Source organism: Manacus candei, unplaced genomic scaffold (assembly GCF_025592945.1).
Source record: "Manacus candei isolate 608988 ecotype Guabito, Panama unplaced genomic scaffold, ASM2559294v1 h1tg000174l, whole genome shotgun sequence".
NCBI lineage: Eukaryota > Metazoa > Chordata > Aves > Passeriformes > Pipridae > Manacus > Manacus candei.
The window spans coordinates 975508-1112190 of NW_026138222.1; the positions used below are offsets into that span (position 1 = coordinate 975508).

Genomic DNA, 136683 nt, shown 5'->3' on the forward strand with positions numbered 1-136683 from the left:
AGGGTCAGGGAACCATCCCACCCCAGTCAGGGCCGAGGGTTTCCCAAAATTCCCCCCATCTCCCCATTCCCATTGGTTTCCTGTAATTCCACAGCTCCCCCTTTTCCCTGCATCTCCCACATTCCCTCTGGATCCTGACACCCCAATTCCATTTTCCCCATCCCTGCCATAATCAGGGAACCATCCCACAAATCCTGGGATACTCCCACATCAGGGCCAATGTTTTCCTGCTTTTCCCTATGGATTCTGACTCCCCCTTTATCCCCCCCATTCCCCACTTTCCGTGTTCCTCCAGGACCAGGGAAACACCCCACAAATCCTGGGATACACCCATGCCAGGGCCAATGTTTTCCTGCTTTTCCTTGTGTTTCCCCCCATTCCCTACGGATTCTGACACCCCTTTATCCCCCCCCCTTCCCCACTTTTCCCGTCCCCATCAGGGAACCCCCCCCGAATTCCCGGGATAACAACCCCCCCCGAGCCAGGGCGGGGTGTCCCGTGTCACCCCCCCCATTAAATCCAAGCCTTCCCGGCGGATTCCAAGGCGGGAATGTGGCAGGTGGAGGAGTCACCATCCCGGATTTCCGGCACAGCATTCCCGGGGCCCGCCGAGGCCACTAATGGGAGTCTCTCCACACCCCACATTCCTGACTCCGGCATCATCCCAGAAATTCGTCCCGGCGCTTCCTGCCCCGGCAGGGGAGGAGACACAGCCAAGGAATCCCAAAAATTCCTCCGTTTCCTGCCCCAGCATTCCCTGAATCCTGCTGGACCCGGGTGGGGGGAACACAAATCCACCCCCCAACCCCCACGGATGGGAATTCCCTGGGGGAATCTGGGAGGGTTCTATTTGGGCAGAGCAGCTGGAAAAGTTGGGATGGAGGATCCCCCGTTTCCCCTGACTGGCTCCAAGGAGCTGGGAGAACAGGAGGGGGAAAACCAGGATTTTCCCTTTGATTTCTTGGAATCCTGGCATTCCACGGGCGAAACACCGCAGGTTTTGCAACGGGAATTTCAGGATAACAGGGGCTCCAACAGCATCCTGGTATTTTTTTTTTTTTGGGATGCCTCGAGGCCGCTCTTGCAGCGCCCAAATCCTTGGATGTGAGTGCACACGTGAGGAATTCTGGGATCCTCTGAGCCCTCCTGGCTCCGAAAATCGGGATGCAGGGGTTGGGTCTGGCCTTGCCCACTCAGGAATGGGGACGTTGTCCTCCCTGGAATGGGTGAATCCCGGGGTTTTTTGGGATGGTTCCCTGACCGTGGAGCAAAGTGGGAGAGGGGGGGAACGAGGGGGTGTCAGAATCCACGGATGGGGAACGTGGGGAATAAGGGGAGCCACTGGGAATTGCAGGGAACTGCTGGAAATGGGGGATCCCCGTGGATCCAGAGTTCTGGGAAGCTCCAGGAGCTGTGGAAGCTCAGGGGGGATGACCAGGGAAAAGCAGGAAGGGCTGTTGGGAACACAGGGATCTGTTGGGAACACAGGGATCTGTTGGGAACACAGGGATCTGTTGGGAACACACACAGGGATCTGTTGGGAACACAGGGATCTGTAGGTCCAGGAAGCTGGAAAAGGGGCTCCTCCATGGCCAGCCCAGGCACTTCCCAGCCCATCCTCACCCCTCTGGATTGGGAATATCCCCCCTCTTCATCCCAAATCCCAGCCCAGCAGGGCCAGGGGGTGAGGGAGCCCCTTGGGATTTAGGATCCCCTCGGGAAAGGAAAGATTCCCACCCAAACTCCAGCTCTGCTGCTTCCCAGGGGATTCCTGCCTGGCTGTATCCCAGGATGGCTGTATCCCAGCCTGGCTGTATCCCAGGTGGGCAGCTGCATTCCCAAGTTTTGGGGCTCAGGGAGAGCAGGGATGACGACCGAGGCACCTGCAGCATTCCCAGGAACTCCCAGAAAAGTTCCTCCCAGGGAATGAGGTGGGATGAGACCCGGATTAAATCCCAGAGCTGGGGCTGAGGAATCCCAGGAAGGGGCAATCCCAGGAAGGGGCTCCTGCTCCAAAAAACAGGGAATGATGTGTCCCTGTGGATGGGACAGAGCTGGGGTGAGGAGATCTGGCTGTGTCCAGGTTTTCCACGGAATCTCAGCCCTTCCCAAAGGCCCTTTCCCGACATCCCCGAGGATGGAGATGATGGATCAGGGTCTCCCTTCTCAGCTTCTTTTCCCCTTTCCATGAGATCCCCAAGGCATGGGAAGGCCTGACCCTCCTCTTCCCGAGGTTTTGGCTGCATCCCACCCTCCAATCCCAGGGATTTATCATCCCAAAGGGGCCCCCCGGCCAAATGTGCTTGGGGCAGCTGATTCCAGGCCCAGGGGCCGGGAAAAGGCAGGGAAAACGATGGAATGAGGAGCAGGAAACCCAGGGAGGGACGGAGGGACAGCGATCCCACAAACCCCAGGGAATACAGGGCTCACATTCCATGCCCTGGAGCTCATCCCACCCCCCCCCCCCCAGGGAAAAAAGACCACCACGGGAGGAGGGAGGGAAAATCCAATGCCAAAAAGTGAAATGTTTATTCCCACCTGGAGTCACTTCCAGCGGGAAGGGCCGGACCCCGCGGACGCCCCGCAGGGAACGGCGGCTCCTCCTCATCCCAACGGCACATCCCGGTCCCGGGGGGGCTCCCGGAGCCTCCGGAGCCGTGGGATAACAGCAGCAACTGGGGAAGGCAGGTGGGGATGGGGGAATCCCGGGATGGCTCCCTCGGGATCCCCTTCCCGAGGCACGGAGCTGGGAAGAGGGTCTCTCTCTCCGCCACGGAGCCCCTGGGGGTTCCAGAGGCTCAGGAATCCAGGAGGAATCCAGGAGGAATCCAGGAGGAATCCAGGAGGAATCCAGGAGGAATCCAGGAGGAATCCAGGAGGAATCCAGGAGGAGTTCAGGAGGAGTTCATGCTCTCCCACTGCCGGAAAATGCGGAACACCTTGCAGGACTTCTCCGAGAGGCTCTGGAAAAACGGGAGCAAACGAGAGCCGGAGTCAAGGAAGGGGACGTGAGGGGAAAGGGCAGGAAAAGATCCATCCCAAATATCCCAACCCAAATATCCGGTTTGGATACCAACGGACACAGATTCGTTCCTTTCCTTCGTTATCCCAATTTCCCAACTGGATGGAGGGGGAAAGACCCCAAGGGGACGACAAGGAAGAAGCAGGAAAAAGCTTCCAAGGAGGAGGAACTGCTGGGAACAGGGAGAGGAGGAAGAGGATCCCAGGAGCAGGAAGGGGCTCCAGAAAGCAGGAAGGGGCTCCAGGAAGGAGGAAGGGGCTCCAGGAAGCAGGAAGGGGCTCCAGGAAGCAGGAAGGGGCTCCAGGAAGGAGGAAGAGACTTCAGGAAGGAGAAAGAGACTTCAGGAAGCAGGAAGGGGCTCCAGGAAGGAGGAAGGGGCTCCAGGGAGTGGGAAGGGGCTCCAGGAAGTGGGAAGGGGCTCCAGGGAGCAGGAAGGGGCTCTAGGAAGTGGGAAGGGGCTCCAGGAAGCAGGAAGGGGCTGCAGCGAGCGGGAAGGGGCTGCAGGGAGCGGGAAGGGGCTGCAGGGAGCGGGAAGGGACTCCAGGAAGGAGGAAGGGGCTTGAAGAAGCAAGAAGTGGCTCCAAAAAGCAGGAAGGGGCTCCAGGAAGCGGGAAGGGACCTCAGGAAGGAGGAAGGGGCTCCAGGAAGCAGGAAGGGGCTTGAAGAAGCAGGAAGGGGCTCCAGGAAGCGGGAAGGGACTTCAGGAAGCAGGAAGGGGCTCCAGGAAGAAGGATGAGGCTCCAAGAAGTGGGAAGAGGCTCCAGGAAGCGGGAAGGGACTCCAGGAAGGAGGAAGAGAGGAGTTTTGGCCTCAGCTCCACTCCCCCGGCTCGGGAAAGCCGGGAAAGCCTGGAGCCAGGGATCGGGATGGGGGCGGAGCTCTGGGAACAGGGAATGAAAGTGGATCTTGGGAGGGGCTGTTATTTCCAGCAGGAGGCACTGGAGGGATGGATCCTGGGGAGGGGCTGCCAGGGGGGAGCTGGGGGGAGTTTGGTCCTTGGCATCCAGCTGGGATTGACTTTCCAAAGGAAGCCCATCCATCCCAAATCCTGCCCACAGGGATCCAGCCCTCGAGCAGCTCCACAATATTGTCATGGATGAATCCTGGGAAGGGGCTGGGAATTGAGACCCTGGAGACACACGTTTGGTCCTTGTCTCCCAAGGATTGGATCCAACCCAAAGGAAGCCCATCCATCCCAAATTCTGCCCACAGGGATCCAGCCCTCGAGCAGCTCCACAACATTGTCATGGATGAATCCTGGGAAGGGGCTGCCAGAGGGGGAACTGAGACTCTGGAGGGAGTTTGGTCCCTGTCTCCCAGCTGGGATTGACTTCCCAAAGGAAGCTCATCCATCCCAAATTCTGCCCAGAGAGACCCAGCTGCACACACAACAGTGTCATGAATAAATCCTAGGAAGGGGCTGGGAACTGAGACCCTGGAGACACACATTGGGTCCTTGTCTTCCACCTGGGATTAACTTCCCAAATTCAGCCCCTCCATCCCAAACTGTGCCCCCAGGGCTTTGGGAATGCCAGGCTCACCACCGGCTCCGTGTCGGGCACGGCCTCGCCCCTCCGGGTGCCCAGCAGGGTGTCCAGCACCATTTTCCAGCCCGGCTCCGCCTTCCCGGCCTTCTCCCCGTGGGATGCAGCATCCTCCAGGGAATCCTGCCCCTCCCTGGTGCTCACCCACGGACACCAGTCCCGGTGCTGGGAGCTGGGGTGGAAGAAGCTCCTCGTGGAAGCGTCCTGGGAACGAGAAAGGAAGGAATGCAAGGGGGGGTGAAATCCCGCTCTGCGCCCAAACCCCTGGATTGGGAACGGCATTCCCGGCATTCCCAGTGCTCACCGAGCCGCCGGAGGAGCAGAGCCGTGCCCGCTTGGCCCTGCGGATGGGGCTGGATGGCACTTCCATGGTGTCCCCCTGGCCCATGCTCCGCGTCACCGGGCGGCTCCGGAGGGACGGGCTGGACACCTCCAGCTCCCCCCGGTCCATGGAGCCGGGAGAATCCCAACCCCGGGATACGGGACGGGACAGGGATGGGGAGGGGCTCTTCTCCTGCTGCAAGAGGGGAAAAACAGGGAATTAGGGAGATGCTCTGGACACCTCCAGGTCCCCACAGTCCATGGAGTTGGGAGAATCCTAACTCCCAGGGTGGGACATGGATGGGCTCTTCTCGTGCTGACAGGGGGGAAAACAGGGAATTAGGGAGCAGCCTGAAGGGGGTGGGGAAAATAGGGAATTATGGAGATCCTCTGGACTCCTCCAGGTCCCCTCAATTCATGGATTTGGGAGAATCCCAACCCCGGGATGTGGGGTGGGACAGGGATGGGGAGGGGCTCTTCTCCTGCTGCAAGAGGGGAAAACAGGGAATTAGGGAGATCCTCTGGACACTTCCAGTTCCCCCCGGTCCATGGAGCTGGGAGAATCCCAACCCCGGGATGTGGGGCGGGACATGGATGGGGATGGGCTCTTCTCCTGCTGACAGGGGGGAAAACAAGGAATTAGGGAGATGCTCTGGACACCTCCAGCTCCCCCCAGTCTGTGGAGTTGGGAGAATCCCAACCCTGTGGGTGGGACACGGATGGGGAGGGGCTCTTCCTGTGCTGCCAGGGGGGAAAACCAGGGAATTATGGAGCAGCATGAAGAGGGTGGGGAAAAAACACGGAATTATGGAGATCCTCTGGACACCTCCAGCTCCCCACAGTCCGTGGAGCTGGGAGAATCCCAATCCTGGGATGTGGGAGATGGATGGGGATGGGCTCTTCTCCTGCTGCCAGGGGGGAAAAACAGGGAATTAGGGCGTAGCATGAAAGGGGTGGGGAAAAAACAGGGAATTTTGGAGCTCCTCTGGACACCTCCAGCTCCCTTTGGCCCATGGAGTTGGGAGAATCCCAACCCTGGGATGTGGGGCGGGACATGGATGGGGATGGGCTCTTCTCCTGCTGCAAGAGGGGAAAAACTGGGAATTAGGGAGATCCTCTGGAGACCACAGTCCATGGAGCCGGGAGAATCCCAACCCCGGGATGTGGGACATGGATGGGGATGGGCTCTTCTCCTGCTGCCAGGGGGGGAAAACAGGGAATTATGGAGATTCTATGGACACCTCCAGTTTCCCACAGTCCATGGAGTTGGGAGAATCCCAACCCCCAGGGTGGGACATGGATGGGGATGGGCTCTTCTCCTGCTGCCAGGGGGGAAAACAGGGAATTAGGGAGATGCTCTGGACACCTCCAGGTCCCCACAGTCCATGGAGTTGGGAGAATCCCAACCCCGGGATGTGGGGTGGGACAGGGATGGGGAGGGGCTCTTCTCCTGCTGCAAGAGGGGAAAAACAGGGAATTAGGGAGCAGCCTGAAGGGGGTGGGGAAAATAGGGAATTATGGAGATCCTCTGGACACCTCCAGCTCCCTTTGGCCCATGGAGTTGGGAGAATCCCAACCCTCAGGGTGGGACACAGATGGGGATGGGCTCTTCTCCTGCTGCAAGAGGGGAAAACAGGGAATTAGGGAGATCCTCTGGACACTTCCAGTTCCCCCCTGGTCCATGGAGTTGGGAGAATCCCAATCCTGGGATGTGGGGCGGGACATGGATGGGGATGGGCTCTTCTCCTGCTGCAAGAGGGGAAAACAGGGAATTAGGGAGATGCTCTGGACACCTCCAGCTCCCCGCAGTCCATGGATCTGGGAGAATCCCAACCCTCAGGGTGGGACACCGATAGGGATGGGCTCTTCTCCTGCAGCAAGAGGGGAAAAACAGGGAATTAGGGAGATCCTCTGGACACCACAGTCCAAGGAGTTGGGAGAATCCCAACCCTGTGGGTGGGAGATGGATGGGGATGGGCTCTTCTCCTGCTGCAAGAGGGGAAAACCAGGGCATTCGGGAGATCCTTGTCTGCCAACATGAAGGGATTTGGGGAATCCCGCCCAGCTCAACCAATCCTTGTCCATCCACGTTCCCTTCCCAGCAGGAGCATCCCAGCCGTGGCTGAGGGAACCCGTGGGTGGTGTTGGACACACGGATGTCCCCCCGGGTGTCCCGGTGTCCCCATTCCGGCCGTACCTGCTCGGCTCCGGCCGGGACGGTGTCCTGGCTGCGGGTGACGATCCGGCGGGGGGACGTGGGCACGGAGCTGCCGGAGGAGCCGCAGGGATCCGGCTCTGGAGCGGAGGATTCCAGCTGGTGGAAGCTCCAGAGCCCCACCTTCCTCATGCAGCGGGAGCAGGAGATCACCGGCAGCGCCGGGGAGCCGCCGGAACTGCGGGAATACAGCCCGGGATCGGGAGGGGAAGCGGGAATGGGCGGGATTCCAACCAACCCCCGGGCATTCCGAGATCCTGCTATCCCAGGGATGCTCCAAACCCCATCCAGGGACAATTCCAGGGGGTGAAGGGATGAGCCCAGGCTGGGAAAGTAGGGAAAAATGTCCGTGGAAAGGCGGGGATGGCGGGGATTTGGATGGGCTCAGCCTGGGGGGGAAGCGGGAGAATGGGAAATAGGGAAAGCAGGGAAATGTGGGATAAGGGAAGAGGAGGCAGAGGGGAAAGTGAGGGGAAATGCGGGAATAAGGGAAAATAGGGAAATGGTGGGAATAGTGGAAATAGGGAAATAGTGGGAATAATGAAAATAGGGAAATAGTGGGAATAGGGAAATAGTGGGAATAATGAAAATAGGGGGAATAGTGGGAATAGTGGAAATAGGGAAATAGTGGGAATAGTGGGAATAGTGGGAATAGGGAAATAGTGGGAATAGGGAAATAGTGGGAATAGTGGGAATGGGGAAATAGTGGGAATAGTGGGAATGGGGAAATAGTGGGAACAGTGGGAATAGGGGAATAGTGGGAATAGGGAAATAGTGGGAATAGGGAAATAGTGGGAATAGGGAAATAGTGGGAATAGGGAAATAGTGGGAATAGTGGGAATAGTGGGAATAGTGGGAATAGTGGGAATAGTGGGAATAATGAAAATAGGGAAATAGTGGGAATAGTGGAAATAAGGAAATAGTGGGAATAGTGGAAATAGTGAAATAGTGGGAATAGTGGGAATAGTGGGAATAGTGGAAATAGTGGAAATAGTGGAAATAGGGGGAATAGGGGGAATAGGGGGAATAATGAAAACAGGGAAATAGTGGGAATAGTGAAATAAGGGAATGGGGAGCACAGTGGAAAAGAGGGAAAATAGTGAAAAAGGGGGAAAATAGGAAAAGAGTGAAAGGAAGCAGGAGTGTAGGGGAAAATAAGGAGAACGGGAAAATCAGGGAAGCAGGAACGTAGGGAAAACTGAAAAAGAAGGAAAATAGGAGAAGAGTGAAATAAGGGAATCAGGAGAATAGTGAGAAAGAGGGAAAGCAGGAAAAGAGGGGGAAAAGGGAAAATAGGACAATGGTGGGATAAGGGAAGCAGGAGCAGAGGGAAAAGAGGGAAAATAGGGAAATAAGAGGGGAAATGGAGAAAAAGAGGGAAATTGAGGGGAAAGAGGGAAAACAGGAAAATAGTGAAATAAGGGAAGTGGGAACAGAGGGAAAAAGAGGGGAAAAGAGGGAAAATTGGAAAATAGCAGAAACAGGAAAATAAGGGAAGCAGGAGTGTAGTGAAAAATAGGGAAAATGGGGAAATAAGGGAAGCAGGAATGTAGCAAAAAATAGGGAAAACAAGAAAATAGTGAACCAAGGGAAGCAGGAGCAGAGGGGAAAAGAGGGAAAAAGAGGGGAATAGAGGGAAAACAGGAAAGAGTGAAATAAGGGAATCAGGAGCAGAGGGAAAAAGAGGGAAAATAGGGAAAATAGTGAGAATATGGAAATAATGAAATAAGGGAAGCAGGAGCAGAGGGAAAAAAGGGGAAAATAGGGAAATAGTGGAATAAGGGAAGTAGAAGCGTAGTGAAAAATAGGGAAAAATAGCTAAAAATAGCAAGAAAGGAAATAATTGAAATAAGGGAAGCAGGAGCAGAGGGGAAAAGAGGGGAAAAGCGAGAAAGTAGGGAAAAAAGAGTGAAAATAGGGAAAAAGAGTGAAATAAGGGAAGTAGGAGCACAGGGAAAAATAGGGAAAATAATGGGGAAAATAGTGGAATAAGGGGAGCAAGAGGAGGGTGAAAAAGAGGGAAAAGGAGGGAGAACAGTGGAAAATGGAGAAATGAGGGAAGCAGGAGCAGAGGGAAAAATAGGGGGAAAGAGGGAAAAGAGTGAAAAAGAGGGAAAAGAGGGGAAAAGAGGGGAAAAGAGGGGAAAAGAGGGGAAAAGAGGGGAAAAGAGGGGAAAAGAGGGGAAAAGAGGGGAAAAGAGGGGAAAAGAGGGGAAAAGAGGGGAAAAGAGGGGAAAAGAGGGGAAAAGAGGGGAAAAGAGGGGAAAAGAGGGGAAAAGAGGGGAAAAGAGGGGAAAAGAGGGGAAAAGAGGGGAAAAGAGGGGAAAAGAGGGGAAAAGAGGGGAAAAGAGGGGAAAAGAGGGGAAAAGAGGGGAAAAGAGGGGAAAAGAGGGGAAAAGAGGGGAAAAGAGGGGAAAAGAGGGGAAAAGAGGGGAAAAGAGGGGAAAAGAGGGGAAAAGAGGGGAAAAGAGGGGAAAAGAGGGGAAAAGAGGGGGAAAGAGGGGGAAAGAGGGGGAAAGAGGGGAAAAGAGGGGGAAAGAGGGGGGAAAGAGGGGGAAAGAGGGGGAAAGAGGGGGAAAGAGGGGGAAAGAGGGGAAAAGAGGGAAAAAAAGAGGGAAAAAAAGAGGGAAAAAGAGGGAAAAAGAGGGAAAAAGAGGGAAAAAGAGGGAAAAAGAGGGAAAAAGAGGGAAAAAGAGGGAAAAAGAGGGAAAAAGAGGGAAAAAGAGGGAAAAAGAGGGAAAAAGAGGGAAAAAGAGGGAAAAAGAGGGAAAAAGAGGGAAAAAGAGGGAAAAAGAGGGAAAAAGAGGGAAAAAGAGGGAAAAAGAGGGAAAAAGAGGGAAAAAGAGGGAAAAAGAGGGAAAAAGAGGGAAAAAGAGGGAAAAAGAGGGAAAAAGAGGGAAAAAGAGGGAAAAAGAGGGAAAAAGAGGGAAAAAGAGGGAAAAAGAGGGAAAAAGAGGGAAAAAGAGGGAAAAAGAGGGAAAAAGAGGGAAAAAGAGGGAAAAAGAGGGAAAAAGAGGGAAAAAGAGGGAAAAAGAGGGAAAAAGAGGGAAAAAGAGGGAAAAAGAGGGAAAAAGAGGGAAAAAGAGGGAAAAAGAGGGAAAAAGAGGGAAAAAGAGGGAAAAAGAGGGAAAAAGAGGGAAAAAGAGGGAAAAAGAGGGAAAAAGAGGGAAAAAGAGGGAAAAAGAGGGAAAAAGAGGGAAAAAGAGGGAAAAAGAGGGAAAAAGAGGGAAAAAGAGGGAAAAAGAGGGAAAAAGAGGGAAAAAGAGGGAAAAAGAGGGAAAAAGAGGGAAAACAGTGAAAAAGAGGGAAAATAGGGAAATAGTGGAAATAGGAAAATAAGGGAAGCAGGAGAAGAGGGGAAAAATAAGGGGAAAGAGGGAAAATAGTGGGAAAATAGGGAAAAAGAGGGAAAACAGTGAAAAAGAGGGAAATAGGGAAATAAGGGAAGCAGGAGTGTAGTGAAAAACAGGGAAAAGGGGAAAATAAGGGAAGCAGGAATGTAGCAAAAATAGGGAAAACAAGGACAGAGCAGGAAACAGGAACAGAGTGAAAAAAAGGGAAGCAAGAGTGGAGCGAAAAAAGAGGGAAAACGGGAAAAGGGTGAAAGGAGGGAGCGAAGAATTCCCGGGAGGAGCATCCCAGATTCCCAGATTCCCGCGGCCCCGCCCACCTGCAATTCCAGCCGCAGAGCGCCAGGATGGAGGCGGGAACGGCGTGTCCCTGCGGGCTTTCCATGGAAAACTTCCCGGGGGGCTTCTCCCCTTCCCGGCCGCATTCCAGCTCGTCCTGGATGAGCTCCAGGAGCCGGCGGATCCGCTCCTCCGACAGCGACTGTGGAGCACGCGCGGGGAATTCCAGGGATTCGCTCCCACGGAGCGCAGGGAAAGCCCCTTCCCAATCCCTGGAAACGCAGCTTCCAACGGCCCTTTCCCAATCCCTTTCCCAGTCCCTGGAAGTGCAGCTTCCAACGCCCCCCGTGCTGCTTAACCGGGAAAAGGGACGGATTCCTCCTGCCTCGTGTCCCTCTGGATCCACATTCCAGGATTTCTGTTCTGGTTAACAGGGAACAGACTCCCCATTCCATGATTTCTGCTCTGGTTATCAGGGAACAGACTCCTCATTCCATGATTTCTGCTCTGGTTATCAGGGAACAGACTCCTCATTCCATGATTTCTGCTCTGGTTAACAGGGAACAGACTCCTCATTCCATGATTTTTACACTGGCTAACAGGGAACAGACTCCCCATTCCATGATTTCTGCTCTGGGATTATCAGGGAAAAGGAACAGCTTCCTCCTGCCCTCTGTCCCTCTGGATCCACATTCCATGATTTCTGCTCTGGTTAACAGGGAACAGACTCCTCATTCCATGATTTCTGCTCTGGGATTATCAGGGAAAAGGATCAGCTTCCTCCTGCCTTGTGTCCCTCTGGATCCACATTCCATGATTTCTGTTCTGGTTAACAGGGAACAGACTCCCCATTCCATGATTTCTGCTCTGGGATTATCAGGGAAAAGGAACAGCTTCCTCCTGCTTTATATCCCTCTGGATCCACATTCCAGGACTTTTGCTCTGGTTATCAGGGAACAGACTCCTCATTCCAGGATTTTTACACTGGCTAACAGGGAACAGACTCCCCATTCCATGATTTCTGCTCTGGGATTATCAGGGGAAAGGAACAGCTTCCTCCTGCTTTATATCCCTGTGGATCCACATTCCATGATTTCTGTTCTGGTTATCAGGGAACAGACTCCTCATTCCATGATTTCTGCTCTGGGATTATCAGGGAAAAGCAGCACCTTCCTCCTCTGGATCCCATCCCGTGAGCTCTGTCCCTGCTCTGCCGGGATTTGTGGGATTTGTGGATCCACTCCCATCCCTGCCGGGGCTTTGGGGGGTTTTTAGGAACCCAAAAACCCCTCTGGGATTTCTCCTGAATGAATCAGGAATTCCCTGGATCCCTCCCGGCTTCCCAGAGTTTCCTGCTGGGAGAGTGCCCAAGGAGCTGCTCCAGGGAGGCAATTCCACCCCTCTGGAATTGCCTTTGCTCCGTTTCCCAAGGGAGAAATGGAACAAATTCTGGGGGATCCCAAATCCGATTTCCCAAATCCCCTGTGGAATCCCAAATCCCATTTCCCAAGGGAGCCTGTGGGATCCCAAATCCCCCGAGGGATCTCAAGTCCCATTTCCCAAATTCCCTGTGAGATCCCAAATCCCATTTCCCAAGGGAGCCCATGGGATCCCAAATTCCCTGTGAGATCCCAAATCCCCTGAGAGATCCCAAACCCCATTTCCTAAATCCCACTTCCCAAATCCCCTGTGGGATCCCAAATCCCGTTTCCCAAGGCAGTCTGTGGGATTCTCAAATCCCCTGGGAGATCCCAAATCCCATTTCCCAAGGGAGCCTATAGGATCCAAAATCCCATTTCCCAGATCCCCTGTGAGATCCCAAACCCCATTTCCCAAATCCCCTGTTTGATCCCAAATCCCATTTCCCAAATCCCCTGTGAGATCCCAAATCCCCTGTGGGATCCCAAACCCTATTTCCCAAATCCCCCGTGAGATCTCAAACCCCATTTCCCAACCCCCATTTCCCAAATCCCCTGCGAGATCCCAAACCCCACTTTCCAAATCCCATTTCCCAAATCCCATTTCCCAAATCCCCTGTGGGATCCCAAATCCCGTTTCCCAAGGCAGTCTGTGGGATTCTCAAATCCCCTGAGAGATCCCAAACCCCATTTCCCAAATCCCCTGTGGGATCCCGAACCCCACTTCCCAAACCCCACTTCCCAAATCCCCTGTGGGATCCCGAACCCCACTTCCCAAACCCCATTTCCCAAATCCCATTTCCCAAATCCCATTTCCCAAATCCCATTTCCCAAACCCCATTTCCCAAATCCCCTGTGAGATTCCCAAACCCCATTTCCCAAACCCCACTTCCCAAACCCCATTTCCCAAACCCCTCTTCCCAAACCCCTCTTCCCAAATCCCCTGTGAGATTCCCAAACCCCATTTCCCAAATCCCCTGTGGGATCCCAAATCCCATTTCCCAAATCCCCTGTGGGATCCCAAACCCCACTTCCCAAATCCCGTTTCCCAAACCCCACTTCCCAAATCCCCTGTGGGATCCCGAACCCCACTTCCCAAACCCCATTTCCCAAATCCCCTGTGGGATCCCAAACCCCCTGTGGGATCCCAAACCCTATTTCCCAAATACCCTGTGAGATCCCAAACCCCATTTCCCAAACCCCATTTCCCAAATCCCATTTCCCAAATCCCATTTCCCAAACCCCATTTCCCAAACCCCATTTCCCAAATCCCATTTCCCAAACCCCATTTCCCAAACCCCATTTCCCAAATCCCATTTCCCAAATCCCATTTCCCAAACCCCATTTCCCAAATCCCATTTCCCAAATCCCATTTCCCAAATCCCCTGTGAGATTCCCAAACCCCATTTCCCAAATCCCCTGTGGGATCCCAAACCCCATTTCCCAAATCCCGTTTCCCAAACCCCATTTCCCAAATCCCCTGAGAGGTCCCAAATCCCATTTCCCAAAGGAGTCCATGGGATCCCAAATCCCGTTTCCCAACCCCCATTTCCCAACCCAGCCACTCCCGTCTCCTTTATTTCCACATTCCCATAAACCCCCCGTTGGAAGCAGGAACACCCCAGGGGAATCCCGAGGCCCCCTCCCACCCGGAGCCCCCAATTCCCGGCATTCCCGGGACTCTGTGGGATTTGGGAACGCACCATATTCCCGAGCTCCTCGGGCCGGAGCGAGGGGAGCTGCAGCTCCAGGCGGGAAAGGCTCTGGAAGCGCTCCAGGAATTCCTGGAGAAGCACTCGGGGCTCGTCCAGCGGGAGCAGGGCAAAGCGCTCTGGGGAAGAGGGAAAAGGTGGGAATGCCGAGCGGGAATGTCGGGAATGCCCATTCCCGACCCTCCTCGTCCCGCTGGGAAAGGGGGAGGAGCCCGGCCGGGAAAAGAGGGAATGAGCTGGAGGAGGGGGAAGGATGTTGGGATGGGGGGAAGGAATTCCTGGCTGGGAGGGCGGGGAGGGATGGGGAGGAATGGGGGTTGGGATCAAACAGGGGATTTGGGAAATGGGGTTTGGGATCTCACAGCCTCCCTTGGGAAATGGGATTTGGGATCAAACAGGGGATTTGGGAAATGGGGTTTGGGATCTCACAGCCTCCCTTGGGAAATGGGATTTGGGATCAAACAGGGGATTTGGGAAATGGGGTTTGGGAAATGGGGTTTGGGATCCCACAGGGGATTTGGGATCCCATGGGCTCCCTTAGGAAATGGGATTTGGGATCTCACAGGGGATTTGGGATCCCAGGGGCTCCCTTGGGAAACGAGATTTGGGATCTCACAGGGAATTTGGGAAATGGGGTTTGGGATCCCACAGGAGATTTGGGAAGCGGGATTTGGGATCTCACAGGGGGTTTGGGAAACAGGATTTGGGATCCCACAGCCTCCCTTGGGAAATGGGATTTGGGATCCCACAGGGGATTTGGGAAATGGGGTTTGGGAAATGGGGTTTGGGATCCCACAGGCTGCCTTGGGAAACAAGATTTGGGATCCCACAGGGGTTTGGGAAATGGGATTTGGGATCAAACAGGGGATTTGGGATCCCATGGACTCCTTTGGGAAATGGGGTTTGGGATCCCACAGGGGATTTGGGAAGTGGGATTTGGGAAATGGGGTTTGGGATCCCACAGGAGGTTTGGGAAATGGGATTTGGGATCCCACAGGGGATTTGGGAAACGGGGTTTGGGAATGGGGTTTGGGATCCCACAGGCTCCCTTGGGAAATGGGATTTGGGATCCCACAGGGATTTGGGAAATGGGATTTGGGATCCCACAGGCTCCCTTGGGAAATGGGGTTTGGGATGGAATTCCCAGGGAAGCTGGGGTTTCCCGGGAAGTGCTGGATGGGGCTTGGAGCCCCCCGGGATAGCGGGAAGTGTCCCTGCCCTGGGGTGGGAATGGGATGGAGCTGAGCCCCCTTCCCACCACAGCATTCCATAATCCAGGGGAAAATTAGGGAATAATGGTGGGAAAATTAGGGAATAATGGTGGGAAAAGTAGAGACTAATGGGTAAAAAATAGGGAACAACGGTGGGAAAAATAGGGAATAATGGTGGGATAATGAGTAAGAAAATAGGGAAGAATGGTGGAAAAAATAGGGAATGGTGGGAAAATAGGGAATAATGGTGGATAAAATAGGGAATAATGGAAAAATTAGGGAATAATGGGTAAAAAACAGGGAAGAATGGGGGAAAAATAGGGAAGGGTGGGAAAATAGGAAATAATGGTGGGAAAATTAGGGAATAATGGTGCGAAAATGAGGGATACTGGTGGGAAAAAATAGGGAACTGTGGGGAAAAATAGGGAATAAGGGTGGGAAAATTAGGGAATAATGGTGGGAAAATCAGGGAATAATGGGTAAAAAAAAGGGAATAAGGGTGGAAAAATAAGGAATAATGGTGGGAAAAAAAGGGAATGGTGGCAAAATAGGGAATAATGGTGGGAAAAAAAGGGAATGGTGGCAAAATAGGGAATAATGGTGGGAAAAATAAGGAATAATGGTGGTGAAATTAGGGAATAACAGTTGAAAAAACAGGGAATAATGGTGGGAAAAATAGGGAATGGTGGGAAAAATAGGGAATAATGGTGGGATAAAATGGAGAATAATGGTGAGAAAATAGGGAATGGTAGGAAAATAGGGAATAATGGTGGATAAGTAGGGAATAAAGGTGGAAAAATTGTGGGAAAAAATAGGGAATAATGGTGGGAAAAATAGTGAATATTGTGGGAAAAATAGGGAATAATGGTGGGAAAAATAGGGAATATTGTGGGAAAAATAGGGAATAATGGTGGGAAAATAGGGAATAATGGTGGATAAATAGCAAAAAATGGCTGATAAAATAGGGAATAAAGGTGGGATAAAATAAGGAATAATGGTGGAAAAATTAGAGAATAATGGGTAAAAAATAGGGAATAATGGTGGGAAAAAGGGGATGGTGGGAAAAACAGGGAATAAGGGTGGGAAAAAATAGGGAATAATGGTAGGAAAAATAGGGAATGGTGGGAAAAATAGAAAATAATGGTGGGATAAAATAGAGAATAATGGTGGGAAAATTAGGGAATAAGGGTGGGGTAAAATAGGGAATAAGGGTGGAAAAATAGGGAATAAGGGTGGAAAAATAGGGAATAAGGGTGGAAAAATAGGGAATAAGGGTGGAAAAATAGGGAACAATGGTGGGAAAAATAGGGAACAATGGTGGGAAAAATAGGGAACAATGGTGGGCAGAGCTGGGCACCCACCTGGGCAGGGGCTGTCAGGCCAGAAGCAGAACCTCTCGTGGGCGGCGCTCAGGGCTCTCCTCAGCTCGGCACAGCGCTCCCGGTCTGCGGGAAACACGGATGGTCCCTGCCCACCGCCATTCCCGGCCATTCCCGGCCATTCCCGGTCATTCCCAACCATTCCCGGCCATTCCCAACCATTCCCAGCCATTCCCAGGCATTTCCAGGCATTCCCGGCCATTCCCAGCCATTACTGGCCATTCCCATCCATTCCCAGCCATTCCCAACCATTCCCAACCATTCCCGGCCATTCCCAGCCATTCCCGGCCATTCCCAGCCATTCCCAACCATTCCCAACCATTCCCGGCCATTCCCAGCCATTCCCAACCATTCCCAACCATTCCCAGCCATTCCCAGCCATTCCCAGATATTCCCGACCATTCCCAACCATTCCCGGCCATTCCCAGATATTCCCGGCCATTCCCAACCATTCCCGGCCATTCCCAGCCATTCCCAGATATTCCCGGCCATTCCCAACCATTCTCGGCCATTCCCAACCATTCTCGGCCATTCCCGGCCACTCCCAGCCATTCCCGGCCATTCCCAACCATTCCCGGCCACTCCCAACCATTCCCAGCCATTCCCAACCATTCCCGGCCATTCCCAGACATTTCCAGCCATTCCCGGCCATTCCCAGGCATTCCCAACCATTCCCGGCCATTCCCGGGCATTCCCGGCCATTCCCAACCATTCCCACCCATTCCCGGCCACTCCCAGCCATTCCCGGCCATTCCCGGCCATTCCCAGGCATTCCCAACCATTCCTGGCCATTCCCAACCATTCCCAGGCATTCCCGGCCATTCCCAACCATTCCCACCCATTCCCGGCCACTCCCAGCCATTCCCGGCCACTCCCAGCCATTCCCGGCCATTCCCAACCATTCCCGGCCACTCCCAACCATTCCTGGCCATTCCCAGGTATTCCCAACCATTCCCACCCATTCCCGGCCATTCCCAGCCATTCCCAGCCATTCCCAACCATTCCCAGCCATTCCCAGCCATTCCCAGCCATTCCCGGCCATTCCCAGGCATTCCCAGGCATTCCCAACCATTCCCAACCATTCCCAGCCATTCCCAACCATTCCCAACCATTCCCGGCTATTCCCGGCCATTCCCAACCATTCCCGCCCATTCCCAGCCATTCCCGGCCATTCCCAGCCATTCCTGGCCATTCCCAGCCATTCCCAACCATTACCGGCCATTCCCAGCCATTCCCATCCATTCCCAACCATTCCCGGCCATTCCCAACCATTCCCGGCCATTCCCGGCCATTCCCGGCCATTCCCAACCATTTCCATCCATTCCCGGCCATTCCCAACCATTCCCAGCCATTCCCGGCGATTCCCAACCATTCCCGGCCATTCCCAACTATTCCCAGCAATTCCTGGCCATTCCCATCCATTCCCGGCCATTCCCAGGCATTCCTGGCCATTCCCAGGCATTTCCAGGCCATTCCCGGCCATTCCCAGCCATTCCCGGCCATTCCCAGGCATTCCCAACCATTCCCAACCATTCCCAGCCATTCCCAGCCATTCCCAGCCATTCCCGGCCACTCCCGACCATTCCCGCCCTCCCTCCCCACCCAAAGCTGCCCGAAATTCCCTGGAATTCCACCCCCCCCATCCCGAATTCCCGCCGGATCCCAGGCAGGGGAGCACAGCCGGACCCTCCCGGGCGCTGGATCCGCCCCAATCCCAAGGTTTTCCCTCCTGGAATGCTGCCGATCCCACCCCGATCCCATCAGATCCCGGAGCCAGGGCTGGAAATCCAACTTCCCAAAAAACCCCCTGATCCTTAATTTAAATTATTCCCACCTTTCAGAACCGGCTCATTCCCTCTGAAATCCCTTTTTAAATCCCTTTTCCCAAATCCCTTTTCCCAAGCTCTGGTTATTCCGGGGTTTTCCCGATCCCGGCGGGATGATTCCCCAGGGAACGACCAGGCCAAGGGTCATTTAAAAGGGAGAATCTGGGAATGCTGATCCTGGGTGACCCCCTGGGAAAGGCTCGGGCAGCAGGGGCAGGGAATTCCAGGGGATGGGAATTCCAGGGGATGGGAGCAGGGAATTCCAGGGGATGGGAATTCCAGGGGATGGGAATTCCAGGGGATGGGAATTCCAGGGGATGGGAGCAGGGAATTGCAGCCGGGAAAAATTGGGAAGTGGAGGGGATGAGTTTTTTTTTTTGGGAAGTAATAAGGAGTTTATTGATTAAATTATTGATTTAATTTAATTAATTGAGTAAATGCATATTAAATATTGATTTTATTTGGATTTTATTATCTTTGTTTTATTTATTATTTAATTTAATCAAATCATTGGTTAATTTAATAAATCGATTAAATAAATTAACATTATAATATAAATTAATAATATAATATAAATTAATAATATTATTATAATATACTATAATATACTATAATATATAATATATTATTATTTACTATAATATATTATTATAATATTATATATTATTATTATATAATGAATCATAATATACATTATATTATTATATGCAATACCATTATATATTTTATTATATCTTTAATATTATATAATATAATGTTATATTACATGTTATATATTTAATATTATATCTCATGTATTGAGATAATATTAATTTACAATATCAATTATATATAATATATAATTATTTTGTTATTGTAATATTAATTTAATAGAAATTAAATGAATTGATTTAATTTATAATGTATTATTAACATTATATAATATAATAATATTATATTACATGTTATATATTTAATATTATATTCTGTGTATTGAGATAATATTAATTTATAATATCAATTATATATAATATATAATTATTTTGTTATTATAATATTAATTTAATAGAAATTAAAAGAATTGATTTCATTTATAATGTATTATTAACATTATATAATATAATAATATTATATTACATGTTTTATATTTAATATTATATATTGTGTAGAGATATAATATTAATTTATAATACCAATTATATATAATATATATAATTATTTAATAATTATAATATTAATTTAATAGAAATAAAATGAATGGATTTAATTTATAATGTATTATTATTATTATATAATATTATAATATTATGTTACATCTTATATATTTAATTTTATATATTATGTAGGGATGTAATATTAATTTTTTGTATAATATAGATAATTATTTAATTATTATAATATTTAATAGAAATTAATTGATTTAATTTATAATGTATTATTAATATTACATAATATAATAATATCACATTACATGTTTTATATTTAATATATCTTGTGTATGGACATAATATTAATTTATAACATCACCTGTATATAATATATAATTATTTAATTATTATCGTATTGATTTGATAGAAAGTAAATGAATTGATTTAATTTATAATGTATTATTAATATAATATAATAATATATTACATGTTGTATATTTAATATTCTATATTGTGAAGGGATATAGTATTAATTTATAATATCAATTATGTACAATATAGGTAATATTCAATTATGATAATATTAATTTAATAGAAATTAAATGAATTGATTTAATTTATAATCTATTATTAATATTATATATTACATGTTATATATTTAATATTATATATTGTGTATTATATAATATTAATTTATAACATCAATTCTATATAATATATAATTATTTAATTATATAATATTATTTAATAGAAGTTAAATGAATTGATTTAATTTATAATTTATTATTAATATTATAAAATAATATCATACTACACGTTTTATATTTAATATATCTTGTGTATGGATATAATATTAACTTATAACATCAATTATATATTATATATATAATTATTTAATTATTATAATATTAATTCTATGAAAAATAAGTTAATTGATTCAATTAATAATTTATTATTATTGTTGAGTAAAAAATTAAAAGATAAAATTAAAAAGATAAAATAATAATAATTAATTTAATATTTTAATTATTTTATTATTAATTATTATTTATTTATTATTAATTATTAATCATTGTGGTTAAATATTGAGAATTATTATAATTGTAATTAATAATAATTATAATCTATAATTATATATGACAGCTTATTAATTATTAATCAAATTAATTAAATTGATCAAATTAATCTAATCAATAAAATAATTAAACATATTAATAATTAATTAATTAATTAATGTAATAAATTGAACGGCCTGACTGGGCAAACTCGGTGCCTCCCCCTTGGAAAAGGGTGTTGGGATGAGGGCAGCAGATCCAGGAATTCTTGGGAAAGGAGGTTTAGGAAACCCGGGATGTTCCTGAAGCACATCCGGAGGGGGAACAGAGGCGGGAAAAGCTTGGGAAGAGCCGGAAGGGCTCGGGATGGGCTGGGAAAAAGGAGGCTCAGGGGCACCCCCGGAGCTTCCCGGGGAGGGAACCGGAGTGGGAATGCTGAGCTTTGCTCCCCGGGATGCTGGGATGGGCCTGGCTCAGCATTCCACACGGGATCCGGCCGGAATTCCGCACGGGAACGGCTCCGAGCTGCGCCAGGCTCCACGTTCCTTCCCCGGGATTTGCTTCCAAGGGGGGGTTGGTGCCCCGAGGCCGGAGCGTTCGGGATGGTTTGGGATCATCCCTGCCATGGGAGGGAGGGGCTGGGGAGTCCTGGAATTCCCAGGCTCCTGGAATATCTGATCCTGGGAGAGCTGGGAGGGTTCCAGGCTGGACAGGGCCTGGAGCAACCCGGGAGAGCCGGAGGTGTCCAGGCCCAGGGAAGGGGTGGGAAACCATGGGATTGAGGGAGCAGCATTCCCGGGAACCACCATTCCCTGGAACCACCATTCCCTGGACAAGAGCGGGGAATAGGACAAGCTTTGAGATCCAGCATTCCCTGGAATCAGCATTCCCTGGAATCAGCATTCTCTGGACAAAGGGGTGGAACTGGATGAGGTTTAAGATCCATCATTCCCTGGAATCATCACTCCCTGGAATCATCACTCCCTGGAATCATCACTCCCTGGAATCATCACTCCCTGGACAAGGGTGTGGAATTAGATGAGCTTTAAGGACCAGCATTCCCTGGAATGATTATTCCCTGGAACTCTCATTCCTTGGACAAAGGGGATGGAACTGGATGAGCTTTAAGGACCATCATTCCTTGGAATCATCATTCCTTGGAACTCTCATTCCCTGGACAAAGGGATGACACTGGATGAGCTTTAAGGACCAGCATTCCCTGGAATCATCATTCCTTGGAATCATCATTCCCCGGACAAAGGGGATGGAACTGGATGAGCTTTAAGGACCAGCATTCCCTGGAATGATCATTCCCTGGAACTCTCATTCCCTGGACAAAGGGGATGGAACTGGATGAACTTTAAGGACCAGCATTCCCTGGAATCATCATTCCCTGGAATCATCATTCCCTGGAATCATCATTCCCTGGACAAAGGGGTGGAACTGGATGATCTTTAGGGACCAGCATTCCCTGGAATGATCATTCCCTGGAACTCTCATTCCCTGGACAAGAGTGTGGAATTAGATGAGACTTAAAGACCATCATTCCCTGGAATCATCATTCCTTGGAATCATCACTCCCTGGACAAGGGGGTGGAACTGGATGAGCTTTAAGGACCAGCACTCCCTGGAATGATTATTCCCTGGAACTCTCATTCCTTGGACAAAGGGGATGGAACTGGATGAGCTTTAAGGTCCAGCATTCCTTGGAATCATCATTCCTTGGAAACATCATTCCCTGGACAAATGGGTGGAATTGGATGAGCTTTAAGATCCATCACTGGATGATCTTTAGGGACCACCATTCCCTGGAATCACCATTCCCTGGAATCACCATTCTCTGGAATCATCACTCCCTGGAATCATCACTCCCTGGACAAGAGTGTGGAATTAGATGAGCTTTAAGGACCAGCACTCCCTGGAATGATTATTCCCTGGAACTCTCATTCCTTGGACAAAGGAGATGGAACTGGATGAGCTTTAAGGACCAGCATTCCCTGGAGTCATCATTCCCTGGAATCATCATTCCCTGGACAAAGGGGTGGAACTGGATGAGCTTTAGGGACCATCATTCCCTGGAATGATCATTCCCTGGGACCAACATTCCCTGGAATCATCACTCCCTGGACAAGGGTGTGGAATTAGATGAGCTTTAAGGACCAGCATTCCCTGGAATGATTATTCCCTGGAACTCTCATTCCTTGGACAAAGGGGATGGAACTGGACAAGCTTTAAGGACCAGCATTCCCTGGAATCATCATTCCTTGGAATCATCATTCCCTGAAATTCTAATTCCCTGGACAAGGGGATGGCACTGGATGAGCTTTAAGAACCAGCATTCCCTGGAATCATCACTCCCTGGAATCATCATTCCCTGGACAAAGGGGTGGAACTGGATGAGCTTTAAGGACCATCATTCCCTGGAATCATCGCTCCCTGGAATCATCACTCCCTGGAACTCTCATTCCCTGGACAAGGGTGTGGAACTGGATGAGCTTTAAGGACCATCATTCCCTGGAATCATCATCCCCTGGAACTGCCATTCCCTGGACAAAGAGGTGGAACTGGATGAGGTTTAAGGATCATCATTCCCTGGAACCATCATTCCCTGGACAAGTGGGTGGAACTGGATGAGGTTTAAGGACCAGCATTCCTTGGAACCAGCATTCCCTGGACAAAGGGGTGGAACTGGATGAGCTTTAAGGACCATCATTCCCTGGAATCATCATTCCTTGGAATCATCACTCCCTGGACAAGGGTGTGGAATTAGATGAGCTTTAAGGACCAGCATTCCCTGGAATGATTATTCCCTGGAACTCTCATTCCTTGGACAAAGGGGATGGAACTGGACGAGCTTTAAGGACCAGCATTCCCTGGAATCAGCATTCCCTGGGACCAACATTCCCTGGAATCATCACTCCCTGGACAAGGGTGTGGAATTAGATGAGCTTTAAGGACCATCATTCCCTGGAATCATCATTCCCTGGAATCATCATTCCCTGGACAAGGAGGTGGAACTGGATGAGCTTTAAAGACCAGCATTCCCTGGAATCATCATTCCCTGGAACCACCATTCCCTGGAATCATCACTCCCTGGAACCATCATTCCCTGGACAAGGGGGTGGAATTAGATGAGCTTTAAGCACCAGCATTCCCTGGAATGATCATTCCCTGGAACTCCCATTCCCTGGACAAGAGTGTGGAATTAGATGAGCTTTAAGGACCAGCATTCCCTGGAATCATCACTCCTTGGAATCATCATTCCCTGGACAAAGGGGTGGAACTGGATGAGCTTTAAGGACCATCATTCCCTGAAATCATCATTCCCTGGAATCATCACTCCCTGGAATCACCATTCCCTTGGACAAAGGAATGAGCTCCAACCTCCCTCCCCTTCCAAAGATCCCTCCGCGATCCCACCCCCCTCTTCCCACACATCCCTCAGGATTATCCCGCCTAAACTCCCAATTCCCAACTTTCTGTTCACTAATTAACAGTGAAACCAATTAATTCCCACTCTCCCCAGGCCGTCCCTTCCCCTTGGGATCCCTTTCCGGTGGCGGAGCCACCGGAAAGGGATCCCGAGGGGAAGGGATGGGCCTGGGATTATCCCAAATCCCGGTTTTTCCCGGAATTCCACGCACAGGTGCCGAGATCCAGGGAGAGCTGGAGGCGGGCGCAGAGCAGGGCCCGGCAGCTGGAGCACCTCAGGAGGTCACATTCCAGGTTTTTCCAGCCCCAGCGGGCACATTCCAGAGGGGAAAGGGCGGCTGGCTTGCCCGCCCACTTCAGGGGGTGGCCCGGAGTTAAGGGATGAGGGGAAAAGTTGGGAATAACGGGGGGGAAAATCAGGGAATAATGGGGGGGAAATTAGGGAATAATTGTGGGAAAAATAGGGAATAATGGTGGGATAAATAGGGAATAATGGTGGGAAAAAATAGGGAATAGTGGGGAAAAATAGGGAAAAATGGAGGGAAAACATAGGAAATAGTGGGAAAAAATAGGGAATAATGGAGGGAAATTAGGGAATAATGGTGGGGAAAAATAGGGAATAAGGGTGGGAAAAATAGGGAATAATGGTGGGATAAAATAGGGAAAAATGGTGGGGAAATCAGGGAATAATGGTGGGATAAAATAGGGAATAATGGGAAAAATAGGGAATAATGGGGGGAAAAAATAGGGAATAATGGTGGGAAAATGGGGAATAATGGTGGGATAAAATAGGGAATAATGGTGGGATAAAATAGGGAAAAATGGTGGGAAAAAATAGGGAATAATGGGGGGATAAAATAGGGAAAAATGGTGGGGAAATCAGGGAATAATGGGGAAAATGGGGAATAATGGTGGGAAAAATGGTGGGAAAATTAGGGAATAATGGTGGGATAAATAGGGAATAAGGGTGGGAAAAATAGGGGATAAAATAGGGAAAAATGGTGGGGAAATCAGGGAATAATGGGGGGAAAATAGGGAATAAGGGTGGGGAAAAATAGGGAATAAGGGTGGGAAAAATAGGGAATAATGGGGGGAAAAATAGGGAATAATGGGGGGATAATAGGGAATAATGGTGGGAAAAATGGTGGGGAAATTAGGGAATAATGGTGGGAAAATCAGGGAATAATGGTGGGATAAAATAGGGAATAATGGGAAAAATAGGGAATAATGGGGGGAAAAAATAGGGAATAATGGTGGGAAAATGGGGAATAATGGTGGGATAAAATAGGGAATAATGGTGGGATAAAATAGGGAAAAATGGTGGGAAAAAATAGGGAATAATGGGGGGATAAAATAGGGAAAAATGGTGGGGAAATCAGGGAATAATGGGGAAAATGGGGAATAATGGTGGGAAAAATGGTGGGAAAATTAGGGAATAATGGTGGGATAAATAGGGAATAAGGGTGGGAAAAATAGGGGATAAAATAGGGAAAAATGGTGGGGAAATCAGGGAATAATGGGGGGAAAATAGGGAATAAGGGTGGGGAAAAATAGGGAATAAGGGTGGGAAAAATAGGGAATAATGGGGGGAAAAATAGGGAATAATGGGGGGATAATAGGGAATAATGGTGGGAAAAATGGTGGGGAAATTAGGGAATAATGGTGGGAAAATCAGGGAATAATGGTGGGATAAAATAGGGAAAAAGGTGGGGAAATCAGGGAATAATGGTGGGAAAATAGGGAATAATGGGGGGAAAATAGGGAATAATGGGGGGGAAATAGGGAATAATGGGGGGGAAATAGGGAATAATGGGGGGGAAATAGGGAATAATGGGGGGGAAATAGGGAATAATGGTGGGAAAATAGGGAATAATGGTGGGGAAATAGGGAATAATGGGGGGAAATAGGGAATAATGGGGGGAAAAATGGTGGGGAAATTAGGAAATAATGGTGGGAAAATCAGGGAATAATGGGGGGATAATAGGGAATAATGGTGGGAAAAACGGGGAGAAAATTAGGGAATAATGGTAGGAAAATTAGGGAATGGTGGGATAAAATAGGGAATAATGGTGGGATAAAATAGGGAATAATGGGGGAAAAATGAAGAATAATGGTGGGAAAAATGGTGGGAAAAATTGGGAATAATGGTGGAAAAATTAGGGAATAATGGTGGGAAAAATGGTGGGAAAAATGGTGGGAAAAATGGTGGGAAAAATGGTGGGAAAAATGGTGGGAAAAATGGTGGGAAAATTAGGGAATAATGGTAGGAAAATCAGGGAATAATGGGGGAAAATCAGGGAATAATGGTGGGAAAAATGATGGGAAAATTAGGGAATAATGGGGGGATAAATACGGAAAAATGGTGGGAAAATCAGGGAATAATGGTGAGATAAAATAGGGAAAAATGGTGGGGAAAACACGGAATAAGGGTGGGAAAAATGGGGAATAATGGATAAATAGGAAAAAATGGTGGGAAAAAATAGGGAATAATGGTGGGAAAAATAGGGAATAATGGTGGATAAATAGGGAAAAATGGTTGAAAAAATAGGGAATAAAGGTGGGATAAAATAAGGAATAATGGTGGGAAAAATGGTGGGAAAATTGGGGAAAAATGGTGGGAAAATTGGGGAAAAATGGTGGGAAAATTGGGGAAAAATGGTGGGAAAATTGGGGAAAAATGGTGGGGGAAAATAGGGAATAATGGTGGGAAAAATGGGGAAAATGGTGGGAAAAATGGGGAAAATGGTGGGAAAAATAGGGAAAAATGGTGGGAAAAATAGGGAATAATGGTGGGAAAAATAGGGAATAATGGTGGGAAAATAGGGAATAATGGTGGGAAAAATAGGGAAAAATGGTGGGAAAAATAGGGAAAAATGGTGGGAAAAATAGGGAATAGTGGGAAAAAATAGGGAATAGTGGGGGGAAAAATAGGGAATGGTGGGAAAATGGGGAATAATGGTGGGAAAAATGGTGGAAAAATTAGAGAATAATGGTGGGGGAAAATGGGGAATGAGGGTGGGAAAAATGGTGGGAAAAATAGGGAATAAGGGTGGGAAAAATGGGGAATAATGGTTAAAAAAATACAGAATAAGGGTGGAAAAATAGGGAATAATCATGGAATAAAACACAGAATAACGGTGGGAAAATTAAGGAATGGTGGGAAAATAGGGAATAATGGTGGGATAAAATAGAGAATAACGGTAGGAAAGTAGGGAATAATGGTGGGGAAAAGGGAATGCTGGGAAAATAGGGAATATGATGGGAAAAATGAGATCCCAGAAATCCTGGAGCTGTTCCAGGTGGGTTTGGGTTGGATTTTAGGGAAAGGTCTTTCCCACAGAAAACAGGAGCAGCTCCCCAGGGAATGGTCACGACCCCAAGAGCTCCAGGAATGTTTGGGAACACTCCCAGGGATTTTGGGATATCCCAGGAGGGGCCAGGGGCAGGGTTTGATCCCTGTGGGAACGAGGAGATTCCAGGATCCCAAAGGGGGAGCATCCCAAAGGATATGGTGAAGGTTTCCACCCTGCTGAAATAGGCTTCCCTGCTGGCAGATTCCAAGGAATTCTCCTCCATCTGGGAAGAGCCGTTGGCCGATTCCGACAGGTCGGACGTGTCCTTCCTGAAGGGAAAAAACCAGGGAAAATCCCGGGAAAAAACTCCTTAATAAAAGGGATTCACCACCCAAGGAATTCCCAACCCTTGAATCCCAACAGGGATCTTCTCCAGAGCTCCCAATTCCTGAGTTTCCGTTAATTAATTACGGGACCAATTAAGAGGCACGAATCTGAGGGCGGGTTGGACATTCCCGGGCGGAATTTGATGGGAAAAGGAGGGAAAACAGGGATTTGTTCTCCCAGCTCGGCGAGGGCAGGTTGAGGAACAACCTCTGGAGTCAGGGAGGGATCCCAAACATCCCCTGGAGTCAGGGAGGGATCCCAAACATCCCCTGGAGTCAGGGAGGGATCCCAAACAAACATCCCCTGGAGTCAGGGAGGGATCCCAAACAAACATCCCCTGGAGTCAGGGAGGGATCCCAAACATCCCAAACCCGGGGCTGGAATGTGGGGCCCAGGCTGGAATTCCAAGGGCTGCCCTTGGGCCTCTCCCGACCCATTTCCCAGGGGGAAAAAATCCAGGGATAGTTGGGAAAAGGGGGAATGAGACACCCCCGAGGCCCAGCCCCAGTGCCCCCCAGTATTCCCAGTGCTCCCAGAGCCCACCAGTTCCTCCCAGTGCCTCCTAGAGCCCACCAGTTCCTCCCAGTGCACACCAGTACCACCTCCCAGTGTCTCCCAGTACCTCCCAGTGTCTCCCAGTGCCTCCCAGCATTCCCAAGTGCTCCCAGTGCCTCCCAGTCTACCCAGTGCCCCCCAGTTCACCCCAGCATTCCCCAGTTGCTCCCAGAGCACACCAGTGTCTCCCTCGTGCCCTCCAGTGCTCCCAGTACACACCAGTCTGTCCAGTGTCCCCCAGTACTGCCTCAGTGTCCCCCAGTGTCCCCCAGTTCCTCCCAGTGCCCACCAGTGCACCCCAGTATTCCCCAGTGCTCCCCAGTGCCTCCCAGTGTCCCCCAGTGCTCCCAGTCTGCCCAGTTCCTCCCAGTGTTCCCCAGTGCCTCCCTTGTGCCTCCCAGTGCTCCCAGTACACACCAGTCTGCCCAGTGTCCCCCAGTGCACACCAGTACTGCCTCAGTGTCCCCCAGTACCTCCCAGTACACACCAGTACTACCTCCCAGTGTCTCCCAGTGCCTCCCAGTCTGCCCAGTTCCCCCCAGTGTTCCCCAGTGTTTCCCAGTTCACCCCACTGTCCCCCAGTGCTCCCAGTGCACACCAGTGTCTCCCTCGTGCCTCCCAGTGCTCCCAGTACACACCAGTCTGTCCAGTGTCCCCCAGTGCACCCCAGTACTGCCTCAGTGTCCCCCAGTGTTTCCCAGTGTCCCCCAGTGTCCCCCAGTGCCTCCCAGTGCCTCCCAGTTCACAGCAGTACCACCTCCCAGTGTCTCCCAGTGCCTCCCAATATTTCCCAGTGCTCCCAGTGTCTCCCAATATTCCCCAGTTCCTCCCAGTGCCCCCCAGTGCCCCCCAGTACTACTTCCTGGTGTCTCCCAGTGCCTCCCAACATTCTCCAGTGTTCCCCAGTGCTCCCCAGTGCCTCCCAGTATCCCCCAGTGTCCCCAGGGCACACCAGTGCCTCCCAGTACACACCAGTTGCTCCCAGTGCACACCAGTGTCTCCCTTGTGCCTGCCAGTGCTCCCAGTACACACCAGTACTGCCTCAGTGTCCCCCAGTTGCTCCCAGTGCCTCCCAGTGCTCACCAGTGTCTCCCTCATGCCCCCCAGTGCTCCCAGTACACACCAGTACTGCCTCAGTGTCCCCCAGTGCCTCCCAATGCTCCCCAGTCCCCCCCAGTGCCTCCCAGTGCTCTCCAGTGTTTCCCAGTTCATCACAGCGTTCCCCAGTGCTCCCCAGTTCCTCCCATTGTCCCCCAGTGCCCCCCAGTTCCCCCCAGTGACCCTCAGTGCATCCCAGTGTTCCCCAGTACACACCAGTGCCTCCCAGTGCTCCCCAGTGCACACCAGTGCTCCCCAGTACACAACAGTTGCCCCCTCGTGCCTCCCAGCACTCCCAGTATACACCAGTTGCTCCCAGTGCACACCATTGCTGCCTCAGTGTCCCCCAGTTGCTCCCAGTGCTCCCCAGTTACTCCCAGTGCTCCCCCAGTGCCTCCCAGTGACCCCATTGCCTTCCAGTGCCCCCCAGTACAAACCAGTGTCCCCCAGTGCTCCCAGTGCACACCAGTGCCCCCCGTATTCCCCAGTTCATCCCAGCATCCCCCAGTGCTCCCAGTGCACACCAGTGTCTCCCTCATTCCTGCCAGTGTTCCCAGTACACACCAGTCTGTCCAGTGTCCTCCAGTGCCTCCCAGTGTTCCCCAGTGCCCCCCAGTGCTCCCAGTACACACCAGTCTGTCCAGTGTCCTCCAGTGCCTCCCAGTGTTCCCCAGTGCCCCCCAGTGCTCCCAGTACACACCAGTGCCCCCCAGTGCCTCCCAATGTTCTTCAGCTCCCCCCAGTGCACACCAGTGCCTCCCAGTACACACCAGTTGTTCCCAGTGCCCCCCAATTCTCCCCAGTTTCCCCAGTGCCTCCCAGTTGCTCCCAGTGCACACCAGTACTGCCTCAGTGTCCCCCAGTTCTCCCAGTGCTCCTCAGTGCCTCCCAGTGCTCCCCAGTTGCTCCCAGTGTCCCCCCAGTGCCTCCCAGTGACCCCATTGCCTTCCAGTGCCCACCAGTGCTCCCCAGTGCACAACAGTTCCCCCCAGTGCCTCCCAGAGCTCCCAGAGCAAACCAGTGTCTCCCTTGTGTCCCCCAGTGCTCCCAGTGCACACCAGTACTGCCTCAGTGTCCCCCAGTTGCTCCCAGTGTCCCCCAGTGCGCTCCAGTTCCCACCAGTATCCCAGTTCCCATTGCTGCCTCCCTGTTCCTCCCAGCCCTCCCAGTATTCCCAGTGCCTCCCAGCATCCCTTAACCCCCCCAGTGCTCCTCCCAGTGTCCCCAGTATTCCCAGTGCCCCTCCAGCATCCCTAACCCCCCCAGTGCCCCCTCCCAGTGCCCCCAGTATTCCCAGTGCCCCCCAGCATCCCCTTACCCCCCCAGTGCTCCTCCCAGTGCCCCCCCAGCATCCCCTAACCCCCCCAGTGCCCCCTCCCAGTGCCCCCAGTATTCCCAGTGCCCCCCAGCATCCCCTTACCCCCCCAGTGCTCCTCCCAGTGCCCCCCCAGCATCCCCTAACCCCCCCAGTGCCCCCTCCCAGTGCCCCCAGTATTCCCAGTGCCCCCCATCCCAACCCACCTCCCTCTTTTCCCGGGATCCTCCCCCAGAGCAATTCCCAGTCGCTCCCAGTTCTCTCCACCCTCACCCACCTCCAGCCCCCTCCCAGGGCCCCCAAACCTCTCCAGGGATCCCCAAAACCCCCCCAGAACCCCCAAGAAAACCAAGGGGTCCCCAAACTCCTCTGGGAGACCCAAACCCCCCTTCCAGGACCCCCAAAACCACCAAGGGCTCCCCAAACCCACTCCAAGGGTCCCCAACTCCCTCCCAGAATCCCAAAGAAAACCAAAGAGCCCCCAAATCCCTCCAGGGATCCCCAAAATCCCCCCAGAACCCCCAAGAAAACCAAGGGGTCCCCAAACCCCTCTGGGAGACCCCAAACCCCCCTTCCAGGACCCCCAAAACCACCAAGGGGTCTCCAAACCCACTCCAAGGGTCCCCAGTCCCCCCTCAGGACCCCAAATAAGACCGGGGGGGCCCCAAACCCTCAATGAAGGGTCCTCAAGTCCCTCCAAGGAGCCTCCAATTCCCCTCCCCCAAACCCCAAATAACACTGGAAGGGTCCCCAAACCCCCCTGGACCCCAAATTACACCAAGGAACACCCCCCCCCCCTTTCAGGGACCCAAATGACATCGGGAGGGTCCCCCAAAAACCCCCCTGGACCTCAAATTACACCGAGGGACCCCCAAACCTCCCTCAAGGGATCCCCAATTCCCCCCCCCCCCCTCCAGGACCCCAAATAACACCCGGGGATCCCCAAACCCACGAAAAGGGTCCCCAACCCCCCTCCAGGGGTCCCCAATTTCCCCCAGGGCCCCCAATAGCCCCGAGGGACCCCCAAACCCCCCTCAGGGTGCTCCCCCAACCCCTTGCTGAGGGTTCCTCATCCCCTCAAGGCCCCCCAGTTCCCCACAGGACCCCCAATGAAGGACCCGAACCCCCTCCAGGGGTCCTCAAATCCCCCCTCCCGGACCCCCAAACCTCGCCAGGACTTTCAATAACCCCGAAAACCCCCCAACCCCTCTCAGGGTCCTCCCCCCCGCCCCTCACTGAGGGTCCCAGGGCCCCCCAATTCTCCCCCAGGACCCCCAGCGAGGGGTCCCCTCACCCTCCGGCATCATCCGGCCGGGCCTTCCCGCCCCCTTCCCGCTCTCCCCCTGCCCACCGCCGGTCCCAGCCCCTTCCCCGAGCCCCCCGCGGCCGCTCACCCGCCGTTCCCGGTGCCTCCGGCGGCGATGCCCCGGCCGATGAGGTCCCTGATATGCCGGGGGGTCACCGGGACCGCCCCTCGGGGACTCCCCCCCGGGACCGCCGCCGCCGCTCCGGCGCTGGGCGCCGCCATCTTGGCTCGGCTCCGCCCCTCCTCCCGCCGGCCCGGCCGGGAAAACGCGGCCCCGCAACAACGTTCCGCCCCGCGCAACAACGTTCCGCCTGCGCCGCCGGGCTGCTCATGCCCCCTCCCCACCGCGACACCGCGGCCTAGAGGACCCCGCGGGGCGCTCTGGGGGTGAAGCCACCCCCGGAATGTCCCCTCGAGCCCCCCTGTGAGTGTCCCTGTGAGTGTCCCCGTGGGTGTCCCCGCGAGTGTCCCCGCGCCGCCGCGCTCGGCGCTCTATTGCTCCACCCTGCATCGATCGCTCGGCTCTCCCACCTGCCAACAAGCGCGCGGCTGATAGGTCGCGGCCCAAGAAGCCGCGCGCTGATTGGCCGGAGCGCCCCGTCCCACAGGACGGCCGGGCTATGTCGGCGGCGGCCGCGGCCCGGGCCGGGCTCGGGCTCGGGGAGGGCGCGGGGGGACCCTCAGGGGGCCCCTCGGGCGGCGGCGATGGCGCCGGCGGGACCCTCAATCGCTTCGTGCAGCTGCCGGCCAGGCCGCGGGCAGCGGGTGAGTGGCGGCCCGGGCGGGCGGGGGTGACCCCGAGGCTGAGGGGGCTGAGGGGGGGGTTGGAACAGGAGCATCCCCGCCCTGAGGGGACGGGCAGGGGCAGCGGGACAGCCGCGATCCCGAGGCACTGAGGGACCCGCAAACCCCGTCCCCCAGGCCCTGAGGGGTTGGGGGCCGCGGCTCTCCCTCCTCAAGGTCCGGGAGGGGGGGGGGGTGGGACTGAGAAACCGCCGTCCCCGAAGCTCTGAGGGGTCGGGGTGACCCCCCCATCACTGGGGTGCCCTGGATCGGGGCACCCCCGTCCCCGAGATCCCTGAGGGGTTTGGGACAGGAGCACCCCAATCCCAGGGGGATCCAGGACTGGGATATCTCCATTCCCAAGGTCCTGAGGGGTGACCCCCCCATCCCAGAGGGATCCAGGACTGGGATACCCCCATTCCCAAGGCACAGAGGGTTTGGGGACGGGATGATCTCCCTGTTTCTGGGGTGTCCTGGATCTGGACATTCCCAAGGCCATGAAAGGTGTCCCAAAAGCTCTGAAAGGGTTTGGGACAGGAGCACCCCCATCCCTGGGAGGTTTGAGACGGGGATACCCCCATTCCCAAGGTCCTGAGGGATGGGGACAGGGACACCCCCATCCCAGGGGGATCCAGGACTGGGATACCCCCATTCCCAAGGCACAGAGGGATTGGGGATGGGATGATCTCCCCATTCCTGGAGTGCCCTGGATCGGGACACGCCCGTCTCCATGATCCCTGAGTGGTTTGGGACAAGAGCACCCCAATCCCAGGGGGATCCAGGACTGGGATATCTCCATTCCCAAGGTCCTGAGGGGTGACCCCCCCATCCCAGAGGGATCCAGGACTGGGATACCCCCATTCCCAAGGCACAGAGGGTTTGGGGACGGGATGATCTCCCTGTTTCTGGGGTGTCCTGGATCTGGACATTCCCAAGGCCATGAAAGGTGTCCCAAAAGCTCTGGAAGGGTCTGGGACAGGAGCACCCCCATCCCTGGGAGGTTTGAGACGGGGATACCCCCATTCCCAAGGTCCTGAGGGATGGGGACCAGGGGGATCCAGGACTGGGATACCCCCATTCCCAAGGTCCTGAGGGATGGGGACAGGGACACCCCCATTCCTGGGGGATCCAGGACTGGGATACCCCCATTCCCAAGGTCCTGGGGGGTGTCCCTAAAACCCCTGAGGGGTCTGGGGACTGGTTTCCAGCTTTGTTTTCTTCCCAATTCCCATCCAGACTTCCCAGGTTTATTTTCTCCCCTCCCAGCTCTCTGCAATTCCAGAATTTACAGGTTTCTTTTCTTACTTCCCAATTCTCCAGAAATTCCAGACAATCCAGGTTTATTTTCTCACCTCCCAGTTCTCTGTCATTCCCAAGTTTCCAGGTTTATTTTCTCACCTCCCAATCCTCTGCAATTCCAGAATTTACAGGTTTGTTTTCCTACCTTCCAATTCCCATCCAGACATTTCAGGTTTATTTTCTCACCTCCAAGTTCTCTGGAATTCCAGACTTTTCAGATTTATTTTCTTACTTCCCAAAAATTCCAGACTTTCCAGGCTTATTTTCTCACCTCCCAGTTTTCTTCCAGACTTTCCAGCTTTGTTTTCTTCCCCATTCCCATCCAGACTTCCCAGGTTTATTTTCTCCCCTCCCACTTCTCTGGCATTCCCAAGTTTCCAGCTTTATTTTCTTCCTCCCAAATTCTGGGCAATTCCAGACATTCCAAGTCAATTTTTTTTACTTCCCAATCCTCATCCTGAGTTTCCAGGTTTATTTTCTCACCTCCCACTTCTCTGGCATTCCCAACTTTCCAGGTTTATTTTCTTACTTCCCAATATTCTTACAGATGTTCCAGGTTGGTTTTCTCACCTCCCAGTTTTCTGCAATTCCAGATTTTCCAGGTTTATTTTCTCACCTCCCAGTTTTCTTCCAGACTTTCCATGTCTGGTTTTTCCCAATTCCCATCCAGACTTCCCAGGTTTATTTTCTCACTTCCCAATCCTCTGCAATTCCAAATTTTCCAGGTTTATTTTCCTGCCTTCCAATTCCCATCCAGACTTCCCAGGTTTATATTCTCCCCTCCCAATTCTCCAGAAATTCCAGACATTCCAGGTTTATTTTCTCCCCTCCCACTTCTCTGGCATTCCCAACTTTCCAGGTTTATTTTCTCCCCTCCCAATTCTCCAGAAATTCCACACTTCCCCAGCTTTATTTTCTCACCTCACAGTTCCCTGGAATTCCAGATTTTCCAGGTTTATTTTCTTACTTTCCAATATTCTTACAGATGTTCCAGATTTATTTTCTCACCTCACAGTTCCCTGGAATTCCAGACATTCCAGGTTTATTTTCTCACCTTCCAGTTTTCTTCCAACCTTTCCAGCTTTGTTTTCTTCCCAATTCCCATCCAGACTTCCCAGGTTTATTTTCTCCCCTCCCACTTCTCTGGCATTCCCAAGTTTCCAGCTTTATTTTCTTCCTCCCAAATTCTGGGCAATTCCAGACATTCCAAGTCAATTTTTTTACTTCCCAATCCTCATCCTGAGTTTCCAGGTTGGTTTTCTCCCCTCCCACTTCTCTGGCATTCCAAACTTTCCAGGATTATTCTCTTACTTCCCAATATTCTTACAGATGTTCCAGGGTTATTTTCTCACCTCCCAGTTCTCTGGAATTCCAAACTTCCCAGGTTTATTTTCTCACCTCCCAAGTTCTCTGCAATTCCAGACTTCTCAGGTTTATTTTCTTACTTCCCAGTTCTCTGGAATTCCAGACCTTCCAGGCTTCTTTTCTCACCTCCCAGTTTTCTTCCAGACTTTCCAGCTTTGTTTTCTTCCCAATTCCCATCCAGACTTCCCAGGTTTACATTCTCACCTCCCAATTCCAGACTTGCCAGGTTTATTTTCTCCCCTCCCACTTCTCTGGCATTCCCAACTTTCCAGGTTTATTTTCTCACCTCCCAATTCTCCAGAAATTCCAGACTTCCCAGCTTTATTTTCTCACCTCACAGTTCCCTGGAATTCCAGATTTTCCAGGTTTATTTTCTCCCCTCCCACTTCTCTGGAATTCCAGACTTCTCAGGTTTATATTCTCACCTCCCAATTCTCCAGAAATTCCAGACATTCCAGGTTTATTTTCTCACCTCCCAGTTTTCTTTCAGACTTTCCATGTTTGTTTTCTTCCCAGTTCCCATCCAGACTTCCCAGGTTTACTTTGTCTCCTCCCAATTCTCTGGAATTCCAAAGTTTCCAGCTTCATTTTCTTCCCATTTTTTTTCCAGAGTTTCCAGGTTTGTTTTCTCACCTCCCAGTTCTCTGGAATTCCAGACTTTTCAGGTTTGTTTTCTTACTTCCCAGTTCTCCAGAAATTCCAGACATTCCAGGCTTATTTTCTCACCTCCCAATTCCCTGCAATTCCAGACTTTCCAGGTTTGTTTTCTCACCTCCCAGTTTTCTTCCAGTCTTTCCAGCTTTGTTTTCTTCCCAATTCCCATCCAGACTTCCCAGATTTATTTTCCAGTTCTCTGGCATTCCAGATGTTCCAGGTTTATTTTCTCCCCTCCCACTTCTCTGGCATTCCCAACTTTCCAGATTCCTTCCCTTTTAACTGAGGCCCTGGAATATCCACGGATTTTCCCCTTCATTCCTTCCCTCTCTTCCCCTTCCAACCATTCCTTATTAGTTTTCCAAGTTCATTATCCAGGCTGGAAAATCCATCTCTTCCCCTCTTCCTGCAGGAAAAATCCTTCCTGCCTCAGGTTTTCCTCTCCTTTCCTTTTGTTCCCAGCTCTGACAGGAATATTTGGGATCCTTATCAGATGATTCCCAGGCTCCTGCTCCCTTAGAAATTCCATAGAAAATCAGTGGGAGAATTGAAGGTCCCTGGATTGGTCCAACCAGGATATTTTCCTGAGTCACCCTTTTTCCCTGTTCCAGCTGAAATCCAGGGCTTGGATTCTCCTCCCTGCTTTTATTCCCCTTGGATTTTAGGGAAGATTCCCTTTGGGAATCCCAGGTGGATTCCCAGCTCCCTCCCCCTGGAAAAACCTTGATCCAGGAGCAGGTTTTTCCTTGTTCTGTCATTCCTGGGTCACTTTAAGGTGGAAAAGTCTCCTTGAAATCCAAGGAATAAAGGAGGAGACACAGAAAGGTTTGGGCAGGAGGGAAAGAATTCCAGACTTTTCCTCTCCATTCCTCTCAGGGAACTTTAAATACAAACATTTGGGAATTGTTTTCCAAGGGAGAATGAAACCAAGGGGAATTTCTCTTGGGAAGAGCTTTTGTGGGAGGATTTCCAGGTGTTCCAGGGAATGAGATTCCACAAGGAATGAGATTCTCCCTTGCCCTGCTCGGATCCTCCCAGAGCCATTTCCCTCTGCTTCCCTATCCCTAAACACCAATTCCTTGGAAAACTCACCCAGCAGGTGCATCCCAGACCCTTGGACACATCCCCAGCCTTTTAAATGATTCCCTGGAGCTGTATTCCCTGTTTCCCTGGAGCTGTATTCCCTGTTCCCTGAGTTGTATTCCCTGTTCCCTGGAGCTTTATTCCCTGTTTCCCTGTATTCCCTGTTTCCCTGTATTCCCTGTTTCCCTGGAGTTGTGATCCCTGTTCCCCTGGAGCTGTATTCCCTGTTCCCTGGAGCTTTATTCCCTGTTCCCCTGTATTCCCTATTCCCTGGAGTTGTGATCCCTGTTCCCCTGAGCTGTATTCCCTGTTTCCCTGTATTCCCTGTTTGCCTGGAGCTGTATTCCCTGTTCCCTGGAGGTGTATTCCCTGTTCCCCTGTATTCCCTGTCCCCTGGAGCTGTATTCCCTGGAGGTGCATTCCCTATTCCCAGAGCCGCATTCCCTATTCCCAGCGCCTCATTCCCTGTTTCCCTGTGTTCCCTGTTCCCCTGGAGCTGCATCCCCTATTCCCAGAACCGCATTCCATATTCCCAGCTCCTCATTCCCTGTTCCTGGAGCCGCATTTCCTGTTCCCAGAGCCATATTCTGTTTCCCTGTATTCCCTCTTCCCTTGGAGCTGCATTCCCTGTTCCCATCCCTCATTCCCCGTTCCCAGATCTACATTCCCCGTTCCCATCCCTCATTCCCTGTTCCCATCCCTCATTCTCCATTCCCAACTCCTCATTCCCCATTCCCAACTCTTCATTCCCTATTCCCATCCCTCATTCCCTGTTCCCATCCCTCATTCCCTATTCCCAGAGCTGTTATCCCCATTCCCATCCCTCATTCCCTGTTCCCCATTCCCAGGCCATCGCTGTCCCCCCGCCCGGAGCGGCCATCGCTGCGTTGCCGACAGCTCCAACCTGTACGTGTTCGGGGGGTACAACCCCGACTGTTCCCTGTTCCCACCCCTCATTCCCTGTTCCCATCCCTCATTCCCTGTTCCCAGATCTACATTCCTCATTCCCATCCCTCATTCCCCATTCCCAGGCCATCGCTGTCCCCCCGCCCGGAGCGGCCATCGCTGCGTCGCCGACAGCTCCAACCTGTACGTGTTCGGGGGGTACAACCCCGACTGTTCCCTGTTCCCACCCCTCATTCCCTGTTCCCAGAGCCATATTTCCCATTCCCAGGCCATCGCTGTCCCCCCGCCCGGAGTGGCCATCGCTGTGTTGCCGACAGCTCCAACCTGTACGTGTTCGGGGGGTACAACCCCGACTACGACGAGTCGGGCGGCCCCGACAACGAGGATTATCCCCTGTTCCGGGAGCTCTGGAGGTACAACTTCGCCACTGACACCTGGCACCAGCTGGGCACCGAGGGCTACATGCCCAGGGAGCTGGCATCCATGTCCCGTACGTACCGGGCGGGGTGGCATGGCATGGAAATGGGAATGGGAATGTGGGGGGTTGGCCGGGGGTGTCACTGGAGGGGTGTTCCAAGCAGAGATCCCAGAGCATCCATGTCAGGGGGGTGTGGGAACACAGTCACTGCTCCTGGAGCTACTTTAATCCTGGAGAGTTTAATGCAGGCAAGATCTGGGAATTCTGGATGATGTTTTACCAGCAGACCCCAAGTTTGGGTTGGGATTGGGAGAGGGGAAATGGGAAAGCAGGAGGTGTTTTCCAGGGGTGTCACTGGATGGTTGCTCCAAGCAGAGATCCCAGAGCATCCGTGTCATGGGGGTGTGGGAACACAGTCCCTGCTCCTGGAGCTGCTTTAATCCTGGAGAGTTTAATCTACACAAGACCTGGGAATTCTGGATGATGTTTTGCCAGCAGGTTCTGAAGTTGAGTTGGGATTGGGAGAGGGAGACTGGGAAAGCAGGAGGGGTTTTCCAGGGGTTTCACTGGGTGGTTGTTCCAAGCAGAGATCCGAAAGCATCCATGTCATGGGTGTGTGGGAATAGTCCCTGCTCCTGGAGCTGTTCTCATCCTGGAGAGTTTAATGCAGGCAAGATCTGGGAATTCTGGATGATGTTTTGCCAGCTGTTCCACAAATAGACCCCAAGGCAGGGTTGGGACTGGGAGAGGAAAACTGGGGAAGCAGGAGGGGTTTTCCAGGGCTTTCACTGGATGGTTGCTCCAAGGAGACACCTCAGAGCATCCATGTGGGAACCCCATCCCTGGTCCTGGAGCTGGGATTTAATGCAGGCAAGATCTGGGAATTCTGGATGATGTTTTGCCAGCAGGCCCCAGGTTTGGGTTGGGATTGGGAGAGGGAGACTGGGAAAGCAGGAGGGGTTTTCCAGAGGTGTCACTGGATGGTTGCTCCAAGCAGAGATCCCAGAGCATCCATGTCATGGGTGTGTGGGAACACAGTTCCTGCTCCTGAAGTTCCTTTAATCCTGGTTATTTTAATCCAGACCAGGCCTTGGAATTCTGGATGGTGTTTCCAGCTGTTCCTTGAATAGACCTCGAGTTTGGGTTGGGACTGGGAGAGGGGGACTGGGAAAGCAGGAGGGGTTTTCCAGGGGTTTCACTGGATGGTTGCTCCAAGCAGAGATCCCAGAGCATCCATGTCATGGGTGTGTGGGAACACAGTCCCTGCTCCTGGAGCTGTTCTCATCCTGGAGAGTTTAATCCAGGCAAGATCAGGGAATTCTGGATAATGTTTTGCCAGCAGATCCTGAGGTTGGGTTGGGATTGGGAGAGGGGGACTGGGAAAGCAGGAGGGGTTTTCCAGGGGTTTCACTGGATGGTTGCTCCAAGCAGAGATCCCAGAGCATCCATGTCATGGATGTTTGGGAATACAGTCCCTGCTCCTGAAGTTCCTTTTATCCTGGGTGTTTTAATCCAGGCAAGATCTGGGAATTCTGGATGATGTTTTGCCAGCAGGCCCCGAGTTTGGGTTGGGATTGGGAGAGGGAAACTGGAAAAGCAGGAGGGGTTTTCCAGGGGTTTCACTGCAGGGTTGTTCCAAGGAGACACCTCAGAGCATCCATGTCATGGGGGTGTGGGAATAGTCCCTGCTCCTGGAGTTGCTTTAATCCTGGAGAGTTTAATCTACACAAGACCTGGGAATTCTGGATGATGTTTTGCCAGCAGGTTCTGAAGTTGAGTTGGGATTGGGAGAGGGAGACTGGGAAAGCAGGAGGTGTTTTCCAGGGGTTTCACTGGGTGGTTGTTCCAAGCAGAGATCCGAAAGCATCCATGTCATGGGTGTGTGGGAACACAGTCCCTGCTCCTGCAGCTGGGATTTAATCCTGGAGAGTTTAATCCACACAAGAACTGGGAATTGTGGAGGTGTTTCCAGCTGTTTTGGAAGTGAACCCAAGTTTGGGTTGGGATTGGGAGAGGGAAACTGGGAAAACAGGAGGTGTTTTCCAGGGATTTCTCTGGAAAGTTCCAGCAGACACCTCAGAGCATCCTTGTCATGGGTGTGTGGGAGCACAATCCCTGCTCCTGGAGCTGCTTTAATCCTGGAGAGTTTAATCCACACAAGGACTGGGAATTCTGGAGGTGTTTCCAGCTGTTCCTTGAATAGACCCCGAGTTTGGGTTGGGATTGGGAGAGGGAGACTGGGAAAGCAGGAGGTGTTTTCCAGGGGTGTCACTGGAGGGGTGTTCCAAACAGAAATCCCAAAGCATCCATGTCATGGGTGTGTGGGAACACAGTCCCTGCTCCTGGAGCTGGGATTTAATGCAGGCAAGATCTGGGAATTCTGGATGATGTTTTGCCAGCAGATCCTGAGTTTGGGTTGGGATTGGGAGAGGGGAAATGGGAAAGCAGGAGGGGTTTTCCAGGGGTTTCACTGGATGGTTGCTCCAAGCAGAGATCCCAGAGCATCCGTGTCATGGGGGTGTGGGAGCACAATCCCTGCTCCTGGAGCTGCTTTAGTCCTGGAGAGTTTAATCCACACAAGAACTGGGAATTCTGGAGGTGTTTCCAGCTGTTTTGGAAGTGAACCCGAGTTTGGGTTGGGATTGGGAGAGGGGGACTGGGAAAGCAGGAGGAGTTTTCCAGGGGTTTCACTGGATGGTTACTCCAAGCAGAGATCCCAGAGCATCCATGTCATGGGTGTGTGGGAACACAGTCCCTGCTCCTGGAGCTGTTCTCATCCTGGAGAGTTTAATCCAGGCAAGATCTGGGAATTCTGGATGATGTTTTGCCAGCAGACCCCAAGTTTGGGTTGGGATTGGGAGAGGAAAACTGGGAAAGCAGGAGGGGTTTTCCAAGGGTGTCACTGGATGGTTGTTCCAAGCAGAGATCCCAAAGCATCCATGTCATGGGTGTGTGGGAACACAGTCCCTCCTCCTGGAGCTGGGATTTAATGCAGGCAAGATCTGGGAATTCTGGATGATGTTTTGCCAGCAGATCCTGAGTTTGGGTTGGGATTGGGAGAGGGAGACTGGGAAAGCAGGAGGGGTTTTCCAGGGATTTCACTGCAGAGTTGTTCCAAACAGGCATCCCAAAACATCCGTGTCATGGGGGTGTGGGAACTCTATCCCTGCTACTGGAGCTGTTCTCATCCTGGAGAGTTTAATCCACACAAGGACTGGGAATTCTGGATGATGTTTCCAGCTATTCCACAAATAGACCCCAAGTTTGGGTTGGGACTGGGAGAGGAAAACTGGGAAAGCAGGAGGTGTTTTCCAGGGGTGTCACTGGATGGTTGTTCCAAGCAGAAATCCCAGAGCATCCGTGTCATGGATCTGTGGGAGCACAATCCCTACTCCTGGAGCTGTTCTCATCCTGGAGAGTTTAATCCACACAAGGCCTGGGAATTCTGGATGATGTTTTGCCAGCAGATCCTGAGTTTGGGTTGGGACTAGGAGAGGGAAACTGGGAAAGCAGGAGGGGTTTTCCAGGGGTGTCACTGCAGGGGTGTTCCAAGCAGAGATCCCAAAGCATCCATGTCATGGGTGTGTGGGAACACAGTCCCTCCTCCTGGAGCTGGGATTTAATCCAGGCAAGATCTGGGAATTCTGGATGATGTTTTGCCAGCAGATCCTGAGTTTGGGTTGGGATTGGGAGAGGGGAAATGGGAAAGCAGGAGGGGTTTTCCACGGGTTTCACTGGAAACTTCCAGCAGACACCTCAGAGCATCCGTGTCATGGGTGTGTGGGAGCACAATCCCTGTTTCTGGAGCTGGAATTTAATGCAGGCAAGATCTGGGAATTCTGGATGATGTTTTGCCAGCAGGCCCCGAGTTTGGGTTGGGATTGGGGATTTTTCTAACTGGGAAAGCAGGAGGGGTTTTCCAGGGATTTCACTTCCAACCGCCATCCCGGAGCATCCAAACCCAGATGTTTTTGTTCACTGCCCATTTTCCCAAGCAGCCCTTTGGATTTATCCCTGCATTTAGCCTGGACTCTCCCTCCTTTGGAGCCCTCAGTGCAGTGTTTGAGCACTCCCTGCTCTCCACGCCTTGGGATCACGGAATGCTTGGCCAGGGACCAATGGCAGGGACACCCTCCCCCTCCACCATCCCAGAACCACCCCAGACCCGGCTGTTTTTCCCAGTTCATCCCAAGAAATGTCCCTCTCTCCCAGTGGTCCTGCACGGGAACAACCTGCTGGTGTTCGGGGGCACCGGGATCCCCTTCGGGGAGAGCAACGGCAACGACGTCCACGTCTGCAACGTCAAGTACAAGAGGTGGGCCCTGCTCAGCTGCAGGGGCAAGAAACCCAACAGGATCTATGGACAGGTGGGAAAGAATTCCCTGGGAGCCACAATTCCCTGCCCTGGGAGTTGTTCTCCCCCCCCCTCCTTGGAAGGAAAATTCCCCCCTCCGGGAATAAAATGCGGGGAAATCCCGCGCGAGGGAAGCAAGCGGTTCCCGGAGGTTTCCCGGGAAAAGGGAGGGTGGTGGGGGGGTCAGGAGGGTGGGAATGTGGTTGCTGAACACCTGGAGAGGTGGGGTGGGAAAGGGGGGAGGATTTAAGGGGTTGTTCTGGGACCTCAGAACCTTCAAAGCCCAAAATTGGGAGTGAAAAGGGGTCGAAACTCCGAATTCTTAATGAAAAAAAAGGGGGTTGGAGGGTTTGGGGTCAAAACTCGGAGTGAAAACTGTGGGGTCAGACCCCAAACAGTGGGGTTAGGGTTTATTTTCCAACCCCAAACTCCAAATGCAAACAGTGGATTTAGGTTTATTTCCAAACCCCAAACTCTAAATGAAAACAGGGGTTTGTGGATCAAATCCCAAAACTCTGAATGAAAACAATGGATTTAGGTTTTATTTCCAACCCCAAAACTCTTAAATGTAAACAGGGATTTGTAGGTTTTATTTACAACCCCAAAACTCCAAATGAAAACAGTGGATTGAGGTTTTATTTCCAACCCCAAAACTCCAAATGAGAACAGGGGATTTAGGTTTTATTTTCCAACCCCAAAACTCCAAATACAAAGAGTAGATTTAGGTTTAGTTTCCAAACCCAAAACTCCAAATGCAAACAGTGGATTTAGGTTTTATTTTCCAAACCCCAAACTCCAAATAATAACAGTGGATTTAAGTTTTATTTTCCAAACCCCAAACTCTAAAACAGGGGTTTGTGGATCAAATCCCAAAACTCTGAATGAAAACAGGGGTATGTACATTTTATTTTCATATTCCAAACTCTAAATGCAAACAGTGGGTTTAGGTTTTATTTCAAACCCCAAAACTCCAAGTAATGACAAGAACAAGAACTTTTAGGGCTTATTTTTATCAGAAAAACAACTTTTAGGTCTGATTTTTATTAGAACAACAACTTTTAGGTTTTATTTTTATTAGAAAAACAACTTTTAGATCTGATTTTTATCAGAACAAGAATTTTTAGGTCTTATTTTTATTAGAACAAGAACTTTTAGGCCTCATTTTTATCAGAATAACAACTTTTAGGTGTTATTTTTATCAGAATAACAACTTTTAGGTGTTATTTTTATTAGAACAAGAATTTTTAGGTCTTATTTTTTTCAGAACAACAACTTTTAGGTCTGATTTTTATTAGAACAAGAACTTTTAGGGCTTATTTTTATCAGAAAAACAACTTTTAGGTCTGATTTTATTAGAACACAAACTTTTAGGGCTTATTTTTATTAGAACAAGAACTTTTAGGTCTTATTTTTATTAGAAAAGCAACTTTTAGGTGTTATTTTTATCAGAATAACGACTTTTAGGTGTTATTTTTATTAGAACAAGAATTTTTAGGTCTTATTTTTATTAGAACAACAACTTTTAGGTCTCATTTTTATCAGAACAAGAACTTTTAGGGCTTATTTTTGTTAGAACAAGAACTTTTAGGTCTCATTTTTATCAGAACAAAAACTTTTAGGTCTTATTTTTATTAGAACAGCAACTTTTAGGTCTCATTTTTATTAGAACAAGAACTTTTAGGGCTTATTTTTATTAGGAAAACAACTTTTAGGGCTTATTTTTATTAGAACAAGAATTTTTAGGTCTTATTTTTGTTAGAACAAGAACTTTTAGGGCTTATTTTTATCAGAACAAGAATTTTAAGGTCTCATTTTTATTAGTACAAGAACTTTTAGGGCTTATTTTTATCAGGAAAACAACTTTTAGGTCTTATTTTTCTTAGAAAAACAACTTTTAGGTCTTTTTTTTTATCAGAACAAGAACTTTTAGGGCTTATTGTTATTAGAACAGGAACTTTTAGGTCTCATTTTTGTCAGAACAACTTTTAGGGCTTATTTTTATCAGAATAACAAATTTTAGGTCTCAGTTTTATCAGAACAAGAATTTTAGGGCTTATTTTTATCAGAACAAGAACTTTTAGGGCTTATTTTTGTTAGAACAAGAACTTTTAGGTTTTATTTTTATCAGAGTAACAACTTTTAGGTCTTATTTTTATTAGAACAACAACTTTTAGGTCTCATTTTTATTAGAGCAACAACTTTTAGGGCTTATTTTTATTAGAAAAACAACTTTTGGGTCTTATTTTTGTTAGAACAAGAATTTTAGGGCTTATTTTCATCAGAACAAGAACTTTTAGGTCTTATTTTTATTAGAACAAGAACTTTTAGGTCTCATTTTTATCAGAACAACAACTTTTAGGTCTCATTTTTATTAGAACAAGAATTTTAGGGCTTATTTTTATCAGAACAAGAACTTTTAGGTCTTATTTTTATCAGAATAACAACTTTTAGGTCTGATTTTTATTAGATCACAAACTTTTAGGTCTCATTTTTATTAGAACAACAACTTTTAGGTCTCATTTTTATTAGAGCAACAACTTTTAGGGCTTATTTTTATTAGAAAAACAACTTTTGGGTCTTATTTTTGTTAGAACACAAACTTTTAGGTCTCATTTTTATCAAAACAAGAACTTTTAGGTCTGATTTTTATTAGAAAACAACTTTTAGGGCTTATTTTTATCAGAATAATAACTTTTAGGGCTTATTTTTATCGGAACAAGAACTTTTAGGCCTTATTCGAGCAACTTTTAGGTCTCATCTTTATCAGAACAAGAACTTTTAGGTCCCATTTTTATCAGACCAACAACTTTTAGGTGTTATTTTTATCAGAACACGAACTTTTAGGTCCCATTTTTATCAGAAAAACAACTTTTAGGTGTTATTTTTATCAGCACAAGAACTTTCAGGTCCCATTTTTATCAGCCCCAGAACCTTTGGGGCTCCCTGGCTGCCCGTGGTGTCCGGGCATTCCCTCCCCCCGCGGTGTCCCCTCTCCCTGCGCTCCCCCAGGGGATGTTTTAGCAGGGCCAAGGCCCCTTCCCCTGTCCCCGGGGTGGGGAAGGGCAGGAATTCCCCGTTTCCCGGCCCCAGAGGTGCCCCTGTGCCCGCTCTCCCCAGGCCATGGCCATCATCAACGGCTGCCTCTACGTGTTCGGCGGCACCACCGGCTACATCTACAGCACCGACCTGCACCGGCTCGACCTCAACACCCGCGAGTGGGTCCAGCTGAAGCCCAACAACATGTCCTGTGACATGCCCGAGGAGAGGTGGGCATGGAAAACCCCCAGCAGGGGTTTTAGGATTGTTGGCAGGCCGGGAGGGAGGAGCTGGTGAGGGTTTGGGAGTGCGGGAAGGGCTTTGTCGGGACGCTGATCCCGACGCCGGGGAGCTGGGATGGGTGGGTGATCCTGGGTTTGTCCTGGGATGGGTGGGTGATCCTGGGTTTGTCCTGGGGAGCTGGGATGGGTGGGTGATCCTGGGTTTGTCCAGGGGAGCTGGGATGGGTGGGTGATCCTGGATTTGTCCTGGGGAGCTGGGATGGGTGGGTGATCCTGGATTTGTCCAGGGGAGCTGGGATGGGTGGGTGATCCTGGGTTTGTCCTGGGGAGCTGGGATGGGTGGGTGATCCTGGGTTTGTCCAGGGGAGCTGGGATGGGTGGGTGATCCTGGATTTGTCCTGGGGAGCTGGGATGGGTGGGTGATCCTGGATTTGTCCAGGGGAGCTGGGATGGGTGGGTGATCCTGGGTTTGTCCTGGGGAGCTGGGATGGGTGGGTGGTCCTGGGTTTGTCCAGGAGAGCTGGGATGGGTGGGTGATCCTGGGTTTGTCCTGGTTTAGGGCTGGGATGGGTGGGTGATCCTGGGTTTGTCCAGGAGAGCTGGGATGGGTGGGTGATCCTGGGTTTGTCCTGGTTTAGGGCTGGGATGGGTGGGTGATCCTGGGTTTGTCCAGGGGAGCTGGGATGGGTGGGTGATCCTGGGTTTGTCCTGGGATGGGTGGGTGGTCCTGGGTTTGTCCTGGGATGGGTGGGTGGTCCTGGGTTTGTCCAGGGGAGCTGGGATGGGTGGGTGATCCTGGGTTTGTCCAGGGGAGCTGGGATGGGTGGGTGATCCTGGGTTTGTCCTGGTTTAGGGCTGGGAGATCATCACAGGGGTGTGGGGTGGTTTGGGTTGGAAGGAGCAGGGATCAGTGCTGGGCCCAGAGAGTGGTGGGGATGGAGCTGCATCCAGCTGGGATCCGTCCCCAGGGGTGTCCCCAGGGATCAGTGCTGGGCCCAGTCCTGTTTAATGTCTTTATTGATGATCTGGATGAGGGGATGGAGGGAACCATCAGCACATTGCAGGTGAGCCCAAGCTGGGGGAGTGTTGATGTGCTGGAAGGCAGGAGGGCTCTGCAGAGGGCCCTGGCCAGGCTGGATCCATGGGCTGATTGCAAGGGGCTGAGGTTCCCCAAGGCCAAGGGCCGGGTCCTGCCCTTGGGCCACAAGAAGCCCCTGCAGTTTGGGTTGGAAGGACCTTGGAGATCCGTCTCATTCCACCTTGGACCTTCTCATCCACCTGTGAGATCCATCCCCTTCTAATCCCTGCCTGCACAGGGACACCTCCCACTATCCCAGCTTGCTCCAGCCTGGCCTTGGACACTTCCAGGGCTCATCTTAGGGAGAAAAAGGGCTGGAATGTTGCTGGATGTGGATCCTACATTGCTCCAACCTGACCTTGGACACTTCCAGGGATCATTTTAGTGAGGAAAAGGGCTGGAATATTGTTGGATGTGGATCCCAAGTTGTGGCAGCCTGGCCTTGGACACTTCCAAGGATCATCTTAGTTATGAAAAGGGCTGGAATGTTGCTGGATGTGGATCCCAGATTGCTCCAGCCTGGCCTTGGACACTTCCAGGGATCATCTTAGGGAGAAAAAGGGCTGGAATGTTGCTGGATATGGATCCCAGGTTGCTCCAACCTGGCCTTGGACAATTCCAGGGCTCATTTTAGAGAGGAAAAAGGGCTGGAATTTTGATGGATGTGGATCCCAGATTGTTCCAGCCTGACCTTGGACAATTCCAGGGCTCATCTTATTTATGAAAAGGGCTGGAATGTTGTTGGATGTGGATCCCAAGTTGTTGCAGCCTGGCCTTGGACACTTCCAAGGATCACCTTAGCAAGGAAAAGGGCTGGAATTTTGATGGATGTGGATCCCAGATTGCTCCAGCCTGGCCTTGGACACTTCCAGGGATCATCTTAGTGAGGAAAAGGGCTGGAATTTTGATGGATGTGGATCCCAGGTTGCTCCAACCTGGCCTTGGACAATTCCAGGGCTCATTTTAGAGAGGAAAAGGGCTGGAATATTGTTGTATGTGGATCCCAAGTTGTTGCAGCCTGACCTTGGACAATTCCAGGGCTCATCTTAGTTATGAAAAGGGTTGGAATGTTGCTGGATGTGGATCCCAGATTGTTCCAACCTGGCCTTGGACACTTCCAGGGATCATTTAAGTGAGGAAAAGGGTTGGAATATTTTTGGATGTGGATCCTACATTGCTCCTGCCTGCACAGGGACACTTCCAGGGCTCATCTTATTTATGAAAAGGGCTGGAATGTTGCTGGATGTGGATCCCAGGTTGCTCCAGCCTGACCTTGGACACTTCCAGGGCTCATCTTAGAGAGGAAAAGGGCTGGAATATTGTTGGATGTGGATCCCAAGTTGTTGTAGCCTGGCCTTGGACACTTCCAAGGATCATTTAAGTGAGGAAAAGGGCTGGAATGTTGCTGGATGTGGATCCTACATTGCTCCAGCCTGGCCTTGGACACTTCCAGGGCTCATCTTAGAGAGGAAAAGGGTTGGAATATTTTTGGATGTGGATCCTACATTGCTCCAGCCTGGCCTTGGACACTTCCAGGGCTCATTTTAGTGAGGAAAAGGCTGGAATGTTGTTGCCTCTGGAGTCCTGCTGCTCCATAAATCCCTGGGTGTAACTCCCACGGCGCTCCCAGAAAACCACCCTGTGCAATCCAGGGAAACTCCCCCCTCTCCCAAGGGACAGCCAGGCTCGGAATTCCTCCTGGAATCCCTGGCCCTGGAGGCTTTTCCAGAGGTTTTTCCCATCCTTTCCCCCCAGGTACAGACACGAGATGGCCCACGACGGGCAGAGGATTTACATCCTGGGAGGGGGAACCTCCTGGACAGCCTATTCCTTGGACAAGGTGAGGCAATTCCAGCTGGGAATTCCCTGGCACTGCCAGAAATCTGATTATTTGGGTGGGTTTGGGGGTTTTTGTGTTTGTTTGTGGGGTTTTGTTTCGGTTTTTGGGGTTTTTTGTGTTACTTTTTCTTGGTTTTTTATGCTTTTTAATTTTATTTATTTTTTGTTGTCACGAAAGAAAATGAAAGGTCCACTTTTCCTTTCATGAAAGAAAATGAAAGGTCCACTTTTCCTTCCCCTTCCTGCCCCTTGTTTTCATTTCAATTCACAGAATCTGAATTTATTTCATTAAATTCCGTTCCTGTCCCTTATTTTCATTTCAATTCACAGAATCTGATTTTATTTCATTAAATTCTGTTCATGTCACTTATTTTCATTTCAATTCACAGAATCTGAATTTATTTCATTAAATTCCATTCCTGTCCCTTATTTCAATTGCCAGAATCTGATTTTAATTTCATTAAATTCCATTCACATCATTTATTTTCATTTCAATTCATATAATCTGATTTTATTGCATTAAATTCCATTCCTGTCCCTTATTTTCATTTCAATTCACAGAATCTGAATTTATTTCATTAAATTCCATTCCTGTCACTTATTTCAATTCACAAAATCTGATTTTTAATGCAATTAATTGCCTTCCTGTCCCTTATTTTCATTTCAATTCACAAAATCTGATTTTAATTTCATTAAATTTTCATTTCAGTTCACAGAATCTGATTTTATCTCATTAAATTCTGTTCCTGTCAGTTATTATCATTTCAATTCATATAATCTGATTTTATTTCATTAAATTCTGTTCATGTCACTTATTTTCATTTCAATTCACAGAATCTGAATTTATTTCATTAAATTCCATTCCTGTCCCTTATTTCAATTGCCAGAATCTGATTTTAATTTCATTAAATTCCATTCACATCATTTATTTTCATTTCAATTCATCTAATCTGAATTTAATTCATTAAATTCCCTTCTTGTTCCTTATTTTCATTTCAATTCACAGAATCTGATTTTAATTTCATTAAATTCCGTTCCTGTCAGTTATTTTCATTTCAATTCATGTAATCTTATTTTAATTTAAATTAAATTTAATTTAATTTAATTTTAATTTAATTTAAATTCTATTCACATCACTAATTATCATTCCACAGAATCTGGTTTATTTCATTAAATTCCACTCCTGTCCCTTATTTTCATTTCAATTCTCAGAATCTGATTTTATTTCATTAAATTCCATTCACATCATTTATTTTCATTTCAATCCATGTAATCTGAATTTATTTCATTAAATTCCACTCCTGTCACTTATTTTCATTTCAATTCATGTAATCTTATTTTAATTCAATTTAATCTAAATTAAATTAAATTAAATTCCACTCACATCACTAATTGTCATTTCACAGAATCTCATTTAATTTCATTAATTCCACTCCTGTCCCTTATTTTCATTTCAGATCACAAAATCTGAATTTAATTTCATTAAATTCCATTCCTGTCACTTATTGTAATTTCAATTCACAGAGTCTGATTTTATTTCATTAAATTTTCTTTTCAGTTCACGGAATCTGATTTTATTTCATTAAATTCCATTCCTGTCCCTTATTTTCATTTCAATTCCCAGAATCTGATTTTATTTCATTAAATTCCACTCCTGTCAGTTATTTTCATTTCAATTCATGTAATCTTATTTTAATTTAATTTAATTTAATTTAAATTAAATAAAATTCCATTCACATCACTAATTATTTCACAGAATCTCATTTTATTTCATCAATTCCATTCACATCATTTATTTTCATTTCAATTCATGTAATTTGATTTTATTTCATAAAATTCCATTCCTGTCCCTTATTTTCATTTCAATTCACAGAATCTGATTTTAATTTCATTAAATTCCACTCCTGTCCCTTATTTTCATTTCAATTCACAAAATCTGAATTTTTTTTCATTAAATTCCATTCCTGTCCTTTATTTTCATTTCAATTCACAGAATCTCATTTTATTTCATCAATTCCATTCACATCGTTTGTTTTCATTTCAATTCATGTAATTTGATTTTATTTCATTAAATTCCATTCCTGTCTCTTATTTCAATTCACAGAATCTGATTTTATTTCATTAAATTCTCTTCATGTCACTTATTTTCTTTTCACAGAATTTGATTTTAATTTCATTAAATTCCATTCACATAATTTATTGTCATTTCAATTCATGTAATCTGAATTTAATTCATTAAATTCCATTCCTGTCCCTTATTTCAATTCACAAAATCGGAATTTATTTCATTAAATTCCATTCCTGTCATTATTTTCATTTCAATTCACAGAATCTGATTTTAATTTCATTAAATTTTCATTTCAGTTCACGGAATCGGATTTTAATTTCATTAAATTCCATTCCTGTCAATTATTTTCATTTCAATTCGTGTAATCTTATTTTAATTTAATTTAAATTTAATTTAATTTAATTTTAATTTAATTTAATTTAAATTCCATTCACATCACTAGTTGTCATTTTACAGAATCTGGTTTATTTCATTAAATTCTGTTCCTGTCCCTTATTTTCATTTCAATTCATGTCATCTTATTTTAATTTAATTGAAATTAAATTAATTTAAATTCCATTCACATCACTAATTGTCGTTTCACAGAATGTGAATTTATTTCATTAAATTCCATTCACATCATTTATTTTCATTTCAGTTCACAGAATCTGATTTTAATTTCATTAAATTCCACTCACATCACTAATTGTCATTTCACAGAATCTCATTTAATTTCATTAAATTCCATACACATCATTTATTTTCATTTCAATTCACAGAATCTGATTTTAATTTCATTAAATTTTCATTTCAGTTCATGGGATCTGATTTTATTTCATTAAATTCCATTCCTGTCCCTTATTTTCATTTCAATTCATGTAATCTTATTTTAATTTAATTTAAATTAAATTAAATTTCATTTAATTTTAATTTCATTTAAATTCCATTCACATCACCAATTGTCATTTTACAGAATCTGGTTTTATTTCATTAAATTCCATTCCTGTCCCTTATTTTCATTTCAATTTACAAAATCTGATTTAATTTCATTAAATTCCATTCACATCATTTATTTTCATTTCAGTTCATGTAATCTGAATTTATTTCATTAAATTCCATTCCTGTCACTTTTTTTTTGTTTCAATTCACAGCATCTGATTTTAATTTCATTAAATTCCACTCCTGTCCCTTATTTTCATTTCAATTCTCAGAATCTGATTTTATTTCATTAAATTCCATTCACATCATTTATTTTCATTTCAATTCACTGAATCTGAATTTATTTCATTAAATTCCACTCCTATCAGTTGTTTTCATTTCAATTCATGTCATCTTAATTTAATTTAATTTAAATTAAATTAAATTAAATTCCATTCACCTCACTAATTGTCATTTCACAGAATCTCATTTAATTTCATTAAATTCCATTCACATCATTTATTTTCATTTTAATTCACAGAATCTGAATTTATTTCATGAAATTCCATTCCTGTCCCTTATTTTCACTTCAATTCATGTGATCTTATTTTAATTTAATTAATTTAAATTAGATTTAATTTAATTTTAATTTCATTTAAATTCCATTCACATCACTAATTGTCATTTCACAGAATCTGGTTTTATTTCATTAAATTCCATTCCTGTCCCTTATTTTCATTTCAATTCTCAGAATGTGATTTTATTGCATTAAATTCTGTTCATGTCCCTTATTTTCTTTTCACAGAATCTGATTTTATTTCACTAAATTCCATTCACATCATTTATTTTCATTTCAATTCATGTAATCTGAATTTATTTCATTAAATTCCATTCCTGTCCCTTATTTTCATTTCAATTCACAGAATCTGAATTTAATTTCATTAAATTCCATTCCTGTCAATTATTTTCATTTCAATTCATGTAATCTTATTTTAATTTAAATTAAATTTAATTTAATTTAATTTTAATTTCATTTAAATTCCATTCACATCACTAATTATCATTCCACAGAATCTCATTTAATTTCATTAATTCCACTCCTGTCCCTTATTTTCATTTCAATTCACAGAATCTGAATTTAATTTCATTAAATTCCATTCACATCATTTATTTTCATTTCAATTCATGTAATTTGATTTTATTTCATTAAATTCCATTCCTGTCCCTTATTTTCATTTCAATTCTCAGAATCTCATTTTATTTCATTAAATTCCATTCACATCATTTATTTTCATTTTAATTCACAGAATCTGATTTTATTTCATTAAATTCTGTTCATGTCACTTACTTTCTTTTCACAAAATCTGATTTTAATTTCATTAAATTCCATTCCTGCCCCTTATTTTCATTTCAATTCTCAGAATTTTCCACAGTGAAACCCTGGATCAGGGATATTCCATAATGAAATCCAGGATCAGGGATATTCCATAATGAAATCCAGGATCAGGGATATTCCATAATGAAATCCAGGATCAGGGATTTTCCACAATGAAATCCTGGATCAGGGATATTCCATAATGAAATCCAGGATCAGGGATATTCCACAGTGAAATCCTGGATCAGGGATATTCCAGAATGAAACCCTGGATAAAGAATATTCCATGTGGAAATCTGGATCAGGGATATTCCACAATGAAATCCTGGATCAGGGATATTCCATAATGAAACCCTGGATCAGGGATTTTCTAAAATGACAAGCCAAGTATTCCCAAATAATCCCGAGCCAGCAGGGTGGGATTTGTCCCATTCCAGGTTATTTGGGGAGCCATAATCCCGGTTTTTCCTGGAGCTGAGCTGGGCTTAGGGGGTGGGGTTTAGTCCTGCTTAGTTCCTGACTCCCCAAAGGGATTTTTTGGGATGGGGGACGAGCTCCTGGATGCTCCCTGTCATTCCAGATCCACGCCTACAACCTGGAAACCAACACCTGGGAGGAGATTCCCACCAAACCCCACGAGAAAGTCGGTGAGTCCGGGAATTTCCTGGGAAAAACGGGGACCAAAGGGGCTGGAGGAGGCAGGTTTTCCTAAAACAGTGTTAAATGAAATGTGGGATCGACGGGAATGGTGAATCCATGGCGGGATAAATCAGGCTGGGATTTAATCCCGGTTTTGGAGTCGTGGCTGGGCTTTGGCAGCCAGGATTAAAACCCATGGGAAGGGATTTAAAGCCAGGAGGGGATCCCTGGATCCCTGATCCTGGCCCTGCTCCCAAAAATTCCAGCTCTCCCTCTGAGTGCTGCCCTGGCCTTTCCCTGGATCCCTGATCCTGGCCCTGCTCCCAAAAATTCCAGCTCTCCCTCTGAGTGCTGCCCTGGCCTTTCCCTGGATCCCTGATCCTGCTCCCAAAAATTCCAGCTCTGCCTCTGAGTGCTGCCCTGGCCTTTCCATGGATCCCTGATCTTGCTCCCAAAAAATTCCATCTCTCCCTCTGAGTGCTGCCCTGGCCCTGATCCTGGATCCTTGATCCTGCTCCCCAAAAATTCCATCTCTCCCTCTGAGTGCTGCCCTGGCCTTTCCCTGGATCCCTGACCCTGGATCCCTGATCCTGGAGTCTTGATCCTGGCCCTGCTCCCAAAAAATTCCGGCTCTCCTTCTGAGGCACCAAGTCTGCCCTGACCTTTCCTTGGATCCCTGATCCTGGCCCTGCTCCCAGAAAACCCCAGCTCTCCCTTTGAGTGCTGCCTTGGCCTTTCCTTGGATCCCTGATCCTGCTCCCAAAAATTCCAGCTCTGCCTCTGAGTGCTACCCTGGCCTTTCCCTGGATCCCTGATCCTGGCCCTGCTCCCAAAAAATTCCAGCTCTCCCTCTCAGTGCTGCCCTGGCCTTTCCTTGGATCCCTGTTCCTGCTCCCCAAAAATTCCAGCTCTCCCTCTTGTGTGCTGCCATGGCCTTTCCCTGGATCCTTGATCCTGCTCCCAAAAAATTCCAGCTCTGCCTCTGAGTGCTGCCCTGGCCTTTCCCTGGATCCCTGATCCTGCTCCCAAAAAATTCCAGCTCTCCCTCTGAGTGCTGCCCTGGCCTTTCCCTGGATCCCTGATCCTGCTCCCAAAAAATTCCAGCTCTGCCCCTGAGTGCTGCCCTGGCCTTTCCCTGGATCCTCAGAGCTGCTTTTCCAAGCCCTGGGTGGGAGCTGGGACAACATTCCAGCCCCTTTCTCCCTTCCCTGGAGAGGAACTTTTATACCTGTGGCTGCAGGAAAGCACAAAATCCCTGGAAAAAAAATCCCACCCAGGAGCCCGGGCTGAAGCGCTGGGGCAGAATTCCCGCTTCCCTGGGGACTTCAAACCGACTGGAATTGCTTTTATTGATTCCTTTTTTCATTTATTTCTTCATTCCCAGGTTTTCCAGCTGCCAGAAGGTGCCACAGCTGCGTCCAGATAAAAAATGGTGAGATTTGGCCTCTGGAAAACCCATGGATCTGGGAAAACCGGGCACTGGGGAGCTGGGAAAGCTGCAGGGAATGTGTGGCTTTCCTGGAAGGGGTTTTTTCCCTAATTCCCAGGCCTTGAGCAGTCCCAACGTTGATCCTTCTTTTTTCCAAGCTCCTCAGGCTGAGGACTGAATTCCCTGTGTTCCAGGAGGGAATTCCCAGGAGGGAAATGATCCCAGTGCCCTGCAGCCAGCGGGAATTCGCTGCCTCGGGGTCGAGAACTTGGGAAAAGCTGGGAATGAGGAGGGATCAGGAGCTGGGGCTGCTCCCTGGGGGTTTGAAATCCAGGCTGGGAGAGCTGGGAATGTTCCCCTGGAGAAGAGAAGGCTCCAGGAAAATCTTGGAGCCCCTTGCAGGGCCTGAAGGGGCTCCAGGAGAGCTGGAGAGGGACTGGGGACAAGGGATGGAGGGACAGGACACAGGGAATGGCTTCCTACTGCCAGAGGGCAGGGATAGGTGGGATATTGGGAAGGAATTGCTGGCTGGGAGGGGCTGGAATGGATTTCCCAGAGAAGCTGTGGCTGCCCCTGGATCCCTGGGAGTGTCCAAGGGCAGGTTGGAGCAACCTGGGATAGTGGGAGGTGTTGGGATTGGAACTGGCTGATCCCAAAGTCCCTTCCCACCCAAACCATTCCAGGATCATTTCAGTGCTCCGGGAGCTCCCGGGAGCTCAAACAATCCCCCATCCCAAAAACCCCTGGAGGGGAGGAGTCAATCCCTGACTTCTCCCGGGCTTGGGAACAACCCTGGGAATCCTCCAGGCTCTCCTTCTCTTCCAGACGTGTTCGTGTGCGGGGGCTACAACGGGGAGGTGATCCTGGGGGACCTCTGGAAGCTCAACCTCCAGACATTCCAGTGGGTGAAGCTCCCGGCGGCGATGCCGGAGCCCGTCTACTTCCACTGCGCCGCCGTCACGCCCGTGAGTCCCTCCCCGGGCATTCCCAGACATTCCCGGGGTCGGGAGCGCCCATCCCAGGGCAGGGGATCCCAAAATAAGGGGGTCTGATCCCACTGGGAAGAGCCTGAAAGGTTTGACACCTGAGCCTGTTCCCAACCCTTTGGAAATCACTGCTGAGAGGGTTTTTTGGCCATGATGAAGAGCTTGGAATTGGGATCATTCCTGGCATTGGGATCGTCCATCCAAGCCCTGATCCAGGGGGTGAGGGCTGCAAACAGGGCTGGTGTTCCCAGGGAAGTGACCTCTGCTGGATGCAGCAGTTTTTGGGAGGCTTTTGCTATTTTAGTGGAATTTTTGGGGTGGAACTCACCTAAGAATCCAGAGCAGCTCCTGCTTTTCCTGGTTGTGATTTATTAACACTTTGTCCCACTCCATTTTAATGGAAAATTTTTGGGTGGAACTCCCCCAGACTCCAGAGCAACTCCTGGTTTTCCTGGCTGTGTTATCCCTGTGTAATTCCCTCTTTTCCCATCCAGGCTCTATCCTAATTTATTAACACATTGTCCCATTCCATTTTAATGGAATTTTTGGGCTGGAACTCCCCCAGAATCCAGAGCAGCTCCTGCTTTTCCTGGCTGTGCTATCCCTGTGTAATTCCCTCTCCCTCTCTTCCCATCTAGACTCCATAGTAATTTAATAACACTTTGTCCCTAAATCCCAAAATTCTGAAATGGATTTTTTGAGGTGGAACTCACCCAAAATCCAGAGCAACTCCACAGCCAGCTCCTGCTTTTCCTGGCTGTGATTTCTCAACCCTTTGTCCCTCTCCTCAAATGGAATTTTTGGGCTGGAACTCCCCCTGAATCCAGAGCAGCTCCTGGTTTTCCTGGCTGTGCTATCCCAGTGTAATTCCCTCTTTTCCCATCCAGGCTCTATCCTAATTTATTAACACTTTGTCCCATTCTATTTTAATGGAATTTTTGGGCTGGAACTCCCCCAGACTCCAAAGCAGCTCCTGTTTTTCCTGGCTGTGTTATCCCTGTGTAATTCCCTCTTTTCCCATCCAGGCTCTACAGTAATTTATTAACACTTTGTCCCATTCCATTTTAATGGAATTATTGGGGTGGAACTCACCCAAAATCCAGAGCAACTCCACAGCCAGCTCCTGCTTTTCCTGGCTGTGATTTATTAACACTGTCCCATTCCATTTTAATGGAATTTTTGGGCTGGAACTCCCCCAGAATCCAGAGCAGCTCCTGCTCCCTGTGTAATTCCCTCTCCTTCTCTTCCCATCCAGGCTCTATCCTAATTTATTAACACATTGTCCCATTCCATTTTAACAGAATTTTTGGGGTGGAACTCCCCCAGACTCCAGAGCAGCTCCTGGTTTTCCTGGCTGTGCTATCCCTGTGTAATTCCCTCTCTTCCCATTTAGACTCCATAGTAATTTAATAACACTTTGTCCCTAAATCCCAAAATTCTGAAGTGGATTTTTTGGGGTGGAACTCACCCAAAATCCAGAGCAACTCCACAGCCAGCTCCTGCTTTTCCTGGCTGTGATTTCTCAACCCTTTGTCCCACTCCTCAAATGGAATTTTTGGGCCGGAGCTCCCCCGGATCACTCCCATTTTTCCCGGGCCATTCCATAATTCCGTGTCCGTGTTCCCGCAGGCCGGCTGCATGTACGTGCACGGAGGGGTGGTGAACATCCACGAGAACAAACGGACTGGCTCCCTCTTCAAGCTGTGGCTGGTGGTTCCCAGCCTGCTGGAACTGTGCTGGGAAAAGCTCCTGGAATATTTCCCCCACTTGGCCACCCTGTCCCGGCCTCAGCTCCTGCACCTCGGACTCACCCAGGGACTGGTGGAGCGGCTAAAATGAGGGTTCTGCTCCTCCCTCACCCCCCCCCGAGATTCCCTGTGCCGCAGAACCCCCTTCCCAGCCTTATTTATGGACACCCTGGATCGGTGGGAACGCCGGGAACCCGCCCGGAGCCTCATCCCGCGGATCCGGCGCCGCCTTCCGGGACCTTCGGAGCCCTTGGGAAAGCAAACAAACAAACAGAGAGACAAACAGAAATCAATCCCCTTTTTATTTATGGAGCTCTCAGATCCCAAAACCTTCCCTGGGACTCATCCAACCAGCCCGCTGCTGGGATTAATTAGGGAGCTAATTAAGGAATGGCCGCCCGCACTGACTGACGAGGAACAGTCGCCGCACAACCACCCCCCGGCTGCTCTTTTCCTGGGATAACTCATCCCTCCTTCCCAGCTGAGCTCCCCCTCTCCCATCCCAACAATCCCTCCTGAGCTCCCCCTCTCCCATCCCAACAATTCCCAGCAGTCCCTCCTGCTTTTTGCACGTCTTTCCCGGGCCGTATTCCCGCAGCTTTCCCCGGAGCAGCGCTTGGAAACAACCCCCCTGCCCCTCCTCGAGAGGTTTCCTTGGAAAACCAGAGGGAAAAGCTGCTGCTCCAGGGCAGCTGAACAGGGAGTGGGGAGGGAGAAGCTTTGCCTGAGGCTGTTTTAACCTTTCCTGCTCGTGGAATGAGCCCCAGGAAAACTCCCCCCGTGGATTTCGGGCTCCAAACCCCCCCCAGCTCTCGGCCTCTCCCGCCTTTTCCACTTTCCCTTCTTCCCACACATCATTCCCGGCCCTTTTCCTCGTGTCACCACCCTCCCTGCTCCCTTTAAAACCGGGTTCAAGCGTGTAAAGGCCCAGGAAATCCCAGGGGAAAAGGGCAGGGAGAGGGATCCAAGGGAGCAGGGAAGGAGGGGCTCCACGCTCTGTCCCTTCAGCTCGGCTCCGGAGCCCCTCCAGTGGCCCCTGGAATTCCTGCTGAATCCTTCCTTTTCCGTCTCAGCCCATTTTTTTAAGTGCCTTTTCTTTTAAACATCAGCTTTTCCTGCTCACCCAGGGCCAGGCTTCCAGCTCCAAACTGGGCTTTCAGTTCCCTTTCCAGAGGCTGCATTCCCATCCCAATAAACCGGAGCGGCGTCGATCCCGAGGCCCTGCCTGCTGCCGTCGCTGCCATCCCGAAAAACTCACCAGCCCAAAAAACTCACCTTCCCCTGGGCCTGGGCAGGGGTTTTCCTCCTTCTCCACCTTCACTTCCTGCTTTTTTTTCCCCTCCAAGGCTCAGGAAAATCGAAGCTGAGGCTTCCCTGGGTGCTTTGGAGCAACAGAGTCTTCGGCTCTGTCCCTTGGGATTTGGAGATTTTGGACCTTGGAGGTCTTTCCCAACGTTCATGATGTTGTTCCAACCCCTTTCCCAGCTTCCCTGGCTGCAGATCCCGCTGCTCCTGGCTTGGGAGCTGGATCCAGCCCCTCCTGGCAGCTCTGGGAAGGGTTCCTGGTTTGGGATCCTTCCATCCTGAACATCCACCTTTGCCTTCCCAGTCCTGCCAGGACCTTTTTCCTGGAGCATCCCCCTCATCCCTGTGCTGGTTCTGCCCTTCCAGGAGCATCTCCCACCGTTCCCAGGACCATCCAAGCCTGGATATCTGTGAGCCAGCAGCTTCCTGAGGCTCCTTCCTTGCTCCAGAAAACTCCAGAGCTTTCCTCTGAGGGAGGAAAGCAAAGCCCCTCTCTCCGTGATTTTTGGGAATCTGGAGAGGTCCCAGCTGGCTGGAAGGTGGGGAATTTCAGGAAGGGCAAGGAGGAGGAGCCTGGAAAATCCAGGCCTGGTAAAATCATGGAAAAGATTATTCCAGGAAGTATTGGAAAGCACCTGGAGGGACAACAGCCAGCACAGGGTGGGGAGGGGAAATTCCTGCTTATCCCACTGATTTCCTTCTGGGACAGGGAAACCCCCCTGGCTGGTCCAGGAAAGCCAGCAGGTGCAGTCTGTAGTACTGCCTCTCCCAGGATTCTCCTGGAAAAGCTGTCCAGGATACAGCTGGATAAACACACCCTGTCGGGGGGGAGCAACCAGCTCACGGGCTGGGAACAGAGAATTCCCGGGAATGGGGGGACACCAGGCTGGCATCAGGCACTGGGGGGGGTTCCACGGGGCTCCAGCGTCATCCCAGGGCTCTCCAACATCTTCCTGGGACACGGGGCTCCAAGGAATGCCAAGTTTTCCAACTTGGGAAGGAGCTGTCGGCTCCCCGAGGGCAGGGAAGGGTCTGGAAGGGCCATCCAAGGAATGTCTGAGGGCACTGGGATTGTCCAGCCTGGAGAAGGGGAGTGTTCAGCATCCTTGGGGAACCCTCCACCCACAGCCTGGAGCTGCTCCCACCGGGAAAAACACGGAATAAACACCCAGGGATCCGATAAATGGGGTAAAGGCCTCACCCACTGCTGGATTTCCAGGGATTGCTCCCATTCCAGCACCCAGGGGTGGCTGGAGCACGAGGGGATCTTGGAACCTGCTTTTCCTAAAACAGGGACTTGTTTTAAGCTCCCAGTGGAGGGTTTGCTGGGATTCCTGCTGGGGGGCTTTGGGAAGGAGAAAAGCTTGGATTACAATTCCCTAAGGGAAAGGATCCAGCAGCAATGGAGAGGAGATGGGAGCAGCCACTGCAGGGCCTGGGATGGGGACAGGACACAGGGACAGCCCAGGAATTCCCTGTTTCCCTCAATCCCACGGCACTGAGCGGGTTCTCCCACATCCCACCCTTTTCCATCCCTCCCCAGGAATCCTCCCAGACCATCCATGCCGGTGCCAGGATTGTCCAAGCTGGGAAAACAAAGCAGCTTCATTAATCCCTAAGGAGCTGCTGCCCCCCGGGAATCCCGGGGGGATCCCAGGACATTCCAGAGCCCAACATTCCCATGAGCAGCACTGCCATTCCAGGTTTGGATCCCCATGGAGCTGGAGAGGGAGGGGCACAGGAGCCTCCTTACCTGTGTCCTGGGATCTGCCAGGGTTTGGGATCGGGTTTAAAGCCCTGGTGATAAACCAGCCCAAGGCCCGGCTTTGTCCCATCCCCTCATCCCACCACTTCCCGCTCCCGGAGGGAAACATTCCCAGCCTGGGAACACCACCTGGAGCTTCCCCCTGGACCCTGCTTGGCAGCATCCCAAAGGCCTTGGGAAAAGCTGGGATCAGGAGCTGGGAGAGGAGCTGGGGCTGCTCCCTGGGGGTTTGAAATCCAGGCTGGGAGAGCTGGGAATATTCACCTGGAGAAGGGAAGGATCCAGGAAAATCTTGGAGCCCCTTGCAGGGCCTAAAGGGGCTCCAGGAGAGCTGGAGAGGGACTGGGAACAAGGGAGGGAGGGACAGGACACAGGGAATGGCTTCCCAGTGCCAGAGGGCAGGGATGGATGGGATATTGGGAAGGAATTGCTGGCTGGGAGGGTGGGGAGGGGCTGGAATGGAATTCCCAGAGAAGTTGTGGCTGCCCCTGGATCCCTGGGAGTGTCCAAGGGCAGGTTGGAGCAACCTGGGCTAGTGGGAGATGTCCCTGCCCATGGAACTGGCTGATCCCAAAGTCCCTTCCCCCCCAAACCATTCCAGGATCGTTTCAGTGCTCCGGGAGCTCCCGAGAGCTTGTGTCGAGTTCAAACAATCCCCCATCCCAAAAAACTGCTGGGGGAGGCGATCCCTGACTGCACCCTGGGAGAGCCAGGAGAAGGAAGGACAAGGCCTGGGGGGACAAGGCCGGGCTGGGAAGGACACGGAGCTTTGGGAAGGCCCTGGAGAAACCCCAAGCCTGGTGGTGCTGAGACAGGGCACGTGGAATGCTGGCATGGAATGCTGACATGGAATTCTGTCCTGCTCCAACCAAGCCATCCCCGCTGCCCAACGGAGGTGGGCTCCAGGTGGCCACCATCCCCAGCCCATCACTAGCCCCCTGAGGTGCCCGAGGCCCGTGGAAGGAGAGCCCACCCCGGGTGTGGTCTGTACAAAAGTGCTTTAATGCCCAAACTGCTCCAAAACCCCCCGGGTGCGATCCCAAAACCCCAACTCCCTCCCTGGGATCACCTTCCCCGGCCCCTCCTCCCAGTGCAACACTTCCCAAGGGAAGGGCCTGTCCCGGGAACCCCCTTCCAGCCCCTCCTTTTTAGGGATAACATCCCTTGGGAACATGCCAGGGGGGCTGGGAGTGCCCCTCGGGCAACACCTCCGTGACTCATCCCAGCAGCAATTCCACGGCCACCAACCCTTCCCACCCATCCCAAAGCCCCCCTGGAGGGGCTGGGTGGCAGCAGGAGCTCTGGGAATGGTGCTTCCAGCCCGGAGCCGGTCCCTGAGATCCCAGAGAACTCCTGGAAGCCGCCGTGGGTCGGGAGAGGCGGAAGCTCAGCAGCCGCTGGGCGAGGGGGCGAAGAAGTAAACGGCCAGGAGGATGAAGTAAACCATCACCAGCACCGTGCCTGGGGGGGACACCACGGGAGGGGGCAGTTAGCCCATGGAGGAAGGAGGGAAGGGCATTGGAGACCTCCTGGGGTGGCCTGGATGAGCCCCCCGGGGAGGGATTTCGTGGGCCTCGGTAAAAATCCCAATGAAAGGGGGTTTAAGGGCTTTTTAAGGGTGAAAAGGGAGGGATTCCCCTTGGAGCAGCTCCAGGATGGTCAACCAAGAGCTTGGGAGAGCAGGGTGGAGGGAGTTACAACCCAGAGCAAGGAGGGAGATGGTTTTGGGGTCTGGATGGGGTCTGGAAGACTTTCATGGGCCTCTAGAAGATCCCAATTAAAGGGAGTTTAAACTCTTTTTAAGGGTAAAAAGGGATTTCCCTTGGAGCAGCTCCAGGATGGTGAACCTCAGGAGAGCAGGTTGGAAGGAGTTATTCCATGGAGCAAGGAGGGAAGTGGATTTAAGACCTCCTGGGGTGGCCTGGATGAGCCCCCCGGGGAGGGATTTCGTGGCCCCCCCTGTAAAATCTCAGTTAAAAGGAGTTAAAAACCCTTTTTAAGGGTGAAAAGGGAGGGATTCCCCTTGGAGCAGCTCCAGCACCTCAACCAGGATGCCAGGAGAGCAGGTTGGAGGGAGTTATTCCATGGAGGAAGGAGGGAAGGGCATTGGAGACCTCCTGGGGTGGCCTGGATGAGTCCCCTGGGGAGGGATTTCGTGGGCCTCGGCAAAAATCCCAATTAAAAGGGATTTTAAACCATTTTAAGGGTGAAAAGGGAGTGATTCCCCCTGGAGCAGCTCCAGCACCTCCCAGATGGTTAACCAAGACCCCAGGAAAGAGTTACTCCCTGGAGCAAGGAGGGACATGGATTTGAGACCTCCTGGGGTGGCCTGGATGAGGCCCCTGGGGAGGGATTTCATGGCCCCCCCTGTAAAATCTCAGTTAAAAGGAGTTAAAAACCCTTTTTAAGGGTGAAAAGGGAGGGATTCCCCTTGGAGCAGCTCCAGGATGGTCAACCAAGAGCTCAGGAGAGCAGGGTGGAGGGAGTTATCCCATGGAGAAAGGAGGGAAAGGGATTGGAGACCTCCTGGGGTGGCCTGGATGAGCCCCCCGGGGAGGGATTTCGTGGGCCTCGGCAAAAATCCCAATTAAAAGGGATTTTAAACCATTTTAAGGGTGAAAAGGGAGTGATTCCCCTTGGAGCAGCTCCAGCACCTCCCAGATGGTTAACCAAGACCCCAGGAAAGAGTTACTCCCTGGAGCAAGGAGGGACATGGATTTGAGACCTCCTGGGGTGGCCTGGATGAGGCCCCTGGGGAGGGATTTCATGGCCCCCCCTGTAAAATCTCAGTTAAAAGGAGTTAAAAACCCTTTTTAAGGGTGAAAAGGGAGGGATTCCCCTTGGAGCAGCTCCAGGATGGTCAACCAAGAGCTCAGGAGAGCAGGTTGGAGGGAGTTATTCCATGGAGGAAGGAGGGAAGGGCATTGGAGACCTCCTGGGGTGGCCTGGATGAGTCCCCTGGGGAGGGATTTCGTGGGCCTCGGCAAAAATCCCAATTAAAAGGGATTTTAAACCATTTTAAGGGTGAAAAGGGAGTGATTTCCCTTGGAGCAGCTCCAAGATGGTCAACCAAGACCCCAGGAGAGCAGGGTGGAGGGAGTTACACCCCAGAGCAAGGAGGGAGGTGGTTTTAGGGTCTGGATGGGGTCTGGAAGACTTTCATGGGCCTCTAGAAAATCCCAATTAAAAGGAGTTTAAACTCTTTTTTAAGGGTAAAAAGGGATTTCCCTTGGAGCAGCTCCAGGATGGTGAACCTCAGGAGAGCAGGTTGGAGGGAGTTATCCCATGGAGCAAGGAGGGAAGTGGATTTAAGACCTCCTGTGGGGATCTGGATGAGTCCCCTGGGGAGGGATTTCATGGGCCTCTGCAAAAATCCCAATTAAAAGGGATTTTAAACCATTTTAAGGGTGAAAAGGGAGTGATTCCCCCTGGAGCAGCTCCAGCACCTCCCAGATGGTTAACCAAGACCCCAGGAAAGAGTTACTCCCTGGAGCAAGGAGGGACATGGATTTGAGACCTCCTGGGTTGGCCTGGATGAGCCCCCCGGGGAGGGATTTCGTGGGCCTCTGCAAAAATCCCGATTAAAAGGGATTTTAAACCATTTTAAGGGTGAAAAGGGAATGATTTCCCTTGGAGCAGCTCCAAGATGGTCAACCAAGACCCCAGGAGAGCAGGGTGGAGGGAGTTACACCCCAGAGCAAGGAGGGAGGTGGTTTTAGGGTCTGGATGGGGTCTGGAAGACTTTCATGGGCCTCTAGAAAATCCCAATTAAAAGGAGTTTAAACTCTTTTTTAAGGGTAAAAAGGGATTTCCCTTGGAGCAGCTCCAGGATGGTGAACCTCAGGAGAGCAGGTTGGAGGGAGTTATCCCATGGAGCAAGGAGGGAAGTGGATTTAAGACCTCCTGTGGGGATCTGGATGAGTCCCCTGGGGAGGGATTTCATGGGCCTCTGCAAAAATCCCAATTAAAAGGGATTTTAAACCATTTTAAGGGTGAAAAGGGAATGATTCCCCCTGGAGCAGCTCCAGCACCTCCCAGATGGTTAACCAAGACCCCAGGAAAGAGTTACACTCCCTGGAGCAAGGAGGGACATGGATTTGAGACCTCCTGGGGTGGCCTGGATGAGCCCCTTGGGGAGGGATTTCATGGCCCCCCCTGTAAAATCTCAGTTAAAAGGAGTTAAAAACCCTTTTTAAGGGTGAAAAGGGAGGGATTCCCCTTGGAGCAGCTCCAGGATGGTCAACCAAGAGCTCAGGAGAGCAGGTTGGAGGGAGTTATCCCATGGAGCAAGGAGGGAAGTGGATTTAAGACCTCCTGGGGTGGCCTGGATGAGCCCCCCGGGGAGGGATTTCGTGGGCCTCGGCAAAAATCCCGATTAAAAGGGATTTTAAACCATTTTAAGGGTGAAAAGGGAGTGATTTCCCTTGGAGCAGCTCCAAGATGGTCAACCAAGACCCCAGGAGAGCAGGGTGGAGGGAGTTACACCCCAGAGCAAGGAGGGAGGTGGTTTTGGGGTCTGGATGGGGTCTGGAAGACTTTCATGGGCCTCTAGAAAATCCCAATTAAAGGGAGTTTAAACCCTTTTTAAGGGTAAAAAGGGATTTCCCTTGGAGCAGCTCCAGCACCTCCAAGGTGCCCAACCAAGACCCCAGGAGAGCAGGGGGGAGGGAGCTACTCCCTGGGGTAAGGAGGGAGGTGGTTTTGGGGTCTGAATGAGCCCCCGTAGAGAACTTTTGTGGGCCTCTGCAAAAATCCCAATTAAAAGGGATTTTAAACTCTTTTTAAGGGTTAAATGGGAGTGATTCCCCTGGGAGCAGCTCCAAGATGGTCAACCAAGACCCCAGAAGAGCAGGAATGACCCCAGAGAGCCCCCTGTAGAGAACTAACACAGGCCTCTGCAAAGTCTCAGTTAAAAGGGGTTTAAACCCTTTTCAAGGGTGAAAAGGGAGGGAAGATTCCCCCTGGAGCAGCTCCAGCATCTCCAAGGTGCCCGAGCGAGCCCCCAGGATCTCTCAGGTCACCCCACACCCAGGGAGCCCCCGGGGGTGGATCCAGGACCCCCCACCCACCCCACAAGCCACAGGACCACCCACCTTGGAAGTAGTCACATTTGCCATCCATGAAGATGTAGTTCATGAGCACCACGCTGAACATGCTGGCGTAGACGTGCAGGTCGCTGAACACCAGCGTGAAGTTGGTGGGCTGTGGGATTTTGGGAGGAGCGGGATTTTGGGATGAGTGGGATTTTGGGATGAGTGGGATTTTGGGATGAGTGGGATTTTGGGACGAGCGGGATTTTGGGACAAGCAGGATGTCCCCAGCCCCGGTGGGTGGGTGTGGGGGGGTCTGTGTGTCACCCCTGAACCCCTCCCCGTGCCACCCGCCAGGACAGGGGGCATCAGACCCACTGTGAGACACCAGGAGCGGGACCATCCCCTCCCCGTGTCCCCGCGTGTCCCCCCATGTCCCCAGCCCCGCGGGGGGACGTCCCCCGGGGTCTGCACTCACGTAGAAGATGGTGAAGAGCACGAGGATGGGGATCTGGAGCATGCAGACCTGCACGGCGATGCAGCTCCCGATCTCGATGCTGGTGGGGGAAGGAGGACTCGGGAGCCGCCCTCGGAGCGAGGGGAACCCACCCCGGGGGGAAGCGGCCACGCCACGCGGCCCAGCCCGCTCTGACCCCGCTTTTTGGGCGGCCCTGAGCCCCCTCCAGGGCAGGTTGGCAAGATCTGACCCTCCAGGGGCCGGGCAGCCCATCCAAGGCAGCGGGAGGGACCGGGAGAGGGCAGGGGCAGGACCCCAGAACTCCTCCCTGGAGCCACCTCACCTGAGGCTCAGGTTGTTCTGGAGGGCGAACTGGATGCCGTTGACAATCTCTGGCAGCTCAGGCACCATGGCCAGCACGGTGACACCGATGAAGTACTGCAGGGGACAGGAGACACCGGCCTGCTCTGACCACAGCCCACAGCTCCCCGGCACGAGCAGCAGCTCAGCACCTTCTCCCCGCGGCTTCTGGGGCTCAAACCGCACCCCCAGGGCGGGTCCTCACCCCTGGCTGGGGTGTCCTGGTCCCCAGGGCCACCCAAGCCCGTGTCCCCACTGTCCCCAGGCCCGTCTCACCTGGGAGATGGTGGAGTTGGTGAGGATGGGGCTGATGTGCTCCGTGGCCAGGTCGGCACAGGCCGACATGCACAGCGTGGAGAGCAGCAGAATAACCAGGGCACGCCAGCGGGACCAGTGCACCACGGGGCTGGGGTGGTGGCCTGGCACTGGGGGGGACACAGACACACACTGGGACCAGTGCACCACGGGGCTGGGGTGGTGGCCTGGCACTGGGGGGGACAGAGACACACACTGGGACCAGGGACAGTGGCACCAGGGACACACTGGGACCAGTGCACCACGGGGCTGTGGTGGTGTCCTGGCACTGGGAGGGACAGAGACATACACTGGGACCAGGGACAGTGGGACCACAGTGACAGTGCACCATGGGGCTGGGGTGGTGGCCTGGCACTGGTGGGGACAGAGACACACACTGGGACCAGGGACACACTGGGACCAGTGCACCACAGTGCTGTGGGGGTGTCATAGCACTGGGGAGGGACAGAGATGATGGTGGGACCAGGGACAGTGGGACCAGTGTCACACTGGGACCAGGGACAGTGGGACCACAGTGACAGTGCACCGTGGAGCTGGGGTGGTGGCCTGGCACTGGGGGGACAGAGACACACACTGGGACCAGGGACACACTGGGACCAGTGACAGTGGGACCAGGGACACCGGCACCAGTGCACCATGGCACTGTAGTGGTGTCCTGGCACTGGGACGAACAGAGACACACTGGGACCAGTGACAGTGGGACCAGTGCACCACAGGGTTGTGGGGGTGTCCTGGCACTGAGGGGGACAGACACACACTGGGACCAGGGACACTGGGACCAGTGCATCACAGCACTGTAGTGGTGTCCTGGCACTGGGGAGGGACAGAGACACACACTGGGACCAGTGACAGCGGGACCAGTGACACACTGGGACCAGGGACACTAGGACCAGTGACACACTGGGACCAGGGACAGTGGGACCAGTGCACCACGGTGCTGTGGTGGTGTCCTGGCACTGGGAGGGACAGGGACACTGTGGGACACCCCAGAGCACCGGGAATGGGGCCTGGGGCCACACTCACTGTGGCAGTCGCTGACGTGGATGTCGTAGATGTGGGAGTGGGTTTTGAGGGTGAAGCAGAGCCCCACCAGGTACCCGGCGGGGAGCAGCAGGGATACCGTGTACACCAGGGGCCTGCAGGACGCGGGGGACACGTCAGGGCCACCAGGGCCTGGCCTGGACACCCCCAGGGGTGGGGGAGCAGCAGGGCTGGGGGAGTAGGAGCAGGACACGCACTGGACGTGGCTGTAGTAGAGGGTGCCGTTGTGGTCCATCTGCGGAGAGAGCACCGGTCAGTGGGGACATGGGGGACAAGGGACAGCCCTGCTGCCACCCCCAGCACCAGAGCTGGGGGGTCAGGGCATCCCCAGCCCCAAAACCCCCGCTAGAAAACCCCAGAGCGTTCCAAGCTGGAAGGGACCCATGAGGGGCATCAAACCCAGCTCGTGGACATGAAGGGTCACACAGGGACTGACCCCACAGCCCTGGCACTGCAGCACCAGGCTCTGACCCACTGGGTTAATCCCAGGCCCATGGTTAATCCCAAACCCAAACTGGAAGGACCCACAAGGATCATCAAGCCCAGTTCATAACTGAACAGCCCATATAGGGACTGAACCCACCACTTGGCACTGTAGCACCAGGCTCTGACCAACTGGGTTAATCCCAAACCTGGGTTTAATCCCAAACCTGTGCTTAATCCCAAAACCGAGCTGGACCCACAGGGATCATCAAGATCAGTTCATAAATGAATGGCCATAGAGGGACTGAACCCACAACCCTGGCATTGCAGCACCAGGCTCTGACCAACTGTGTTAATCCCAAACCTGTGCTTAATCCCAAAACTAAGATGGACCCACAGGGATAATCAAGCTCAGATCATAAATGAATACAGGGATTGAACCACCACTTGGCATTTTAGCACCAGGTTCTGACCAACTGGGTTAATCCCAAACTTGTGCTTAATCCCAAACCTGTGCTTAATCCCAAACCCAAATTGGAGGGACCCACAAGGATCATCAAGCCCAGTTTACAACTGAACCCCCCCATATGGGGACTGAACCCACCACTTGGCACTGTAGCACCAGGCTCTGACCAACTGGGTTAATCCCAAACCTGGGTTTAATCCCAAACCTGTGCTGAATCCCAAACCCGAGCTGGACCCACAGGGATCATCAAGACCAGCTCATGGACATGAACAGCCACACAGGGACTGACCCCACAACCCTGGCATTGCAGCACCAGGCTCTGACCCACTGGGTTAACCCCAAGGCCGTGGGTGACCCCGAGCCCCCTGGCAGCCCCCCTGTCCCCTCACCAGGTCGAAGTGGCAGTTGTGACACAGGTAGTGGCCCAGCGGGTTCTGGGTGACGTTGTGGCACTCGCCGCACACCAGCTTCCCGTAGACCTTGGAGAACAGCGTGGGGGCAAAGACTCCTGCGGGCACAGAGGGACACGGGGTGGGCACCCAAACCCCGGTGGGACCCCAGGAGGTGGGGACACACCCGTTTGCCCACTGACCTCCCACGGAGAGGAAGAGCAGGGCGGAGCTGACGCCGGCCGAGCGGCTGTTGAAGCGCTGCTCCTGGTGCCGGATGCCCCCGATGACCATGCACAGACCCTGGGGGCACAGACCCCAAAAACCCCTCAGGGCACAGCTACACACCCGGGGGGGAGGGACACACCAAAAGGGGGGCCTGCCAATAAAAGTGAGGAAGGGGACCCACCCCAAAAGAGGGGAAAGGGGGACCCACCAATAAAAGTGAGGAAGGGACCCACCCCAAAAGAGGGAGAAGGGGGACCTACCCCAACAAAGTTGGGAAAGGACCCACCTATAAAAGTTGGGAAAGGGGGACCACCAGTAAAAGTGGGAAAGGGACCCACCCCCTAAACAGAAGCTGGAGAAAGGGACCCAGCAATAGAAGTGGGAAAGGGGTATCCACCCCCTTAAACAAAAGTTGGGGAAAGGGACCCAGCAATAAAAGTTGAGAAAGGGGACCCACCTATAAAAGTGGGAAAGGGGGACCTGCCAATAAAAGTTGGGAAAGGGACCCAGCCATAAAAGTTGGGAAAGGGAGACCTACCTATAAAAGTGGGAAAGGGACCCACCCCCTTAAATAAAAGTTGGGGAAAGGGACCCACCAATAAAAGTTGGGAGAGACCCAGCAATAGACGTGGGAAAGGGGTATCCACCCCCTTAAACAAAAGTTGGGGAAGGGGGACCCACCTATAAAAGGGGGAAAGGGGGACCCACCCCAATAAAAGTGGGAAAGGGGGACCTGCCAATAAAAGGGGGAAAGGGGGACCCCCACCAATAAAAGTTGGGAAAGGGGTATCCACTCCCTTAAACAGAAGTTGGGGAAGGGGGACCCACCAATAGAAGTTGGGAAAGGGACCCACCAATAGAAGTTGGGAAAGGGACCCAGCAATAATGGGAAAGGGGGACCCAGCAATAGAAGTTGGGAAAGGGGACCCACCCCAACAAAGCTGGGAAGGGACTCGCCTATAAAAGTGGGAAAGGGGGACCCTCATCAATAAAAGTGGGGAAGGGGGACCACCAATAAAAGTCGGGAAAGGGGGACCTGCCTATAAAAGTCGGGAAAAGGGGACCCCCCCCATAACAGTTGGAAAGGGGCACCCCCACCTATAGAAGTGGGAAAGGGGGACCCACTCATAAAAGTGGGAAAGGGACTCACCCCCTTAAACAAAAGCTGGGGAAAGGGACCCAGCAATAAAAGTTGGGAAAGGGGGACCCACCTATAAAAGTTGGGAAAGGGGGACTCACCAATAAAAGTGGGGAAAGGGGACCCACCCCAAAAAGCTGGGAAAGGGAGACCCACCTATAAAAGTTGGGAAAGGGGGACCCGCCTATAAAAGTTGGGAAAGGGAGACCCACCTATAAAAGTTGGGGAAGGGAGCCACCTATAAAAGTGGGAAAGGGAGACCTGCCTATAAAAGTTGGGGAAGGGGGACCCACCAATAAAAGTTGGGGAAGGGAGCCACCCTCTTAAACAAAAGTTGGGAAAGGGGGACCCTCCAATAAGAGGGGGAAAGGGAGCCACCCCAACAAAGGGGGAAAGGGGGACCCGCCCAAACGGGGAAGGGCCCTGCCAGGCTCAGAGCCCGAGCGCCGCCGTCCCCCCCGTCCCCACGGCCCCTCTCACCGGCACGAAGAGCACGCAGCCCACCAGGGTGCCCGTCAGCGCCGACTTGACCACCTCGGCGTAGCAGGCGCTGCCCTCGCGGGAGCCCTTGAGCAGGGCGCTGATGTAGAAGGTGAGCTCGGTGACGGAGCCGAAGGTGGCGTTCACCACCGCCCCCACCGCGAACGTGCTCTGCGCCGAGATGCTGCGGGAGGGAAGGGAGCTGGGAAGGGCTGGAGAGCTCCACAGGGAGCTGGGGGGGCTCAGCCTGGAGAAAAGGGGGATCGGGGGGGACCTTCTGGCTCTGCAAGGCCCTGACAGGAGGGGGGAGCCGGGGGGGGTCGGGCTCTGCTGCCAGGGAACGAGGGACAGGAGGAGAGGGAACGGCCTCCAGCTGGGCCAGGGGAGGGGCAGGCTGGACACCAGGAGGAATTTCTTCATGAAAAGGGGTTATTAAGCATTGGCAGGGGCTGCCCAGGGAGGTTTGGAGTGCCCAGCCCTGGAGGTGTCCCAGGAAGGCCTGGCCGTGGCACTCAGTGCTCTGGGCTGGGGGACAAGGTGGTGTTTCTTGGGACTAAGGTTGGACTCTGATCTCAGAGGGCTTTTCCAGCCTGTGACTGTGTGACTGACCCTCCTCCCTGCTCCCAGTCCCACTGCTCCCAGTGAGGGCTGGGCCACAGGTTGCTCCAAGAGGCTCCCTCCTGCAGCCAAAGGCCCTTTACCACCCCCCCCCAGGTATCTCCCTCTGGTTTTGTTGGATTCCTGGTGCCAAGTGAGGCCTGCAGAGGCCCAAACCTCTGCCATGTGCACCCACAGCATGGATGGGGAACCTTGATTTGTAGCCTTCACCCCTGAGAGGCGCCAAATTCCTCAAAACCTTCAAAAACATGGATTTTGCCACGTGGCTGCCCTGGCAGACCCAAGCTTTACGTTGTTGGGGGGGGAAAACCAGGTGGAAATTTGAGATACAAACAGGAGACGGCGTCAAGATCCAACACAAAGCACACACAGAGCCCAGGAGGAGCCAACTGAGGGTGGAACAACCCTGAGAACAGCTGGGAAATGTGGGCAGATCCCATGGGATGTGCCAGTCCTACAGAACTGAGCGTTCCCGGCCGGTGTCCCCGGGCTGCCCCGGCTCACCTGGCGATGGCCATCCCGATGTAGTAGGACAGGGGCATGATGGAGAGCAGGGCCAGGGAGAACTTGAGGGTGGAGCTGCTCAGGTGGTTGTGGCTGTCCAGGTAGCCCAGCAGCAGCGTCACCACCACCAGCGGCAGCAGGTCTGGGGAGGGAGTCAAGGACACTACAGAGCAGGGTGGGGTTTGGGGTCAGCTCCCCCCCCTTCCCAGTCCATCCCACCCCATCACCAGCAGGTCTGGGGGGGTGTCAAGGACACTACAGAGCAGGGTGGGTGGGGTTTGGGGTCATCCTCCCCTTTCCCCCCCTTCCCAGTCCATCCCACCCCATCACCAGCAGGTCTGGAGGGTGTCAAGGACACTACAGAGTAGGGTGGGTGGGGTTTGGGGTCAGCTTCCCTCCCTTCCCCTCTATCCCCCCCAACACCAGCAGGTTTGGGGGGGCTGGTCAAGGAGGTGCCCGAGGTGGGGTGGGATTTGGGGTCACCTCCCCACCCCCATTCCCATTCTGTTCCACCCCAACACCAGCACCAGGTCCAGGGTTGGTCAAGGAGACAGCTGAGGTGTGGGGGGGCTGTCCCCAAATCCCACCCCTCCATTCCCAGTCCATCCCACCCCATCACCAGCAAGTCTAGGGGGACCAGTCAAGGAGCTGGCTGAGGAGTGGTGGGATTGGGATCAGCCCCCCCATCACCAGCAGGTCCGGGGGGTTGGTCATGGAGATACCTGAGGTGGGGTGGGATTTGGGGTCACCCCCCCACCCCCATTCCCAGTCTGTTCCACCCCATCACCACCAGGTCGGGGGGGGGGGGGGGCTGGTCAAGGAGACAACCAAGGTGGGGTGGGATTTGGGGTCAGCTCCCACTCCATCACCAGCAGAAGGTCTGGGGGACCCATCAAGGAGATGCTCGAGGTGGGGTGGGATTTGGGGTCACCCTCCCATCCCCACTCCCACTCTGTTCCACCCCATCACCACTAGGTCCGGAGGGGCTGGTCAAGGAGATGCCTGAGGTGGGGTGGGATTTGGGGTCATCTCCCCTTTCCCCACCATTCCCAGTCCATTCCCATCACCAGCAGCAGGCCTGGGGGACCCATCAAGGAGATGCTCGAGGTGGGGTGGGATTTGGGGTCACCTCCCATCCCCATTCCCAGTCCATCCCACCCCGTCACCACCAGGTCTGGAGGGGCTGGTCAAGGAGATCAACCGCGGTGGGGTGGGATTTGGGGTCATCTCCCCTTTCCCCACCATTCCCAGTCCATCCCACCCCATCACCAGCAGGTCTGGGGGTCGGTCCCGGAGCCGGCCGAGGTTTGGTGGGATGTGGGGTGGGATTTGGGGTCCCGTCCCCAGCGCTGCCCCGGGATACTGACAGCGAAGACGTTGAGGCCGTGCACGGAGTACTTGTAGTAGTAGGGGTTGGCGGCGCGGTAGCAGCACAGGATCACCTCCCCCTCCAGCGGCACCTCCGTCTGGGGGGCACACAGTTGGTGACCCCGCTGCTGCTGCCACCCCCAGCCCCCCAGAACCCCCCCTCCTGGATCGGGGACCCACAGGAGCCTCACCATCCTGCCCCTGCGGACGCGGATGCGCTCGGGGGGCAGCAGCAGGACGCGGGTGGCACTGCGGGCGCTCAGCTTGGCCACGGGGATGGTGACGATGAGGAGCCAGGAGGTGACACAGACCAGGCCGTGGGACAGGGCCAGCACCGGGTACCCCAGGCACAGCCAGGCCGCGGTGCCCGCACGGCGCTAGAACGGGAGGAACCGTCAGGGTTGGCCCCACAAACATCCACCCTGGGGAGAGGAGGTGCCCTCGGGGGCTCTCCCCACCCCAGGGGTGCCAGTGCCCAGGCAGGGGTGTCACTGTGCCCGGTGTGGGGCTCACCCAGTGTCCGGTGCCCTCCCAGCACCGCGGGCGCCAGCGGCCTGGGGTGGGACCCCCCAGCAGGGCCGAGCTCTCCCCCGTGCCAGCCTCCTGGGATTTGGGCACCTGGGGGGCACAGGGGGGTGTCAGGGCGTGGCACAGCACACCCCACCCACCCCCTGGGATTCAGGATGAGCCCTCACCTCCACCTTCTGGATCACTTTGCCGAAGGGCCACAGGAAATACCCGGCCAGGTCCCAGCAGAGCCGCCCTAGGGGGACACCAGGGACACTCGTGTCCCCTCCAGCTCCAGGGAGAAGGGACACAGGAGGTCCCCACGCTGTTGTGAGCTCGGCCAGGACACCCACGGCTCCCCCAGCCCTTCCCAGACTCGGGACTCACCGTGAGGAGCCCCCACGACGGTGAGGAACATGCCGGCGGCCACCAGGCCGTGCAGCAGCGAGAGCCACCAGCCGAAGAGCAGCAGGTACAGGACGTTCCCACACGTCACCGTGGACCCTACAGGGATAGGGGGGCACAGCTGGGACCCACTGGCACCTGCAGCCCCCCCAAACCCACGGGGCTGCCCCCTGCCCTCACCTGCAGGGCCCCGGAGCGCGGTGAGGTCGGAGTAGAGCTCCTTGACGATGTCGGAGCGCTCCTCCCAGGGCCGCGCCGTCACGTGGCTCTTCCACTTCTTGAAGCCAAACTGCAGAGACGAGGGGGGGGTTTTTTGGGGTGGGTGGAGAAGAAGCCAGCCCATCACACCCCCGGGGAGAACCCCTGGCCCCCACAGGCACCCACCTTGTAGTTGTTGGAGAGCTTGTTGGCCTCCACGGCGTTCTCGGCCGTCAGGGTGGTCCTGGCGCAGCTCTCACACTCCTCGGGCGTGGCTGGGGGGGGCACACGGGGGTCACGGGGGGCACACGGGGGTCAGGGACCCCCAGCACCCCCTGTCCCACCTACCCATGGGGCCGCGGGGCCGGTGCAGGTGACAGCCCAGGTCGCCCAGGTCGTTGTTGATGGTGGTGGAGCAGTGCCGGTCGCACAGGGAGCCCCGCCGGGAATCCGTGGCCTTGGGAATGTCTGTGGGAGAGGTTGGAATAATCACATCCAGCCCCATGTCCGGCCCGGGCTCGGCACCCCAGGACAAGCAGGTGCTGCTGTGTGGGGGGTGACACCCCGGTCCCCAAACCCCACAAGGGACAGGGACACAGAGTTCCCAGGGTGGGAACCAAGGGATGTTGGGGAGGGGGGACCCCACCCGTGCCTGGGAAATGGTGGTGGGGGGTAAATCCCACTCAGTGCCTGGTGTGAGGGTTGGGAGGGTGGATCCCACAGTGCCCGGAGTGAGGCTGGGGAGGGGAGACCCCACAGGTGCCCGGGAAAAGGGGGGAAATCCCACTCAGTGCCCAGAGTGATACTTGGAAGGGGGGGGAGAGAAATCCCAATCCCACCTGTTGCCCGGTGTGTGAGGGTTGGGAAGAGGGACTTGGCAGTGCCCAGGAAAGGAGGGACCCCCCTCTGGTGCCTGGAGTGATGCTGGGGAGGGGGGACCCCACAGGTGCCCGGGAAAAGGGGAGGGAAATCCCACTGGGTGCCCGGAGTGAGGCTGGGGAGGGGGGCACCCATCAGGGCCCAGGAAGGGGGGACCCCACAGTGCCCGGAGTGATGCCCGGGAGAGGAGACCCCACAGGTGCCCGGAAAAAAGGGAGCAAATCCCACTGGGTGCCCGGGGTGATACTTGGGAGGGGGAACCCCACAGGTGCCCAGGACATGGCAGGTGAGAAAAATCCCAATCCCACTCAGTGCCCGGTGTGAGGGTTGGGAAGGGGGGGACCCTCTCATTTCCCTAAGAAGGGGCCCGTCCCCCTCTGGTGCCCGGAGTGATGCTGGGAAGGGGGGACCCCACAGGTGGACGGGAAGCGGGGGGGAATATCCTACTCGGTGCCTGGAGTGAGGGTTGGGAAGGGGGGGAGACCCTCTCAGATCCCCAAGAAGGGGCCCGACCCCCTCTGGTGCCCGGAGTGATGCTGGGAAGGGGGGACCCCACAGGTGCCCGAGAAGCGGGGGGGAATATCCTACTCGGTGCCTGGAGGGAGGGTTGGGAAGGGGGGGGGGGACCCTCCCAGGTCCCCGGGAAGGTGCCCGAGTGCTGCTCGGGAGGGGGTACCCAGGAAGGGAGGCCCCCCCGGATCCCCCGCGCTCACCGGGCGGGTCCTGCCTGCAGCAGCAGCGGCAGCAGCGGCGGCGCCGGGCGGGCTCGGCCTCGCTGGCCATGGTGGTCCCGGCGGAGGGGGCGATCCCGCAGCCCCCCGGAATTTAACGGGCGGGGCCGGACGTGCGCGACCCCGGCACGGGGAAACGCCCCCGCAACGGGAGGGGCGGGAAACGCCCCCGCACCCCCAGAGGGGCCGGGCCGGGGCCGCCCCCGCAGCGCGGGATGGGCCGGGGGGGAGCGGCGGGAACGGGGGGACACGGGGAGAGGGATGCGCGGGGATTTGGGGGGAACAGGGATTGGGGTGCGCGGGGATTTGGGGTGCGCGGGGAATTGGGGTGCGCGGGGATTGGGGTGCGCGGGGATTGGGGTGCACGGGGAATTGGGGTGCGCAGGGATTTGGGGTGCGCGGGGATTGGGGTGCGCGGGGATTGGGGTGCACGGGGAATTGGGGTGCGCAGGGATTTGGGGTGCGCGGGGATTGGGGTGCGCGGGGATTTGGGGTGCGCGGGGATTTGGGTGCACGGGGATTGGGGTGCGCGGGGATTTGGGGTGCGCGGGGATTTGGGGTGCGCGGGGATTTGGATGCACGGGGATTTGGGGTGCGCGGGGATTTGGGGTGCACAGGGATTGAGGTGCGCGGGGATTTGGGGTGCACGGGGATTGGGGTGCACAGGGATTGGGATGAGAAGAGATAGGGATGCGCGGGGATTGGGGTGCGCGAGGATTTGGGGTGCACAGGGATAGCGATGCGCAGGGATTGGGGTGCTCAGGGATTGGGGTACACAGGGATTGGGGTGCTCAGGGATTGGGGTGCGCAGGGATTGGGGTGCTCAGGTGTTGGGGTACACAGGGATTGGGATGGACAGGGATTTGGATGCTCAGGAATTGGGGTGCGTGGGGATTTGGGGTGCGTGGGGGGCACCGGGACTGGGGTGTGCCATGTATTGGGGTGCAGAGTGTATTGGGGGGCACTGGGACTGGGGTGTGCCATGTACTGGGGGGCACAGGGATGGGTGTGTGCTGTATGGGGGTGCACCGGGATGGGTGTGATGTATTGGGGGGCACAGGGATGGGTGTGTGCTGTATGGGGGTGCACCGGGATGGGTGTGTGATGTATTGGGGTGCACAGGCATGGGTGTGTGCTGTATGGGGGTGCACAGGGATGGGTGTGCTGTGTATTGGGTTGTACACTGGGGTGTGTGAGGTATTGGGGTGCAGAGTGTATTGGGGTGCACCGGGATGGGTGTGATGTATTGGGGTGCACAGGGATTGGTGTGTGATGTATTAGGGTGCACAAGGATGGGTGTGCTGTGTTTTGGGTTGTACACTGGGGTGTGTGAGGTATTGGGGTGCACAGGGATGGGTGTGTGCTGTATCGGGGTGCACAGGGATGGGTGTGTGCTGTGTACTGGGGTGCACAGGGATGGGTGTGTGCTGTGTACTGGGGTGCACAGGGATGGGTGTGCCGTGTACTGTGTTGTACAGTGGGATGTGTGAGGTATTGGGGTGCACAGGGACTGGGCTGTGAGGTATTGGGGTGCACAGAAAGCAGGGTGTGCCATGTATTGTGCACAGGGAGAGGTGTGAGGTATTGGGGTGCACAGTGTATTGGGGTCTATCATGTCTTGGGGTGCACAGTGTATTGGGGTGCATAGGGACAGGTGTGAGGTATTGGGGTGCACAGTGCATTGGGGTGCACAGGGAGCAGGGCGTGATGTATTGGGGTCAGTGTATTGGGGTCTATCATGTATTGGGGTGCAGAGTGTATTGGGGTGCACCAGGATGGGTGTGATGTATTGGGGTGCATAGGGACTGGGGTGTGAGGTACTGGGGTGCACAGGGACTGGGATGTGAGGTATTGGGGTGCACCGGGATGGGTGTGATGTATTGGGGTGCACAGTGTATTGGGGTGCACAGGGCTGGGTGTGATGTATTGGGGTGCACAGTGTATTGGGGTGCACAGGGCTGGGTGTGAGGTACTGGGGTGCAGTGTATTGGGGTCTCTCATGTATTGGGGTGCACAGTGTGTTGGGGTGCACAGGGCTGGGTGTGAGGTATTGGGGTGCCCAGTGTATTGGGGTACCCACTGTATTGAGGTCTATCATGTCTGGGGGCACACAGAGAATTGGGGTGCCCAGTGTATTGGGGTGCCCAGTGTACTGGGGTCTGTCATGTATTGGAGTGCAGTGTATGGGGTGTGATGTATGGGGTGCCCAGTGTATTGGGGTGCCCAGTGCACTGGGGTCTGTCATGTGTTGGGGTGCAGTGTATGGGGTGTGATGTATGGGGGTGCCCAGTGTATTGGGGTGCCCAGTGTACTGGGGTCTGTCCTATCTGGGGGTACACAGAGTATTGGGGTGCCCAAGGACCTGGGCTCCTGGGAAGAGGCTGCACAGGGGGCTGGGGGTGCTGGGGACCCCAAAACTGTGCAGGTGCTGTGTGTGCAGAGCCCTGGGCCCTCAGGGAGCCCCATGGGATGGGCTCTTCAGGAGAAAAACCCTTTTTTGGCACAAGAAGAGGTGTTTCTGCACTTTGGGTCTTCAAACAGGAGAGAAATGCGGCTCAGGGGGGGAGTTTTGGGGTAAAACCAGCAAAACCTGGGCCTGGAACATCCCCCCCTTGGCCCAGGGATGGGTTTGGTGATGCTGAACCCAAGGAAAAACCCTGAAAAGCTTTTGATAAAAGGAACTCATTTAATTCAGGAACCAAATGAGCCACTTTGGTCCCGTTCCTCAGAAAAACCCGGGTCCCCAGAGGAGAGGGAGAGTCACCAAAACCCGTCAGTTCACACCAAAAAACCAGCACAAAGTTCCACAAATCCCTCTTTTCCCACCTCCATAAAAAATAAACTCCAGGGATCCCACGGATCTGTGGTCCTACACAAATTCACCTTTGCCAGAATTTACACCGGCAGGAATAACTGAAGTGGGAATTTGGCAAACAAACATCAACTGAGCCCCTTTTTGGAAACAAATCCAAGTGGGTTTTCCCCCCCCCCAAAAAAAATTTGGGGTTGCTGCAGCCACATCCCAGTCCCTAAAAAAAAAGAGGTAATTAATGAACAAAAGGGGAGGAGCAGAATTAAATCCCAAGGCACCCGGGAGGCCGAGCTGGTTTGGAACTGAAAGATTAACTAAAAAACAAACAGAAAAAGAAAATAAAACTTCCAAATATAAGTAAAAAACCTGGGATTTGCTGAACCCAGCGAGTCCAAAGGGTTTCTCTTCCCTTTACAGCAACACCTTGTGGGGTCAGAGACACGGTGACACCGATAACCAGGAGCAAAAGTTGTGGGGTTTTTATAATAAAACGAAGCAAAGCCGAGTCTAAACCCCCCTGGTTTGGATTTCCTCGTGTCCAGCTGGGATTTTTTGGATCCTGGAGAGCCCCAGATTGTTGGATCCTTCCAAGTGTTGGATCATCCATGGCTGTGCACGACCCTCACGGGTTTAGTCTGGATCAGTTAAGCTCAGTTTAAGCCGGGCTGTTCAGGTGAGGAGCGGGAAGGAGAATCCTAATCCTGCCTGGAGCTCGTTCCCAGGTGGAATATTCCATGGGATGCCTCGGGAAGGAGTCCACGCAGGAATTCCAGACAATTTCACTGCCCTGTGCCCTAAGCTGAGCTTAAATGATCCGGGTTTAACCCAAAAACATGGATGTCTCGGAGCAGGGATGGGTCACTCCCCGAAGATCCACAGGATGTTGACTCCCGACAATCCCAGATTGACACGCCTGGAAAACCCAAAGGGGTGGGAATTATCCCATTGGATGGGAAAGCTGCTGTTTAATGGTTTAAACCCCACTAATCAGCTGATTTAAACCCCATTAATAATCTGATTTAAGCCCCATTAATAATCTGATTTAAGCCCCATTAATAATCTGATTTAAACCTCATTAATCAGCTGATTTAAACCCCATTAATAATCTGATTTAAACCCCACTAATCAGCTGATTTAAACCCCATTAATGAGCTGATTTAAACCCGATTAATGAGCTGATTTAAACCCCATTAATAATCTGATTTAAACCCCACTAACAATCTGATTTAAACCTCACTAATCATCTGATTTAAACCCCACTAATCAGCTGATTTAAACCCCATTAATTATCTGATTTAAACCCCATTAATAATCTGATTTAAACCCCACTAATCATCTGATTTAAGCGCCATTAATAATCTGATTTAAACGCCATTAATGAGCTGATTTAAACCCCATTAATAATCTTATTTAAACACCATTAATAATCTGATTTAAGCCCCATTAATAATCTGATTTAAACCCCACTAATCAGCTGATTTAAACCCCATTAATCAGTTGATTTAAACCCCATTAATAATCTGATTTAAGCCCCATTAATAATCTGATTTAAACCCCACTAATCAGCTGATTTAAACCCCATTAATCAGTTGATTTAAACCCCATTAATAATCTGATTTAAACCCCATTAATAATCTGATTTAAACCCCATTAATCAGCTGATTAAACCCCATTAATAATCTGATTTAAACCCCACTAATCAGCTGATTTAAACCCCACTAATCATCTGATTTAAACACCATTAATAATCTGATTTAAACCCCATTAATCAGATGATTAAACCCCATTAATAATCTGATTTAAACCCCACTAATCAGCTGATTTAAACACCATTAATAATCTAATTTAAACCCCATTAATAATCTGATTTAAACCCCACTAATCAGCTGGTTTAAACCCCACTAATCAGCTGATTTAAACCCCACTAATCATCTGATTTAAACCCCATTAATAATCTGATTTAAACCCCATTAATAATCTGATTTAAACTCCATTAATGAGCTGATTTAAGCCCCATTAATAATCTTATTTAAGCCCCATTAATGAACTGATTTAAGCCCCATTAATAATCTGATTTAAACCTCATTAATAATCTGATTTAAGCCCCATTAATAATCTGATTTAAACCCCATTAATAATCTGATTTAAACCCCATTAATAATCTGATTTTAACCCCATTAATAACCTGATTTAAACCCCACTAATCAGCTGATTTAAACCCCACTAATCAGCTGATTTAAACCCCATTAATAATCTGATTTAAACCCCACTAATCAGCTGATTTAAACCCCACTAATCATCTGATTTAAACACCATTAATAATCTAATTTAAACCCCATTAATAACCTGATTTAAACCCCACTAATCAGCTGGTTTAAACCCCATTAATAATCTGATTTAAGCCCCATTAATAATCTGATTTAAACCCCATTAATAATCTGATTTAAGCCCCATTAATAATCTGATTTAAGCCCCATTAATAATCTGATTTAAACCCCATTAATAATCTGATTTAAACCCCATTAATCAGCTGATTAAACCCCATTAATAATCTGATTTAAACCCCACTAATCAGCTGATTTAAACCCCACTAATCAGCTGATTTAAACACCATTAATAATCTTATTTAAACACCATTAATAATCTGATTTAAACCCCACTAATCAGCTGGTTTAAACCCCATTAATAATCTGATTTAAACCCCACTAATCAGCTGATTTAAACCCCACTAATCAGCTGATTTAAACCCCACTAATCATCTGATTTAAACCCCATTAATAATCTGATTTAAACCCCATTAATAATCTGATTTAAACTCCATTAATGAGCTGATTTAAGCCCCATTAATAATCTGATTTAAGCCCCATTAATGAACTGATTTAAGCCCCATTAATAATCTGATTTAAACCCCATTAATAATCTGATTTAAGCCCCATTAATAATCTGATTTAAACCCCATTAATAATCTGATTTAAACCCCATTAATAATCTGATTTAAACCCCATTAATAATCTGATTTTAACCCCATTAATAATCTGATTTAAACCCCACTAATCAGCTGATTTAAACCCCATTAATAATCTGATTTAAACCCCATTAATAATCTGATTTAAACCCCATTAATCACCACCCCCAACGCGATTTCCCACTTTTTCCCCAGCCCCATCCCACCTTTTCTCCGGGACCTACCCCAGCATCCCGGATTCCTTGGTCTTGATGATGTACAGGAACATGAGCAGGGTGTGGAACATGTTATTCCTGCCCTGGATCCCCCGGGAAAAAAGAGAAGGAATTAAAGACATGGAATTAAAAGATGGAATTTTGCCGGCTCGGAGCTTCCCCCCGGGAATTCTCGTGGGAAAACGCCGGGTTTGGGGGCATTAAGGGTGACAACAGATCAGGGATTGGGGGATTTGGGTTAAAAAAATTTAAATTATATTTAAATTTAAATTTAATTTACGATAAATTGGCAGAAAAATCAGGGATTAGGAGATTTGGGATAAAAAAATTTAAATTATATTTAAATTTAAATTTAATCTACAATAAATTGGCAGAAAAATCAGGGATTGGGGGATTTGGGTTAAAAAATTCTAAATTATGTTTAAAATTTAAATTTAATCTACAATAAATTGGCAGAAAAATCAGGGATTGGGGGATTTGGGTTAAAAAATTCTAAATTATGTTTAAAATTGAAATTTAATTTATAATAAATTGGCAGAAAAGCAACAAATCAGGGATTGGGGGATTTGGGTTAAAAAGTTCTAAATTACATTTAAATTTAAATTTAATTTACGATAAATTGGCAGAAAACCACCAGCACATCAGGGATTGGGGGATTTGGGTTTAAAAATTCTGAATTACATTTAAATGTAAATTTAATTTACAATAAATTGACAGAAAACCAACAAATCCGGGATTGGGAGATTTGGGTTAAAAAAAATGGTAATTTTGCAATAAATTGGAAGAAAACCAAAAGTACATCAGGGATTGGGGGATTTGGGTAAAAGATTCTAAATTATATTTAAATGTAAATTTAATTTACAATTAATTGGTACAAAACCAACAGCAACATCAGGGATTGGGGGATTTGGATTAAAAAATTCTGAATTACATTTAAAATTTAAATTTAAATTTACAATAAATTGGCAGAAAAGCAACAAATCAGGGATTGGGGGACTTGGGTTAAAAAAAAAATGGTAATTTTGCAATAAATTGGAAGAAAAACCAAGACTACATCAGGGATTGGGGGATTTGAGTTAAAAAATTCTAAATTATATTTAAATCTAAATTTAATTTACAATAAATTGGCAGAAAACCAACAGCAACATCGGGGATCAGGGCATTTGAGTTAGAAAATTCTGAATTACATTTAAATTTAATTTAGAATAAATTGGCAGAAAAGCAACAAATCAGGGATTGGGGGATTTGGGTTAAAAAATTCTAAATTACATTTAAAATTTAAATTTAATTTAGAATAAATTGGCAGAAAAGCAACAAATCAGGGATTGGGGGATTTGAGTTAAAAAATTCTAAATTACCTTTAAATTTAAAATCAATTTACAATAAGTTGGTAGAAAATCAACAAATCATGAATTGGGGGATTTGAGTTAAAAAATTCTAAATTACATTTAAATTAAAATTTAATTTACAATAAATTGGCAGAAAATCAAAAAATCAGGGATTGGGGGATTTGGGTTAAAAAATTCTAAATTACATTTAAATTTAAATTATAATAAGTTGGCAGAAAACCTACAAATCAGGGATTGGGGCATCTGGTGTTAAAAAATTCCGAATTACACTTAAATTTAAAATTAATTTAAAATGAATTGGCAGAAAACCAACAGATCAGGGATTGGGGGATTTGGTGCTAAAAAATTCTAAATTATATTTAAATTTAATTTACAACACATTGGCAGAAAAGCAACAAATCAGGGATTGGGGCATCTGGGTTAAAAAATTCTGAATTATATTTAAATTTAATTTACAACACATTGGCAGAAAAGCAACAAATCAGGGATTGGGGCATTTGGTGTTAAAAAATTCTGAATTACACTTAAATTTAAAATTAATTTAAAATGAATTGGCAGAAAACCAACAGATCAGGGATTGGGGGATTTGGTGCTAAAAAATTCTAAATTACATTTAAATTTAATTTACGATAAATTGGCAGAAAACCAACAGCACAACAGGGACTGGGGGGGGATCTGGTGGTTAAAAAATTCCAATTTTAACTACAAATAGGCAAAAAAACCCCAAGAGGAGAAAGCCACTCTTAGTCTGCACCTGAACAGATCCCAGAGCCGGGATTAGGCAGGAGGCTTAAACCCCACGCCGGGCTTAGAGCAGGCTGGGCCAGGCTGAGGGAAAGAGTCCATAAATGGGTTTAGGAGTTCAAACAGCCCGAAGTGGAGCTGGAGAGGATTCCTGGGAGCGGGAGAATCCCATCCCATCCCATCCCATACCTTGGGCAGGCTGTAGACGTGGCACTCGTAGATGAGCTCGTAGTGGGGCGGGTTGATGCTGCTCTGGTAGATGCAGAACACGTTCTCGTTGGAAGTGTCTGGGAATGACAGTGGGAATGTCAAAGAGGTTCTGCTGTGATCCCAGAGGGGTAAGAGAGAGGCTTTCCCCCTCAGGTACCTGGTTTATCCGGGCTCTGGACGAAGTGCTGGGAAGTGAAGGTTTTGCCGTCGGGGTACTTGGGGTGAGGAGGGAGCCTGGAGTCCAGGTAGGTGCAGAACACGTGCATGAGGATCTGGGGAGAGGGCCCAAAGCTCGCTGGGACGGCCCCAAAAAGGGAGGGAAGCAGCCCTGCCACCACCCCAGGAGCCAAGCACAGGGGGGATAGGCCAGGCTTGCAACCCTGGCCTAACCCCGGGGCTTAGGAGCAGCCTCGGGCCTAAAGGGCCGAGTTCTGAGGGTCAGGGTTTGGCTGAGCAGGGGAAGAACCCAAAACCCAGCTCTGCCCACACCAAACTCTGGCCCCATTCCCAGGGGGAATTCCCTGTGTTTTTTCTCATTTTTTCCCCCATTTTCCCTGTTTTTCCCTCAGAAGCAGGACTGGATCAAGGCCCTGACTGGGCAGGTGGAGCGGCACCGCTTCCACATCCCAGTGCTGAGGGGTCCCATGGATCCCTGACCCCATTCCCAGGGATCCCCCTGCATTCCCAGGGAGCCCCTTTTCCCATTTTCCCTGTTTTTACCCCCACAATCAGGTTGGGATCAAGGCCCTGAAGCTGCACCAGTGTCTCATCCATGAGCTGGGGATGAATCCTGGAGGAGGATCCCAGTTTCCCAGGCTTCCCACTGCCACATTCCCAGGGCTCCCTGACACTATTTTTTCCCTCAGAAGCAGGACTGGATCAAGGCCCTGACTGGGCAGGTGGAGCAGATCCCCTGTGCTGAGGGGTCCCATGGATCCCTGACCCCATTTCCAGGGATCCCCCTGTGTTCCCAGAGAGCCCCTTTTCCCATTTTCCCATTTCCCCTCCACACAATCAGGTCGGGATCGAGGCCCTGAAACTGGTTCCATGTCTGGAAGCTGGGGATGAATCCCTGAGGATCCCAGGGCAGGGTCCCAGTTCCCCTGACATTCCCAGGACCCCATTTTTCCCAATTTCCCCCCTTCAGAGCTCATCCCATCAGTTCCTCCGCTGTTCCCACTTCACCACATTCCCCAAGGCCTCCCTGGCTGCCCCCTCCAAAGCCTATCCCAAAAAACAAGCAGCTCCAATCCCCCCTATCCCAGTGTGTGTGGGATCTCACCGAGGAGTCCGTGGGCAGGTCCGTGTCCCACTTGCGTCCCTTGAAGTCTCCTCCTCCGTTCCATCGGAAGGAGCTCATGCAGCCGCCCTGGGAAAGCTCTGGAAGCAACATTTGGGCGGTTTTTTGGGATTCAGGGCGGATAAAAGCAGGTCTCAGGCCGGTTTGAAAGGTTTAGGGCACGTTTCTGGTGCATAAACAGGGATAGTTCAACCCATGGAAAGGCTGGGAGGGGATTGGGGCAGGGAGGGAAAATCACAGGGTGAGTTTTAGCTGTGAGGGGGTTCGATCCAGGAATTTTTTAATCCAGGATTTTTTAATCTAGCACTTTTTAGTCCAGCATTTTTTAATCCAGGATTTTTTAGTCCAGCACTTTTTAGTCCAGCATTTTTTAATCCAGGATTTTTTAGTCCAGCACTTTTTAGTCCAGGACTTGACATCCTGAGCATGGAGGAAATCATGGAATCATGGAATGACCTGGGTTGGAAGGGGCCTTAAAGATCACCCAGTTCCAACCCCCTGCCATGGGCACTTCCACTGAGTGGGACATTTCCAAGAGCTGGATGTGGAAGTGTTTGGGATGAGGGCAGCACATCCCTCTGAACCTTTCTACCAGGTATTCCTGGTTTGGGATGAGGCCACCACATCCCTCTGAGCCTTTAAAGCCACCAGGGATTCCTGATCTGGGGGAAGATCCAGGCTGGAAGGGTTTGGGATGAGGCCAGCACATCCCTCTGATCCTTTCCACCAGGTATTCCTGGTTTGGGATGAGGACACCACGTCCCTCTGAGCCTTTCCACCAGATATTCCTGATCTGGGGGAAGATCCAGGCTGGAAGTGGATCCACTTCCAAGATCTGGAAGTGCTTGGGATGAGGACAGCACGTCCCTCTGAGCCTTTAAAGCCACCAGGGATTCCTGGTTTGGGAGGAGATCCAGGTTGGAAGTTTTTGGGATGAGGACAGCACGTACCTCTGATCCTCTCCACAAGCTATTCCTGGTCTGGGGGGAGATCCAGGCTGGAAGGGTTTGGGATGAGGACACCACATCCCTCTGAGCCTTTAAAGCCACCAGGGATTCCTGGTCTGGGGGGAGATCCAGGCTGGAAGTGTTTGGGATGAGGACACCACGTCCCTCTGAGCCTTTAAAGCCACCAAGGATTCCTGGTTTGGGGGGGATCCAGGCTGGAATTTTTTGGGATGAGGCCAGCACATACCTCTGATCATATCCACCAGATATTCCTGATCTGGGGGAAGATCCAGGCTGGAATTTTTTGGGATGAGGCCAGCACATACCTCTGATCTTCTCCACCAGATATTCCTGATCTGGGGGGAGATCCAGGCTGGAATTTTTTGGGATGAGGCCAGCACATACCTCTGATCTTCTCCACCAGATATTCCTGATCTGGGGGGAGATCCAGGCTGGAATTTTTTGGGATGAGGCCAGCACATACCTCTGATCTTCTCCACCAGATATTCCTGATCTGGGGGGAGATCCAGGCTGGAATTGTTTGGGATGAGGCCAGCACATACCTCTGATCTTCTCCACCAGATATTCCTGATCTGGGGGGAGATCCAGGCTGGAATTGTTTGGGATGAGGCCAGCACGTATCTCTGATTCTTTCCACAAGCTATTCCTGGTTTGGGGGGGGATCCAGGCTGGAATTTTTTGGGATGAGGCCAGCACATACCTCTGATCCTCTCCACCAGGTATTCCTGGTTTGGGGTGAGATCCAGGTACTGCACCAGGGCGTTGAGGGTGGGGATGAGAGGAGCTTTCACCAGGGCTGCCTGCTTCAGGCTGCTGATGCTGGCCTCTGGAATACAGGGACACCGGGATCACCAGGGAGCTCCTGGAATGTCCTGGGATCACCTGGGATCAGACACCACCCTCCCACACCTGTTTAGTCCCAACCAAGTCTCCTCTCCATCAGAATTTAAAAGCTGCAGGGAACCAACAGGAATTAGGAGCAGAAAAGAGGGAATGAGAGCGGCGTCCTGGTTTTCCAGAGATGAAGCTCCGTAAGGAACACCCCAAAAAATGGGAATTTCATGGGAATTGCACCACATCAAGTGCAGCTCTTGGCTAAGGAGGTGCAAATTTGAAGGAACAGAAGCAGCTCCTTCAAGCTGTGGCTTCAGAAACAAAACTCCATCGGGATCTAAAAATACAGATTTTTGGGAAAGCAGCGGATTTGGAGGAATAATTTGGAAAAGGACACAGGAGTGGAGACAGGGAGACTTCAAAGGGACACACTGAGGGTTTGCAGCACATTTCCCTTTGAAATGCCTTCTGACATTAACAGGCAGTAACTGATGATCACTGGAGGGAATTTATAACATTATATTTATAATTATATTCTAGTTCCTGTATTTCACATATTTAGACATGAAATGCATTTCTATATTTCATATATTTGTACATGAAATACATTTCTATATTTTATATATTTAGACATGAAATGCATTTCTATATTTCATATATTTGTACATGAAATACATTTCTATATTTTATATATTTAGACATGAAATGCATTTCTATATTTCATATATTTGTACATGAAATACATTTCTATATTTTATATATTTAGACATGAAATACATTTCTATATTTCATATATTTAGATATTAAATGCATTTCTATATTTACTACATTTACATATGAAATGCATTTAGATATTTCATATAATTACATATGAGATGCATCTATATATTTCATGTAATTACATATGAAATACATCTATATATTTCATACATGTATATATTTCATGCATTTATATATTTAATACATGTATTATTTAATGCATTTATATATTTAATACATGTATTATTTCATGCATTTATATATTTCATACATGTATTATTTCATGCATTTATATATTTCATACATGTATATATTTCATGCATTTATATATTTCATGCATTTATATATTTAATACATGTATTATTTCATGCTTTTATATATTTCATACATGTATATATTTCATACATGTATCTATTTCATACATGTATATATTTCATACATTTATATATAAATTTATAACATTGTATAAAAATAATTACGTAAATTTAGAGGGATAAAAAAGGAAAAAAAAAAACCAACAACAAAAAAAGAGACATTTCTGACTTTTCCCCAAGTGTCTGTGTGCCAGCCCCAGCATTCCCAGAAGCCTTAGGAGGAACCTTTCCAGGAGATGGAACATCAAAATAAGAGCAGAAAAGGGGACAAAAGTGATCGATTTAACTGAAGTCCCACCCGTTCGACATTCCATGAATTCCAGCCCCGGGAATTCCCACCATTCCCACCTCCGATCTGCAGCTCGGGGCAGCCCATCCTCCTCAGCTGGGTGCTCACCGACTCCATCTCCTCCACCAGGGGCACCAGGATGGTGTCGTTGATCCACTGGGTGACAAACACAAACCCAGAGTCCAATTAATTTGATTATTTGATTATTATTTCCAATTAGAATTTATTACACGATAAAAGCAAACTCAGCGCTGGGTGATCAGGGAGGGGTTTCAACAACTCCCAACACCTGTCACACCCACAGGAGAGAGTTGTTCCACATTTATTTCCAGCTAATTCATGAACATTCATTATACATTACACATTATTAAGTCAGACATTCAACAGATGTTTTTTTCTTAGACAGGAATATTATCTATAAGTATCCATAATAATATTGTCAAGTCAGACATTCAGCAGATGTTTGCTTGTTATCTACATAAAGTTATACATTTTTAAGGAAGTTCTAAATTTTTAAGAAGTTAAAAAGTTGTGTAAGATTTATAAATTTTATAAATTTTTAACTAAACAAAATTCCTTCACTATAAATCTCACACAAGGTAAAAGGGAGGTAACTTGTTTTATCTCTTTACAGGGGCCCAGTTAAGTTTTAGGATTTGTTTTTCTTTTCTCTCTCCAGGTCATTATTGACCTTACACACGATTTTCTTTTAATTAGCCCGAATCATTTTCTCAGTTTATCACAGCTGGGAAAAGGGGCAACATTCCAGGGCTCATTAATCCCTCGGGAAAAGGGCAAAATTCCAGGTCAGAGTGTTAAACAAACCCCGCTGACCCTGGCACAGTCCCAGCTGAACACACCAACTGGAATAATTTCATTTAATGATCAATCAAGAGCTTAAAGGATCCTTTAACACCCCCTGGAAGGGCAGGAAATCAATTCTCTGCCAGTAAAGCTTTCCTGGACAAAAAGGGGGATTGGGAATCACGGCCCTCCAACCATAAAGATCATTTTTGGGGCCGCTCTGGTGGAGTTTTGGGTCTGCTTTGAGGGCTCCATTCCCTGTCCTGTTCATCCCAGGAATTCAGGGAGATGCCCAACACTTTGGGTGGGATTTGACAGCCCATCCCAGGCTGAGAATTCCCTACTCCCCTTGTCTTCAAAGCCCTGGGAGGTGGGACTTACATTCCTGAACTTGGCTGTCCAGGAATCCATGTGATCCAGGAGCTGCCTGTTCATCGTCACCCGCGCCCAGACCTGTGGAAACATGGAAAAAACTCCTGGAATACCCACATTTTTAGGGTCTGTGACAATTCCTGCCACTTCCAGAGGAAGGCAGCTGGTTAAACACCGGAGGATTTTCTCCTGCCACAGCTCCAACCCAAACCTTGGCACAAAACTGTGCTTTTCCAAGGCCTGTTTCTCCCTTTGGGGTGCTTTTCCTGCTGGATTTACCTCCTCTGCTGCCTGTTTGGAGCTCAGATCTGCCTCATCCTTGTGTGCTGATGGAGCCTGGGACCTGCAGGCCAGCTGGTACTGGAATTTCCTCAGGATCTGGGCGTGGTCTGCCATGGAGCGGCTGTAATTCCAGAAGGTTGGGCTGCTGGAAGGGGAGCTGGAGTCGGAGCTCCCTGGAATGAGTCAATCATTAAGGTCACACACAGAATCACTGCCAATTAATCCTGGAAGCAATAGCACAGGCACAAGTCAGAGTGAAGGGATGCACTGGAGTCACTGTGCAGAAACACTGGAGTCAGCCTTGGATGGATTGGCCCTATCCAGGGAAAAAAATGCCTGGAGGGAGTTCATTCCCTTTATCTTTGTCTTGGTTGTTCCTATCCAGGGTAAAAACTGCCTGGAGGGAGTTCATCCCCTTTATCCTTGTCTGGATTGTCCCTATCCAGGACAAAGACTGCCTTGAGACAGTTCATTCCTTTTATCCTTATCTGGATTGTCCCTATCCAGGACAAAAACTGCCTGGAGAGAGTTCATCCCCTTTATCCTTGTCTGGATTGTCCATATCCAAGGTAAAAACTGCCTGGAGGGAGTTCATTCCCTTTTATTTTTATCTTGATTGCCCCCATCCAGGGTAAACACTGCCTGGGGGTTGTTCATCCCCTTTATCCTTGTCTTGGTTGTTCATATCCAGGACAAAAACTGCCTGGAGGGAGTTCATTCCCTTTATCCTTGTCTGGATTGTCCCTATCCAGGACAAAAACTGCCTGGAGGGAGTTCATCCCCTTTATCCTTGTCTGGATTGTCCCTATCCAGGGTAAAAACTGCCTGGAGTTCATTCCCTTTAACCTTGTCTGGATTGTCCCTATCCAGGACAAAAACTGCCTGGGGGTTGTTCATCCCCTTTATCCCTGTCTTGGTTGTCCATATCCAGGACAAAAACTGCCTGGAGGGAGTTCTTCCCCTTGATCCTTATCTTGATTATCCCTATCCAGGATAAAAACTGCCTGGAGATAGTTTATGTCCTTTTCTCCTTATCTGGATTGTCCCTATCCAGGACAAAAACTGCCTGGAGGGAGTTCATTCCCTTTTATTTTTATCTTGATTGTCCCCATCCAGGGTAAACACTGCCTGGGGCTTGTTCATCCCCTTTATCCTTGTCTTGGTTGTTCCTATCCAGGACAAAAACTGCCTGGAGGGAGTTCATTCCCTTTTATTTTTATCTTGATTGTCCCTATCCAGGGTAAAAACTGCCTGGGGGTCGTTCAACCCCTTTATCCCTGTCTTGGTTGTTCCTATCCAGGACAAAAACTGCCTGGAGGGAGTTCATTCCCTTTATCTTTGTCTGGGTTGTCCCTATCCAGGACAAAAACTGCCTGGAGGGAGTTCATTCCCTTTATCCTTATCTGGATTGTCCCCATCCAGGGTAAAAACTGCCTGGAGTTCATTCTCTTTATCCTTGTCTGGATTGTCCCTATCCAGGACAAAAACTGCCTGGAGGGAGTTCATTCCCTTTTATTTTTATCTTGATTGTCCCTATCCAGGGTAAAAACTGCCTGGGGGTTGTTCAACCCCTTTATCCCTGTCTTGGTTGTTCCTATCCAGGACAAAAACTGCCTGGAGGGAGTTCATTCCCTTTATCTTTGTCTGGATTGTCCCTATCCAGGATAAAAACTGCCTGGAGGGAGTTCATCCCCTTTTATTTTTATCTTGATTGTCCCCATCCAGGGTAAACACTGCCTGGGGCTTGTTCATCCCCTTTATCCTTGTCTTGGTTGTTCCTATCCAGGACAAAAACTTCCTGGAGGGAGTTCATTCTCTTTATCCTTGTCTGGATTGTCCCTATCCAGGACAAAGACTGCCTGGAGGGAGTTCATCCCCTTTATCCTTGTCTGGATTGTCCATATCCAGGATAAAAACTGCCTAGAGATAGTTTATGTCCTTTTCTCCTTATCTGGATTGTCCCTATTCAGAGCAAAAACTGCCTGGAGGGAGTTCATTTCCTTTTATTTTTATCTTGATTGTCCCATCCAGGGTAAAAACTGCCTGGAGTTCATTCCCTTTAACCTTGTCTGGATTGTCCCTATCCAGGACAAAAACTGCCTGGGAGTTGTTCATCCCCTTTAACCTTGTCTGGATTGTCCCCATCCAGGACAAAAACTGCCTGGAGGGAGTTCATCCCCTTGATCCTTATCTTGATTATCCCTATCCAGGATAAAAACTGCCTGGATTCACCCCCTCTGCCTGAAACCACTCCCACAAAACCCCCCTCTCATCGAGGTGATCATCTTATCACTGCCAGCAACTGCTACAGAGATCATGGATCATCTCACATTCCAAGCTTAGATCCAACCCAAAGGAGTAACTTGGAGGAAAGCTGAAGCTCCCAAGCCATGGAGATGTGCAGAAACCCTGGTGTTCCCCCATTCCTCACAGTTTGCCAAGCTCCCAGGGATTCCCACAAATGCTCTGTTCACTGGAATTTCCCTCTCCCGCTCCCGAATCGAACCGACCCCTTCCCATTCCCAAGCCGTTCCCACAAAATCCCGGGCACTCACCCAGCTGGACTCTGTGCTGCTTCTCCTCCTCGTTCCTCAGGAAGGTGTCCAGGGATTTGACATCAGTGATGTAGTCATCCTTGTGGGTGTTGTTGTTGTACAGGATGGGGGAGAACCGGTAGTGGGACCTCATCCCGCCGCCGTCCGCCGCTCCCGGGGAATAGGGGGATCCGTTGGGAGAGTGGCTGAAGCTGGAAACCTTGGGGAGGGGGAGAGAAAAAAACACCCCAATCCTGCTGGGATTGTTTTTGTTCTCCTGATGCCTTAAGATTCTTTCAGTTTTTTGGGGTTTTCTAGTTTTTATAAGCTTTACAAGTAGTTATATGAGTAGATTTTAGGAGCAGCAGCCCTTATTCCTCCACCCTTTAGCACAGCAGTTCACACATTCCTCTGCCCCCTACATGCCCCATTCCATGCTCCCAGATCAATATTCCCTGAATTCCAGCAGAAAATGTTTAGTCTCTCTTTAAGAGGAGGCCCTTTTGTTTAAGGACATTTGTGCCTTGGCCTGAACCACAAAAGTACAGTCAAGAACTGGGTGACCCTGTACCCCTTTTGTGCTCTGAAGAAGATGAAGATGATGAAGAAAAGCCCCCAGCCCCAATTCCAAGGGGGTGGGATGAGGGTGGGCCAAAGCTACGGGGTGGAAGCACTTGGGATTGGACAGACAGTATTATAAATTGTAACACCTGTGTCTTGTAATCTTATGCCCGGGCACAAATTAAACCTTTTTCTTATCTCATCCTCAATTAAATTGCTCTGGAGTTTTTTCTTTTTCCTCAGCTCCTGCAGGCAACATTCCCAAGGATCAGGCTCATCAGGGGATGATGCTCACACAGATCCACAGAAAGGTTTGGTTGGAAGGGACCTTAAAGATCATCTTGTTTCAACCCCCCCCAAATGCTACCTAAAACTCAAGTATCTCCCGAAAACCAAAGCAAGGGGAACTTATCCAATTTTATTTTAGAAGTAGGAAGGAGTGTCCTGCCATCCCTGGGATGTTCTGGATGGAAACTGCTCAAATAACTTCACAAAGAATTATTGAATTTCTGCTCTTTCAGCTCGGCACACAAAATGTGCCTCCCAGGAGTTGGGAGGACACAGCTCTGGGGCAGGAATTTCATCCTTATGTTGTTGGGGTCCTGACTCCTCAGGCTACAAACTAGATGTTAAGAGGCCTGTGAGACAGGAGGGTGTTTTTGTCCTCACGCCCACTGAGGAACCCCCCCACCCTGAGGGAGGCACTGGGCATTCCTGCCTGAACTGAAGGATACATAATCTTGGAGTCTTGGGACTTTTTTAACCACTTGAGGGATCCAGAGGGAGACTGCAGATCACCGCTCTCAACCAGACTGAGACCACCACTCTTGACTGGACTGCAACTGTCCCTCTTCAACCAGTCTGCAACCACCACTCTTGACCAGACTGCAACCACCACTCTCGACCAGACTGCAACCATCCCTCTTCAATCAGACTGCAACCACCACTCTTGACCAGACTGCACCACCACTCTTGACTGGACTGCAACCACCACTCTCAACCAGACTGCAACCATCACTCTTCAACCAGACTGCAACCACCACTCTTGACTGGACTGCAACCACCACTCTTCAACCAGACTGCAACCATCACTTTTCAACCAGACTGCAAACACCACTCTTGACCAGACTGCAACCACCACTCTCACCAACAGGTTTTCCCCTCTCCCTTTACTTTGGACTCAGGGGACCCAAAGAACACCCCTCTGTTCCTGCCCCAGGGTGCTGGGTTATACATTTGGGCTTTGTGGGTTAAGACCAATTGTTTGTCTGTATAATTGTACCTATTGTATTATTTTATTAAATTGTTATTCTGACTTATAATCTCTCCTTTGAGCTGAGTTCATTTCCCCTGCTGGTTAATTTTTAAACCAGCACAGGGTCTTACCTTGCCGTAGGTGCTGCCGGGGGAGTAGGAGCCGGCGCCGGCGTGGGAAGGGCTGGCCAAGGCCTGGAGCTGGGGGCTGAATCCACTCACACAGCCCGAGGAGAACTTGGGGCTGGCGCTGGGGGAGCGGGAGGGGCTGTAGCTGAGCACACACTGCCCCTGGATCGGGGGGGACGGCGGCAGGGACAGCACCCGCTTGGCTGATGGGTCCCGAGGGGGGGTGACCTGCACGGCTGGGGGGGGACAGAGGGGTCAGCCCAGAGCCTCCGACCTCTGAGCACACCCAGCACCCCCAGGGATGGAGGGATGGCACGAGGGACACCAAAGGAAGGCCCTGGAGGGGCTGGAGCAGGGGCAGAGAAGAGCAGCCAGGCTGGGGAAGGGACTGGAGCCCAAGTGCTGGGAGGAGAGGCTGAGGGAGCTGGGGGGGCTCAGCCTGGAGAGGAGGAGGCTCAGGGGAGACCTCCTCACTCTCTGCAACTCCCTGCCAGGAGGGGGGAGCTGGGGGGGGTTGGGCTCTTTTCCCAGGGAACCATCAGCAAGACAAGAGGGCTGGGTCTCAGGCTGTGCCAGGGGAGGTTTAGGTTGGACATCAGGAAGAATTTCTTTGCAGAGAGGGTGCTCAGCCATTGGAATGGGCTGCCCAGGGAAGTGGGGGATTCTCCATCCCTGGAGGTGTTTAAGGACAGACTGGATGTGGCATCAGTGCCACGGGCTGGGAACCACGGCGGGGTTGGATCAAGGGTTGGGCTGGATGATCTCAGAGGTCCCTTCCAACCCAGCTGATTCTGGGATTCTAGGATTCTGGGATGAAATCTAAAATCATGGAATATTTTCAGCTGGAAGGGACCCACCAGGACCACCAAGCCCAACTCCTGTCCCTGCACAGGACACCCAAAACCCCCAGTTCAGTTCACAGCCCGTGTCAGAGGAGGGAATCTAAAATCATGGAATATTTGAGAGGAGGGGATCTAAAATCAGGGAATATTTGAGAGGAGGGGATCTAAAATCAGGGAATATTTGGAGAAGAGGTGAACTAAAATCAGGGAATACTTTGACATGAAGTGATCTAAAATCAGGGAATATTTTGAGAGGAGTCAATCTAAAACCAGGGAATATTTTGAGAGGAGGTGATCTAAAATCAGGGAATATTTGGAGATGAGGTGATCTAAAATCAGGGGATATTTGAGATGAGGCAATCTAAAATCAGGGAATATTTTGACATGAGGTGATCTAAATCAGGGAATACTTTGACATGAGGTAATCTAAATCAGGGAATATTTGGAGAGGAGGTAATCTAAATCAGGGAATATTTGCAGATGAATCCATCTGAAATCAGGGAATATTTGGAGATGAGGGGATCTAAAATCAGGGAATATTTGGAGAGGAGGTGATCTAAAATCAGGGAATATTTGGAGATGAATCCATCTGAAATCAGGGAATATTTGGAGATGACATGATCTAAAATCAGGGAATACCTTGACATGAGGTGATCTAAATCAGGGAATATTTGGAGATGAGGTGATCTAAAATCAGGGAATATTTGGAGATGAGGTGATCTAAAATCAGGGAATATTTGAGATGAGGCAATCTAAAATCAGGGAATATTTTGACATGAGGTGATCTAAATCAGGGAATACTTTGACATGAGGTAATCTAAATCAGGGAATATTTGGAGAGGAGGTAATCTAAATCAGGGAATATTTGCAGATGAATCAATCTGAAATCAGGGAATATTTGGAGATGAGGTGATCTAAAATCAGGGAATATTTGGAGATGAGGGGATCTAAAATCAGGGAATACTTTGACATGAGGTGATCTAAATCAGGGAATACTTGAGATGAGGTGATCTAAAATCAGGGAACATTTTGAGCCAGAAGGGACCCACCAGGACCACCAAGCCCAACCCCTGTCCCTGCACAGACCCCCCATACCCCAGTTCAGTTCACAGCCCATGTCAGAGGAGGTGATCTGAAATCAGGAAATATTTGAGATGAGGGGATCTAAAATCAGGGAATATTTGGAGATGAGGTGATCTAAATCAGGGAATATTTGAGATGAGGCAATCTAAAATCAGGGAATATTTTGACATGAGGTGATCTAAATCAGGGAATATTTGGAGATGAGGTGATCTAAAATCAGGGAACATTTTGAGCCAGAAGGGACCCACCAGGACCACCAAGCCCAACCCCTGTCCCTGCACAGACCCCCCATACCCCAGTTCAGTTCACAGCCCGTGTCAGAGGAGGTGATCTGAAATCAGGAAATATTTGAGATGAGGGGATCTAAAATCAGGGAATATTTGAGATGAGGTGATCTAAATCAGGGAATATTTGAGATGAGGCAATCTAAAATCAGGGAATATTTTGACATGAGGTGATCTAAATCAGGGAATATTTGGAGATGAGGTGATCTAAAATCAGGGAATATTTGGAGATGAGGTGATCTAAAATCAGGGAATATTTGGAGATGAGGGGATCTCAAATCAGGGAATACTTGGAGATGAGGTGATCTCAAATCAGGGAATACTTGAGATGAGGTGATCTAAAATCAGGGAACATTTTGAGCCAGAAGGGACCCACTGGGACCACCAAGCCCAACCCCTGTCCCTGCACAGACCCCCCATACCCCAGTTCAGTTCACAGCCCGTGTCAGAGGAGGTGATCTGAAATCAGGGAATATTTGGAGATGAGGCAATCTCAAATCAGGGAATATTTTGACATGAGGTGATCTAAATCAGGGAATATTTGGAGATGAGGTGATCTCAAATCAGGGAATACTTGGAGATGAGGTGATCTAAAATCAGGGAACATTTTGAGCCAGAAGGGACCCACCAGGACCACCAAGCCCAACCCCTGTCCCTGCACAGACCCCCCCATACCCCAGTTCAGTCCCAGCTCCGCTGAGCTCCCTCAGAACTCCCCTCCCTCCAGGCCCCCGCTGCAGGGACAGAACCCTCCCCAACGCCCCAAAAAGCCCCCAACCCCCCCAAAAAGCCCCCAAACCCCCCAAAAGCCCCCAACCCCCCCCAAAATCCCCGGGGGTGCCGCTGCCCCACCTGCCCTGCGCAGCCAGCCCAGCACCTGCGGGCTGGGGGTCCCGGCCGGCCCCGCCGGCGCCGCCGCCGACGTGAAGTAGCGCCAGAAATCGAAGAGGGCGTTGAGGCTGAACAGGGAGGCCAAGGCGAACTCTGCCAACAGACACGGCCAAAAAGCACTTTTTGGGGGCACAAATGGGCCCGGGGGGGGAAAAAAGGGCAAGGACTTGGGCAGCTTCTTAGGAGAGGAGCACAGGAGAGGGTGGCCCTCGCCGGGCTGAGCGTCGCTGGGGAGTGCTCGGGTTTAACTGAGGGGGTTTAAGATTTAACTCAGGCATTTCAAGATTTAATATAATATTTTTGAGATTTAATTTAGGTATTTTAAGATTTAACTCAGCTATTTAAAGATTTAACTCAGGCATTTTAAGATTTAACTCAGGCATTTCAAGATTTAACTCGGGCATTTCAAGATTTAACTCGGGCATTTCAAGATTTAACTCGGGCATTTCAAGATTTAACTCGGGCATTTCAAGATTTAACTCGGGCATTTCAAGATTTAACTCAGGCATTTTAAGACTTACTTAGGATATTTTAAAATTTAATTTAGGTATTTTAAGATTCAACTTAGCCATTTTAAGATTTAACTTAGGTACTTTTAAGGTTTAATTTCGATATTTTGAGATTCAACTTAGGTATTTTAAGAATTAATTTAGGTATTTAAAGATTTAATTTGGATATTTCAAGATTTAATTTAGGTATTTAAAGATTTAATTTGGATATTTCAATATTTAATTTAGGTATTTTAAGATTTAATTTGGATATTTCAAGAATTAATTTAGGTATTTTAAGATTTAACTTAGGTACTTTAAGATTTAATTTAGATATTTTGAGATTCAACTTAGGTATTTTAAGATTTAATTTAGGTATTTTAAGATTTAATTTGGATATTTTGAGACTCGATTTCGGTATTTTAAGAATTAATTTAGCTATTTTGAGATTTAATTTAGGTATTTTGAGATTTAATTTAGGTATTTTGAGATTTAATTTAGGTATTTTGAGATTCAACTTAGGTATTTTAAGATTTAATTTAGGTATTTTAAGATTCAACTTAGCCATTTTAAGATTTAACTTAGGTACTTTTAAGGTTTAATTTCGATATTTTGAGATTCAACTTAGGTATTTTAAGAATTAATTTAGGTATTTAAAGATTTAATTTGGATATTTCAAGATTTAATTTAGGTATTTAAAGATTTAATTTGGATATTTCAAGATTTAATTTAGGTATTTTAAGATTTAATTTGGATATTTCAAGAATTAATTTAGGTATTTTAAGATTTAATTTGGATATTTCAAGAATTAATTTAGGTATTTTAAGATTTAACTTAGGTACTTTAAGATTTAATTTAGATATTTTGAGATTCGACTTAGGTATTTTAAGAATTAATTTAGGTATTTTAAGATTTAATTTGGATATTTTGAGACTCGATTTCGGTATTTTAAGAATTAATTTAGGTATTTTGAGATTTAATTTAGGTATTTTGAGATTTAATTTAGGTATTTTGAGATTTAATTTAGGTATTTTGAGATTTAATTTAGGTATTTTGAGATTTAATTTGGATATTTCAAGATTTAATTTAGGTATTTTAAGATTTAACTTAGGTACTTTAAGATTTAATTTAGATATTTTGAGATTCAACTTAGGTATTTTAAGATTTAATTTAGGTATTTTAAGATTTAATTTGGATATTTTGAGACTCAATTTAGGTATTTTAAGAATTAATTTAGATATTTTAAGATTTAATATAATATTTTAAGATTTAATTTAGGTATTTTAAAATTTAACTGACATATCTGAAGATTTAACTTAGGTATTTTAAGATTCAAGTTAGGTATTTTAAGACTTAATCTAAATATTTTAAGATTCAAGCATTTAAAAAATTAATTTAAAACATTTTAAGACTTAACTTAAACACTTTAAGCTTTAACTTAGATTTTTAAGGTTCACCCCAGGTACTTGAAGGTTTAATTTTAAATAATAATTTTAAGATTATTTTCCCAGCAGGAGATCTCATGAGTGTGATTCCTTCTCATCCTGTTGGATACATCCCAAGGCCTCCTCTGTGAATGTCACTCACACCAGTCAAACTCGACCTCCAAACCCTTCATCCACACCTTAAATCAGATTAATGCACCAAAAAAGTTCTTCCAGGATGGAAAAAAAAGTGGTTAAAACTCCTCCTCTGCTGTTAAAAAGGAGGGAATTCTGGTGGTTTTAAAGAAGGGCACAGAAAGTTTGGGTTTAACAGAAATGTAAATATATATATATAGCTGTTTTTAGTTTGTACACTACATTTATCTGTGTAAATAAATGGTTTTTTTCTTCCCCTTCCCCTAGAGAAGCCTCAAAGTTTCTCTCTGGTGTCAAGATAAAATTGTGGGAAGGGATGTGGGGGGGAGGAAGCCTGAAAATTGGATTTTAGATTTGTAAATGTGGCTCAAACTGCCACAATTTAAAAAAAGGGAGAAAAAAAAACGTTTCCAAAGGCCCTCCCAGGAAGGAAAAGGAGGGGGAAAAAAGCCTGGAATGTGGCAGGGACTCACCAATGTACCACAGAGGGAAGCAGCTGATGTTGTAATACGTGCTCAGGAGCTTCCCAGTCCTGCAAGGAAGCACAAGAAGCAGGAATTCAGTGGGAATTCAGCAGGAATTCCAGGTGAGGGGTGTTTGCCAGCCATAGGAACTCACATTTCCGTGTAGATGAGCCCGGCCAGGGAGATGTTGAGCAGCCCCCAGGCCAGCACCACCTTCCTGGCCTCGGCCTGTTTCCTCAGCCTCACGGCCAGCTCCAGCACCGACGTGTCCGGGCCCTTCTTTGGAGTCATCTCCTGGGGGAACAGGGAGAGAAAACACAAAATACAGGGGATTTTATTTCCAGCTCGTCTTCTCCAGCGTCACCTGGGAATAATAATTTTTAGGGGAGGAGGGGAAGCTCCTCCAGCGCAGGGAGGAAAGGCCTGGCTCAGTTCTGTAGGGTTTTTATTGGCAATTCCCACTTATTTCTGGGTTTTCTGGAATGGGAAACCCGCTGGTTTTGTTTTCTCCTCTATGCCCAGTTATATTTTATGTGAGGGAAATAAGCCTGTCACAGGCAGGGAGCCCCCACAGCTCCCCCCAGACCTCATCTCTACCCCTTCCCAAATCTCTTCCCTCTCTCCCCACCCCTCCCCAAACCTTGCTTCTCCCCCTCTCCAAACCTCTCCTCCCCCAACAAGTCTTCCTTCCCCCTCTCCCCAAACCTCTGCACTTCTCCGTCCCTGAAACTCTCCTCTCCCTCCCCAACCCTCTCCCCCTCCCCAACCTCCTTTCTCCCCTCTCCCCAAACCCCACATTTCCCCTCCCCAAACCTCTCCCTTCTCCCCTCCCCAACCTCATTTCTCCCCCCTCCAAATCTCTCCTCTCTTCGCCCCCAAACCTCATTTTTCCCTTTTCCCAATCTCCCCTCTCCCCAAATCTCTCCAATCCCCCTCCCCAAACTTTACCATCCCCCTCCCCAAACATCAATTCCCCCTTCCCCAAATCTCCCTTCTCCCCCTCCTCAAACCTTCCCTTTCCCCCTCTCAACCTCCCCCTTTCCCCTTCCCAAACCTTACCTCTCCCCTTCCCCAAACTCCCCTTCTCCCCCTCCCCAAATCCCCTCTCTCCCATTCCAAACCCCCTCCTCTCCCCTTCCCCAAATCTCACCTCTCCCCCTTGCCCACACCTCGTTTTTCCCCATCCCCAAACCTCTCCCCACCTCAAACCTCTGCACTTCCCCTCCCCAAATCTCCCCTCCCTCTCCCAAAACCTCGCCCCCAAACCTCCCCTCTCTCCCTCCCCAAAAACCCCAAACCTCCCCTTTCCCCTCAAACCTCCCTTCTTCCTCTCCCCTCCCCAATCCCCATTCCCCTCTCTCCCATTCCCACCTCACCATTCCCGTTCCCCTCCCCGCTCTCTGCTCTCCCCATTCCCAATCCCATTCCCACCTCACCATTCCCATTCCCCTCCCCGCTCTCTCCATTCCCATTCCCACCTCATTCTCATTCCCCTCCGCTCCCTCCTCTCCTCAATCCCCATTCCCCTCTCACCCATTCCCACCTCACCATTCCCATTCCCCTCCCCGCTCTCTCCTCTCCCCATTCCCAATCCCATTCCCACCTCACCATTCCCATTCCCCTCTCTCCATTCCCATCTCATTCCCATTCCCCTCCAGTCTCTCCTCTCCTCAATCCCCATTCCCCTCTCTCCCATTCCCACCTCACCATTCCCCGTTCTCTCCTCTCCCGAACCACCACATTCCCATTCCCACTCCCCTCTCCTCTCCTCCCCTTCCCTCCCCTCTCCCCAACCACCACATTCCCATTCCCACCTCACCATTCCCATTCCCCTCCCCGCTCTCTCCATTCCCACTCCCCTCCGTTCTCTCCTCCCCATTCCCCAACCGCCACATTCCCATTCCCACCTCACCATTCCCATTCCCCTCCCCGCTCTCTCCTCTCTCCATTCCCACTCCCCTCCGCTCTCTCCTCTCCTCTCCCCAACCACCACATTCCCATTCCCACCTCACCAATCTCGTTGCCGTCTCACCGTTCCCGCTCCCCTCACGCCGCCGCTGCCCCTCGGCGCTCTCTGCGCCTGCGCGGGCGCTCGCGTTACGTCACGGGCCGCGCCGCGCGCGGGAGGGGGCGGAGCCGAGCGGGCCGTGGGGGCGGGAGGGGCGCTCGCGCGCCGGTTTTGGGCGGGAAGCGCTGAGGGGGCCGCCATGTTGGGGGGGGCGGATGAGGAGGGATCCCCTCACACGGACACGCTCTGTTCGGTTATTTTATCGAGTTATCTTTATTGATAAATTGATTCGTTACGTGAAGGGGTAACGCCTGTCTGTTTGCGCGCTGTGCAGGTGCAACTTCACCGTTCTGCGTGGGTGTAACCTCGTGTTTCTGTACAAGCACAACTTCGACTTTCTGTACAACCACAGCTTCGTATTTATGTACAAGTGTAACCATATATCTGTACAAGCACAACTTTATATTTCTGTACAAGTGTAAATGTATTTCTGTACAAGCACAAGCTCATATTTCTGCACAAGCATAACTTCACATTTCTGTACAGGTGTAACTTCATATTTCACCACAACAACAACCTCATGTTTCTGTGCCAAGTTAACTTCAGATTTTTGTACAACCGCAACTTCTTATTTCTGTACAGCTGTAAATCCATATTTCTGTATAAGCACAATCTCATATTTCTGTGCGGGCACAACTTTGTATTTCTCTACAAGCTGTAAGTTCCTATTTCTGTACAATCACAACTTCAATTTTATGTACAGGTGTAACTTCATCTTTCTGTACAAACACAACCTCATCTTTCTGCACAACCATAACCTCACATTTCTGTACAGCTGTAACTTCATATTTCACTACAAGCACAACCTCGTGTTTCTGTGCCAATGTAACTGCAGATTTCTGTACAACCACGACTTCTTATTTCTGTACAGCTGTAAATTCTTATTTCTACAAGCACGGCCTCATATTCCTGTACCAATATAACTGCAGATTTCTGTACAAGAAAACCTTCTTATTTCTATACAAATGTAACTTCAAATTTCTCTACAGGTGTAACCTCACATTTCTGTAGTGGTGCAACTTATTTCTGTACAAATGTAACCCTATTTCTGTACAAACACAACTTTATATTTCTGTACAAGTGTAACCCTATTTCTGTACAAACACAACTTTATATTTCTGTACAAGCATTGCCTCATATTTCTGTACAGCTGTAAAACTGTATTTCTGTTCAAGCAAAACTTCAAATTTCTGTACAGGTGTAACTTCATATTTCGCCACAAGCACAACCTCGTGTTTCTGTGCCAATGTAACTTCATATTTTTGTACAACCACAACTTCTTATTTCTGTAGAGCTGTAAAGTCACATTTTTTGTCCAAGCACAACCTCATATTCCTGTACTAGTATAACTTCAGATTTCTGCACAAGCGCAACCTCATATTTCTGTACGGGTGCAACTTATTTCTGCACGAGCACAACTTCCAATTGCTGTACAGGTGTAACTTCGTATTTCTGTAAAAGCACAATTTCATATTTCTTGCAGGCGTGACTTTGTGTTTCTGTACAAACACAACTTCCTATTTCTGTACGAGCATAAACTTTATCTGTTATCTGTACGGGTTTAACTTTAAATTTCTGTACAGGTGTAACTTCACATTTATGCTCCCACCTCAGGGACATTTCCATGTGATATCGTCCTTTTTGGACAAGAAAAACAGGGGTTTTTTCCCACAAGTGGGAAAAGTTGGGAAGCAGCAAAGTGAGAGGAGCTGGATGGAGGAGCCAGACCTGGGGCGTGTTGAGCTGAGGGGGCTGCAAAGCTCCTGCAGGGAGGGAAAAATCCTACAGGACAAGGGGCAGCAGCTTCCCAAAAGAAAAAATTATCCGGGATATTCTCATTTTCCAGGACATCCCGCACATTTCTTAATTTTTTTTCCCTATTCTGCTTCAGGCTCGTGCAGATACAGGAACATCCAAGTTGTCCGAGCGTGCCGGTGGAATGTGTTAGTCCTTTATAAAAAAAATTATGGAATCCCAGGGTGGTTTGGGTGGGAAGGGACCTTAAAAGCCCATCCTGTTCCAACCCTGACACTTCCCAATCTCCCAGGTTGCTCCAACCTGGCCTTGGACGCTTCCAGGGACCCAGGGGCAGCCACAGCTTCTCTGGGCAAACCCTATGCCAAAAAAAAGCTGGTTATTGGAAACATTCAGTGATAAAAAACAGAGTTGGAAAAGGGGGCAGATAAATTTAAACAGGACAAGACCTGATATGGTAGATCCACGTTTGTGGGTGATTTAATTTGGTTGGAAAGTCTCTTGGCTTTGACTCGTTTCCTGAGGAGGAGGACGAAAGGACGAGGAAGGTTTGTGGAGATCAGAGGGAAGATCCTGCCCTGCTCCTCTCCCGGTATTTTCCTTTTTCCGGCGGGACGTGACTTTAATCCCGTGTTTTCTGCTGACACCTGCTGGCCCTCAGCAGGAGGGTTTTTGTGGGCCCTACCCAAACAACCCGGGAAGTTGTTAGGGTGGATTAACTATCCCATGGGACGGTGTCACCGGGAGAACCGGTCTTTAATCTTCAGGGATAGGGAACTAAAAAACACAAAGCTGCAGCGATGGAGGTGGCTGGGGACAGCCCTGTGAGTTTGAAGGTCTTGGTTTCCTAATTTAAGGAAAAATCAGTTGGAAATAAACAGCCAGTGACAAGCCACACACTGAAATCCCGACTCATTCCTTATCCAGAACATTTCCAAGGTGCCTGGTGGATTGGGAACATGGATTAGGAATAGAAATAACAGTTCTCTCACCAGTAATCCAAAATGAACTGGTGTTATAACCAACTAATTTTGGTTATCCAAGGGCCCTTTCTGATGTTACAGGTCTAAATCAACGAGAGGAGAAAAGAAATATTTCCATGCAAAGGGTGAAATTTTCTGGGATTTCCTTCCTGACTGGGATAACTCTCCTAAGTTTCTGGGATTTCTCTCCTTACAGGTGGTGTTTCTGTTCCTTAAAACCGTGCCCCTCGTTCCTCACCTCTGGTGACGTTTGAGAAGTGTCAATGTTCTGAAATATTGGAGCAATCCAACAAGAGGGGGTCGGGCTTTGCTCCCAGGGAACGAGGGACAGGACAAGAGGAAACGGCCTCGAGCTGTGCCAGGGGAGGTTTGGGGTGGATATGGGGAAAATTCCTTCCTGGAAAGGGTGGTCGGGCCTTGGCAGGGACTGCCCAGGGCAGGGGGGAGTCCCCACCCCTGGAGGGATTTAAAGCCCCGTGGATGTGGCTCGTGGGGACACGGGGCAGTGGTGGCCTCGGCAGCGCTGGGAAGGGTTGGACTCCGTGATCTTGGAGGGCTTTTCCAACCCCAAAGGTTCTCCAGTCCAGCAGGGAGACACTCGGGTTGGGGGAGGTTCATTTGACCTTTCACTCCTTCCCGTGTCCCCAGGGTGTCCCTGACTCACTGCACGACTCCACATCCTCTTGGGACAGCGAGGGGAGGACGGCCCAGCCCTGCCCACGTTGGAGTGCCCTAATTGGCAGCACTAATTGCCCTGACCAGGCTTGTGGAGGGTTCCCACCCACCCACCCCCCACCCCTTGGCGTGAGAGCCCCATTTAAACCAAGCTCCCTTCTTTTGGGCCTTGTTGGAGCTGTGCTGGCTCCACGCTGGATTTGGGCTCGTGGTTGTTTCCCTCCTGGCTGTGGAGCTGTCTTGGGACATCCCTGAGGACTTGGACCCTCCTGGCTGTTCCTGGTCAGTGCCCCCAGACCTGTTCTGTGGGGTCCCCTGGGGCTCTACTGCTTGTGGGGTCCCTAATCCTAATCCCTCCCACCCTGCTTAGGTCTCCAATCCCACCTGCCTTTCTGTCTCCTCTGGCTTCCTGCTGCTCCCTAATTCCCGGGGGTGTTTTGGACCCTGGCATCTACCCTGTGGATGTTTTCAGCCTCTTAGAATCCTGGAATGATTTGGCTTGGGAGGGACTTCAAAGCCCATCCAGTTCCAACCTTCCTGCTATCCCAGGTTGCTCCAACCTGCCCTTGGACACTCCCAGGGATCCAGGGGCAGCCACAGCTTCTCTGGGAAATCCATTCCAGCCCCTCCCCACCCTCCCAGCCAGCAATTCCTTCCCAGTATCCCATCTGACCCTGCCCTCTGGCAGTGGGAAGCCATTCCCTGTGTCCTGTCCCTCCATGCCTTGTCCCCAGTCCCTCTCCAGCTCTCCTGGAGCCCCTTCAGGCCCTGCCAGGGGCTCTCAGCTCTCCCTGGAGCCTTCTCTTCTCCAGGGGAACCCCCCCAGCTCTCCCAGCCTGACTCCAGAGCAGAGGGATCCAGCCCTTGGAGCATCTCCATGGCCTCCTCTGGATTCACTCCAGCTTCACCCAAACCTGTGGCTTGTCTCCAAACCCTGCAGGACCTCCTGGCTCCCGTGGGAGGGCAGAGCTGGAGACCTCTGGAGCCCCTCAAGGAGGGTCAGGTGTGGGTACAAAGGTCTGGATTTAAACGCAGCTCCTTAAATGCAGAGGGTGGAGGAGGCTCTGGATGGTGCTGATCAGGAATCCTGGAGCTGGTTGGGATACTTTGGATCCTGACACGTTTGGCAGGATCTCTTGGCAGCCTTTAAATCCGTGAGGGATGTCGAGTGAGTAATGAAACAAGCTCTAATTTTGCCCTGGATTAAATCCCTCCTTCCTGTTTTCAAGGAGTGAATCCACGGGACAGAGCTGGATTTGACTCCCACTGCAATTACTGCAGTTCCAGAAGCAGGGAATCAGCAGGAAACCCCCGTGGTGGTTCCTGACTCTTAGGATCAATTTTTGTTGTTTGATTGGTGCTTGTTTTCCCAGAACTGGGCTCGGTTACCCCTCCCAGACCCGAGGCCTTTGTGCCCTTCGTGTGCCCCCAAGACACGACAGTCAGAGGGTGACTAATTCCTACGAGCCAGAACAGGCTGGATCCCTGCCTGAGGCTCCCTGTGTTCCCAAAAACACGAGCCCTGGCCTTGCACAAGACTTGCTCGGGGTCTGAACCCATGACAGGCCTCCCTGGGCATGGAGAGATCACGTGGGAGCGGAGGCGAGGGGAGGGACAGCAGGGAGGTGATGTGAAAATCTTCCTCTGGGAATTGTCACTTGGAATTTCCTTGCTCTCCTGAGGTGGATGGAGCAGCTGAACCGTCTCCCTTCCATCCCATATTCCCAGGAATCCCATCTGCAGGTGTGACTGCAGGCTCAGCTCCTGGCTCTTCCTCAGCAACGGTTTTAATGGGATAAATAAAAAGTGGATCCAGCTCCTGGTTGTTCCTCAGTAACATTTTAACAGGATAAACAAGAAGTGAATCCAGCTCCTGGTTGTTCCTCAGTAATGTTTTCAATGGGATAAAAAACAAGTGGATCCAGCTCCTGGTTGTTCCTCAGTAATGTTTTTAGTGAGATAAAAAACAAGTGGATCCAGTCCTGTAACATTTTTAGTGAGATAAATAAAAGTGGATCCAGCTCCTGGCTCTTCCTCAGTAACATTTTTAATGGGATAAAAAACAAGTGGATCCAGCTCCTGGCTGTTCCTCAGTAACATTTTTAGTGGGATGAACAAAAAGTGGATCCAGCTCCTGTAACATTTTAACAGGATAAACAAGAAGTGAATCCAGCTCCTGGTTGTTCCTCAGTAATGTTTTTAGTGAGATAAAAAACAAGTGGATCCAGTCCTGTAACATTTTTAGTGAGATAAATAAAAGTGGATCCAGCTCCTGGCTCTTCCTCAGTAACATTTTTAATGGGATAAAAAACAAGTGGATCCAGCTCCTGGCTGTTCCTCAGTAACATTTTTAGTGGGATGAACAAAAAGTGGATCCAGCTCCTGTAACATTTTAACAGGATAAACAAGAAGTGAATCCAGCTCCTGGTTGTTCCTCAGTAATGTTTTTAGTGAGATAAAAAACAAGTGGATCCAGTCCTGTAACATTTTTAGTGAGATAAATAAAAGTGGATCCAGCTCCTGGCTCTTCCTCAGTAACATTTTTAATGGGATAAAAAACAAGTGGATCTGCTCCTGTAACATTTTTAGTGAGATAAACAAGAAGTGGATCCAGCTCCTGGTTATTCCTCAGTAACATTTTCAATGGGATAAAAACCAAGTGGATCCAATTCCTGGTTGTTCCTCAGTAATGTTTTTAATGGGATAAACAAAAAGTGAATCCAGCTCCTTGTTGTTCCTCAGCAACATTTTTAGTGGGATAAATAAAAAGTGGATCCAGCTCCTTAACATTTTAACAGGATAAACAAGAAGTGGATCCAGCTCCTGGTTGTTTCTCAGTAACGTTTTTAGTGGGATAAAAAACAAGTGGATCTGCTCCTGTAACATTTTTAGCAGGATAAACAAGAAGTGGATCCAGCTTCTGGTTATTCCTCAGCAACATTTTCAATGGGATAAAAAACAAGTGGATCCAGCTCCTGGCTCTTCCTCAGTAATGTTTTTAATGGGATAAACAAAAAGTGAATCCAGCTCCTTGTTGTTCCTCAGCAACATTTTTAGTGGAATAAACAAAAAGTGGATCCAGCTCCTGGTTGTTCCTCAGCAACATTTTTAGTGGGATAAATAAAAAGTGGATCCAGCTCCTGTAACATTTTAACAGGATAAACAAGAAGTGGATCCAGCTCCTGGTTGTTCCTCAGTAGCATTTTTAGTGGGATAAAAAACAAGTGGATCCAGCTCCTGGCTCTTCCTCAGTGATGTTTTTAGTGGGATGAAGGAAAAGTGGATCCAATTCCTGGTTGGTCCTCAGCAACATTTTTAATGGGATAAACAAAAAATGGATCCAATCCCCGGTTGTTCCTCAGCAACATTTTTTAGTAGGATAAAAAACAAGTGGATCTGCTCCTGTAACATTTTTAGTGAGATAAACAAGAAGTGGATCCAGCTCCTGGTTGTTCCTCAGCAACATTTTTCATGGGATAAAAAACAAGTGGATCCAATTCCTGGTTGTTCCTCAGTAACATTTTTATTGGGAAAAAAAAAACAAGTGGATCCAGCTCCTGGCTCTTCCTCAGTGATGTTTTTAGTGGGATGAAGGAAAAGTGGATCCCATTCCTGGTTGGTCTTCAGCAACATTTTTAGTGGGATAAAAAACAAGTGGATCCAGTCCTGTAACATTTTTAATGGGATAAACAAAAAGTGGATCCAGCTCCTGGTTATTCCTCAGTAACGTTTTTAGTGGGATAAACAAGAAGTGGATCCAGCTCCAGGGGAGGTAATTCCCAAAGTTCAACCAGGAGACTGCCTTGACTCCCTCCACATGGATAACAACAACTCCCAACACCTGGGCACCTTCGACAACGAGCGTTGACTGGGATGAAACTCTCTGGGATCTCTGGGACACAACCCCCCATCCCGGCGAGGGCCGGGATGGCTCCTGTTTTCCCAGGAATCCGTGTGAAAGGCCACACATTGCTCCGGACCCGCCTCCCGCCCCCCTGCTCTGGCTGTGCCCTTGGAAAATCCGGGTCTGGAGGTGCCCTCGGCCTCCCGGTGGCCTCGAGGGGGCTGATAAGGGTGGGAACTCGGGCACGTGGGGCGATAGCTCTGCCCAGATAAGGTTTTACCTGGGAATAAAGCCCGGCATAAATCCCCCTTTTCCCAGGCCGAGACGAGCCCGCGGCGAAGATGAGGCTGGTTCTGCTCCTCAGTGCCCTCCTCGGGGCTTCCCTGGCCCTGGAGACCTTCGTGGGGTGAGTTCCTCTGGGTTTGGGTTTGAGTTCCTCTGGGTTTGGGTTCGAGTTCCTCTGGGTTTGGGTTCGAGTTCCTCTGGGTTTGGGTTTGAGTTCCTCTGGGTTTTGGTTCGAGTTCCTCTGGGTTTTGGTTCGAGTTCCTCTGGGTTTTGGTTCAAGTTCCTCTGGGTTTGGGTTCGAGCTCAGCTTTGCAAACCCCGCCCGGGGCACATTCCTGGCGTTCTCCGACCGATTCCTCCCGTTCCTTTCCTTCCCTGGTGTTTGAAGGAACCTCTCTCCGCTCGAATTCAGGTTTTCTAAGCGCTTGAGCTCCTGAATTCCTGCTCATCCAAGGCTTTTTTTTTGGCTTTTGCTGTTCCCCAAGCCTTGAGCTGGACCTAAACCTAGTCCAGCACAAAGCAGAGCTGAAAACCAGAGCCCGGCTTGGGATCAGAGATCTTTCCCCTTGTTTTCCCAGTTTATTTCTCCTCCTTTCCCTCATTTCTGCCTTCCTGAGCCATCCAAACCCTCGTCTCCAACCGTTAAATTCCAGAGGTTTATCTTTGGGTTGCATTGCAAAAATTGTCTCTGACCCTGGAAGGACTTTTAATAATTAATAATTAAGAATTAAGAAATCCTGGGATTCAGTGAGTGAGCGCTGGATCCCAGTGAGTAAATCACAGAGATTTAAGGATTAAGAATAAAAAAATAATAAATATATCACTTACTCAAACCCAGGGCTTTGTGAGGCCAGGAGATCATTTGAACTTTGCTCGTTTAATCCCGGACCGAATTCTCACGAATCCGGCGACATTTTCAGGAATATCCATCCCTGAAATAAAACAGAGGTGGAGAATCCAGTAACGAGTTATTAATGCGGAAAAACACTGATTTAAGTCGGTCCAACCAAAAAAAACCCTCATCCCTGAGCTGGGCAGAGGGAGGGACCTGGTGTGAGGTGGTGGTGAATAAACAGCCATAAATCTGAGTTTGGCTTTTACCTTTTTTGTCCCCATTTTAAGGTGTATTTTCCAGCTCTGGAGCTGACCCTGGAGTTGATCCTGGGTCGTGCTTCCAGTTGTTGTCAGTCAGTCCACAGTGGGTGGAGCGAGGTGCTTCCAGAGGGGGATTCATTCCCCCTTGGAATGGCGTCACCCAGCAACGATCCGGGACCGAACCCAGGAACGAATCCCCGTTTTTAAATAAAAGAGATCCCGTGCCCCCCAAACTCCACCACCACGTCGTTTTCCCGCCCAAAAACCAACTCATAAATTGAATTTTAAGAGTTTATGACCAGGACTGGTCCTCCTGAGTGGCCAAACCCTCCTCCAGCTGTCGCCTCCCTGCCGGTGAAGGTGCCGGTTGTTGGGTGAACTCTTGGGTGAAGGTGCCGGTTGTTGGGTGAACTCTTGGGTGAAGGTGCCAGTTGTTGGGTGAACTCTTGGGTGAAGGTGCCGGTTGTTGGGTGAACTCTCTGGTGACGCCGAGTCAGGGGGATTAAACGAACCCCCCGGGCAATTAACCCCGTTAATTAGCCGGTTCAGTGACTGCTCCTGAAGGCCCTGATTCCGTGCAGGCACCAGGTTCTCCGGATCAAGACCAGAAACGAGGAGGAGGTGAGGCAGCTGCAGCTCCTGGAGTCGCTGGAGCACCTCGAGGTACGGCCTTGGGAGGGTTTGGGAACGTTCCAGGTGGGGCAGGACTTGGGAAAAGGGGTCAGGAAATGGATTTGGAGCTCGTTTGGAGGGTTTCTGTCCCGCTGCCATAAATATTTTTACTGTCTGAATAGAGTAGAAATATAAAATATATCGATGTAAATCTATTGATATAAATCCATCCATATAAATCTATCAATATAAAATGTATCGATATAAAATGTATCAATATAAAATGTATCAATATAAGTTATAAAATATATATGTATAAAAATAGAATATATAAATATAAAAGATATAAATAGATAAATATAAAATGCATCAGTATAAATATACCAATACAAATATAAAAAGATACATATATAATATATAAATATAAAAATATCAATATAAAAATATCAATATAAAATATATAAATATGAAATACATCAATAAAAATATACCAATACAAAAATAAAAACATACATATATAATATATAAATATAAATATATCAATATAAAAATATCAATATAAAATATAAAAATATAAAATATCTATATATATATAAAATATATCCATACATAAATATAATATGTCAATATAAAATATATCAATATAAAAATAAATATATACATATATAAATACAATATATAAAAATAAACTATATCAATATAACTATATAAATATAAAATATATCGATATAAATATATAAATATAAAATATATACATATATATATATAATATATAATATATCAATATAAAATATATCAATATAAAATATATCAATACAAAATATATAAATACAAAATATATAAATACAAAATATATCAATATAAATATTAAATATATTTTATATTTTTATATATATATATTGATATATCAATGTAAATATGTAAACATAAAATATATGAATATAATTTATTTTTATAATTTTATAAATTATTTTATAATTTACTGTCTCAATACTCTATATTTGCTCTCCCAGCTCTAGAACCAGCTCGGTGGCCAGGAGTGCCTGAATCCCTATTTTTTTTCTCCCCTCCTGGATTTACAATCATATTTGAATTATTCTTGTTCTTAACCTTGGTACTAAAACCCCCGTTTTTCCAGTGGGAATGGAGGGGTTTTTGTGCTTCTCTTCCCGGTGCTGTGGAAGGAATTGGTTGGAAGGTTGAAACACAAAACCACGCCGTGAAATTCCAGGTTTTACCTGGAATTGTAAAATTCCTGCTCCTGCCGGTGGGAATTTTTCACGCTGGCGCCCTTTAAGATTATTTGAATAGTGTAGGAATGAAAACTCAGAAAAGGAGAGGGGGGAAAAAGGGAAATAAAACCAGCAGGGTTTGTGTCACCCAGGGCTGTAAAATAGAATTTTTTTTTAAACTATTTCTGGTGAAAATAATTAAAAATATCACCATATAAAAATCCAAATGAACAGAATTCCCTCTCGCTTTTGTGCCCAAGGCCCTGGAATTGGGGAAAATGTTGGCTTGATCCTCCCCCTGTTCGTGATTTCATTGTGAGGCCACAAAGAGTTCCAGGGCTCTTGGAACCTCGGGAGCCCCCGGATTTGGGAGGAACCGCCGTCCCCAAAGCTCCGGAAGAGCCGCTCGCAACCGAATCCTTCCTCCTTCCCCCTTTCCCAGCTGGATTTCTGGATCAGCCCCTCCGCCCCCGCCCTCCCCGTGGACGTGAGGATCCCTGCTGCCAGCGTCCAGTCGGTCAAAGCCTTCCTGGAATCCCAGGGGATCGAGTATTCCGTCCTGATCGAGGACCTGCAGGTAGGGAATTCCGACGGGCACGCGTGGAGCCTCCGAACCCTCTGGAAGCAAACCAGGATTCCCAGTTTGGCCTCATTCCCAGCGTGGGCTCTCCCACGCCCTGTTTTCCATGAGGTTCTCCTGTTATTTTTGGGTTAATCCCTCCAAGACAATCCCGGGATTGCTGCAGGTGCTCCTGGAAAAACTGCCTCGGGTGGTTTTTTGAACTCCGGGGGTTCAAATCTGGATTCCTCCGAGACAACCCCGGGGGAATTTCCGTGGTGTTTTGGCCATGGATATTTGGGAACCACACCTGAAGTTACTCAGGATTCAGCAAAACACGTCAGGAGTAGTCAAGGATCGAAGTTGCCCACTGGGGCACCAATCCAACATCTTCCCGTGAGGAATGATCCCAAAATGGCACCGGAACCAACGAGTCCAGAGGAGGGCACGGAGCTGCTGCCAGGGCTGGATTCCCTCTGCTCTGGAGCCAGGCTGGGAGAACTGGGGGGGTTCCCCTGGAGAAGAGAAGGATCCAGGAAAATCTTGGAGCCCCTTCCAGGGCCTAAAGGGGCTCCAGGAGAGCTGGAGAGGGACTGGGGACAAGGCCTGGAGGGACAGGACACAGGGAATGGCTTCCCACTGCCAGAGGGATATTGGGAAAGAATTGCTGGCTGGGAGGGTGGGGAGGGGCTGGAATGGGTTTCCCAGAGAAGCTGTGGCTGCCCCTGGATCCCTGGGAGTGTCCAAGGCCGGGTTGGAGCAACCTGGGATAGCGGGAGGTGTCCCTGGAGTTGGAACTGGATGATCCTTCAGTTCCCTTCCCACCCAAACCGTTCCAGGAATTCTCTGGTTCACTCAGCACAAACACTTGCCTTTTAAAATTCGTGTTGTGACCGAAGCAGACTTTTCTCCCCCTTGGAATGTCTCCTTTTAGGATGTTCTGGACAAGGAGCAGCAGGACATGGCCGAGAGCGCCCAGAGGGCGCGAAGCACCAGCTTCGACTTCAGCTCCTACCACACCCTGGATGATGTGAGTCCCTCAGGGCAGGAGGGTTCTTTCCTTATCCCTGGCCTTTCTTCACACTGTGTCCCATCAAAATTCCAATATTTAGGATCTAGATGTCTCTCCAGCTTGTCTTGGCACCTGGTTTTGGGGTTTATCTGAATTAATTTAGTGGTCAGAATAATCAGAGCGAGTGCTGATCAAACTTTTCCATGGAATCCAAACCCCTTCCTTCTGAGCCTCCAAAGAGACAGAGAAATAAAGGAATCTTGAAATAGGGAGATAAAGGACTCCTTGCCCAGGGAAGCTGTGGCTGCTCATCCCTGGAAGTGTCCAAGGCCGGGTTGGACGGGGCTTGGAGCAACCCAGGATGGGTTGGAACCAGATGGTTTTCAAGGTCCCTTCCAACCCAAACCAGCCCACAATTCCACGAAATGTGTCGTGAGCGTCCTCCTGACTCCTCATTCCAGATTTATGCAGAGCTGGACCACCTTGCATCCGAGCACAGCTTCGTGGAGAAGATCCAGATCGGGGAATCCTACGAGAAGCGCCCTCTGTACGCCCTTAAGGTACAACAAAACTTCCCAGGGTGTGCCTGGCCTGGGACAGGCACTGCAGAGCCCGGCCCAGAGCAGCCCAGCCTGCCTGGGATGGTTTTGGCTGAAGGATGATTTGACTCTTTCCCTCCCATTCCCACAGTTCAGCACCGGCGGGTCCAACCGCCCGGCCATCTGGCTCGACGCCGGCATCCACTCCCGGGAGTGGGTCACCCAGGCCAGCGCCCTCTGGATCGCCAACCAGGTCCCCTTGAGCTGTTCTGCTTCGTCCTGGGAGTGCCTCAGAGCATTCCAAGGACGTCACATCCCCGTGTTTAATTAACTGCTGATCCTCCACCCCTCCCAAAGCCGACTCCCGGAGGATGTTGTGGCTGCCCGGAGCACACGGTGTCTTGTTGGAAGAGCTGAGTTTAGGCAGACAAAATGCAGTAGTTTAGAGAGAGAAAATGCAGCAGTTCGGGGAGGCAAAGTGCAGCAGTTCATGGGAAGTTGTTGACAAAAAGGGGGCTGATAAGCCCACAAAAAAACCCAAGGCCTTGGAGATTGTTTTGCTGCTTCGCTCTCCCAGCGCAGGGAGACGCTCTGTGGTTGGTTCCCTCCCACAGCAATGCCCAAAACCTCCAACCCTGTGTAAATTTAAATCATCTCAAGCATTTAAACCCTGCTGGAGGCGCCTAAACCACCCCAGGAGTGCAGCCCAGTTGAGTATTCCCAGCCTGGCTGCTCCGCTTCAATCCCAGTGCGGGGCCTTGGTCGGTTCTCCGGGATGAGGGAGTGGGAAATTTTGTTGCTTTCCCCCATTAACCTCCAAATCAAACAGATTAATTGGCCACCAGGAAACTGATACTCTTGTTCCCCTGCCCCAAAATCCAGACTCTGTTGCCAGCTGTGAGGGCCCCTGGGACAGGGACGCTCTGCTGACCGGGGTGTGCTGTCCTGTCTCTGCCCAGATCGCCTCCGGCTACGGATCCGACTCCTCCATCACCTCCCTGCTGGACAAGATGGACCTTTTCCTGCTGCCAGTGGCCAACCCTGATGGCTTTGTGTACACCCACACCTCGGTGAGTGAGGGGGCCGATCCAGGGAGCTGCCCTGCTCTTCCAAGGAAATAATTAACACAGGGAAACAGGCTCTGGAAGTCCCTTTCTTAGTGCTGCAAGAAGGAACTGCAAGGAGGAATTTTAAATTACTCACCTTAAACACCCCACCCCCGTCCGGTTCTGACCGTTATCCCATCGGGAATAACGCTGGGATCACGCCTGGGATCCCCCCCTGGGGAATGGCAGCTCCTTCTGGGAGCAGCTCCCACCCAAACACCCGGATTTGCTCATTTTTGGGAGCTGTTTCCTCTCCTCCAGAACCGCATGTGGAGGAAGACGCGCTCCAAGAACGCGGGCAGCGTCTGCTACGGGGTGGATCCCAACAGGAACTGGGATGCGGGCTTTGGAGGTAGGGATGAGGAGTTTCTGGGCCCTGGATCCCGTCACAGAGCACCGGGAATAATGCAAGGGACTCCAAAGGGTCCCTGGGGATGGAGCCGTTTCCCGTTTCGCGTTGATTAATCGCCCAAGAGCACGAGGTGAAGGTGGCACTCGTGGAATCAGGGAATTACAGGCTGGTTTGGCTCAGGGGGGACCTGAAACACATTTTAGTTCCAGGCAGGGACACCTCCCAGTGCTCCAAGCCCCGTCCCAGCACAGAACACCTCCGGGGTGGGGGTTCCAGGTCACGTCACCTCAAAGCACATCCCTTAAACATTCCCACCCTGGCGCTGCTGCTCAAGGGTTTACCAGAATTTCAGGCCTTGCCTCAGTAAAGCCTGGCTTTGTTGGGCCTTCCTCGACCTCCCAGGACTGTCCCTTCTCACTGGTTTGTCCCCTCCAGGTCCCGGGGCCAGCAGCTGGCCCTGCTCCGACTCCTACCACGGCCCCAGCGCCGAGTCCGAGGTGGAGGTGAAATCCGTGGCCGACTTCATCAGGAACCATGGGAACTTCAAGGCCTTCCTCACCCTGCACAGCTATTCCCAGCTCCTGATGTATCCCTACGGATACAAGTGCACCAGGCCCGACGACTACGCCGAGCTGGTGAGACACGAGAAGCTTTGGCTTCTCCTCCTCTTGGCTTTGGCTTCTCCTCCTCTTGCCTTTGGCTTCTCCTCCTCTTGCCTTTGGCTTCTCCTCCCCTGTCTGGCTGCCTCCCGGAGCTCTCCACGCTCCAGGCTCTTCCCTAACAACAGCCACGTGGACCTCACCACCGGAATTCCGGCGGGAAAGCCCCTCTGGAGGTCTCCGTCCCAGCCCTGGGCTGAAAGGGGTTTGGAGTCGGAGCCGGGTTGGGATGGGGTGGCTCAGGGTCAAGCTGAGCTTTGGGTCACTGTTTTGATTTGTTTCCACGTTTCTGAAGGCAAATCCCACAAATTCCCGAAGTTTTGCCCTTCCAAAAGCTCTCCTGGATTTTTTCTTCATCCCCAATGCCTAAATGCAGTTTTTTCCCCCGTGGCAATTTGTTGCCACTCGTCCTTTCTCCCGCTTCCACGAAGACCCCGGCTCTGTTTTCCATAAAACCCCGTCATGGAGTGGAAATGAGCACAAAGCTGATCCTGGAGTATTGGAATATCCCCAGTATTCCTTGGGATTTTCTGGTGTCTCTTGAACCTTCCCTTGACAGTCAGTGAGATGAAACACTGGATAATCCGTTATGGAACCTGTTGGGAATTATTCCACCTGCGGTGCCCCTTCCCAGGAATCCTGTGGGAGCTGGGAGTGCTGTGGGTGGGTGGAGGTTTCTCTGAGTGTCCCGTGAAGTTTGGCTGCTTCCTGACTCACCCTCCCTGTTCTGCTCTCCAGGAATCCCTGGGAAGAGCCGCTGCCAATGCCATCAAATCCGTGTACGGCACCACCTTCCAAGTGGGGCCCATCTGCTCCACCATCTGTGAGTGTGGGGCTGCTCTGGGCTCGTTGGGCTGGCCCTGGACAACAATTCCTGGCCCTGGACAACAATTCCTGTCCAACAATCCCTGTCCCTGTCCAACAACCCCTGTCCCTGGACAACAACCCCTGTCCAACAATCCCTGTCCAACAATCCCTGTCCCTGGACAACAACCCCTGTCCAACAATCCCTGTCCAACAATCCCTGTCCCTGGACAACAACCCCTGTCCAACAATCCCTGTCCAACAATCCCTGTCCCTGTCCAACAATTCCTGTCCAACAACTCCTGTCCCAGGACAACAATCCCTGTCCTCCCACAACCCCTGTCCCAGGACAACAATCCTGATTCCAGGACAACAATCCCTGTCCCCCCACAATCCCCATCCAACAATTCCTATCCCAGGGCACCAATCCCTGTCCCCACAATCCCTATCCCAGCACAACATTCCCTGTCCCCCTACAATCCCTGTCCCCACAGTCCCTGTCCCCACCATCCCTGTCCCAATATAACAGTCCCTCTCCCTGCCAACAATCCCTGTCCCAGCACAACAGTTCCTCTCCCCACAATCCCTGTTCCCACAATCCCTGTCCCTGTCCAACAATCCCTGTCCCAGGACACCAATCCCTGTTCCCACAATCCCTGTCCCAGGACACCAAGCCCTGTTCCTACAATCCCTATCCCCCCCACAATCCCTATCCCAGCACAATCCCTGTCCCCCACAATCCCTGTCCCAATGTAACAGTCCGTCTCTCCCCCAGCAATCCCTATTCCAGCACAACAGTTCCTGTCCCCACAATCCTGTCCCCACAGTCCCTATCCCCCCACAATCCCTGTCCAACAATCCCTGTCTCCACAATCCCTATCCCCCCACAATCCCTGTCCCCACAATCCCTGTCCCCACAATCCCTGTCTCCCACAATCCCTATCCCCCCACAATCCCTGTTCCCACAATCTGTGTCCCCACAGTCCCTGTCCCCCCCCAATCCCTATTCCCACAATCCCTGTCCCACAATCCCTGTCCCACAATCCCTGTCCCCCACAATCCCTCTCCCACAATCCCTGTTCCCCCGCAATCTCTGTCCCCCACAATCTCTATCCCAGCACAACAATCCCTATTCCCACAATCCCTGTCCCCACAATTCCTATTCCCACAATCCCTATCCCAGCACAACAATCCCTATTCCCACAAACCCTGTCCCCACAACTCCTATTCCCACAATCCCTATCCCAATACAACAATCCCTCTCCCCCCCAACAATCCCTACCCCAGCACAACAATCCCTCTACAACAATCCCTGTCCCCCACAGTCCCTGTCCAGCAATCCCTGTCCTCACAATCCCTGTCCAGCAATCCCTGTCCTCACAATCCCTATCCCAGCACACCAATCCCTGTCCCAGGACATCAATCCCTGTCCAACAATCCCTCCTGGAAGCCCCCGAGCGTTCCCCCCAACCCTCCTCCCCATCCCTCCCAACCCCAAACCGCAGCCTCCCCCCGCCCCCCTCCCTACCCTCCTATATTCCCGCGCTGATCCCTCTGGCCGCATTCCCATTCCCTGTTCCCAGACCAGGCCAGCGGGGGCAGCATCGACTGGGCCTACGACATCGGCATCAAATATTCCTTCGCCTTCGAGCTGCGGGACACGGGACGCTACGGATTCCTCCTGCCCGCCACCCAGATCGTCCCCGCCGCCACCGAGACCTGGATGGGCCTCAGGAAGATCATGGAGCACGTCCTGAAAAAGCAGGAATGAGCCGGCAAAGGGCTCTTCCCCGGGCTGGGATGAATAAACCCCTCCCGTGCATCCCGCTCCTGGAGTTGTTGGATTGTTCCCCACATCCCGTGGGATGAGGGGTTGGGAGACGGCTCGTCCTGCCCACTCGTCCCCTTCCACACCTCCCGCTATCCCAGGTTGCTCCAAGCCCCGTCCAACCCGGCTTGGGACACTTCCAGGGATGGGGAGAGTCAGGAGGGGTGGGCAGGGATGAGCCTGGGCTTGGAAAAACAGTAAGGAAAAAGAGTCCATTAAAACCCGTGGATAAGGGGGGTTTGGATGAGCTCAGTGGCATTTGGGCTCGTTGGGAAGCAGGAGTGCAGTGAGAAAGAGGGAAAATGAGGGAAGCAGGAAATTCCCTGGTGACTGAAGGCAGTCATGGAATCACGGAATGGTTTGGATGGGAAGGGACCTTAAAGATCATCCAGTTCCAATCCCAAAACCTTCCACTATCCCAGGTTGCTCCAACCCGGTCTTGGACACTTCCAGGGATCCAGGGGCAGCCACAGCTTCTCTGGGAAATCCATTCCAGCTCCTCCCCACCCTCAGAGATAGGAATTCCTTCCCAATATCCCACCTATCCCTGCCCTCTGGCACTGGGAAGCCATTCCCTGTGTCCTGTCCCTCCATCCCTTGTCCCCAGTCCCTCTCCAGCTCTCCTGGAGCCCCTTTAGGCCCTTCAAGGGGCTGTAGGATTTCCCTGGATCCTTCTCTTCCCCAGGCCGCAGAGGGGCTGCCGTGAGCCCCCCGATCCCGGCTGTGAGGTGATTAAAGGAATTTAATTGCCTTTAAGGAGCCCCAGGACGCTCCACCGACCACTGCCCTTCCTAAATATCCCCGTACATTTATCCCGCCCCTTTTCCCCCTCCCAGCTTTGCCCAGTGGATGGAGACGGGAGACCCCTTCCCTCTTTCCCTCCCTCCCTCCAGCGCTGCCCGTCCCGGTCCCTCGGGATGCCCCCCCTCCCTTTTCCTGTTGTCCCGCTGCTGATTCCTTTGGGATTAGGAGCACGGCGCTCGGGAGGCTCAGGGATTAGCCGGTGCTGCCGTGCCGAGCGTCAGGTCCGACGGGTTTATCTGGGGTTTATCTCCGTGTCTTGTGACCCCTCCGCGAGCGGGACATCAAACACCCCTCCCGCGGCACCCGGGTCACACCCCTTCAGCTCACACGCCCCGGGTCAGTCCGGACTCACCTGAGGTGACACAGAAAACCTCAGATCAGACTCCTTAGTTTAGTTCAGACTCCTCAGTTTAGTTCAGACTCCTCAGTTTAGTTCAGACTCACCTGAGGTGTCACAGAAAACCTTAGGTCAAACTCAGTTTAGTTCAAGACTCAGTTTAGTTCAGACTAATTAGTTTAGTCCAGACTCACCTGATATGTCACAAAAAACCTTAGTTCAGACTCAGTTTAGTCCAGACTCCTTAGTTTAGTCCAGACTCACCTGATGTGCCACAGAAAACCTCCATTCAGACTCCTCAGTTTAGTTCAGGCTCCTCAGTTTAGTTCAGACTCCTCAGTTTAGTCCAGACTTACCTGAGGTGTCACAGAAAACCTCAGTTCAGACTCAGGTGATGTATCACAAAAAACCTCAGTTCAGACTCAGTTTAGTCCAGACTCCTTAGTTCAGTCCAGACTCAGCTGATGTGCCATAGAAAACCTCAGCTCAGACTCCTCAGTTTAGTCCAAACTCCTTAGTTTAGTCCAGACTTACCTGAGGTGTCACAGAAAACCTCAGTTCAGACTCAGTTGATGTATCACAAAAAACCTCAGTTCAGACTCACCTGAGGTGTCACAGAAAACCTTAAGTTCAGACCAATTAGTTTAGTTCAGACTCCTCAGTTTAGTTCAGACTCACCTGAGGTGTCACAGAAAACCTCAGTTCAGACTCAGTTTAGTTCAGACTCCTCAGTTTAGTCCAGACTCACTTGATCTATCACAGAAAACCTTAAGTTCAGACTAATTAGTTTAGTTCAGACTTGTTAGTTTAGTCCAGACTCACCTGAGGTGTCACAGAAAACCTCAGTTCAGACTCGATTTAGTTCAGACTCCTTAGTTTAGTTCAGACCCACCTGATGTATCACAGGAAACCTCAGTTCAGACTCGGTTTAGTTCAGACTCCTTAGTTTAGTTCAGACTCACTCGTTGGTTTAGTTCAGAGTCCTCAGTTTAGTTCAGACTCACCTGATGTGCCACAAAAACCCTCAGTTCAGACTCAGTTTGGTCCAGACTCATTATTTTAGTTCAGACTCGTTAGTTCAGTCCAGCCCACCTTCCCAAAGCCACAACAACCCCGGAACAGAGAGGAATCCTGGTTTTAATCGGGCAAAACCCAACCGGGAGATGTCTGCCCTAAAAACCCTCTGCGGGCCGCGCCTGCCAGGCTGGAAATGCGGCCCGGGAAAGCCGGGAATGCGGCCCGGGAAAGCCGGGAATGCGGCCCGGGAAGCCGGAGCATCCCGGCCAGGTGAGAGCTCGGGGGCATCCTGGCAGATAAGGGCCCAACAAAGGCGCTGCTGTGGCCCGGGAACAAAGCGCTGCTGTAACCCGGGAACAAAGACACCTCTGTGCCAAAGTGACCTCCCGGCACAGCCCGCACCGGCCCCGAGCTCAAACACCCAAATCGCGCCGTTTCCACCCAAAAAGGAGCCCCCGGCTCTCAGGGGAACGTCCCTGCGCCGTCCTGGAGGGACGTGATCCATCTGATCCGTCCTCCTCGTCCCGGGATGGGGTTGGATGGACAGCGCCCGGAGCGAGGGATGGGAATGGAATAATAAAGGGAATAATAAAGGGATTAAAAAATTGAGTAATAATTCGAATGGTGAATTGAATGATAAATCGGATAATGTTTTGAATAATAATAATTCGGTTAATAAATTGAATCATAATTTGTACAAAAAATTGGATAATAAATTGATTTTAAAAATCAATAATAATTTGAGTGATAAATTGAATTGTAAATTGAATAATATTTTGAATAATAATTTGCACAATAAATTGAATAATAAATTGAATGATAATTTGAACAATAAATTGATTAATATATTGAATAATGAATCGAATAATATTTCGAATAATAATTTGATTAATAAATTGAATGATAAATTGAATAATAATTTGTACAATAAATTGAATAATAAATTGATAAAAAATCAATAATAATTTGAATGATAAATTTAATTATAAATTGAATAATATTTTGAATAATAATTTGCACAATAAATTGAATAATAATTGAATAATAAATTTAATAATATTTTGAGCAATAATTTGATTAATAAATTGAATAGTAAATTGCATAATAAATTGAGCGATAATTTGAACAATAATTTGAATAATAAATTGAACAATAATTTGAACAATAAATTGAACAATAAATTGAACAATAAATTGAATAATAAATTGAGTAATAATATGAATAATAAATTGAATAATAATTTGAATAACATATTGTGAATTTCATATATATTTTTAGTTACATAGATATATGATTATTGTATGTATATATATATATATATAATCATATATATATGACCACCTGCTTGCTTTGCTGCGGGTGAATTCGCAGCAGCTTCTAATTACACATAAATCATAATTATAATTGGCTGGTGAACAGGGACGTGGAACAAAGGAACCCACGGGAGCAAAAGTGCGGATACAGAACTCCAGGGGGGCTCAGAGTGTCCCCCCTTGGGTATTTTGGGGCCCTGTGCCCCTCCCGTGCCCTCTCCCCGTGGGCAGCTCCGGGCTGGGCTCTGTTATCAGATCCTGCCCAACTCGGCTGCTCCGGAGCGTTGGCTTTGCCAAGGAAAGCAAAACCTTTGGGAGCCGTTCCCGGCCCAGCCGCTCCCGCTGTCGCCGCCTCCGCGGGACGTGGCCTTGGGCAGCAGCTCCTGGAGGGGGTTTCTCCTGGATTAGGGGGTCTCTTCATCCCAGTGTCCTCACCCCTCACCATGAGGATCCTCCTGGTGCTCATCACTCTGGCGGGAGCCGCCGGCGCCCAGCGGCAATTCCAGGGGTGAGTCCTTCCCGAGGGATGGGGCGGGATGGGGTCCTGCTGTCCCCCCGGGGTGACATCCCAAAGGAGGGGAATCCAGCACCTTCCCAACCAGGACGAAGAGTGGTTTCACCCCAGGGTTGGAGGGAGGTTTGGAGCGTGGAACAGGTGGAAATTAGGGAATGTCGGATCCTGGGAGCGTCACCCCAGGCTTTGCCAGGGGGGAGAATCCCAGGAGATAAATAAAGGGATAATATCCCAAACAACAGGGGCTGGATGGCTGTGGAGGAAACAGGATTGTTGGGAATAACAGCCAGGGGTTGTTGGGAATAACAGACAAGGATTGTTGGGAATAACAGACAAGGATTGTTGGAAATAACAGACAAGGATTGCTGGGAATAACAGACAAGGATTGTTGGGAATAACAGACAAGGGTTGTTGGAATAACAAAGATTGTTGGGAATAACAGACAAGGATTGCTGGGAATAACAGACAAGGATTGTTGGAAATAACAGACAAGGATTGCTGGGAATAACAGACAAGGATTGTTGGGAATAACAGACAAGGGTTGTTGGAATAACAAAGATTGTTGGGAATAACAGACAAGGATTTTTGGGAATAACAGCCAAAGATTGTTGGGAATAACAGACAAGGGTTGTTGAGAATAACAGACAAGGGTTGTTGGGAATAACAGACAAGGATTTTTGGGAATAACAGACAAGGATTTTTGGGATTAACAGCCAAAGACTGTTGGGAATAACAGATAAGGGTTGTTGAGAATAACAGACAAGGGTTGTTGGGAATAACAGACAAGGATTGCTGGGAACAACAGCCAAGGATTATTGGGAATAACTGACAAGGATTTTTGGGAATAACCGCCAAAGATTGTTGGGAATAACAGACAAGGGTTGTTGGGAATAACAGACAAGGATTGCTGGGAACAACAGCCAAGGATTATTGGGAATAACACCCAGGGTTTGTTGGGAATAAGAGATAGGGATTGTTGGGAATAACAGGCAAGGATTGTTGGTAATAACCAAGGATTTCTGGGAATAACAGCCAAGGATGGTTGGGAGTAACAGGCCGTGGGAAAGAACAAGCTGTGGCTGGAAAAGGGGCCGTGGGGAGGTCGGGCAGGACTTTTCCAGGAAAACATCCTTGTTGGAGTTCCTGGAAATAAGTAAGAGCCCAGCACAGGTGCAGGAATGAGGTCAGGAAGTGCACATGGAAGGTAGGGGGATCAGGACCACCCAAGACCCCCAAAGCCTCCGACCCATTCCCATTTTCCTAAAATTTCCTCCCTCCTTCCCTCCCTCCCTTCCTTCCTGTCCTTTCCATCCTTCTTTCCTTCCTTTCCTTCCTCTTTTCCATCCTTTCCTCCCTTTTATTCCTTCTTTCCTTCTTCTTTTCTTCCTTCTTTCCTCCCTTCTTTTCCTTCTCCCTTCCCTTTCCCCCCCCCACCCCCTTTATCCAACCCACAATTCCCAGGCTGTGTGTGTCATTTCCTAATGAAAAACTCTGGAATTTTTCGTGCACCCTCTGACTTCCATCATCCCTTTCCATCCCGAGCTTTTACAAATCCTGGGTCCTCCCTCCCACTCAGAGTGGGGGGAACATTCCTGTTTTTGGACAGGATGCCGTGGCTGAAGGGGTCCATCGGCTGGAAAAATTGGGAATGCAATGCCTGCCTGACTCCTCCAGGCACGGAATGGGCCCCTGGGAATTGTTATCCGTGGGTAAACCGATAAAGGGGGTGTGAAGAGAAGGAAAGGACGGAAGGGGGAAGGTGGAACAGCTCCACGTGGGATTTTGGGAGCGGCTTTAAAAGGAGAAGGAAGTGGATCCCTGCAGGATTCCGTGGAAGGATTTCAGGATCAGTGAAATGAGGAGAGGGAATTCAGGCTGTGGGAGAAAGGAAAAGGGTGATCAGGAACAGGACAAGAGGTTGGAGGCTCAGGACTGATTCCAGATGGGAAAACCCGGAGGAGAGCATTCCTTCTCTTCCAAGGGCTGTGCTTATCCCTGGGAGAGCCCAGCCAGGCTGGAGTGGAACCTGTTGGGAAATAAATCCACAGATACAGACAGAACATGTCCACATCAGACATTCCCTGACATTTTGGGAGCTGCCCAGACAAGGCCGGGAAGCTCCTCGGGCTCTCCGGCCCTCGCTCTTTTCCCGGGGCTGCTCCAACCCTCTCCCACCAACACCTGCTGCACTTCCCAACCCTCCAAGCCCCCAAGGAGCTTCCAGAGGCTGCTCCCAGCCTGAGCCCCCATCCCTGTGTTCCCTCTGCCTCCCTGCAGGGACCAGGTTCTCCGGATCATGGCCAGGGACGAGGAGCAGGCGGCCCTGCTGAGGATGCTGGGAGAGCAGGAGGAGCTCCAGGTGAGCTGGGATGGGGCTCCCAAACATCCCCCCGTGCCAGAGACCCCAGAGACACCCAGGCCTCCCTCCTCCCTTTGCCCTCACATCCAGGTTTCCTCCCCATTTGGGATCTGTATCATTTATAACTCTATAAATGGGATGTTTATCTCGGGGCTCCTTCGGCTCCGCTTCACGTCAGGTGGAGGCATCCCAAAAATCATCCTCCAAAGGGGCTTTTGTGGCCCAAAACCCACTTGGGCTGAGGCATGTTTGAGTGGAGGATCCACTGAGTGAGGCCAACCCACTCAGGTCCCCACTTGTGTCCCAAAACTCGTCCCAAAGCCTCTTTAGATCCTTCCTGGGAAGCTCCTTCCGGAGCGTTCCGTGGATGAGCACCACCACAGGCTGCTCTTCCAGCTCAAGCCAACCTCTTCCAGCTCAGCTTCTCCTCTCCAGGTCCCCACTTGTGTCCCAAAACTCATCCCAAAGCCTCTTTAGATCCTTCCTGGGAGGCTCCCTGAGGTTCTGGGGGGCTCAGGATCTGAGCACCGGCACGGGGCAGGGCCCAGCTCCCTCCTGCAGCTCCACTTCTCCCTCCCAGCTGGATTTCTGGCATCGCTCCTTCGGCCCCGGCCACCCCGCCGACCTGAGGGTGCCCTCCCCCAGCCTTGGGGCAGTGAAAGGCTTCCTGGAATCCCACAGTTTTCCCTACACCGTCATGATCGAGGACGTGCAGGTAACGGGGAGCGGGAGGAGCTCCGGCAGCTCCGTCCCCGGGGAAGGACCAAACGCTTGGAAACCACGAGGAGCTGGAATTAGAACCCAACCCCCAGCCCCCTCCAGCCTACCTGATGTTGGGGTTTTTTTGCCTCCCCAAACAGAAATTACTGGATGAGGAGAAGGAAGCCATGGCGAGGTCCAGGAGGGTGAAGAGAAGCTCCAGGGCGTTTGATTTTGGCTCCTACCACACCCTGGACGAGGTGCTTTTCTCTGGACAGGCTCTGCCGTGCCTGGCTGGGCTCACACCCGACCTGTGCCATGGTTGGATCCATGTGGTGACGCTCCTGGTGGTGGGGGAGACGCCCCTGGGACAGGCCTGGGGCTGGAAGGCGTTTCCAACCTCATTTTGGAGGGCGTTGGGGGATCTCACAGAGCTTTCCCAGGGAAGCACCAGGCTTTTTTCCAGGGAAGCACCAGGTCTTCAGGGAAGCTCTTAGTCTTCTCCAGGGAAGCATCAGGTTTCCAGGGAAGCCCCAGGTCTTCTCCAAGGAGGCACCAGATCTCCAGGGAAGCACCAGGTCTTCTCCAGGGAAGCACCAAGTTCACAGGGAAGCACCTGGACTCCAGGAAAGCACTTATTCTTCTCCAGGGAAGCCTCAGGCCTTCTCCAGGGAAGCACCAGCTTTCCACATCAGGTCTTCTCCAGGGAAGCACCTGGTTTCCAGGGAAGCACCAGATCTTCTCAAGGGAAGCATCAGGTTTCCAAGGAAGTTCCAGGTCTCCAGGGAAGTCCCAGGTCTTCTCCATGGAAGAATTTGGTCTCCAGGGAAGCCTCAGGGCTTCTCCAGGGATACACAAGGTCTCCAGGGAAGCCTCAGAGCTTCTCCAGGGATACATTAGGGTTCCACAGCAGGTCTTCTCCAGGGAAGAATCAGGTCTCCAGGGAAGGCCCTGGTCTTCTCCAGGGAAGCCCCAGGTCTTTTCCAGGGAAGCCCTGCATGTTGCCTCTGGTGCTGGAGGCCCTAAAACCCAAGAGGCAGCCCAGGGTGAGCCTCCTGACCCGGAAGCTCCTCCTTCCAGATCTACTCCTGGATGGACACCCTGGTGGAGGATCATCCCGGGCTTGTCAGCAAGATCCGGATCGGGCAGAGCTACGAGGGCAGAGACCTGCTGGTGCTCAAGGTGGGTCCTGGGGGTGGGTCCTTCCCCCTCTCGGCAGGAGGAGAGGACATGGCCTCAGGCTGCGCCCGGGGAGGCTCAGGTTGGACATGAGGGGGAATTTCTCCATGGAAAGGGTGGTGAGGCCTTGGCTGGGGCTGCCCAGGGAGGTTTGGAGTGCCCATCCCTGGAGGTGTCCCAGGAAGGCCTGGCCGTGGCACTCAGTGCTCTGGGCTGGGGGACAAGGTGGGGATGGGGCCCAGGGGGGATCCATGGGCTGGGAGGGCTTTTCCCACCTCAGGGATTCCACGATTCCCACAGTTCAGCACCAGGGGCTCGGCCCGGCCGGCCATCTGGGTGGACACCGGCATCCACTCCCGGGAATGGATCAGCCAGGCCACCGGCGTCTGGACGGCCAACAAGGTGACCTGGGACGGGGGACCCCCAACCCTTACCCCTGTCACCCCTCCCCGTGGTGCTGCTCCGTCGCATCCCTCATCCCAGGGGCGATTCCCGCTCCTCTCCAGATTGCCGAGGAGTACGGGCGGGACCCCTCCGTCACGGCCCTCCTGGACAACATGGACGTCTTCCTGGAGATCATCGCCAACCCCGACGGCTTTGTCTTCACCCACAGCTCCGTGAGTGCCGGGATGCCACCGGGGGATCCCATCCTGGGATTTGGCTCCGTGGTTTTTGGTGGGGAGGGACATTCCCGTTGCTCCCCATGTGGGACAGGTGGTTTCCTGCCATCCCTGGAGGTGCTTGGGCCACGTACCTCGCTGCCAGGTGTCCCCAGAGGGGTGGGATTCACCTCCCTGTGCCCCCAGGACCGCATGTGGCGCAAGACCAGGTCCCCCAACACCGGGTCCACCTGTCTCGGCGTCGACCCCAACAGGAACTGGGACGCGGGGTTCGGAGGTGAGAGCGGCCCCACGCTGGGAATTTCCCGTCCCTCGGATCATCCCAGCATTCCAGAGGGACGGGAACCCTTCCCTGGGCTCCTGCAGGTGATGGCTCCAGCGGCGATCCCTGCTCCGACATCTACCACGGCCCCTTCCCGCACTCGGAGAGGGAGGTCAAGGCCATCGTGGACTTCATCCGTGGCCACGGGAACGTGAAGTCCGTCATCTCCATCCACAGCTACTCCCAGATGCTGCTCTTCCCCTACGGATACACGTCGGTGCCCTCGCCCGACTACCAGGAAATGGTGAGATGGCCCCAAAACGCCGGGAGATGGCCCAAGGGCTTGTTCCCACCAGTTCTGGGCTCTTGATCTCACTGTCCCAAGGTCTCAGTCCACCACATCCCAGCAATCTCAGTCCTGCAGTCCCAAGGTCCTTGTCCACCAGATCCCACCACTTCTGGGCTCTAGATCCTGCTGTCCCAGGGTTTTTGCTCCACCAGATCCCACCAATCTCAACCCTGCTGTCCCAAGGTCTTTTTCCACCACATCTCACCACTTTTGGGCTCTTATCCCAAGGATTTTGGTCCACCAGATCCCACCACTTTTGGGCTCTAGATCCTGCTTTCCCAAGGTTTTCGATCCACCAGATCTCACCAGTTTTGGGCTCTCAATCCCGCTGCCCCAAGGTCCACCACATCCCACCAATCTCAGTCCTGCAGTCCCAAGATCCTTGTCTACGAGACCCCACCACTTTTGGGCTCTAGATCCTGCTGTCCCAAGGTCCTTGATCCACCAGATCCCACCAGTCTCAATCCTGCTGTCCCAATGTCCTGGTCCACCAGCTCCCACCACTTTTGGGCCCTAGATCCTGCTGTCCCAAGGTCCTTGATCCACTACATCTCACCAATCTCAATCCTGCTGGCCCAAGGTTTTTGATCCACCAGATCCCACCAATTTTGGGCTGTAGATCCCACTGTCCCAAGGTCTTGTCCCACCACATCCCACCACTTTGGGGCTCTCGTCCCAAGGTTTTTGCTCCACCAGCCCCCCCACTTCTGGGCTCTCCCTTGCAGAACGAGCTGGCCAAGAAGGCCGTGAGCGACTTGGCCGCCGTGTACGGCACCAAATACACCTTCGGCAGCATCGCCGACACCATCTGTGAGTGTCCCTCCCTCCCTCCCTCTCCCCTGATCCATTGGGAATGTGATCCCAGCTGCCCTCCTCTCCCCGCAGACACGGCCGCAGGCACCACCGTCGACTGGGCCTACGACCAGGGGGTGAAATATTCCTTCACCCTGGAGCTGCGGGACACGGGGCGCCACGGCTTCCTCCTGCCCAGCTCCCAGATCCTGCCCACGGCCACCGAGACCTGGCCGGCCCTGCTGGACATCATGGTCCACGTCCTGGAGCACCCCTACTGAGCCCAGAGCCTCCCCCTTCCCTCGCCCCAATAAATCATCGTGGACACTCCCGGCTCTGTTTTTCCTTGGAAATGGGTTTTTTATCCCCCCCTCATGGTTTTGGCCCTACAAGTTCCCAACCTTTGGAGCCCTGAAGGACGTGGGAGGAGGAGGAGGGTGGTTTTTGGGGCAGCCAAACCTAGATCTGGGGGGGGGGGGGGGGGGTTTGAGCAGCTTTGCTCCATCATCCCTTCCCCAGGTGCCTTTTTTTCCACGTGGGATGGCCGTCACCTGCTCTGACCTCCGGCCCAGGCCAAGCTTTAAGCCAGTTCCCCAGACCAGACTTTCAACCAGATCCCCAGGACAAGTTTTAAAACAGATTCTTTAAACCACATTCCCAGGCCAGATTCTTTAAACCAGATTCCCAGGCCAAGCTTTAAACCAGATTCCCAGGCCAGATTCTTTAAACCAGATTCTCTAAACCAGATTCTCAGGGCAAGCTTTAAGCCAGATTTTTTTAAACCAGATTCCCAGGCCAACCTCTAAAACAGGTTCTTTAAACCACATTCCCAGGCCAAGCTTTAAACCAGATTCTCAGGCCAGATTCTTTACACCAGATTCCCAGGCCAAGCTTTAAACCAGATTCCCAGGCCAGATTCTTTAAACTGGATTCCCAGGCCAGACTTTAAGCCAGATTCCCAGGATGAGATTTAAAACAGTTTATTTAAACCACATTCCCAGGCCAAGCTTTAAAACAGATTCCCAGGTCAGATTCTTTTAACTGGATTCCCAGGGCAAGCTTTAAGCCAGATTGTTTAAACCAGATTCCCAGGCCAGATTCTTTAAACCAGATTCTTTAAACCAGATTCCCAGGCCAGACTTTAAAACAGATTCCCAGACCAGACTTTAAACTAGATTCCCAGGACAAGCTTTAAAACAGATTCTTTAAACCAGATTCCCAGGCCAAGTTTTAAGCCACATTGTTTAAACCAGATTCCCAGGCCAGATTCTTTAAACCAGATTCTTTAAACAAGATTCCCAGGTCAAGCTTTAACCAGATTTTTTAAATGAGATTCCTAGGCCAAGCTTTAAACCAGATTGCTTAAACCAGATTCCCAGGCCAGACTTTAAACCAGATTCTTTAAGCCAGATTCCCAGGCCAAGCTTTAATCCTGATTCCCCACCACAGCCCTGGTTTAGGGATCCAGCCCATGGGTCCCTCCATGCGAAAACGGGCATCTCCCGCTTTCCCAACCCGAATTTATCCTTTCCCTCTCCGCTGGGGGCGGTGGGATTTTGGCACTTCCCTGTCCCACCTCGCAGGGGACTCACCCGTGGCCCTGGCAGGTTCCTGGAACAGGTTTTTCCAGGCTGGGAATGCCGTGGATGGGGGACAGCAGGGCCCGACCTTGGCTGGTCCCAGGCAGGGCCTTCCCACGGCCCTGGGAAAAGGGGCAGCTGCGGGCGCCGTCCCAAAGGGATTTAAGGAGCTGCGGGGCGGTTTTGGGACACGAGAGCAGCCGTCCCCACTGACCATGAGGATCCCTGTGCTCTTGGCCGCCCTGGTGGCCGTGGCCACCTGCACCGAGACCTTTGTTGGGTACGGGGGACACGGGATGGGGACACTGCTGGCTGGGGCAGGAGGGGCTGGGTCAGCCCTGAGGGGGCTCAGAGCAGTTCCCCGGGGTGGGGGGATGGATGGGGTGGGAATTAGGATGGGTCAAGGGGGCTGGAGCTTGTCCTGCACCCCCAAACCCCCCCCGACCCCACAGGCACCAGGTGCTGCGTGTGGTCCCCACCAGCCACGAGGAGCTGCAGAAGCTGCAGGAGCTGCAGGGCCTGGAGCACCTCAAGGTACCGGGAGCATTTTAGGGGTGGTTTTTGGGGCTGGATTGGGGGTTGGGTTTTGGGGTTGGATGTTGAGGTTAGAGTTGGGGTTGGGTTTGGGGGTTGGAGTTTGGAGTTTGGGGTTGGAGTTGAATTTGAGGGTTGGATTTTGGGGTAGGAGTTGGAATTGGATTTTGGGGTTGGAGGTGGAATTGGATTTTGGGGTTGGAGTTGGATTTGAGGGTTGGATTGTGTGGTAGGAGCTGGAATTGGATTTTGGGGTTAGAGTTGGGGGTTGGATTTTGGAGTGGGTTTTTGGGGTTGGACTTGGATTCAGGGTGGGATTTGGGGGTTGGATTTTGAAATGGGATTTTGGTCTTGGATTTGGGGTTGGATTTGGAGGACAACCCCCCCAGCCTGTATCCCTTGTTTTACACCGTCCCTGCTGTAAAGCTGGGATGGGGCTGGATTTGGGATGGTGGGAACCAATCTGGACAGCAGCTGGGGCTAGGTTGGAGGCAGGATCTCAATTTCTCCCCTTTCCCACCTGGATTTCTCCCTGTCCAGCTGGATTTCTGGCTGGCCCCCCGTGGCCCCGGCTCTCCCGTGGATATCCGGGTGCCCTTCCTGAGCCTGCAGCCCGTCAAAGCTCACCTGGAGGCCGCCGGGGTGTCCTACTCCATCATGATCGAGGATGTGCAGGTCAGTGGAGGAGGAGGGCAGCTGACTGAGACTCAGGGCCTCATCCCAGTGGGAATTAGGGCCCATCCTGCCCCGTGTCCCCCAGGAACTGCTGGATGAGGAGCGGAGGGAGATGAGGCGGAGCAGCCGCCAGCTGCCGCTCTCCACCAGCACCTTCAACTACGAGGCCTATCACACCCTGGATGAGGTGAGAGACACAAGATTCGGGGCATTCTGGGGGGGAGAAAGTGGCATCCTGGAATTGCTTGAGAACAACCCCCCCCTCCTCATCCCTCTCTCCCAGATTTACGCCTTCATGGACCTGCTGGTGGCCGAGAACCCCAACCTGGTGAGCAAACTGGAGATCGGTCGCTCCACCGAGGACCGGCCCCTCTATGTGCTCAAGGTGAGGGGTCGGGGTCTGGGGGGTGACCAGGGAGGGGGGAGTAGGGTCAGGGACAAAGGACAAAACCAACTTCCACCTCTCTGCTGTCCCAGTTCAGCACAGGGGGCTCGAACCGCCCGGCCGTGTGGATCGACACCGGGATCCACTCCCGCGAGTGGGTGACTCAGGCCAGCGGGGTCTGGTTCGCCAAGAAGGTTTGGACACTCCCCACACCCACCTTCTGTCCCCCAAAGGTCCTGCAGCCACTGTGGGACCCAAGGGGTGACCCCCAGGGAGCCCCAAACCTCCTGTCCTCTGTAGATTGTCGACGACCACGCCAATAACGAAGGGGTGGCCTCCATCCTGGACACCATGGACATCTTCCTGGAGATTGTCACCAACCCCGATGGCTTTGCCTACACCCACAGCACGGTACCACCCCCAGCTCCCCCTCCCTGCTTCCTACAGGGTGGGAAGGGGAGCAGCACGGGGAGCTGCTCATCCATGGGAGGTCAAAGCCTCCTCGTCCCTGTTTCCACGGGATGGGAAGGGGAGCAGGATTGGGGCGCTGCTCCTCCCTGGGGGGTCAGAGCCTCCCTGTCCCATTCCCATGGGATGGGGAGGGCACTCCCTGGCCCTGCCCAGCAGCTGCGGTGGCTCTGCCCTCCCAGAACCGCATGTGGCGCAAGACCAGGTCCAAGTACCCGGGTAACATCTGCGTCGGCGTCGACCCCAACCGCAACTGGGACGCGGGATTTGGAGGTCAGAGCCTTCCCACTCCCCCTCCGGGGCGTTCGCACTCTCCAGGTGGAGGCTCTGAGGCCATTCCCGGCTCACAGATCCCTGGGGATGAGGTGGGATCTGCTCTGCGTGGCAGAGACAAGGGCTGGGGGCCCCACCAGGGTTTGATGAGCAGCAGAGTGGGGACCACAAGGGAAAGTTTCCACACAGATCTCCAGGAGGAGCCTCAGGAGTGTCCCTCGCCGGCCACACCTGAGGGGTGGGAAAAACTCTTGGGGTTGGAAAGGGAAAAGACCCTTTTTCCCTTGGGACTCTTTCAGCCACCCAAGTGCCACCAAAGCCCACCCTGTTTTCCCTCTCCTGTTCCCCACAGGGGCTGGGGCCAGCGGGAACTCCTGCTCGAATAACTACCATGGCCCCTACCCCAACTCGGAGCCCGAGGTCAAATCCATCGTGGACTTCGTGAAGGACCACGGGAACATCAAGGCCTTCGTGTCCATCCACAGCTATTCCCAGCTCCTGCTCTATCCCTACGGATACACCACCACCCCGGCTGCGGATGAGCAGGAGCTGGTAGGGCCCCTGGGGAGGTTTGGGGGAGGAGTGGGTGACGTGGGGCTGCTCTTCTCCTCCTTACAGGCACCTCCATCCTGCCCCACAGAGCAGCGGGAAGCTCTGGCTCCTCTGCCAGCCCCTGGGAATTGAGCTTTGTGATCCTTTTTGCCTGTGGCATGAGGGAAAATCCTCTCCCACAGGCTGGATCTCACAGGCTTTGACCTCCTGTGGCTCACCTTTTCCTCTTTTTTAGCTCATCTTCTTCCCTTTTCCCTGCCTTTGGCTCCATCTTTTCCCTTCCTGGGCTCATCTTTTTCTCTCCTTTAACTCACCACTTCCCCTCCTTTGACTCATCTTTTCCTCCTTTGTAGCTCATCTTTCTCCCTCCTTTTCACCCTCTTTGACTCATTATCTCCCTTCCTTCTTCAATTCATCATTTTCCCTTCTTTGATTCATCCTTTCCCCTCCTTTGGCTTCATCTTTTCCCTTTCTTTGACTCACCTTTTCCCATTCTTTGCCTCATCATTTCCCCTCCTTTCCATCACCATTCCCCCCCCCCCTTTGGCTCATCTTTTCCCCTCCTTTGCCTCACCATTTTCTCTCCTTCAGCTTGCCGTTTTCCCTTCTTGGTTCATCTTTTCCTGTCCTTTGCCTCCTCTTTTTCCCTGCTTTGCCTCATCTTTTTCCCTTGTTTGATGCATCCTTTCCCCTCCGTTTACCCATCTTTTCCCCTCTTTTGGCTCATGATTTCCCCTCGTGATTTTCCCTCACAATTTTCCCTCATTATTTTCCCTATTTCCCCTCACAATTTTCCCCTCACGATTTTCCCTCATCATTTTCCCCTCACGATTTTCCCTCATCATTTTCCCCTCACGATTTTCCCTCATCATTTTCCCCTCACGATTTTCCCTCATCATTTTCCCCTCACGATTCTCTCATCATTTTCCCCTCATGATTTCCTGTCAAGATCTTCCCTCATGATTTTCCCTCATCATTTTTTTCCCCTCATGATTTCCCCCTCACGATTTTCCCTCATGATCTGCCCCTCACAATTTCCCCTCATGATCTTCCCTTATGATTTTCCCTCACGATTTCCCCCCTTGTGATTTTGCCCTCATGATTTTCCCTCCTTTCCCTCACCTTTCTCCCCGCTCCCTCCCAGCACGAGCTCTCCGCCAAGGCCGTGGCCGCTCTTTCCTCCCTGTATGGCACCAGCTTCACGTACGGGAGCATCATCACCACCCTCTGTGAGTGCCTCCCCAAAAATCGCCCCAAAACCCACCCAAAGCCCATCCCTCGCACCACGGCCGGGATGAAACATCCCACAAAATCCCCTCCCGTCATTTCCCTCAGACGAAGCGAGTGGAGCAACCGTCGACTGGACCTACAACCAGGGCATCAAATATTCCTTCACCTTCGAGCTGCGGGACACGGGATATTACGGGTTCCTGCTTCCCGCCAACCAGATCGTTCCGACGGCCGAGGAGACCTGGCTGGCCCTCAAGGTCATCATGGAGCACGCCCGGGACAACATTTACTGAGC

General features: G+C 50.4%; 8 protein-coding genes and 5 long non-coding RNA genes across 39 annotated transcripts in view; 7 read left to right on the forward strand and 6 right to left on the reverse strand.

The window, feature by feature from the left end:
* Nucleotides 1–2505: 2505 nt before the first annotated feature.
* On the reverse strand, nt 2506–32075 carry ZC3HC1 (zinc finger C3HC-type containing 1). 9 transcript variants are annotated; one of them, XM_051773627.1, is made up of 12 exons: nt 31934–32075; nt 27402–27513; nt 24104–24254; nt 16434–16517; nt 13853–13980; nt 10773–10933; nt 7085–7280; nt 6046–6083; nt 5881–5924; nt 4871–5128; nt 4564–4770; nt 2506–2963 (listed from the first exon to the last, which is right to left on the reverse strand). In XM_051773627.1, the coding sequence occupies exons 1-12, from the start codon at nt 32065–32067 to the stop codon at nt 2605–2607; spliced, it is 1872 nt and encodes a 623-aa protein (XP_051629587.1). In that variant the 5' UTR covers nt 32068–32075; the 3' UTR covers nt 2506–2604. The 9 variants fall into 9 exon arrangements, with proteins under 9 accessions (XP_051629587.1, XP_051629588.1, XP_051629590.1 ...); XM_051773632.1 differs by lacking the exons at nt 2506–2963; nt 4564–4770; nt 4871–5128; nt 6046–6083 and adding exons at nt 5347–5391; nt 5523–5547; nt 6522–6680; nt 6807–6876 and having other exon boundaries at nt 5881–5984; XM_051773628.1 differs by lacking the exons at nt 5881–5924; nt 6046–6083 and adding an exon at nt 6807–6876.
* On the forward strand, nt 5093–6254 carry LOC127463785 (uncharacterized). The gene is made up of 3 exons (XR_007900942.1): nt 5093–5134; nt 5292–5421; nt 6145–6254. It is a non-coding gene; the product is annotated as an uncharacterized LOC127463785 (long non-coding RNA).
* Nucleotides 32076–32448: 373 nt separating the features above from the next.
* On the forward strand, nt 32449–59255 carry KLHDC10 (kelch domain containing 10). Its single transcript, XM_051773621.1, has 9 exons — nt 32449–32610; nt 38204–38425; nt 42566–42720; nt 45825–45973; nt 48819–48903; nt 53823–53889; nt 55266–55313; nt 56136–56275; nt 57926–59255. The coding sequence occupies exons 1-9, from the start codon at nt 32466–32468 to the stop codon at nt 58133–58135; spliced, it is 1221 nt and encodes a 406-aa protein (XP_051629581.1). The 5' UTR covers nt 32449–32465; the 3' UTR covers nt 58136–59255.
* Nucleotides 33585–36644, forward strand: LOC127463772 (uncharacterized). Of its 9 annotated transcripts, none has more exons than XM_051773611.1 (5): nt 33669–33966; nt 34100–34570; nt 35009–35045; nt 35829–36050; nt 36167–36471. In XM_051773611.1, the coding sequence occupies exons 1-5, from the start codon at nt 33669–33671 to the stop codon at nt 36441–36443; spliced, it is 1305 nt and encodes a 434-aa protein (XP_051629571.1). In that variant the 3' UTR covers nt 36444–36471. The 9 variants fall into 9 exon arrangements, with proteins under 9 accessions (XP_051629575.1, XP_051629571.1, XP_051629572.1 ...); XM_051773612.1 differs by lacking the exon at nt 35009–35045 and adding an exon at nt 35446–35482; XM_051773609.1 differs by lacking the exon at nt 35009–35045 and adding an exon at nt 35266–35482 and having other exon boundaries at nt 34100–34483; nt 35658–36050; nt 36167–36469.
* Nucleotides 34500–35837, reverse strand: LOC127463775 (uncharacterized). The gene is made up of 3 exons (XR_007900930.1): nt 35765–35837; nt 35001–35418; nt 34500–34562 (listed from the first exon to the last, which is right to left on the reverse strand). It is a non-coding gene; the product is annotated as an uncharacterized LOC127463775 (long non-coding RNA).
* Nucleotides 43882–45094, reverse strand: LOC127463777 (uncharacterized). The gene is made up of 4 exons (XR_007900938.1): nt 44999–45094; nt 44691–44812; nt 44228–44474; nt 43882–43979 (listed from the first exon to the last, which is right to left on the reverse strand). It is a non-coding gene; the product is annotated as an uncharacterized LOC127463777 (long non-coding RNA).
* A 3183-nt stretch (nt 59256–62438) lies between the features above and the next one.
* On the reverse strand, nt 62439–76791 carry LOC127463771 (uncharacterized). Its single transcript, XM_051773607.1, has 20 exons — nt 76634–76791; nt 75390–75509; nt 75228–75316; nt 75024–75132; nt 74826–74942; nt 74627–74694; nt 74445–74549; nt 74123–74308; nt 73927–74029; nt 72564–72705; nt 71442–71625; nt 69799–69898; nt 69596–69714; nt 68515–68552; nt 68300–68412; nt 67238–67386; nt 66945–67039; nt 66623–66701; nt 66208–66316; nt 62439–62575 (listed from the first exon to the last, which is right to left on the reverse strand). Exons 1-20 carry the CDS (start codon nt 76701–76703, stop codon nt 62502–62504), a joined length of 2169 nt encoding a protein of 722 aa, XP_051629567.1. The 5' UTR covers nt 76704–76791; the 3' UTR covers nt 62439–62501.
* Nucleotides 62949–65428, reverse strand: LOC127463778 (uncharacterized). 2 transcript variants are annotated; one of them, XR_007900940.1, is made up of 3 exons: nt 65219–65428; nt 64430–64631; nt 62949–63022 (listed from the first exon to the last, which is right to left on the reverse strand). It is a non-coding gene; the product is annotated as an uncharacterized LOC127463778 (long non-coding RNA). The 2 variants fall into 2 exon arrangements; XR_007900939.1 differs by lacking the exon at nt 62949–63022 and adding an exon at nt 63971–63985 and having other exon boundaries at nt 64369–64631.
* Nucleotides 76792–79317: 2526 nt separating the features above from the next.
* TMEM209 (transmembrane protein 209) lies at nt 79318–103220 on the reverse strand. 4 transcript variants are annotated; one of them, XM_051773618.1, is made up of 15 exons: nt 103071–103164; nt 101193–101332; nt 101048–101106; nt 98468–98599; nt 95410–95642; nt 93484–93682; nt 90926–91101; nt 90656–90727; nt 89530–89626; nt 87915–88040; nt 86229–86326; nt 85104–85218; nt 84926–85023; nt 82653–82726; nt 79318–80376 (listed from the first exon to the last, which is right to left on the reverse strand). In XM_051773618.1, exons 2-15 carry the CDS (start codon nt 101327–101329, stop codon nt 80322–80324), a joined length of 1671 nt encoding a protein of 556 aa, XP_051629578.1. In that variant the 5' UTR covers nt 101330–101332; nt 103071–103164; the 3' UTR covers nt 79318–80321. The 4 variants fall into 4 exon arrangements, 3 of the variants coding, with proteins under 3 accessions (XP_051629578.1, XP_051629579.1, XP_051629580.1); XM_051773619.1 differs by having other exon boundaries at nt 103051–103091; XR_007900929.1 differs by lacking the exon at nt 79318–80376 and adding an exon at nt 87197–87275 and having other exon boundaries at nt 82676–82726; nt 103071–103220.
* Nucleotides 96604–98321, forward strand: LOC127463776 (uncharacterized). Of its 7 annotated transcripts, none has more exons than XR_007900936.1 (4): nt 96934–97028; nt 97061–97223; nt 97690–97850; nt 98136–98321. It is a non-coding gene; the product is annotated as an uncharacterized LOC127463776 (long non-coding RNA). The 7 variants fall into 7 exon arrangements; XR_007900934.1 differs by lacking the exon at nt 98136–98321 and having other exon boundaries at nt 97690–97721; nt 97818–97948; XR_007900933.1 differs by lacking the exons at nt 97690–97850; nt 98136–98321 and adding exons at nt 96604–96701; nt 97224–97349 and having other exon boundaries at nt 96964–97157.
* Nucleotides 103221–110663: 7443 nt separating the features above from the next.
* LOC127463780 (carboxypeptidase A2-like) lies at nt 110664–120462 on the forward strand. Its single transcript, XM_051773624.1, has 11 exons — nt 110664–110769; nt 112325–112406; nt 114030–114164; nt 115081–115176; nt 115620–115718; nt 115849–115950; nt 116657–116767; nt 117065–117155; nt 117591–117790; nt 118553–118637; nt 120202–120462. The coding sequence occupies exons 1-11, from the start codon at nt 110705–110707 to the stop codon at nt 120387–120389; spliced, it is 1254 nt and encodes a 417-aa protein (XP_051629584.1). The 5' UTR covers nt 110664–110704; the 3' UTR covers nt 120390–120462.
* Nucleotides 120463–124173: 3711 nt separating this feature from the next.
* LOC127463781 (carboxypeptidase A1-like) lies at nt 124174–130972 on the forward strand. The gene is made up of 11 exons (XM_051773625.1): nt 124174–124425; nt 126709–126790; nt 127371–127505; nt 127651–127749; nt 128570–128671; nt 128969–129070; nt 129175–129285; nt 129475–129565; nt 129655–129854; nt 130625–130709; nt 130785–130972. The coding sequence occupies exons 1-11, from the start codon at nt 124361–124363 to the stop codon at nt 130970–130972; spliced, it is 1260 nt and encodes a 419-aa protein (XP_051629585.1). The 5' UTR covers nt 124174–124360.
* Nucleotides 130973–132468: 1496 nt separating this feature from the next.
* The window catches only part of LOC127463782 (carboxypeptidase A1-like), a 4256-nt gene continuing 41 nt past the window's right edge, over nt 132469–136683 (forward strand). Inside the window, exons 1-11 of the mRNA XM_051773626.1 lie at nt 132469–132551; nt 132724–132805; nt 133346–133480; nt 133566–133667; nt 133764–133865; nt 133958–134059; nt 134166–134276; nt 134516–134606; nt 134959–135158; nt 136303–136387; nt 136494–136683. The exon at nt 136494–136683 is cut by the window's right edge and continues 41 nt beyond it. Coding sequence (XP_051629586.1) covers nt 132487–132551; nt 132724–132805; nt 133346–133480; nt 133566–133667; nt 133764–133865; nt 133958–134059; nt 134166–134276; nt 134516–134606; nt 134959–135158; nt 136303–136387; nt 136494–136681 — 1263 coding nt within the window. The 5' untranslated portion in view covers nt 132469–132486 and the 3' untranslated portion in view covers nt 136682–136683. The remainder of the gene's footprint in view (nt 132552–132723; nt 132806–133345; nt 133481–133565; nt 133668–133763; nt 133866–133957; nt 134060–134165; nt 134277–134515; nt 134607–134958; nt 135159–136302; nt 136388–136493) is intronic.

Bases quoted from the DNA above. Each gene is read 5' to 3' on its own strand.
- LOC127463781 (XM_051773625.1), top strand. From the start codon at position 124,361: ATGAGGATCCTCCTGGTGCTCATCACTCTGGCGGGAGCCGCCGGCGCC. The intron at 126,791-127,370 runs GTGAGCTGGGAT...TCTCCCTCCCAG, and splicing joins GAGAGCAGGAGGAGCTCCAG to CTGGATTTCTGGCATCGCTC. The intron at 127,506-127,650 runs GTAACGGGGAGC...CTCCCCAAACAG, and splicing joins TCATGATCGAGGACGTGCAG to AAATTACTGGATGAGGAGAA.
- ZC3HC1 (XM_051773627.1), bottom strand. From the start codon at position 32,067: ATGGCGGCGCCCAGCGCCGGAGCGGCGGCGGCGGTCCCGGGGGGGAGT. The intron at 27,514-31,933 runs GTGAGCGGCCGC...TTTTCCCTTCAG, and splicing joins GGAGGCACCGGGAACGGCGG to GAAGGACACGTCCGACCTGT. The intron at 5,129-5,880 runs GTGTCCAGAGGA...GGGGACCTGGAG, and splicing joins TGGGCCAAAGGGAGCTGGAG to GTGTCCAGAGCATCTCCCTA.
- LOC127463771 (XM_051773607.1), bottom strand. From the start codon at position 76,703: ATGGCCAGCGAGGCCGAGCCCGCCCGGCGCCGCCGCTGCTGCCGCTGC. The intron at 67,387-68,299 runs GTGAGTGTGGCC...TGTCCCCCCCAG, and splicing joins CCACGTCAGCGACTGCCACA to TGCCAGGCCACCACCCCAGC. The intron at 62,576-66,207 runs GTGGGTGGTCCT...TGTCCCCCCCAG, and splicing joins CAAATGTGACTACTTCCAAG to GCACGGTGCTGGTGATGGTT.
- KLHDC10 (XM_051773621.1), top strand. From the start codon at position 32,466: ATGTCGGCGGCGGCCGCGGCCCGGGCCGGGCTCGGGCTCGGGGAGGGC. The intron at 32,611-38,203 runs GTGAGTGGCGGC...TCCCATTCCCAG, and splicing joins GGCCAGGCCGCGGGCAGCGG to GCCATCGCTGTCCCCCCGCC. The intron at 56,276-57,925 runs GTGAGTCCCTCC...GTGTTCCCGCAG, and splicing joins ACTGCGCCGCCGTCACGCCC to GCCGGCTGCATGTACGTGCA.
- LOC127463772 (XM_051773609.1), top strand. From the start codon at position 33,669: ATGGGGACCAGGGGGATCCAGGACTGGGATACCCCCATTCCCAAGGTC. The intron at 34,484-35,265 runs GTTGGTTTTCTC...CAGATGTTCCAG, and splicing joins TATTCTTACAGATGTTCCAG to GGTTATTTTCTCACCTCCCA. The intron at 35,483-35,657 runs GTTTACATTCTC...CAGATTTTCCAG, and splicing joins TTCCCATCCAGACTTCCCAG to GTTTATTTTCTCCCCTCCCA.
- TMEM209 (XM_051773618.1), bottom strand. From the start codon at position 101,329: ATGACTCCAAAGAAGGGCCCGGACACGTCGGTGCTGGAGCTGGCCGTG. The intron at 101,107-101,192 runs GTGAGTTCCTAT...GCTTCCTTGCAG, and splicing joins GGGCTCATCTACACGGAAAT to GACTGGGAAGCTCCTGAGCA. The intron at 90,728-90,925 runs GTAAATCCAGCA...ATGTTTCCACAG, and splicing joins CCAAACAGGCAGCAGAGGAG to GTCTGGGCGCGGGTGACGAT.
- LOC127463780 (XM_051773624.1), top strand. From the start codon at position 110,705: ATGAGGCTGGTTCTGCTCCTCAGTGCCCTCCTCGGGGCTTCCCTGGCC. The intron at 115,177-115,619 runs GTGAGTCCCTCA...TCCTCATTCCAG, and splicing joins CCTACCACACCCTGGATGAT to ATTTATGCAGAGCTGGACCA. The intron at 118,638-120,201 runs GTGAGTGTGGGG...CCCTGTTCCCAG, and splicing joins GCCCATCTGCTCCACCATCT to ACCAGGCCAGCGGGGGCAGC.